At 39.6% G+C, this 107,016-nt stretch overlaps 8 protein-coding genes and 4 non-coding genes across 24 annotated transcripts; 3 read left to right on the top strand and 9 right to left on the bottom strand.

The window, feature by feature from the left end:
• Positions 1 to 8,085: 8,085 nt before the first annotated feature.
• On the bottom strand, positions 8,086 to 27,145 carry LOC132257698 (protein hedgehog). The gene is made up of 3 exons (XM_059754706.1): positions 26,870 to 27,145; positions 15,072 to 15,333; positions 8,086 to 9,261 (listed from the first exon to the last, which is right to left on the bottom strand). The coding sequence occupies exons 1-3, from the start codon at positions 27,143 to 27,145 to the stop codon at positions 8,612 to 8,614; spliced, it is 1,188 nt and encodes a 395-aa protein (XP_059610689.1). The 3' UTR covers positions 8,086 to 8,611.
• An 11,366-nt stretch (positions 27,146 to 38,511) lies between these two features.
• Positions 38,512 to 50,596, bottom strand: LOC132258844 (RING finger protein unkempt). 3 transcript variants are annotated; one of them, XM_059756348.1, is made up of 10 exons: positions 50,503 to 50,596; positions 50,193 to 50,402; positions 45,480 to 46,102; positions 45,262 to 45,386; positions 44,991 to 45,197; positions 44,617 to 44,704; positions 44,400 to 44,567; positions 43,871 to 44,340; positions 43,644 to 43,796; positions 38,512 to 43,585 (listed from the first exon to the last, which is right to left on the bottom strand). In XM_059756348.1, exons 1-10 carry the CDS (start codon positions 50,553 to 50,555, stop codon positions 43,391 to 43,393), a joined length of 2,292 nt encoding a protein of 763 aa, XP_059612331.1. In that variant the 5' UTR covers positions 50,556 to 50,596; the 3' UTR covers positions 38,512 to 43,390. The 3 variants fall into 3 exon arrangements, with proteins under 3 accessions (XP_059612331.1, XP_059612332.1, XP_059612333.1); XM_059756349.1 differs by having other exon boundaries at positions 43,644 to 43,793; XM_059756350.1 differs by having other exon boundaries at positions 44,400 to 44,546.
• A 118-nt stretch (positions 50,597 to 50,714) lies between these two features.
• LOC132257953 (uncharacterized) lies at positions 50,715 to 54,065 on the top strand. The gene is made up of 2 exons (XM_059755028.1): positions 50,715 to 50,867; positions 50,931 to 54,065. Exons 1-2 carry the CDS (start codon positions 50,790 to 50,792, stop codon positions 54,063 to 54,065), a joined length of 3,213 nt encoding a protein of 1,070 aa, XP_059611011.1. The 5' UTR covers positions 50,715 to 50,789.
• LOC132258910 (max-like protein X) lies at positions 54,055 to 56,285 on the bottom strand. Its single transcript, XM_059756459.1, has 3 exons — positions 55,811 to 56,285; positions 55,339 to 55,730; positions 54,055 to 55,280 (listed from the first exon to the last, which is right to left on the bottom strand). Exons 1-3 carry the CDS (start codon positions 55,953 to 55,955, stop codon positions 55,077 to 55,079), a joined length of 741 nt encoding a protein of 246 aa, XP_059612442.1. The 5' UTR covers positions 55,956 to 56,285; the 3' UTR covers positions 54,055 to 55,076.
• Positions 56,286 to 56,373: 88 nt separating this feature from the next.
• Positions 56,374 to 72,624, bottom strand: LOC132258909 (protein unc-80 homolog). 4 transcript variants are annotated; one of them, XM_059756458.1, is made up of 30 exons: positions 72,524 to 72,624; positions 71,663 to 71,819; positions 70,596 to 70,622; positions 70,426 to 70,446; positions 70,187 to 70,332; positions 69,850 to 70,012; positions 69,571 to 69,787; positions 69,283 to 69,506; positions 68,650 to 69,169; positions 68,423 to 68,586; positions 68,250 to 68,362; positions 68,005 to 68,022; positions 67,387 to 67,714; positions 66,936 to 67,323; positions 65,888 to 66,273; positions 65,392 to 65,830; positions 65,141 to 65,331; positions 64,357 to 64,569; positions 63,988 to 64,298; positions 63,578 to 63,921; positions 63,205 to 63,521; positions 62,743 to 62,909; positions 61,770 to 62,682; positions 61,492 to 61,707; positions 61,123 to 61,429; positions 60,756 to 61,060; positions 60,055 to 60,699; positions 59,738 to 59,886; positions 58,198 to 59,675; positions 56,374 to 57,968 (listed from the first exon to the last, which is right to left on the bottom strand). In XM_059756458.1, exons 2-30 carry the CDS (start codon positions 71,801 to 71,803, stop codon positions 57,130 to 57,132), a joined length of 9,690 nt encoding a protein of 3,229 aa, XP_059612441.1. In that variant the 5' UTR covers positions 71,804 to 71,819; positions 72,524 to 72,624; the 3' UTR covers positions 56,374 to 57,129. The 4 variants fall into 4 exon arrangements, with proteins under 4 accessions (XP_059612441.1, XP_059612437.1, XP_059612438.1 ...); XM_059756454.1 differs by lacking the exons at positions 69,850 to 70,012; positions 70,187 to 70,332; positions 70,426 to 70,446; ... (1 more) ...; positions 71,663 to 71,819; positions 72,524 to 72,624 and having other exon boundaries at positions 58,180 to 59,675; positions 63,578 to 63,939; positions 68,423 to 68,589; positions 69,571 to 69,671; XM_059756455.1 differs by lacking the exons at positions 69,850 to 70,012; positions 70,187 to 70,332; positions 70,426 to 70,446; ... (1 more) ...; positions 71,663 to 71,819; positions 72,524 to 72,624 and having other exon boundaries at positions 63,578 to 63,939; positions 68,423 to 68,589; positions 69,571 to 69,671.
• Trnay-gua (transfer RNA tyrosine (anticodon GUA)) lies at positions 59,936 to 60,033 on the bottom strand. Its single transcript has 2 exons — positions 59,997 to 60,033; positions 59,936 to 59,971 (listed from the first exon to the last, which is right to left on the bottom strand). It is a non-coding gene; the product is annotated as a tRNA-Tyr (tRNA).
• Trnat-cgu (transfer RNA threonine (anticodon CGU)) lies at positions 63,029 to 63,100 on the bottom strand. The gene has a single exon. It is a non-coding gene; the product is annotated as a tRNA-Thr (tRNA).
• Positions 64,627 to 64,699, bottom strand: Trnat-ugu (transfer RNA threonine (anticodon UGU)). Its single transcript has one exon. It is a non-coding gene; the product is annotated as a tRNA-Thr (tRNA).
• A 2,818-nt stretch (positions 72,625 to 75,442) lies between the features above and the next one.
• On the top strand, positions 75,443 to 77,827 carry LOC132258630 (myosin light chain alkali). 2 transcript variants are annotated; one of them, XR_009468283.1, is made up of 7 exons: positions 75,443 to 75,547; positions 75,873 to 75,903; positions 76,314 to 76,501; positions 76,569 to 76,689; positions 76,756 to 76,842; positions 77,075 to 77,186; positions 77,523 to 77,827. XR_009468283.1 is itself a non-coding variant. In XM_059756021.1 (6 exons), exons 1-6 carry the CDS (start codon positions 75,545 to 75,547, stop codon positions 77,579 to 77,581), a joined length of 489 nt encoding a protein of 162 aa, XP_059612004.1. In that variant the 5' UTR covers positions 75,458 to 75,544; the 3' UTR covers positions 77,582 to 77,827. The 2 variants fall into 2 exon arrangements, 1 of the variants encoding a protein (XP_059612004.1); XM_059756021.1 differs by lacking the exon at positions 77,075 to 77,186 and having other exon boundaries at positions 75,458 to 75,547.
• A 7,820-nt stretch (positions 77,828 to 85,647) lies between these two features.
• LOC132258627 (microtubule-associated protein tau) lies at positions 85,648 to 100,547 on the top strand. 7 transcript variants are annotated; one of them, XR_009468282.1, is made up of 11 exons: positions 85,648 to 85,686; positions 89,625 to 89,810; positions 91,109 to 92,699; positions 92,837 to 92,880; positions 93,382 to 93,547; positions 93,617 to 93,822; positions 94,533 to 94,712; positions 95,496 to 95,531; positions 96,168 to 96,323; positions 96,811 to 96,939; positions 97,791 to 99,465. XR_009468282.1 is itself a non-coding variant. In XM_059756013.1 (10 exons), exons 2-10 carry the CDS (start codon positions 89,796 to 89,798, stop codon positions 99,642 to 99,644), a joined length of 2,562 nt encoding a protein of 853 aa, XP_059611996.1. In that variant the 5' UTR covers positions 85,648 to 85,686; positions 89,625 to 89,795; the 3' UTR covers positions 99,645 to 100,547. The 7 variants fall into 7 exon arrangements, 6 of the variants coding, with proteins under 6 accessions (XP_059611996.1, XP_059611995.1, XP_059612001.1 ...); XM_059756013.1 differs by lacking the exons at positions 96,811 to 96,939; positions 97,791 to 99,465 and adding an exon at positions 99,474 to 100,547 and having other exon boundaries at positions 93,620 to 93,822; XM_059756012.1 differs by lacking the exons at positions 96,811 to 96,939; positions 97,791 to 99,465 and adding an exon at positions 99,474 to 100,547.
• Positions 94,941 to 95,012, bottom strand: Trnah-gug (transfer RNA histidin (anticodon GUG)). The gene has a single exon. It is a non-coding gene; the product is annotated as a tRNA-His (tRNA).
• On the bottom strand, positions 100,528 to 103,734 carry LOC132258629 (ras-related C3 botulinum toxin substrate 1). Its single transcript, XM_059756019.1, has 4 exons — positions 103,582 to 103,734; positions 103,051 to 103,166; positions 102,137 to 102,530; positions 100,528 to 102,006 (listed from the first exon to the last, which is right to left on the bottom strand). Exons 2-4 carry the CDS (start codon positions 103,164 to 103,166, stop codon positions 101,929 to 101,931), a joined length of 588 nt encoding a protein of 195 aa, XP_059612002.1. The 5' UTR covers positions 103,582 to 103,734; the 3' UTR covers positions 100,528 to 101,928.
• Positions 103,735 to 107,016: the final 3,282 nt, after the last annotated feature.

Below are 107,016 nucleotides of genomic sequence, written 5' to 3'. Positions count from 1 at the left end.
TGACGCTGTCCCGGTGCGGCATGGAGAGGCTCCTCTTGCCGCGATAGCTGGGCGAGGATGTGTCCGGCTCGCAGCAGAGCTGCCTGAAGACGCAAATGTAGCACGCCAGCAGGGACGTCATGAGTATCGTGCCGATGATCACAGTGACCACAAGGAGAACGTTCACTTCTCCCTCACCAGCCATCGACACTCTTCCCGAGGCGCAAGATCAACCACGAGAGATCCTGCAAAGAGAATTTATTGCAAAATCAAGATGATTTATTTGGCATGAAGTGTGGGTGTGTTATTTGGCAAACATGTGTTGAATTTTGGTATAATTGAATTTTTATTTAATCTAGCGTATAATTACTTATCCACCGTAAATATGTAGGTTGAGATTAAATTATGAAAATTGTGCGAACTGAAATTCTCATAAATTTCCTGTAAGATTTATTTGCATAGACGTTTAATTGCTGATATTAAATATTCAATATGTACACATACATAATATACTGAGAAGATGAGGAAAATATGTACATATTTCCACCAAGATTTCCACATGAACTGTTTTGTATATCTGTACTATGTAAATTTTAGTTAGAATAATCCCCAGTGCTTCAGGTGTGTGTATTTTTCCGTTTCCCACTGTAAGAATGTAAATGGTAAATAAATATATTATAATTTTAATTCAATTTTCATATAATTCACATTAGGATTTGTATATCTAGCACAATTATCTGAGATTTCTGAATCTTTTCTTATCATAAATTCAAACATAATGTTTGCTATATGAGGTTTGATTCTTGCCAACTTTTCCACATTTTCTCACATTCAAATCAATCCACCCGGAATTTTACTCACACATACAGATTTTCTCATTGTATTTAACCTATGACAAAGATCGCCAGGATAATCGTTGAAAGTTTTCCACCCGGCTTAGTGCGAGAAAGACAAGAAGAAAAGGGGATTACAAAAAGCCAAGACTAACATGAAAATTCCTCATGAAGCGAAAATCCATTCTTTACCACTTAAATGTGAGTCGTGTGCACTTTTTCACCCCCAGCGCCCGGAGTAAAGAACAATTTATGTATGATTCTATATTGCTCCAATAAAGGAGTGATGGGGAGCACTGAACTGAGCAGGATTAAACTCAAGACGTGATGTCTTTACCTCAAAATTTCCACTCCCCTCTCACTGTTCAGTTGCGACGAAGCACGTACAGAGAAAAGTGATTTTCTTGCGATGAGCAAAAAGAATTGCGCATGAAAGGCCTTAAGTGGGCCAATCTGTACCTCATTATGAGGTCTTTTGGGTGCTGAGCTGTCCTATAAAACTTGGTGTCTAATACTATCAGAGTTAGTAAATTTATAGAGAACATTTTTTTTTATCTCGTCGCCCTCGAGTGAAATTTCTTCTCGGGGAAATAAAGGGTAAAGAAGTATAAAATAAAATACTGCAATTGTAAATCGTTTCGAGGAAAAAAAAAACCCTTGTCAAGTGTCGATGATAACGACAATGATGTACGCAAAAATCAATGGAATGGAACTCGATTGGGTGATGTAGCGTAAAGTTTTAAGTATAATGTTGAAAGCTCTAAAAAAGCTCAAGCTTCACCTCCTTCTCGACACCGATATCAATTGCATTGCTAGTTGTACGATTCTCTTTCATTCACTTTAAAGTTGTTCACTAGATTGCGTGGTTGAGTGGGTGTGTTCATGATGTAAATAAATAATTTCAATTTGTATACACAAAGATGAGATGAATGAAAAATAGACATAATAAAAATGTCTGGGAGGATTCTTCTCTCTAATATCATAGATACACACACTCTTAAGTGGGTCGAAGAGTCCCGATTCGACCTCCTCCTCAACCGAACAGCTTGACTTTTCTCACACTGCAGAAAAGTCTGAATAAGCACCCGCAAAAATGATGAAAGAGCGCTGAGAGATTGCTGTAAAAATAATTTTTTTTTACAGTATTGAAGATTCCGCCTTTGTGAATTCATGTGATTTAATCCTATTGGAGAATTGCATAGAACAGATACACATTCTATATTTAGAGTAGGAAAACTGCTCTGAAAAATCTGCTGTACGAATTTAATTTCAAGGCAATCCACACAATTTTAGGTCTCTTTGAAACACTTGAAGTACGTATAATTTCATTCATGATCCTGTCGCGAGAGTACAAATAGGATTTCCACGTGTTACTAATTGGAGAGCTTCTCGAGATGATTAAGCCAGACTATATCAATTATATTCCACTTTTGCTTCCTATTTAATATAATATTCCCATATGCGCTACATCATTTTTCATTTCATCAAATTGAAAAAGCTTCAGGACCACTCAAAAAATTGAATCAATGTCAAGCTGTCATCTTCCTAACAAAATATTGTCCCACTTTGGGTAAGAATAAGAATAACAAGAATAGCACATCTGAATCCTATTTTATTTATCTTGAGTGTCGTGATTTTGAATTCAATTTCTAGCCTATCAATAAATCTAAAATTAAATTTTTGAATATCCTTCCATCCCTACTTCGTGACTTATGCTTTACTACGTACTATTTTTGCGCTTTTTGTGCTCCTTCTTCTGTTGTCAGACAGCTCCTTGTCAGTGTTTGAAGAGCAATTTTTATGCAAAGTAGATTGTGTCTCTTCTCAGAAGGGTTGCAGTCGTTTGAACTTTTCTTTCTTCTTCTCCTGTCATATTTGCAGAACACACTTCTTGCTGTTAATCAATATAATGGAGAGACGAGTAAATTGAGAGTAAAATATTCCTTGCCGTATAATGAGGTCAGAAAATTATACAATGACTCTTCTTCAATCGCTAATATACCAACTTCCAATTCATGAATTCAAGTGATTTTTTAGCATAATTATTCAGTCCTTTACAATTAACGCAAACACGAAATCACCTTAAAAAAATTACAGCACCTTTAAATACTTAAAGCACCTGTTTTAGCGTATTTCGCGTAAGTCAAGAGTTTTAAAAAACGATAAAGAATAATGTTATGTTTGAAATTACCTAACTTTTCCCGCCTTTGTAATAATGAGAGTGATAAATTCTTCTTTGATTGAAGGAGAAATTGTAAAGTTATCCCTAATAATGTGTAAAAAGTAATAATGTGTTATTTTTGGGAAATGCAAAATTGCTTGAAATGACTCTTTATAAACTTCCACGGGCCTGTGTGATGTGTATATAATATCAGAGGGAATCCCTTTTGAATTGTGCAAATATTTGATGATTGATGATTTCGAGCTGATTCTTTGCTTCCTCTGAATTACTTATTCTTAGACTCTTTGATGTTTCTGAAATTCTATGTAAACATCTAATTTATGTCCTTCATTTGTGATGAAAAGCCATGTTGAACATTTTTATGCACGTTCACTACATTGTAAAAGCAAAAATAATCATCTCGCCGTACATATTCATGTGCTTCGTCAGTATAATTTTTGTGAAGGGTGAAGAAAATGCCGTACAGTGTAGGTAAAATATCACGAGAATACTCATTTTCATCTCTGCTAAACACGGTGACATGGCTGACATTCGGTGAAAATAATTCTCTGTGGCTTTAATGTTTAATTCTGGGCATAAAGATTGTGTGACGGATCACATGTGTTACTTCTGCAAGAGTATTTGGGATCCTGTTGTTTTTCGGAGGGTGTACAGTGTGTCATAAAAGGTCGACAAGAAATGATATTACACTTCATACGTCCAATTACAATTTTCTATCTCCGCCTCCTGATCAACTTTTGAGCTTCCACGCCATCGCGTGCAATGCAGGAGAGGACAAGGATGTGAGTGGTAAAAGTGAGATGATAAAAAAGGGGAGTGCAAAGTGTATAAGAGATTGGGAAGTGGATCATTATGGTTATGGATAAAGCGAGGATAGAGAGTATTTTTCTATCTCCCCAGGGAAGCTGTCCTTTTCACTTTTACGGCTCAAATTGCTCAGAGATGTCCTTTAATTGCTTTTTCACGACAGACATAAAGGATATAAACATTGTCAAGTCGTTCTGTGATAACAAATTATGAGAAGTGACATTTTTGTTCATTACTTGGAAGAGCATTTCAAACAACGACAGACATTCCATGGATAACTTCTGAGAAACCCAGTAAATTCTTTCGACAACCTAACATCTTTGTACTTTAATGTCTCGTGTAATGCGTGACATTAATTTTTTGGTAACTTTTCTCTTCTATCACGCTATTTCCTGCATTGCATCGCACAAAAAGAATTCCCCAAAAAGAGCGAACAATTTTACCTTATGTAAATTGGAGAGACTTTAAAACGAATTCCCCGGAATACTAAATTCCGCGAAATCTTTGATCAATTTCACTGTGAGAAAAGTATTTGTGTAATTTTATTAGCACTTGGAAAAATGAAACCAACCGAAAAATTCCTCAACATTTGAGGAGTCGTAAAAAAACCGAGAGGAATTTAGAACTTGTAAATTTTTCCATGTAGACTCCGTAAAATAATTTAGAGGGGGGAAAAATCCTCTCAAACACTCATCAATGTGGAAAAAAAACAAGAGAGCTTTGCTTTCGGGTGTATAAATATCTCCGAAGAAGAAAAATAAATATTTGGATTGGATAAGCTTTAATGAAAAACCTATTACGAATGGGCAGGAAGAAGGAATGACGCGAAGAGTGGAGTGAAAGAGGTAGATTACTAATTAAATGTATGAATATGTGTATTTTTCAGAACACAACAATGTTAAATATTGGAAGAAAATGGAAGGAGATTCCTTGAAATTGCCACAATGAAGGAAAAATTTATGTTTGTTTTGCAGAAATTCAGACTAGTAAATTATTAACGAAGACATAAATTGCTTTCATTTCTAAAAAGATATCATTGAGAGCCACTGGAAAATTTTAGGAAAATCTCATCAATGAATCTATTTTTAGAGACCTTTTTCCACCCCTCGTAATTCACACAATTCAGCCTTACGGGACATTCTTTGGATCGTCTTTTGCTTGAGCGCCACGCTCAATCGAAGTATATAATTAAGTGTGAATATGCTTTCGAGGGAATTTAAATTATTCACAATCACTCCAGAGAGGAAATTCCTGACCTACAGTTACTTCAGGGCAATTGAGATTCCCCAACAATTTCGCTCTGGCTCTTCCCTGTGGGTTCTCGGGTCGGAAATGAAATTCATTATCAACGCAGGAGTCACGAAAGTCCCTCACTTAATTTGCAACCCCCGCCATTGTGCCAATTAGACGTGGAGTACGTATGTCATTTGAAAGTGAAAAGCAAAGATAGGCCTGGCGTGGCACTCATTTCAAGGGTAAATCGTGGTGAAATTAATGAGATCCCCGCCAATATTATTTCAAGCGTGGCAATAATGGAAAATGTACCAGATGTGAGCTCTTCACGCCCCGCCACAACTTTTTAAGGGTGCTCCGGAGTAGGAAATAGGTAGATTTGCAGGTGTCAGATACAGAGGATTATCATACGCAGAGGAGAGGTCTGTTTGTGGCAACAAGTTATACTCAAGTTCGCCAATTATTCACATAAATTACTCTCGTTTAACCCACTCAAGTGCACCTTTTCACTTCACACAGAGAGGAAGTCATTTCATCTGACCGGGAATCCTCCACTGGTTGCGTTCGCCAGTGAGAAATTCTAAAGAGTACCTCTCAGCATCTCAAAATAAAGCACATTGTGTATACAAAATCACGATTCTCTGCTATTTCCAGCACCAATTAGTGTGTTAATTGGAAAATGAATATCAAACAATATACACGATCAGAATATTGAAAAAGATGATTTTGTTTTCTTCAATGAAATAGATTTAAATATCAGTAAAAATTAATGGAAATGAACCTCATCAAGTCTTTAATATTCTTAGTATTTATCAATTCTTGGTAAATCACGCGATAAATTACGTATAAATATTTGCTTTTGCTCTCAATTTTGTGCATTGTAATTTCACTACTTTAGTGTAATTACAAATTCTGTGTGTGTTTTGGCAGCCACGACATCCTTTGATACGTTAATTTACTCTTATTAGCAAATTGTGCATGTCATCTGGCAGCGATTAAATTGAAAATGTTTCAGAAACTCTCGCCATTACGGGAGCTTTATTAAGAGACTGCGCTCGACAGCACTACAATTTAATTGCCCCTTTGGTGCCCCTTTCCAGTGATGCTCATAGAGATATTCCCTGTGCAAACAACAACCCACTTTAGGTGTCTGTATGTCTTAATTGTTTCAAATGCACGATATGTACTTCTACCTGTGGGAAATGGATTTTAGACGGAACGCAGAACCGTCACATGTGTGTGAGAATTACAAAATTCCTACGTAAGGACGGTGAGGACATAAAATATCAAGCGCGACGAGAGGGTGAAAATACAATAAAATCTGTTATGGATTCATGCTGGGAAATACCATAAAATCCGCTCTCGGGAAATTTTTCACAGCCTCTCTATTGGCTGAAAATACACATTTTTCCTCGTTGCAAAGCTTATTCGCCGCAATTTTGATGGAGCTAAAGGGACTGCTTAAATCGCCGATATTTTCTCCTTTATTATATTCAGGAAAGGAAAATCAGAGCAAAGGAAAGGTAGAGAAGTGAATAAGGCAACAGAACAATGTGGAGAAAGTTTAACAGATTTTTCAAGTCAAGACAACGTGAGAGGAAAATTGAAAAGGAAAATATTTACTTACGGATCTTCTGTTTGCCGATAAAAGTGGAGAGACTCTCCCTTGCAGAATCACTCCATCGAGTCCATCCTTTGAATTTCACTCCTTTGAGATCCTTATGATTGATTTTCGCCACAGAGATTCATCATATTGAATGGTATCTGTCGAGTAAATCAGCCAAAAACACCACAGTATCACTCACACCACACTAAATCCACGAAAACACATTAATGTGGGCGAAAATATGATGATAAGAGATTAGTTGAGAAGGGATACTTTTATGGCTTTCAACTTTGAAAACCTTCCACACGCGCCACCCACAATTTATCATGAAGAGCCTCACAGAAGCGCTCAAGTGATTGTGCCACGAGCTCAGCTCCAAGAGTTGTGATGCGGTTGGAAAATAGAAATTTGAAAGAGAGTGCGGATTTTAGAGAAAATTCACGCATGCGTCGATCACACGCACTTTCGTCATATCGTTGAAAAAACAATTATAAAATTCACCAAATTGGAGAGAATAAGAGATACATTTCGGACAATTTTAGCCTCACTGTTTAGTAGATGAACCACCAAATGTGACTAAAGCACAAATCGTAAACTCTGGTATAAGCCGTCAAATAAATAATTTATCTCTCTGGCGATTGTGAGAGTCGGAATAATTTTGCGCGCGAAAAAATGTATGCGAGAACCATACTGAATCCATAAAGATAATCTGAAGCACGTGCAAATACTTCAAATACTTCTCGCACAGATAGTCGAACGCTGTGATCCACTTTTATAGACGAAAATCAATTAATGTACAGAATATCTTATGCAAATGTTCAGTGCTTCCACGCCAGACAACATTTGAGATTGAGCTATTGTCTCCTCGGTCTCTGCATTCATGCAAACGCGATGTGAAAACGTGTGAAATCCACCCAATTTTCCACAGTTTACAAATGGATTTTCACCCTCGGTACTTACCTACGTGATACATCCATTACTGCAAGTGGATTTGTTGTTATGCGGATTTTAGTATTTGTCTAACACGACATCTCACTCTATATATGCCATGAGCCAATATTTATTTTACGCACTTTGAAAGCTCTGAATCCTTTCGAAATCAATAGTTATTGTTTAAATTGCATTTAAGTGCAACACATGACAATCTCTTAAATAATTTTAATGTGTGAATTAATTCATTTTAAATATATATAGCGAAATTAAAGGGAAATTACAAATTGCATCTGAAAAACTAAATGGGGACGCCTGGTTTTGTGTCTCGGCTAAAATTTGAAGTTGTATAACAGTTGAGTTTCGAGCTTTTCACTGATAAAAATCACAATATCGAGTATAGTATAAACAGTACCTGCTTTCCTCATAAGTTCCTCTGTTCTTTTCTTCACTTCAAAAACAATAATTTTAATTTATTTACAACATTTATTACGCTCTTATATCAATTTTCATCTCTAACATCCCTTTAGTTAGACGAATTTCTATACATTATAAAAGTCACTATAAATATTTAAATATGTCTTCTCATCTCTCTTCTAGCAGTGGTATTAATTTTAAAAAAAAACGACTATTTGCATTTTTCCTCGCCTTTCCAATAAATTTCCTAATCATGTTCCTTTAGTATGACATCGTATTTACATTAATAAACCTATCATGTTTTTTTTTTAAATGAAGAGTTTCGTCTTGTGTATAAAATATATATATATAAAAAGAGTGATAAATTACATAATTTTAATTAATTACACGGGAAAAATCTATATCACCTTTTTCTTATTCGCAATATTTTATTACTTATTGAAATGTCCATCAAACTCGTCACTGGCCAGCGTGAGAATTGCATAAATTATTTAAATTTGTTTAAAAAGAAGAGTTTTGCGCGCTTAAACGTACACTGGATGTGATTTATTGTCTCTCGCCTCCTCAAGCGGCGTCTCTGTGAATGGTTTTTGGGCATTGGCTGTAGAGCTTGGGCGCTCGGTCTCAGTGCTGATGGAGCAGTTTGGCGGGCAGCATATAATCCTTAATGGCGTAGAGAGCCTTCGCGTACCAGTGAATGCCGTTCTGTCGCGAGGCTTCGGGCTCCTGGGCAGGACTGAACCATCGACTGATGGTCTTAGCAGCGCGCACAGGCAGGAAGCTCCAGTGAGCCACCGCTTGACTATCGACTAGAGCGTAGCACGAGGCTGCCACGGAGTCCACAATGATCGTGCCGGCGCGCGTGAGTGGCGCAAACACGCCACGCGACAGCGTGACTGAGACGCGGGTCACGCGACGGGGCACCAGTGTCGTTCCATTTACAGCCACAAGCAGCAGATCGCCCTCCTCCACGCGATCAGCGAATACGAAGCTTCGTCGGCCCACGCTGTTCACACTCATCAGCAAATGACTCGGAGTCACTGTCAGGTGTGTTCCGGCTTCTGCCTCGATTTGCATGAACTGTCGCTCCTCGTCGGCGTTTCGGTCAAGGAAGAGCATGACTTCGCTGAAGACTGGCCGCCCACTCTCGCTGTCAATGCTCAACACTCGCTCGCCTATCCTCAAGTCCGCCAGTCGGCGGCGCTCTCCTGACTGCGTCACCACCGTACTGGACGCCGTAAAGCACCCTGAGGTGTACGAAGCCTGCGATGAGTCTGCAAGCGACAAACAGAACATTTTAGTATTACACTCAATGATCGATAAAAGCCTCTTTCCGGGACTTAAGTGTGCACAATCATCTTAGAAATGGGATAAAGAGACTCATAAGAAATATGTAAATTATTTGTTATTGGATGAAGTAAAGATCATAATTAGTGCAAAGCACACTTTACAAGGCACTTTACGCAACGGAATCGATTAGAAATGTCGTCATGCCGTCGAAAGTGGTGCTTAATTGCAAAATTATATTTTTACAGAGTGATTTAATTATTATTACAGTAATTTACATGCAGTGGTAAATGTTTAAAACGCCCCTCTAAACTAAGAATATATCAAGTAAAATACGATAAAAATTTTATTAGCGCGCATTTTCCGAATAACAGTCATTATATGCAGAAAATCTCGTAATAAAACTGGGTTCATATATTTGCATATTGTATGGAAAATATGACTATTAAGAATACATAGAGAGTTTTTTTTTGTTCTATGATAACTATGATGTTTGAAGGAAAAGTGATCAAAAATTTATTTCATAAAAGCAACAAAGAAAATCTGAATGGCCAATTATGCGAGCTGCCAAGAAGAGATCTAATGCACTCGGAATGAGACTACCAATATTTAGCAAACTCCTCCTGAGCCAGATTTGTGTCTCGCTGTTGAGGTCCAGGAGCAAAAGAGTCCTTTGATAGGCCGCCTCCTTTGCCAAATCTCTGACTCCGGGTGGTTTGCTGACTGAGGCCACACCATTCTCTCGCTCTCCATGTCGCCCTTTTGTGAACAAGGCATGGCGGCACAAGTCAAGAACACAGCATTATCCTTGTACCACATCCAAATGGAATGATAATCAACTTTTGGCTGGGATGAAAAGGATTTTGAGAAGGAAAATTGGTCTCAATTCTGTCTTCCTTCTTTTCTACTTCTTCCCTCGTGAATGTGGGGAAGAAATCTATGCCCTTTCCAGCATTTTTTTTCCGGTGAATTGTGATACCATTCATTGGGCTCTGGCTGCATTATGCCTCGTTGTCTGATTTAGAGATTCCTCCTGATCCGCCATTTCATGCCTCCCGCCCCAGTGAAAGAGAGAGGAATTCGTGTGAGAGAAGAAGGGAATTTCTACCGAATGAATAAAAATGGCCGAGGAAGAAATAAAATTTATAATACCTGTTTAAATTCCACTATACCGTACATCTTTCCAATGTATAGTTCTCCTCGTGTGCCTCTTCTGTCCTTCCTTTGGCCGGGAATTGTTGGCCAAATGAATTCCATTTGTTTAGAGATGATCGCACTTAGAAGATCATCAGCGATCTCTCCTTGTTCGAGTCCTTCTCACACAGTCCACAGATTCTCCAACTTCAACTGCGCGAGAATGCTCGTTTTTTCTCACCCAGCTCACGAGCAAACTAATGGGCCAGAATCTCGAAATGATGGCGGCATCCCAGGCTCGGAGTAACAAAATGAAGAGCAACAGCCGTCCGATGTGCTCATAAAATGTTGAATATTAAATACTCCACCATATGTAATTCATTAACTCAATTGGTTCGGGCTATCTCTCGTGGTGTCTTGTTTTTGTGCCTCCTCGAGGTGTTCTCTCGACCAATTGCCGAAGATCTTCTGTACGCAGTTCACATTGTAGAATACCTATTGAATTTCTCCATTTAATTTCGGCATTCATTTCAATTTATCTGCATTTATTTGTTGACTCTCGTGTGCTGATGGTCTTTTTCGGCAGGAAGATCACGTTGGACGATCACTTCGAAAACATGACACTGGAATTTGGCTTCTTTGTCTGCTTGTGAGCAAATTAATTTGAAGGGAAACCACAAATTGATTTCTCTCCTTCGAAGGCCTCCAAAACATCTCCCGTGTGCACACAAAGTATCCATCAACGAAGGTAATAAAGGAGATTGAAGGAAGGTGGTAAAAAGACTCGAGTTTCTCAATTGAAAATGAGTTGTGATGATGCAAAAAGAAAGGTGGAAAAAAACACGTGTAGACAAAAAGTGCAAAAAAATACTCGAGAAACCTCATTTAATAATATTTCTCATTAGCCACAAACATTGGTTCAGGTGGATATCCAGAAAGTGCTATTCGGAGGTGGAAAGCAAGTTATCCAGCGGCCGAGAGTTATAATTAAATGAGTCAAGTTAACTTTTCAATTTGCCTGGATTTGACTTGGATGGATGAGTGGAAGTTGCGAGACGGAGGATCATCTCACGAGATTACACAAGACACTAAGTGATCTCACACAGCGAAGAAAATTGAGTAGTTTCAGTAGAGAATGTCTTCAAAGGAGAAAATCGTGTTTAAATATCGAGACGAGGGATTTTCCATACAAAACAAGTAATCCGTGCTGAATTTTTATGACTTGATTTCAGACAAAGCGTTAAAGGATATTAAAACATAACGATTCTTCATCGTAAAAGATATTTTGAGTAGATGCTGAAGGCAAAAAGAAAGTGATATAAATTCAATGTTAAATTTTAAGTAAATATCCTGAAATTCGATGTCCGTCCCACTAATTTTTTACAAAATGTGCCCAAAAAACGCTTTGGCCTAGCAAATCGCCCTGATATTGGATAAAAGTAAAAGCTTCTTCACCGCCGCTTCATCTCCATCTTCTTACTGTTATTAATGATGAACTGTTTTCACGGTGAGGAATTTAACGATTTAACAAGACGAAGGCGATTAATATGACATCATTAGTTAAATGGTAAGAAGGCTGCGATTCTCGTTCTGACAGTGTGAGAGCCCCAAATCGGCATATTTCTTCCACATAATCGCGCACGCTACACAACATCCAACGCTCAAATGCAAATTTAACACGTCCAATTTGTCCTCAGTGCGCTTCCCTCCGCGACTGGACCATGCCCATGACTGTTGAACTCCAACACTCACGGCATTGGGCAGCGAGAGAAGTGAAGATGATCGGCCGAGAAGGTGGGAAAGAGCATTTCTTCCTCCATATTTTTTCCCATCATCTTCACCTTGTTCGCCGTCTAAATTTCAAACCACTGGGTGAATTCCCCCCGTTGCGCAGGAGATTCGATACACACGTATCTGAGCTCGTGTTTAATGCAAAAGTGGATAAATAAAAAGGCATAAAAGATTGGTGGAGAGGAAAAAAGTCCATCGTCTGGCAGGGAAACCAGTTTCTTCGTCGAGTAAAGTCTTCTTGTCTCTCTTTGGTCCAATATCCCGAACAATCAATTCAACAGTTCGCCGGTGGACAGTGGGATTCTCCTCTTCACTCACACTCTCCCTCAACACCCATCCCATGGGCATTCCATCGGATTCCTAACATGGGATTTACGTTCGGCCACAGTCGCTTCAGGGCGCTTTTAATGGATGCTATTGTACCTGTTAGAAGACTATTCATATACTTTTCGCTTTCCACCGTCTTGCGGCTTTTCAACTTCCCAAAACCATAACGATCATGGCCACTTCAATCTAAGAAATGCTCTCGAATCAATTGATCGAAAGTTCGAACATTAAAAGTGTTTGTAAAAAGTGTACTTTGCAGGCTTTGATTCTTTGCTATTTAAACGTAAAGTCAGTGCTATTCCAAAAATTACGTCTTGGAAAAATCCCCAAAATTTTTCCCACGATTCTCTGCTTTTTTTGTACCACTAAACATCCTGACATAAGATCACGGAGCAAGCAAGGCTTAGTACTGAGCATGAAATGAACACTCTGCAATTCCTGCTAATCTCATTGGCATTTTGAGAAGGCAAAATACCTTCTAAGGAATTCTCTCTTTACTTTTAGCTAAAGGATAATCCTAATTATATATTCTTAACTCTTCTCAGATGTTCCTTCGTGGAGAATTCATGGCAGAAAATCACCCTGAGAACACAAATCATGGCATCTAAGGATCCTTCCCGCCTTGTGTTTGTGTATTTTAAAAAGTTTTGATAAATTTATGGCGTGAGACATGCATTTGTCTATTTTTTTGCTCCCACCATCACTTTTAACACTCACCAAGAGTCCGGCAAAGAGCGCTAAAGCGCATCCCATGGTGGGATGGCAAAAAGGAGAGAAGATAAATAAAACAGTTTGAGAGGAAATTTCATAGTTCACAATGTATTTATCTTTGACCTCAGTAAGAGATAATAAACAAAGAAGTGGAAGAAAGGTAAGAAAGAATTGCATAAAAAAGGCACTGCGGGAAAAAATAATGGAAACTCTCTTTGGCGCAAAAATGCCGCCTCCTGCCCTAACATTTTCTTGTGGTCAGCACAAATATATGCGAGGGAAAAATAAACATCATAACTTATACTGGTCGAGAATTGGGGGAAGAATGCCGACGCTAGGGAAATTCTAGAGAGGACTTCACAGGAAATTATCCTTGTATTCATATTATATTGATTTTAGGGGCGCTCCCATGAGATAAAAATAAAATCAATCTCATGGGGAAGGAATCAATTTGTGATCACAATTAAATGAATTTGTGATTGATGCATCCATTGTTTTTCCGTCCCTCTTGTCAAAGGAATGCTTTAGGCCTTCGAGAGACCATGTATTTATATTTGGGACTCTCGAGATACTTTTGCCTCGATATGAATCTGAGGAGGCGAAGCCAATGAGAGACTTGAGCTTTTTGGGTGAATTGATGGAGCTGGTGGAAATGCTATTAGCCAGCATGGTGCAAGGAAATAGGATATTTCTCTAATTGATATTGCTCTTCTGGCCATGCCAAATGAAATGAAAAGGTTTATTAGATGAGTCTCCGCTCGCACTGAGCTCAGCGTCTCTCTGGTGTCTCCGGCCGAGTCCGAGAGGTGATTTAATTAAATGATAATTAAATGTGAGCAGAAACGTGAGGAGAGGCAATAATGTTGGCGATGTGAAAAAAAGGAAGGAGAGAGAAGAAAATGATGCCAAAATCTCAGGGTTTTGCACACATGAGATGGAATCGAAGGCACATGAATTGCCAGTGAGACTCTCCATTGATGCTGGGCTCTCTGGAGTGTGCGTGAAAACAGCCAAAATCACTTAGAGATCGCCTCTGGCATTTATAATGATAGGAGGTAACATAATTCTCGTTTGAATTTTCGCACCAAATCAGCGGAGTCTCGCCAGCAATGGACTCCCATCTTCTGAAGAAGAGTGAGAGTGAAAATATTTGGAAATTCGATCACACGAAGGGATGTAATTGTATCACCATGGCAAGAAGATGTGTTTCCCGCTCGGACATTCACACAACTTCCCAGAGGAATTTTGCGGTTTCCTGTCCACTTTTTTGCACGCCCTTCCGTTCAGCCCATGGGAAGAGATCACACAAAGTCCAGCAAAAGCTCGAGGAGTTTAGACACCTTAGACTCGACCCCTTAACACTGAACTCGATGGAATCGTGTTTGGCAAGAGGCGAAAAGACGTGAGGATTCGGCTAGATGCAAAATTAAAGATCACCTTCACGCTTTTGTATGATGATCGAGCAGCACCATATACACGCGATACCGAGATTCAGCGAATTAACAAGCTTCTCGTTAGCATTCTGCTGGGATCGTCCATGTGGGCTTTGAAGGGACGAAGTGCAACGTGGACCTGAGAAGACGAGATCGGGGAAGTATTGCGTATTTTTGTTCACCAAAATGGTGTCTAAATTACATGTTTCAATACAGCGTTATTGCTCTTTAGGTATTGGTGAGGTCGCTTCAGAAGTTTTCGCGCATTTCTTACTCCTGAAAATGTTTCTCATCTAATCTAAGAGACTTTGACGAAGTCTCTGTTGAAAATCTAATCGTCATATGGCTAGAAGATGTGCAACTTATCATCCCATTGGTATTGCTAGATTTAGCAGACTCACCTGACTTTACTGAACAGTGAATGTAGCCTCGACTCTCGTAAAAGACCCAATCGAAACCGGCCTCAACAGCTAACCTGGCCAGCATTCCGTATTTGCTCTTATCCTTGTCGGATGTCGTGATATCCACGGCTCGTCCTTCGTAGTGGAGCGATTCGTGACCGTGCAGTCGCTCCTCAGCCCAAGCCTCAGTCACTCTGAGCCTCACTCCTGGCCACTGATTCATCACAGACCACGCCAAGGTGTTGAGTTTCTCCTTGCAGCGCTGCAATGAGATCGGAGAAAGAGAGACGGTTTTAAATTAATGCCGTGCCGACTTATCAGGGATCACTACAACCACCGCATGGGTGATTGGGTAAATGGCGGTGGTGAAGAATGTGATGTATCACATCATTGAACATTTTCATGTACATCTCGAGGCACTTTTATCACATTGTCACTCCGCACAGCGCTCGGATGACCAATGCGAGGTGAAAAAGAGCTCCTCAATTATGTCTGAATTGAGATGGTAAAGTGGCTCGGTAATTGCATAATTGCACTCCCCGAGTCACATCAATTGAATTGATAGGGAGGCAAAAAAACTGCAGTGCCAGAGAGAAATCCACAGCACGCCACTGGAGAGAAAGAATCGAGAAATCTCATTATGAATAATTTAAAGTGGGTAAGCGATAATTATGATTATTACAATTTTAACACAACATCTTCCTCTTCTATCAATTTGCTGGCGTGCTTAAACACCATTTCATGTTTTTGCCGCCAGTACAACTCTCTCAGCTTGCGATCACGACATGTTATCACCATTGAGGATAATTTACCAGCACTGAGAGATTCCACACAGAGTGAATACTCGCATGGAAAGAGATAGAAAGCTCAATTGATTTACAACACTGCTTCATTGAGGGGTTGAACTGACTAAACCGTTCTGATTTCCAGAGGAAAATAGGCCTCATTTTCGTGATTGTGACTAACTGATCGCATGATTGGTCCAACACGCTTCGCGATGGAACCACGCATTTAAAATCTTCAAACTAAATGAGTAAAGTGAGAAAATTCTCACATTTAATAACAACCATCAGAGACATAATCCAAAGCTCATGAGCCAATGAGGCAGCGAATGCAGCAAAAGAGACCCCGTTGGAGCGTTCCAAAGTGAGAATATGAGAGTGCAAGAACGAAAGATAAGTTCATGATAATAATTAGTGCAAATCATCATTTTTCACTTGTACACCATAAGGTGGGCAATTGAATATTACACTATGCGTGGAAACCATTCCTTACGACTCTATAATCAAGTCACATTAATCCACACAAGATCACACTAATGATGCGTTCTTTGTGGCTATGATTCCACCCTGGTGGAAAATATTGCAGCGAATTTATTTCCCTCAATGGTTTCTTCAACTGCTTCCACTCATCGATGCTGCTCGGCTTTTTTGGTCGCATTTTTTACACGCTCATCTCGAAGAAATTCACCTGCAAATGACCACGCCTTCAGCTAAGGTGGAGTCACATTTGTATCTAATTTTCTATAGATTCACACTCACACACGGAGAGATGATAGTCAAAAAGAGAAACGGAGGGAAAATTAGTCATTCAAGTGTTAAATTACTTCTTGTATGGGCACCCAAGGCCTCGTGATCGTTAGTCCACATGGCGGGCAATTAGATAACGTTATACCTTCACAGGAAATTCACAAGGGATCACCTAATTTAGAAGGTGGAGCTGATATGGCGTTTCTTCACTGGCCGATTCAAAAGGATTGACGAGAATGATGATAGACCATCTCCCATTCCGACGTAGCGCAACAACAAAACCCAAACATCATTGTCCATCAATCATAGTGAAAATTCTTCCAATAGACAAGATCATGATCAATGGAGAAGAATTGTCGACATGTGTCACAACAATGTGGTTTCTTTTATGTGGTTCAACCGACAGAAATACACTTTTCACAGTCCAGAGCAGAATTCTTCCTTGCATTTCCTCTTCTCTCAGGTGAACCAGGTACAAAGGTATGCTTTATGAATTTGCAATAGGATTTTTAATTGCGAAAATATTACACTCACGTCCAGAATGTGACGCGATGAAAAATATTTGACAAATGATAAAATTAGATTCAAACTCAACATGCTTTCAATTCCAACACTATTCTTCACCCCGAAGGAGTCTCAGTGAATGAATTATCTCAAATGTTATATATTTGAGTGATTATTGCCTGCATTGTGACTTGTTAATAAAATTAGCCATTCTCTTTATTGTAATCGCAACATCCTGTTAGAATTTCCTTGAGCCCATAAAATGGTCTCATTCTTCATGTTCAATTCTTTCCTCTGCGTGAATCGTCATGGTTGAATTTGACGAAGAATTAAGGTTGAAGGAATCTCCAGAATGTCCAAGTCTTACCGAGAATTCCTAAAAACCGCCCATTGATTCACTCTCTCGAATAGACCTTTTCTCTCGCCTCTAGCCATGGATGAGTGTTAAAAGTGTCATTTTGGCCAAACACTGAGAACGCCGTGGCGAATCATCGTGTCAATCGATGACACGGTAGCTCGTAAAAACACAAACATTGAGGATAAAAAGGCAAATATCACTGGGTATCGAGACAAAATGCTTGGGAATTGTCTATTTCTAGTTCCGAGAAATTTGCCCAGACAATTTTTCAGTATTTAAAAGGCTAAATTCTGAAGCATTTGTGAATCTATCACAATGAATTCAATAAAATTGGGCTCATTCGCATACGAGTGTCTGAGAGTGCTAGAAATTTGCCAAGTAACATTAACCTTATACATGGGATATTAGCAAAATGAGTTGAGAAGTGATCGATTATAGAGAATTGACAGCTTCTGTATTACATCCCTCTTTGAGGGTCATGCTCTCAAAAGAGTCAAAATATTTTCCCTCTTTCTTTGCAGGTTGCCACAAAGGTTTCATTCAGGTCTCCGAAACCGCAAGCAAACCATCGAGCAAACCTCGGGGCTAGAAAAGGCGCGTCATTTTTCAATTTCTTTCAGGCAAAAGACGGAGAAACTGATCCTTTTTGACCAAGGCAAAGGCATTTAGCATTACCCCCGGAGTGATCTCCTGTGGGGTGAAAGATAACAATATAAATTCACCGAGAGAAAATGCAGGGCAATTTGTTTAATTTTTCACAAAAATTGCGGTAATGATCAAAGATGTTGCTCATATTGTTGAGATACACTTTTTGAGGCATCTTCAAATATACCCCCGAAAAAAAGTCCTGCAAAATCTCTCTTGCCTCCCATTCACGGATTGTGTCTCTCTCTCTTTCTCGCATTGAGCATAGAAAAATCAATTGACAATAACTTGTGTGTATGATTTTTGATATAATGCGCCATGAAGCACTCAAAAGAGCTTTGCAGGAAGGGACATGAATCACCTTTTTGACTTAAACTCTGTCCCTCGCCAGTGTTACTATTCCCATTCACAATCCTCTTGCGAACAATGCTTCAGGGAGATAAAAGTCCCATTGTCATGGGAAGTCAAACAAAGTTGAAAAATGGGTGACTCGCGCTTAATTGAATCCTGTTTGCTCTTCTCATTTTTATCCATTCAACGTGAGCCTGAAAGTCAAAAAGGCAATGCGGCGATAGTATCTCGCTGGTTGTTCTCCACAATGTTGCAGTCTGTAAGAATTGAAGGCAATTAGGCCAACATTACGATCTATATAAAATCATTGAATATAAATTAGTGGTATTGTGACATTTTGAAATGATCCAGTAAACTCATAAATAATGGTGCTATGATAGCCAATGCAGACAGAAGAGCGGGGCTTTTTCGTACAGTATCTGAGTAAGTAAGTATTATTCTTGGTATTATTATTACAATTTTATAAAAAGAAATTTCACAAAGATTGTGAATGAATATTTGGACTAAAATAAATTTGTTCAGTCATGTATAAAATTTGAACGTGAATTCTTGGCAATAAAATTCCATGATTAAATACAATACACTCACTCAAAAAGTCCCATAGGAAATGAAGTCTGTAAAGTTTTATTTTAAAGTTCGGTCTGAAGTTTTTCAACCAAAAAATTATTCTTGCTACACAATGTTTCAAAAAAATGCGTTAAACCAAGAGTGGGAAAATGCTGAAGACATTAATATTTGTAAAAATATTATGTTAAAACAAACACCGAGCATTATGGTAAATTCATGCGACCATAAAGGTGAGTATTTACCTTCCATTTGCCGCCATATAAAATGCATATCTTCGTCTTTTTAGCAAACACTGTTGGTGTACAATGAGTAGAGCAAAGAAGAGCTTCAACAACATATTTTCTGGTCTCATTGCTCACCAACCATTGGACGAATCTATAGGTTTTGTATCTTCACTCAATATTGAGTCTCACACTCGACGATGGAATATGGCTTAGTGCAAAATTGTAGTAAGGATACATTGTCTTCTTAACCCACTTGATGAGCATTAATCTTCATTGAATCGGAAATTCTCGATTTGCGTGCAGAGATTAAATGATTAAAGGCGATCCTCGAGCGGATCACCATTCATTTTTCGCCGAAATCGTGTATCAAATATTGAGATCGTCTCACACTCGCGGGACTCGTGAGGCTCACCTTGGCTTTCATCTTATTCGCGTGGTTCTTAATCCCGTGATCCACATATTGTTGTGACAAGCGAATCAAACACCCAGAAATTCCGACCGCAGCATGACGCTGACGGAGATGCAAGAGAGCCTCTTTTGTCCCTTAATTGACGTGGACCCGTGTGAAACTGTCAGCGATCATCGCGACTAATCAGACAAAATTAATCGCCAAAGTTCGGGTTACAGGACAGAATTTCAGGGCATGTCCACATCGCTTATGCGACTAAGGGGAATTTGAAGTTTCCTAAGGCCACTAGAGTGACACAAAGTTGCGCCAACAAATCTCCCTTAAATGACTTCAACTCACTGAACATCATCACATATGTATCTCAATACGAATCGCGAGGTAACAATTCATCTCTTCCCCACGAGATCCGCCAACGAAGTGTGGGCTTCTTCGCCGTTCTAAAGGCGCCCCAATGTAATATCGTGGCCGTGGTTGTACTAAAATCTCTTTAATTTATTTTCACGACGATACATGAACACAGTGAGATTCGCAAATTGAAGGAAATTAATAACGTCACAATAAGCGAGTTAAAAATGGGATGTTGAAAAAGGCAAGGGACACATCTACTGTTTTTCCCCACTGCAACATTTAATAATATTAATTACATGTGACATGAGCAATAAATAAGTTTACGTGTCGAGAGCTGTCCCAACAAATTGACGTTTAACAATGAGCTCAGAAATACAGAATTATCAAGCTTCTTATATTTATTCAATATAACAACTGCTTCAGTGCATGCATAGAAAGATGTTTTGAGAACAAGAATTTAGAGAAAATTTTTCAAAATATATTTTGTTGTCGATTTTACTTAATTGTAGGCCAAATGTAACAATCCTAAAAGCTTCTCAGTTTCTCACTTGATTAAGAAGTGTTCGTTTGAGAAGCGCTGTCGCCAAGTCAAATCAAATCAAGGAACGAACTGAGATGCATTAATTTGAGGAGTGAGCATTTTGTAAATGTTACTGTTTGATGAAATTTGTATCGATGAGCACAGAAGTTTTTCAGTGAATGGAGGGAATCAATGAGAAGGAGCGGTAAAAAGGAAGACCGCATCTGACAAGTGATCACGTTTCATGTTAGTTTTTGTTACTTCTCTTTGTAATCATTGGAAACATTCTACAATGTTAAGCCAGAGTCAGGTATTTTGCTTGAGCGCCGTCAAATGTCGTCTAGCATTACAAGTGAACCATGAGCTTTAAATGACTTATTTCACTCTCCACCATTCTCGTGGGATTGTGATGATTAATTTAACAGCTTCATAAATCCATTATACTCCTGTCCTTCTCACTCCATTTTAGCGCGCAACTCTCACTCGATCGTGTGTCCGAGGAATATGTGTTTTTACCAAAGTGTTTTACCAAGAAGCAATACTTGGCATTTTCACATTAATTCCCACCGCATGTAATTCATTAAAATTATAAATTGTTTGCCATTTGTTATTAGCAAATTTTTCCCCTCCTCATATCTACTGTAATTCTTCATTGTAGATTTCCACCTTCCATCAACATCCTGACAGAGATAAAATCACTGCAAAATGCACAACACAACACATTGATGGAAATTTGTGTGGGACTGATATAATGGTGTATATTCACCTCACATATGCCGCGCGAATCCCGTGAATTTAATTAATAAATCAAATGTGACATAAAGTGACATGATCGTATAAATTATTATGTAGTTTACAATTAATTTGTGGTAATTTGTACCACTTTTCCTATAATTCATCTCTCACGCCAGACACACCGTTTCAACTTCCTCACGGGATCCAAAGTTGAGAATCTCACGTCAAATTTCACCTCTCGTGTGATGGAAAGAAATTATTTAAATATGATACGATCGTGATCAACTATCGATCATCCCAACAAGACCAAATACCATCCAAATCAACTCAAATTAATTGTAATCTGATATCTCTAACCACATCAATATTATCATAATACACTCGGGAATGCTGCTGTCGTGCTTTGTTCTTGTCTTCGGTCCATTTTTTCTCAATGTCCCTTTTCGTGTTTGGCTATATGACACCTAATCTCGCCATTGCACACGAAATCTCAACTCTGGCTAGACGATGGATTTTTTCCTTGATACACCACCTCTAACACGTATACAATTCATATTGTAAGTCCCCAAAGTGAGTTTCGATCTCTTAATTCAAATAGTAATAATGCTAATACGTATTTCTCAGACTTGACTATACAAAAAAGAAATGCCTGCCCATACGTGACTCTATGTACTTTACTGGAAAATACAATGTGAATCTCCGATGTGAAAATAAAAGAGCTCTTCTACATAAAATCCACCAATAAGTCAAGCAAAGCCAACAAGAAGCATTCCTTAATGGATGCCGTATCTGCCTTCATAGAAACTATCTGTCCGGGAGAGAAGAAGACACCAGCGAGAGTGTGTAAAAGAGTCAGTATGAAATATACACAGAGTACCTCTAAATGTACCATCAACATGAGTTATAACCGATTGTACAAAATATTAGCAACAGCGATCGAAATGGGAAGATGAAAAAGACACGCATTGAATGGCTTGGAAATATCGAATATTTCACTCTACCAGGCACTATCTTGAGTATTTCCTGACTTTTCCACTCTTATATGCAAAAATTCTCGCACGACAAATAAGGCCCGGCATTTCGTGCGAAATGAATGCGAGGAAGTCAGAAAGTTTCAAGAGCTGCAGTTTGATCGAGAGATGATCTTGTGAAAATTTCGCCATATGCGAATTGCAATGCTCGAGAGGGACAAAAGACAACAATACTCCATTATAAATTCATAAAAAGCAATAAATCGTGAATTTGTGCATTTGTCCAATTATCATAAAACAATATTTTCGAAATTGTGGGAAAGAACCGGAGAATTCAGCCGCGGAGCTTAAAAGTAGAAGCATGTCATGGAGGGAAACATCAAACATCATCATTTTATCTTCCACCACCCACGCCAATTTGAGCTGGCGTGGAGACAAAAGGCGATCTCTTCTACGAAAAATAATACATCTTCCGTCATTTTTCAACATGATCACTGCGTGAAATATGACTGTTGATTGTCCACAATGCCTCAAATGTACGCGCGGTATTAGCATTTCAATATAGCACCATAAAGGATGGGTTTAAGTGATTTGCTGGCTACCACACGGAGAATTGCCGAGAAAGCCACACTTCCTACATGAAATCTGTCTCTTCGACAATTAATTTTTGTCAAATTGTTGAACAGAGAATCCCGCTCTATCGCACCATCAGGAAATGTATCGATTTCACTGGGATGGCTGGCAAGTGGCACAATCTCACTTCCCTTTCCCATGAGCACTCCATTGATCATTATCGCGACGTCCTACACACATCATCGTGGCCTAATCCCCTCTGTTAACATGTGAATTCAATTTGAAGAACCCTTCCGGGAGCCACATTGTCACTCTTTTCATCTGCTCGGAGAGGCTTTGGCGGAGAGATTACATTATGCTCTCTTTGTCTAATGTCCATTCATATGATTTTAGCTGCTAGACAAATTGATGGTAATTAGAGGAGAGAGAGAGCGGTTATTTCGGATAGACTTACAAACATTTCATTCTATTTTTTCTCGATTTTCTCAAGAAAGTTGAAGGCTACCGAAAAAATAGACTTGAACTTGGAACATCTTAGACGATTCAAAACGAGTCAACATTTTATATATAAAAAAATATAGTAAAGTTTTGTTGTAAAACTGATTTAATTAAGTTGTTTTTACCATAAGAAAGAATTCTTTTATTATAGTCTCGCGTAAAGTGCATTTTCGAATTAACAAAATCATACATCATAAAGATATTAAGCTTAAATTCCTTAAATATAATTCAGAGATTTATGGCTAAAGTTATTAATGAATAAAAATTTGCATTTTACATTGGAGCACCTTAGACGAGAGCGCTTTTTGCTGGCCACAAATCGCAACATCATCTCTGCAGATTGTCTGTGTCGTCAGTGTCATTTGGCTAAATTTGTGTTTATTGTGGGTATAATTTTATTATGATCATTATAGTCAATATTGTTGTGGAGAAGATCACTTTGCCAGGAATTCTTCAGTGTCTGGGTGCAAAATCACCTGTTAGACCGCTTTGTCATTAATCCCATCACCATGAGACCTTCCATGATAGTAAAATTTCAGAAATACTCATGACGATGTTTAGTGTAAAAATCAGTTTTAATACTCTTACATTGACACTTTGACTTTTGGACATGCGGGTGGATGCAGTGAATATTTTATAGAGTGTTATTTTTTATTTGTTTTAATTGCTGACATTGGATTACAGTTTATTTTATGATGATCTCTCTGAAAGTGGCAAAGGGAAAATATTAATACCAGTGATTTACAGCACATTTGGCTACAAATTCTTATTTTATGTTGAGAAATCAAAGAGTATTCGTTCTTTCCACAAAATAGTGTTTTTTTTTCGTATTGTGTAATTTTCATAGCAACGGCCAGTGCACATGTCGCACTTCCACTATGCAATAGCCACTTCTCAGGTGATGGTATGTAGAGAGTAATTCTTCCTTACACTTGTCTATTTATTTCTCAACCCCTTGTCATACGATTATTCAAATGATTCTCTAACACTTAACGTTGAGATTTAAACCATGGTAAAATGATGGCAAACACTCGGAGAGTGAGTTAAAAATTTATTATTCAATTTCATCCTCTCATCTTCCCAAGTCGAGTCACTTCTCTCTCCCTTTGGAGAATTTATTTACATAATTTGTGGAAGACGAAGAAGTTTCTAAACGATCCTTTTGACCATTTGCCGCGACCACTGAGAAGACAGTACAACAATTTTGATGAGAAGTTGGCATGATTATTTATCTAGTGTGATACTGAAATCAAATTACGACGCACCCAGTTTAATTGCAAAGACAGAAATACAACAATAAATAATTATTGCCATGATTTCTGCGCATTAAAATAAACATGGGATATCGCGATATTTGCGCCACTTGGAATATTATTTTCTGAGTCACTCTCAGGACCGATAAACTGGCATTAATATGTGAAAAAGTTCTCCTTTATTGTCACTGTCGCAGTAGCGATATCGAAAGATTCAATTTGTAAACAATTTGTGTTTCTCCACAGAGTAACAAGACAAAGAGGTTTGCGAGTTTTAGCGATTTATTTGCTAATCAATCTAACTGTGAAATCAATTGTGAGTTCAATGGAACTGAGAAAAATTAAGAAAATTCACACTTGAGCTGATTGAGTGATATTTAATCACGTCCAATGGCAGGAAATCGCAGTGAAATTAGTAAGAAACTCTCGGCTGAATTGCAGAGTGAAGATGGACGCTCGCTGAAGCATCATCAGCTATCATACAAAGTTGATCTATTGTGAGATGGTGGAGGCAGTTTTGATGGGAGAATGGGTGAGGGAATTTTCTTGTTGTAGGCGGAAATTACCGAAGCTATCAATTATTCTCATTTCTCGATGATCATTGCATCGAGAGCCGTTGATCGTAGTGAAGATGATGAGAAATGTGCTGGTGGTGTTTCTCTGGCATTTTTTCTCCTTCTCATCGTGCCCCATCTTATAAAATATTCCCCGATTTCTCCATATAACTTCAGTCAAAGATCAAATATTTCCAACATAATATGATTCTAAAAGAAAAAATTTGTATTTCGCCCCGTTATACATACAAGATCATGCCTCGCCAAAGGTGAGAGATGGTCAAGAATTCCCTCCAGAGACTTCCACAAAAGAAGATTCACAATCACACCACACAAAAGTGGAGGAAGAAACATTTTATAACTTTAAATTAATTTACACTCACGAGACAAATATACACTGACAAGGAGAGATTTTTGGGATCGTGGGTATGATTAATAGGTTTTTCGCTAAATGATCTTTTATCACATGAAATGATCGACAAATTTCAATATATTGTAAATTTATTATTAACAATATGGCAGAGAAGAATCCGAATGATTTATAACTGTGAAGTGTTCATCGTAAAAGTTTACCTTTTAGAGGCCATCGAGTATCATTAAAGAACTAAATGGTGTGCCTCTTTCTTCTTGTCGCTTTATTGAATAATCCGCACTCTATCCATTGTGTCTCTCGATGAATGAATACTTTTTTATCATCTCAACCAACAAGTTGGGAAAGATAACCATTAATCGGAATTGTATAATTAAAGACTGACCTCGAAAATGATCTCATTGGAATTGAATGTGTAGACTTTTGCATGCGGAGATACAAGAAATTATAAAAACAATCATCCACAATGGACTTAAAAGCTGAAGAATCATTGGGAATTTATGCTGTGAAAGCTAACAAAACAGTGAATTATACTTTTGACTAAACTTCAGTTATTAAAGACCGTTAAATATGTAGAACGAAACATTTTTAAGTAGGCTATTTAACGAAACAATAACTCTCAGAGTGCAATTGAATTCTGTGTACATTTTAAGGATAATAAAATTATGAATATATTTGTTTGCATGTAAGGATCTCTGGGAATAACTTCCGTCGGAAATTGATCAGTCACATTGACGAAAATTACATGATTGTGAACTGAAAATCTTGTGAGAAAATTTGTTAAGAAAAACTTTTCAGGTTCGATATAACGATCATAAAATTCACTTGATAGTAACTGCAGAAACCGGCAGTGTGATGCCATAAAACGAGACGACAGACATTGAAGAATAAAGTTTCGTCACTTTCTGCCCATCTTGCCGCGATGACTATCTCGTGGCTGCTTTTTTTCTGGACAAATTTTGCAATAATTTACACCACTATCTCTGCCAACCGCGAATACCCGGGCCAAAAATGTGCGACAATTTGGTAAAAGATAATGTTTTCTGCATTTTTTGCCCACCGAACATCAGCTAACTTGGTATGTTCGGCACGAAGTGCATTTATGATATTTAAAATTTATAGCATTTAATAATTTAAATAAGTGTCACAGCTCCATGAACATTTATGGTGCACTCACACGTTTTATTAATGTATGCGCGAGAGGTGAGAGAGCGTTGACAGAAGAGTTAGCAGGACTGTGTGTTGATGGCATTTAATTAGCAAGAAAATGATGCGAACAATCCGGCCAGACACAAGGAACAATGCGATCATTTGTGTCTTGAGCATGTTTCCACCATGCGCCATGTCAGCGGGCAAAGAGAGGTTAGACAGAGTGAGAGTTGGATGTACCTGGGTCATTAGACGATCAGCTCCTGTTCCCTCGTCGTCCTTAAAGATAATGTCGCGATTGTAATTTGGCACCAAGTCCCGAAAGCGATCGTCGTCGCGCGTGATCGCGCCCTCGGGCAATCCGGAGGCTCCAAGAGTGTTTTCCGACACGTTGGGAACGTGCTCCTTGAACACGAGAGGTGTGAGCTTTCGGCCGCGACGCTGGCCGCCGATCCCTCGGCCCGGGCCACAGGCATCCACCAAGTGGACCACAATCACCAGCACCATGATCCTCATTGTGCAGATCGACACTCTAATCGAAGTCATTGTGAAGCGGATGTGAGCTTTGTTGATCGGTGTAGGAATGTGTGAAAAGGCACGCTAAACGGCGATCAGGGGTAATTCACAGGCACTTATATCCTTCCAATGATCACTAATGATCGCGATCATTTGCATGTCTGCCGTCGGTTGATTGATTCACCGGTTAATCCCGCATGAAACCTAATTGGCCACAAATAAAATATTTTTGCCACTCTCGCAAGGTCTGTCTAAATGCTCACCACAAGATTTTCTCGTCAATTAATCAAATAATTCCACATATGTATGATTTATTGGGTCTCACAATCGTCTTCTTTTTCTGTCTTTGGATTAACTCTCCTGTTCACATGGACAGAGGGATTACACTCTCTCGGAATATTGACTCTTTTTTTGGTTATGGCCTCTGTTGAGCGATAAAAAGCACACCTCACATCATATAACAAATCATAAAACACTTTTTACTATCATCATCTACACCAAAACTGAGATAATTTGTTGTGATTGCTGAGTGAATAATCCAAAAATCCTCGAGGTAATCCATTAAGAGACACAACACTGAAACATTTCTTTTTTGCACCTCAAATTGCTTATGGATCATTAAGATCCTCCGCAGTGATTTTCGTGAACTAATCCATTCGCAGCGACACTCTGATGCACATTTCGTGGGAACTGATCGTGACAAGATCACACCTTCTCCATCAACACTCGCGATCACTGATCCCGTCGTAGATTCTACGTGATTTTTCTTGTCTCCGTGCGACACAAAATACTTCCTAACGCCAAAAAAAAGTCTTGGGAGAAGAAGATCGCAAAATCGACCAACCAAAAAAGCCGATTAAGTAGGACAAGAGAGAGAAATCAATAATATTGAATGGAAGTTTGAAGATATGATTTTGATGCTTGACACCTTTTTAACCCGTCACGTCATGCGCCTAAAACTAAACTAAAGTCCATCCGATGCGTTCATGGTCGTGATGGGAAAAAAGTGAGGTACACACGAGAATCTTTTTTCGTGAATAGGAGAAGGAGGACACACATGCACACCATCTCACTCTATGCTCCTCACAGTGTGCTCACCACCACATCCACGGCCGAGTCTCCCTCTTTTCTCACCACCACTCAATGGCGTATACATTGCGTGAAATTGATTTTATCCACGTCTTTCCGGCTCGATCAGCAGGAAATGCAACGGAAAATTGAAAGGATGGCACTCTTCTGAGAAAATCATACACAATTGTGACACACAGAGAAACATGAGCTGAGAAAATCACCCTCAATGGCCAACATACATAGAAATGCGATTGGGATTGAAAGCTCTGAAAGCTCGCAATGATGGGGAGAGCGTGTATATATGTATTTTCCCCCCAGTGAGGCTCACACACACCACCGCACAGGCGAGAAATTCCCCACTCGGTCAGTCAGAAGACGATCACGACGATTGGACTTGCGGGGCGGAGTTAAAGAGATCTCGGAGCGTGTGTTGAACAAGAAAGGTGAAAAACGACGAAGAATGTTGTACGTGGATGGACAAGCGACGGCAGCAACGGCAGCTCTGTTACAAGACTTCAGCAGAAGCACCAACAAAAGGTGGAGAACGAGAGACGCAAATTAGTTGGCGTTATTTAACATTTTTTTCCCTCTCCATCTCCCTATCCACGATATATTCAATTAATTTGTGACATAGGAAGAAACACTCGAGATGCGTCACTGGTGGGTATTGTTTTGAATTACCACTTTGGCATACTCGGCAATAATAGATCACAGAGGCAGAGTGTTCATGATCTAGCGCGTAATGATCGCGAGGAAATCGAATACTTTGCATACCAGCCAAGGAAATAATGTAAACAATTTTATGAAAGAAAGAAATGTGTTGCAGGGAGAGAGCCACTTCACCCAGCAATCAACGGAAGTTGCACTATTCGAGTCTCTCAATAAATAAATAAAATTTCTTACGATCATCATAATCCATAAATCAAAGATCTTCTCTCTCTCTCCGAGGAGAATTCACAGAGACACAGACAGAAGACCCAGAGTTGAGAGAGAATCTGTGACTCAGTGATAAATAGCGGCCAATAAAATTAATTTCTCCCGATCATTATTTCTCGATAAGTGATAATTTATCAATGAATCACTATATTATGCATTCTGTGTTTGATTTAAAATCGAGAAACGGGTGCGTTGAGAAGAACACTCTTTATCCTTTTCACATTCAATCACGCCTTTTATTTATGCGGGACAGTTATATGTTTTTCTTTCAGTACTTTCGCGAGCTTAAAAAGTGAAAACTTATACTGCATTCTGTTTTTCAGAAGAAATATTGAAATTGGTAAAGTCTTGCCTTCTTAGTATTATTAATAAATTTACTTGACATCCAATTATAAGTAATTATATTATTTCATCTATTTTCCTGTGTTCATTTCAAGAATCTCACATCACAGGAAAAATGTCTTCCTATTTAAGTGTTCTTTGCTGTCATCAATCTTTTATTCAATGAACGAAATCAGCCCTGCTCAGAATCCGCATGAGAAAAGAGCCCAACACGGAAAGCTTACCAAGCGATCGTTGCGATGCTCAAGATTGATATGCAAATGGGGATCAATGGGTGAGGAATGTAAAGAGGTTTTTTGGGGCGATCTCCCCTCATGTGATCCCATTTAAGGTTGGGGTGCAAAAAAGTGAGAAAATCGCCTTGTTTGCAATCACTTGGTGATCGCGAAGGTGATCGTAAGGCACAAACCGGTTGCAAAAGTCACACACCATGAAGGTGCAAGAGGCCATCATCGATTGATCAGTTTTGCGAAATTCCTTCAGGTAGAATTGGCGGAATTTCTGTTGCGGCGTGACATGATAGCCATCATGTCACGATCACGCATGATTAGCATTGGCGACGTTTAGACAAATTCTATGAATCTCTGATGTGATTTTAGGCGAGCTTTCGGGGACTTGAGTATATCTCCTGAGTATAAGAAAAGAGATGAGAGAAAACGGAAGTGAAAGAACATTAGAAGAGATCAGTTTTGTTGATGGTATGGAAAAAGACGAGAAGTGACGCAGCAATAAATCCTTTAACAACATGAAATCTCAAACTTATCAAATAGACATAAAAATTAGTTTTTATCATTTGACGAACATGAACATATTTGTTTCATTGGCCCAACAAATTCCTTCTCTCACCGTTTCCAGTCGTTTTTTGATGGGCACCAGAAGGTAGCGGAAGGGCGAGGGATCGAGTAAATAAACCACAAGCGAGAATGTGTGGAAGGTTGCTTTTTGGGAAAAATGTCTCTGAAAGATGGGCCACGATGGTCGGAGATGCAAGAGAGACGATGAAAAGGCATGGGAAGAGGGCAGGGAGAGATATTCACCAAATAAAAGAGAAAACCAGTCCCCCATCGAGGAATCTTCACCGTTTACACCGTATTTTGTGTGCTGTGTGGATATTTGGAGAGGAGTGAGAGCGAGGCCAGGCGGGTCAGGGAAGGAGTCTCCTGGCTCATCGCCCAACTCCACGGGCATTGGATGTTTTGGGGCGGCAAAGATGAAATGGCACCCAAAATGTTCGAATAGTAGGAAAAAATACATGTATAAATAAATAAATAAAATATGTAAATATATAAAATACTCCGCTTAAATACATAAACAGATAGACACGAAAAATTCAGGTATTTATCTTTTTTATTCTCACTTTATTATGGAAGTTTCGAGTTATTTAAAATCAGTGAAAGATAGCGCCTCTTTATAGGAGCTCTCGCCAGCTCTCTTCTCTCCAATTGATCATTCTCACTCACTCGCCCATCATTGGTCATGATGAGCACTGGGAGAGTATCACAAGAATGCCACCTAATATGGGTGGATTCCCACCTCAGGTGATCATTTGCAAACCGACAAATAGCCCGATAGGAGAAAATGGTTTCTTTTCCATGAACGATTTATAAACAGCGGAGATGGAGTGGCAAAAGTGGGAAAGAATTCGTTCTACATGTTCTTGGAAATCTCATTGAGGAAAATGTAGAGTGAATGACAGGATTTGGATGCTATTAAATCCACTTGGAATTATTTTACATAATTTAAGCGCCACTCAGCCAGAAAAATCTCAACTGAAGAAGTCTCGAGTGTCATTACTCAGAGAATCTTCTTCATTCCTTTGCCACTCGAAATGAGCAAAGGTAATGTTTGATCACAGTGCAGTTAAGCTAAAGATCTTATAATCTCCTACATAACTGCAATGTCTTCAATGTAATGACTGTAATGTACTAGATTTAGGCAACAACTGTGTTCGATGTAGAAATATCAACGCATTTGTACTTGTTTACATGTTCTCTTTTATTGTTCAAGTTACATATTCAATATGTAGTTCAATTACCACAAACTAATGAATATATTGACATTCCTAATTTGTACTCTCTCAATTTTTTCCTTACAGCTGTAACAACAACTACTGAATAAATTGAACTTCTCTGGACCAGAACTATAGAATTTAATTCGTTTGGTAAAGGCTGAGATTAGTCAATCTCAAGGACGTTGTTAGCTAATGCTTACGCTAACATTCTCCGTAATCTGCTTAAAGGCATGAGCACCCATGCCGTGGGAGGAGAAGTTGTATCTACCCAACCACCTTCACCTACCACAGCACAGACCGAAATTTTACATCCTTATCAAGTATGGTTCTATGAAAGTAATAGATTTGCCTTGATTTACCTTGAATTTCAATAAAAAGCAGCGAGAGAAGAACTATTGCTAAACTTCATCTTAAGATCCCAGATCGTTGTTTGGTTATTGTTCACGTGCAACTGTTTATCAAGAGCGAAAAATGTCACTCTTATACTCACAAAGTAATGGAACATAGTAACTTTGACATTTGATAATGCGTATAATTGATGTAATTAATTGAACTTAATTAGATTTTGATTAGCAAATGAAGTTAAGATAATGAAGTTACATGAAGTAAAATCTCCTAAGAAATATGCTAGTTGTGCTACAAGAAATACACACGAGTATTCACTTCATATAATGTAGAGAATAATAAAAGTAAATACATTTGTTGTATCGATTGTACCATGTACCTCTTTTCAATGTAATAAAATTGTCATAAATATATTGGTCGAGATTGCCTATTTAGCAAGTTGTAAAAGTCAACAATATAGATTTTATGGCAACTATCAATAAATTTTCCCAATAGCAGTAAAACGAATGTATTGAATTTGAAGAATTTTGCACTTTCAGTTGAAAATGCCACTTTGATTTACACACGGTTGAAAAGTATCCGAACAAATATTATCTAATAAATATTTTCTCTCTCAAACCAAATGATTTATAGGAATAATCGAGTAGTTATTTATGGAATCATTGTGGAAGTGATTAACACACGGGAAAATGGTTAACACAATTTTTTTTTCTTCGCCCGCCTCGTATCGCACCGTGATTGTTAATAATGTAATTTTCCTTTTAAGTGATGACGATAATTATGGACTCAGTGGTGTGAAGATGGCGTAAACAAAAGCGTGTATTATAGCACCTAGAAAGCGTCGAGAATATGTTTTGATTAACGTGAGAAAGACACACAAGCCTAGCCAACATATCACGAACAGTGAAATTCCTATTTTCGATTTTCGGCAAATCTTCCGAGGCTTTTTCTCAAGGATTTTCTCTACCTCAAATCAGGCGTTTGAAGTTCGCAAATTAGAAAAACAAAAGACACAAATTCCCCATCTTTCTAGATCTTCTTCCACAATTTGATTTCAGTATCTCCAGGACATCAAACACCCACATTAGCTGGAAGCGGCATAATTTACGAAAAGCGTCCGTTGACTGTGAATGAGAAGTGATGTTGTGGTCGCATTTACATGGTATATTTTGTCACTAAGAGCTTCTCGGACGAGGAACTGACGGTGTCACGCTGTGATTCGCCTCTTTGGGAATCACAACAAGTCACATCAATCCCTTCTGCGGCCGGGAGAATCCATAAATTGTGTGGTGTGCCGAGGAGTGGAATTTCCATGTGGTCAAGGCGCTGCAGTTGCCTTCTGTGGCCCCTTTGGCGATGCCGAGGATCACCACAGTGGTGAGTCCTTTAAGGAGATAAACAATCAATTATACCTATCTTCGACATTATCGCTATGTGTGAGGTATGCGCGCGCCTCTCGGAGGATGCTCTCCGCTGGTCGATTACCTGACGAAACTCACAGTTTCTCAGCGATCGGACCAAAACCACTCGATTCCTAACAGATTTTTTCTCCGCCTCCTCTTCACCGAAAAAATTCTCTTCTCATTTAGCCTCTCCTCTATCGGGCCACTTAGTTGGCTCATTCTACTCATTGTCGTCCCTCTCGCACTCTCTTGTCTGTTGGCCTTTTCATTCCATAACAATTTGTTTATACATTCAATATTGTTTAGTGATATTGTTATTTTTTCCCACAAGAAAGCATCACTTTTGTAACAACCGCACGCATCTCCATAAATATTTCTCTCTCTCTCCTCCTTTTCACCCTCAAAAATACATCCTCTCGTCCAGTAGATACAGATTTATGCATTTATTGGACTTTACACATTTTGCCTAGAATTTCCTTTGACGCCGCAGTGAATCATCATTGGTGTGTCTGTGGAAAGGCCGCAAAAAGGATGCTCTTTCTTCTCTGTTGCATAAATTTCCCGAACTCTTTTTGCGCTTCGGACAAGATTTTTATGAATGACTCAAAATTTACACACAGCAATAAAACGAAGGATTCATATGAGCAATCCTGTGCACATGATATGTACTCCTTAGACTTCTTATGTAACCTTTTCTGCAAGGAGAAGGTTCAAGTTTGCACTAAAAACAATCATTTTTCTTACACTTAGTAACCAATAAACCATTGACGAGTATACAGGACTAATTCAGTATTCCGTAAAGCCATCGTTTTGGCCAGGTAACGATCTGAACATTACGAACTACGAACGATATAGCATACATGAACTTGGATACACTGATATAGTGAGTATGGGAGGAAAAGAAGAAAGAGGGCGAGATGATGCGCCGAAGGAGATGAAAAAGAGAGAAGCTACTCATCATTGTGTCTATTTAGTACATAAAAATGCTCCTTGCTCTCCAATATCTTTTGTATAAGAAAAATCTATTTGGTCAGCCGCATTCTCACTTGTGTCTTGTGCTGGAGTCAACCATAATCAATGAGACTAACAGCGAAGAGATTTGTAATTCAGAGTGCTTCTGCGATGTGTCTCTTTTGTCCATCTCTCACGAATTTAAATCTCATCTTTCATGTGGATCTTTTCACCCAGAGCCGGGCACATTTAGAGGGAATAATAAATATTTGAGGGATTCTCCCATCTCTCTTCCTGTTGGTAAAATTCTTACCAATTTCACACTCTTGGACAAGAAGAGGAGGTCAGGAACAGCGTAGAGAGCAAAGGTATTTTTCGGCACACAGAAAACACATAAGAATAAAAGGATGCGGTCAACAAATATCAAACATTGAAGGGAAAAATAAATATCCTGATTCCTTGAGGTGCACTATTTGACTTTTTTATACGTCTCTTCTTTGGCATTATTCTCTGTGGACACCAGAGTGTAAACTTTTCAATTTTCACACAAAACTGATGCTCTCTTTGTCAAGTCAACGACAAAAAAGCACCGACACGGCGTTAGAGGAAATCTTTTCCATATTTGCACAATGTCCTTTGGTTATTTTCCTCAAGTGCCAAAAGAGATGGATAAAAAATCTCTCCATTTCCGACATCGCACTGCTTGAGAGGGAAGGATTTAATAAATCAATGGAATTATCCTTAAAGGTACTCACGCGAGTTTTGTTGGTTTTCTCATTAAAATGTCACAGACAAGTCAAAACTTTTAATCTTCACAGTTTCTCATTTTCCCATCTTCGAGAAAAGAAAGCAAACTCAGAGAGAAACACTCGAAATTCATTGATTTTTCAGTTATTCTTTGTGCCTCTTCTGTTAAGGAGTCTTTCAATGAAATAGAGAAACTCATTATATCTCTAAGTGTCTCATTATAAAGTTTATGAACTCATGAGAAGATGCTTCATTACACGAGAACATATCTTTACACAATCTCAGACAAATAATGTAACAGAATTTGATTTACACCTCTCTAGACCATAAAATTCCCCAGAAGTACCTCAATAGATCTTTAAATTGTGACCATTTCACAAGGAATTCAATTAAAAAGTGCAATAGTTGAAAGCATGCGGCAAAAGTGTTAAGCAAATAAGGTCTTCTTGTCAATACAAAACTCTGCTGTCTTTGTCATTTCCGCCAAAAGGATACATCCTCGACAACATTGGCCACAGAGCCACCCCACTGAGGAGGGAAGTTCTGATTCGGTGTCAACTACTTCAAGTACAAAGCCAAGGTTCTTCCTTTCTTCAGTGCCGAGTCAAATTCAAGGTGGATGCGCAAAAAACTTCCTATTGATTGTGTCAAGATGTTGTGAAACATTTCATTTCTTTGCCCGAAAGAGCAACGAAACAAACGGATTTTTGAGCGTTTAAGTTTTTCAGGAGAATCTATGTGAGATTTTGCATAGAAATGACAGCAGAAAAACGAAAGACTCTAACAGACGACGAACCCGGTCAGCATTCCTTCGAAATGAGATGCCATAAAATTCAATTCACTCTCACGTGTTTATAAATTATCACATATTAGAATCTCAAGAGTTTAATCTCAAATTAGGTGTTTTATATGTAAAATCACCCGGAGTGAGAAACAATTTTAACCATTTCCTAATAAGTTCAACAATCACCTGGAATCCAATTACAGGCCATAGTGAGAACTTTTACACTCAAATTTACTTAATTTTTTTTTCATTCAAAGCACCAGGAGCGAATTCAGGGTGATCAATAGTTTTTCGGCTTTGACACGTAGAAAGCGTAGAAAAAGGAATTATCTTCAATACTTTATACTGGTTCTTCTCTAATTGTACGCCTCGTTCTGTATAATTTTATTTATTGGTCAAAGCCATCTTGTGATTTCTGCATTTGCCATGAGAGCACCCTCCAAAAGCGGGCCCCTTTGGGCAAATCACCTCCCAGAAAGAGTTCCATAAAGTGTAAAAGTCCCCAGAGGCGCTCCTGTTTCTCTGATCTCACTTGCATGTGAATTTCCTTCAATCGAGCAGATGAAAAAAAACAGCTCAGAGATCGAGGCGGTAAGTGGAGATTTTTATCGTGGTGTCATGAATGAGAAAAGAATGAAGAATGAGGAGGAGACATGAAAAAAACTTGTATAAATATGCAGTGAAATTTACATTGAGAGGGTGAGAGAGATAAACACAATTAACTACGCACAATCACCATGTAATTGACAAAACGATCGTGTTGTTGATTTTAATTAATTGAGCGTCGAAAACCAATACGCGTCGTTCAGATTGTTTCGTGGCTGCCCTGTCGAGTGCATTGACAAATATTACAGCCGCGCGCAGCGTGGAATTTCCCAGAAAGAGGAACTCTCCTTTATATTGGAGGAAAAGTATTCGTCAGATCGCCTGTTTGTTCAGCAATTGCAACGTTTCGTTTAGTGCTCAAGTGCATGAAATTCCTCTCGCGCTTCGCCTTTGACACACAAATTCTTCTCCAGTGCGAGGAAGCGAGCAAATTCGGCGGAGAAGACATCTTTTCTGTTGAATGAATTCCCCTTCCTTCGCACGTCCGCCTCTGCTTCTCGCGCGGCCTCTTTAGCGGCTCTCGCCACAAATCTTCCTCTGAAGCGATCCGGGACCACACACGCACAGGCACGCGCGGCGCTGACAGAGTGGTACGAACGAGGAGATTACAAGTGGTGGTTAACCATTCAGGGCTGGCGAGCTTCTGTGCCAGCGACTTCGAATAGACTGAGTGCACTCTGAGGGCTTTTTGTGTGTAAAGGATTCACAGATTTACTGAATGACTTTCTGGGAGAGATTTAAGATCGGAAGTGCTAGAAAATGGGGATCATTTCATGGGTCAAATTCGCCTCACGTTTGGGTTAATGGGTTAATGATCTGCGATTGTGTGCGAGAAGTATGAGGCTAAAAGCGCACTCAGTGTATTTCCAGGACCACACACTAGATGGCACGCGAGGGACCCTCATGAGACCGGCTGATGAAGGGTTCATCATTCACGGAAAACAAATACCATCATTTGCTCAGCCTACTCAGTGCATGTTGGCAATTGCATATTAATTAAACTGAAATATGTGTCTTAAGAATTGTCATATCTCTCAACGCTTTCAATTAATTTATGGCTAATAAATCTAAATAAACATTTAAATAATTTAACTGCATTCGGTGGGAAAGAATGGGAAAAATGTAAGAATCTTGAATGCTTTGCATTTGCAGAATTATAATCTTACTAAACATACCAACTCATAATCATTTTCACATAAACTTACCAAGTTGTTGGATGATCACCTTTTATCACTGAACATCACGTCGTGTTTTGAGATCCACCACTTCATATTTCTTCTATTTCTTCAACTGGGGGTTTGGTGATAAATTTTCTAAAATCCTCCACTATCTCACGAATGCAATTACGAGGATTAGTACAATGTTGAGAGCACAAACGATCAATACTTCACGAGAGACCACACAGTCAGTCGCAGGCACGCGCGGTTCGGATCACAGCTTCTCACTGTTTACTCTTCATCTCCTCTGCTTTCCATAATCTTCACTCGATCGCGATCGCGCGTCCCTCTCGCACTCGCTGCGCGGCACCGTGGGATCTGTGCTGGCCGCGAAGCTGTGCGCGGAGGAGCATCAATTCAATTATTCAGAGATGCTGCGGCAAAAAGGATTGTTGGTGTGCGGGGCCGCCGAGAAATGGGTCTATATGGTGTCGTAGGAGCGATCTTCGGCGCGCTTTTGGCTTCTTGTTTCGCATTAATGCATCTGTGTGCGCCTGCGTGTTTCTCCAGAGCCTCTCGAATCATAGACAAGAATGGGACCACCCGCAAGCCAACAGGAAAAATGCAACAATTTTTCGGTGTTTTGCATTTCTCTTTTTGCCCATTTTTTGCGCACTGCCTCTAAGCTCATTCCCTGTGATCGTTGTTATGATCTCTAATGACATCCACTTTGTATTGTTGTCGTTTTTTTTGCATCTTTTTCTGCCCATCAAGCTTTTTCTCCTCTCTGCTTTCGAGTACATTCCTCAAACGGAAGGTGCCCCTAAACTATCAATTCTCACGTGAGACAACTTGAATGGGAATCAAGAGAGAGAGAAAAAACCGTGCCGAAAGAGGTGGAGTTGATTCTGTGGAGTGAAACCGGCAATTATCCCCCAAAACATCTCCTGAGAATTGATTTTGGGGAACCAAAATTAATTATCTCGCCATTTGGCATCGTGCAAAAAAGTGGCTTCAATTTTATAATTTATTTTTTGTTTCATATTTCTCATCTCTTTAGTATACAATAAATAATTGTAATAAGCAAATTACAGATTATAACTGTTCCATATAAAGCATCTCTCTTTATTTTATCCGTTCCTGCAGTTAATATTCCTTTTTAATTCTTCGTTATTTTCATTGTAATTAACTTCTTTTGCTCTCAAACTTGTTTATCGCGCCCTCGTGAATCTCAATGTGTTATATCAATTAGGAAAATCATGAATCAACTAATACAGTAACAACATTTATTACTTTATATTATTAATGATATTACATGTTTCCATACCCTAGAGATAGCTCTTCTATCACTCCATGCAGCATCATTGTGGAATTTGGGAAAATTTATCACAATTAATCGAATATAATTAGCGTTGACGTTTGTCAATTATGAACAGGGAATTTTTATTATTTCACTTTTTATTGACATATTCTTTTTTTCAATCACATTCAGTTAAAAACAGATTGTATGAATTTTTAGTGACATTTTGATGCTGCATTTCATTATTCTGAGGGTTTCACCTGATTTTCATTTCATTCCTACAAATATTTTGATGAATATTTTCTCATATTTTTTTTAATTTTATGTTATAATTCAGGTTGCCTAATATTTTCATCGTCACTTCTCTTCACCACAGTGCTTTTATCAGGAGGAATTCCATTATATTTTCACAAGTTTCTTTCCCATTATGTGTTACTTAGAAATCCTTAATTTTCCAAAGTAAGATTCAGCCAGACTTTGTACTCGACTTTTTCTCTATATCATGATTCAAAAAATTGTTCACACTGATTTTTTATTTCTTTTTGCAAACCTTCAAATATGTTTCAATTCTTTCTCTTTTTTTTACCATAAAATTATTTTTATAAGATATATTTTGAATAGATTTCAATATATATTTTTTTGGAATTATATGTCTCTCACAATTCGCGCTTTCCCGCGTAATGTTTGCTTTTTCTTTCAAAAGAATTCAAGTACAGGAAAATACAATTTTGGTTCATCGCAGGATTCTATAAAATTATAAATGCAGGTATTTTTTTTCATCTTGTTTACTGAATGATTTTAGAAATTGCTTGTAATATTTCATATATTGTTTTAAATATTAGTTTTGCGTAAATGTTATATCGTTGACTATTTTCATTTTGTATATTTAACCATTTCCATATTTGCAACATTTTTTCTTTATTATTTACTTGTTCTCTTATCTCCATCTATTGTGATTTGTCCTTTCATTGTGTCTTCAATTTATTATTAATTTCTCATATTCGCTTTTTTCAAATTCCAAAATTTCTAGTCAACTCTTTTATTTATTAATTTCTAATCCTACTTCTCGAATTTATCCTTCTCTTCACTCTCTCTATCTCTCTCTTCTTCAGTATATTAAGAATTGTAAATTTGTTAAATACTACCTACTTACACTTTTTTCAATTTTTTTTTAATATCAATAAATGATTTTTCTTTACTCTTTTCAAAAAGGAAATATTCATTTCAATCTTCTTTCGTTCACTTTTCAAATGTAGTCATGAGATATTATGAAAATAGAAAAATTGTAAAATGCGTAGAATAACAAAAAACAAAGATTTTCATTTAATTATACATAATATTAGTTATAAATGATATTTCAGTTGTATTGCATATTTATTTAAGTTTCTTTCGAGACTAAAACTGAATAGTGCAAAATAGGATATTACAAGGGATTTTTCTCGACAAATTGAAGAATTCATATCTAAACTGCAATCTTTTGTTATCATTTATAATTAGCAGGATAAAAACAATGATTATCACTAGTGGTATAGAAACCCAAATATCTTTGTATTAAAATAATTTCAGTTTCATCAGACTTTAGTGGCATTTTTTTTTCATTCCATAAGTGAATTCTCCAATTTGAAAAAAATATTTTTCTATATAATATTTTTCGTTAATTATCCCACTAATTCACTTCGTCACAATCTATTTTTCTTTTAATACACTGAGAATAATAATTAGTATAGAAATTATTCTTACCCTATTTTTTTATGATTTGTGTATATTGTTTTCATTTGTGTATTTGTTAGAGTTTTGATATACATATTATATTAGTAAAATAATAAAAGTAAAACAAAAATTATGCAAAAAGTGCTTGTGATTTATGTATAGGTCAGTTCATAAGGTTTCTTTCATTTTTTTCTTCTCCTTTTATAAAATATCATCACAAAATTTCCTTTCATAAACCTAGTTATCAAAAAAGCTACAATTTCTTTTCTTCTTCATTTTCCTTTAAAGAAAGACTACAAAAAAATAATTTGCTGTAAACTGAATGTTAGTAAACATAATTTTTTTCTCATTTCATTTAATACTGTAGTGACACGAAGAATATCATGTAATAATTTTGAATAAAATTCCTACCAAAGAAATGCTATTAGAGAATTAGTCAGAAATGGATTTTTCGTTTTTGCTGCTCAAGACACTTTTTTGCATAAAAGCTCGTTATAATATAAGATTTTTTTTTCTTTATTCACAAAAACATTTAAGTTTATGTAAATGTTGCAGTGAAAGATCATAGTTTATATGCTGTTAAAATATTTTTTTTTTAAAGAACTAAAGATTAAACATGAATGTAGATGTTTTTTTAAGTGATAAAAAATAAAATTCAATTAAAATATAATTTGTTATCCTACCTATTCTACTTCATTTTTTTTCTTCTTTTTGTCTGTGTTTTCTTTTATATTTCAATACATATCAAGAATATAATATTTTTAATGTATTTCTTGTAATAGAGAAAATTACACTCGTATTTTTCTTATTCCTTCCTTCACACCCCCTACTCTGTCTCTGTGTTTCTCTCTCATCAAAATACAATATGTAAATATTCTCCTCTCTAAATAATTTTTTTTTATTCATCCAAGTTTATGATTCCTTATCAACTTTGTCATAATGCTTTTGCATTATTTTTCCACATTTCAATGATCTTATCAATTTTCTTCAATGACATAAAATCATAATTTTAAGTATGTCGCACAAATATCCTCTACTCTTTCTGTTCAATTGCGAGGATCCATGACAAACTAAATTCTTCTCTATTATCAAAATTGTTTTCTGTATTAATCTTTATATGTAGAGTGTAAGTGTTTAATAAGAAAGTTTCTTTGCTCTTCAAGAGGGAAAAATACATGTAAATTTGTTTTGGGTTTTATTTCAAATTCGGTTTCTCATGTTATTACTTATTATTTTTGTATCTTGTGTATTGGTTTATTTTCTTTTTTCGTCATTATTTGAGCATAGTTTCTACATAGAAAAATGTAGTTCAAAAATTAGAAGAAAATCTAGTACGTATAAAAGGACCATTTAATTGTAGATTTGTGGGTGTTTTCTTAACTTTTTCAAAACTTTCACTCTGTCTCTCTCTTTCTCTCTCTATCAATTCGTTATTCTCTTATACAAATACTTTCATCCATTTTTATGCTCATATAAAAATCAGTCATTTTGATATTTTCCTTTTAAATAATATAACTTGTTTTCTTGTATCTTTTATTTGGGAGTTGAGTTTTTAGCATTTGGAAAAAGTTTAGAGAAGTTTGTAAATTATTAAAGTGATTATAGATATCTATTCAGGGATAAAAAGTTCAAATAAACTGTACAAGAGAGTTAATGTCACACAATGCCATTCCCAACGCCCTGATTCACACAATTTAGAAACACTTTTTTCATGTGTGGATCTGTCATAATTCAGTAGATTTAATACCAAATGTCCCAATAGATCTTACCCAATTTACTCGACATATTTACACCTACTGAATAGGGAATAATAATTAAATATTAAAGTGCTTTTCCTTCTCTTTAAATCGCCTACTTTACAACTCCGTTCACACATCATCTTCATCTTCAAAATTCTAATTACTATCCATTCTTAAATGTTGTATATAATTTTTTATTAATGTATTACTCCTCTAATCTTAATTTTCTCCTCTTCTAAACTCAATATTCTGAGAAAAAATATAATTATTCAACATCTTTTCATCTTCTCTGCAGAAACGTAAAAAAATAAATATTTTGGAAAAAGAATTTTGAGTGAAAACTATGATGAAAAACTCAAATATAAATTCTAATACAAGAAAAAGTTTTATATAAATTCATAATTATTCGTCATTAAATCACAAAATGGAATTTAGGCCAAGAAAAGTACCTTTTTACGTCAATTCAATTTCTTTCCTTTTTAAAATTTTGAGAAACATAGAAACTCTAAATGTTTTATTCCTTTTTTTCTAACCTATTCTTTCTCTCTCTCTCACACACATTTTTTTCACTCGCATTTCTACGAACATCTAGGAAATTATTGCAATTAAAGAGCTTTCTCAAGTAGACTCTTAAAAAAATATTTTCTCTTCTCTTATCTCTCAAATTTAATTCACTCTCAATCTTACTATTAATTTTTTTTTGTTGCATTGTATTCTTCAAAAATTTTCTTGTTCCTATACCAAATTCATGTCAATTTCTTAGTATATTTTCTTATTCATTATTATATATTGTATTTCCACTCTTCTAGTAAATCCTATACACTCGCTCAATAGATTCATTGTTTTTTTTTTATTACTGTGGAAATATGTGTGGTTTAAATTTTGTAAAAGTTTCCTTCATCTTTTTCTTCATATTGTAGGTAAATTTGTTATTCTACTATTTCAATCTTGCATGGAAATTTATGTTTCTCTCTTTTAGAATTTCGCTATTAGGTTTCAAGTGTGGATATCTTTTGCTTTCTCGCATATATAGTTCATTATGTACACATATATTTTCATATTTTTTCTTCCTATCTGCATATTTCATATTATTTTCACGTACAACCTAATTTCCATATTGATTTACCTCCTTTCCCTGCCAGCTTACGTCTGAGACTGAACAGGTGTTTGGCAATACGGACACTCCCTCACGGTAGTCGCACAAGAGTCACACAGAACATAATGATTGCATGGTGCCAAAGTCACGGTACGATTGTTCTCTTCGCATTTCATACACTTTGTCGCTGTCTCCAAATACAGCACTTTCTCAACCTCCTCCAACTCATTCTTAAGTTTCGTCTGCAAAGAAGGCCAAATATAGGATTTATCCGATCATGATAGAAGCAGTGAAACTCACCTGAAGTGTCTTCAATTTCTGCAAGGACATTCCTCTCAAGGAGCTATTTGTGATCGTCGAACCATTTTGCGCGCTTAGTATATCCAATTTGTCTTTGAGTGCCTTCGCGTGACTCAAAGCCTCATCCCGCTGTTGTTCAGCTATTGCAGTCTGCTTAAAGGTCAGTGTCATAGAAAATTGATTTAATACAGTTTGTCTGTAACATAATCTTCACACAATTCACTCACCTTTCTATTGCTTTCATCAATCTCCATCTTCCACGCTTCATACGCCTTATTACTCTGCATCATCTGCTCCTCGTAGTTCATCAATTGGGCATTCTTGTTGGCCAATTCATCCTTCAAGCGCGATATTTCAGTCAGACCGGCCGCATTGAGGCACGGTGACATGGAGAACGCCTTATTGCTGTGCGACAGACCATTGTCGAATAGTGATCCATTATTGGTTAAATCCTCCCTCAGCTTCACTTCTGGACTAATGGATAGCGGATCGCCAAGACCCGGCGATATTAGGTGCGACTGGAAGAAGATTCCGTCGCCTGGACCGAAGGAATTGTTGATTTTCGGCGCTGAACCGCTGCCAATGTGACTGAATGGATCGCCAACGGAGAACAAATTAGAACGATTGGACGATGGACTGAAGTTACCCAGTGAACTTCCAGGAATGTTAACAGGCGCCGAAGCTCCTTGAAAAAGTCCTGCAAGACATCAATCAATCAATTGCTATTCACAAAAACAATTAAATTTATCAAATTACCAGAAATTGAATTCCCTATCGGCGAATTTGGAATATTAACAGGTGCTGATGAATTTTGTAAAAGTCCTACTGAAGCGATGCCAGCCGACAACGAGTTCTCAACAATATGACTGGACAGCAAATCGCGCTCCAGTGAATTACTGGGAGCTGGAAACATATTTATTGATTCTTTATCAATATTTTATTCGTTGTTCTTTCTAATCGAACATCCACTCACGCATTGATCCTAAGAATGTCAGACACATTCGCTTCCTCTGCTCCTTCTCCATTGGGCTCAAAGTCGGGTCATTCTCTATCGCTAATAACTGCAAATGAGACAAATAGGTAAGAAATGCATTATAAATTGCTTTATAACACAACAAATTGAATCAAATGAAGACAAGTTACGGAAAATTCCATTAAAATTTAATCGTGTAAATAAAGTCATGCCCTCACATGTGTTTTATAGCCTGAAGACCAACTTTTCTCCCCCCTCAAACACCCATCTCTCAATATCCTTAATTATTAAATTCTCGAGTGCAATACAACTTTATCATTTGAGTAAAATGGGAACACGCGGTAAAAGGTCGAGAAACTTCATTTTGTACTCACTTGCTTATTGATTTCTGGCGCCAAGTCAGAGAATGGAGTCATACTCGAATTGGTATTAGCAGAGTTGTTGTTTAAGTTGCTATTAAATGCATTCATCTTCTGATGCAATTGCGATCCCGGTGCCTTGTTGTGAGAACTATTTGATCCCAGGCTCGATGTGCTGGCAGACTCACTGCTCTCGCCACTGCCATTGTGCAGTGATGATATCTGTTATGAGATAGTCAAAGTTGTTAATTAAAAGTTTACCACGAGACAACTCTCACAGTCATACATTCATATCATTCTTGTCCTTTTTGCACTCTTGCGGCAGAGCACTGGAAATGATGTCGGCCAGCGCCAAATTGGACGTGGGACCATCCAAGTCCCTATTCTGCATGTCCTCAGTGAGGATGTACGCTGCAAAGACGTGGCAAAAGTGTGAGAGTCAAAAATCGATTTTTTACTCCTTTCACGGCAAAACACAATGAACTTCTAAAGGTCAACACTCACGTTCAACATGAGCGAATGCACAGAACACGCTCCTGGGACAATAGCCCGCCTGTTGGACATCATTGCATTTCGTGGACTTGTAGATCTCGGGATGGAATTGCTGCTCTGTGCGTGTATGACAGTACTGACAGTTATCGCTCGCCTCGCAATTGGCTGGCTCGCCCCACTCTTCACCGTGCTTCACATTGGGGCACGGCGTGGACCTGTACTTGTACTTCCTAGGGCTGCGCCTCTTGTCTTTGCTATTGTGATACTGCGGGCACGCGTAGCCCTGGCGGCAGAGACGCGGCGGTCTCTTGCACGGCTCTGTCTTATAGTTGGCCAGCACATAGTTTGTGTCTTGCCACTTGGGGTCCTCATTCATTAAATTCCTTTCCTTATCTAGTGCGTTTGGCCCATTGAGCCCATCGCCATTATTTTCGGCCGCCTGTAGGCTCTCCAGCTCCTTGATATCGTACACAGGAGGTCTCTGGTCGTGCACCCCATGCGCGAAGGCACAATGATGACCATTCTTTACACAATATCCCCTAGCATCTGTGTCGTGAACGCACATGCATGTCTTGTAATACCTAAGATGATATCTACGTTCTGTGTCACCGGCGGTTCTGTGTAGATACGGACAACTGCAGGAGGAAAAACAGCGAGAGAGCAAGAATGAGATTGCGTAAGTAATTGCAAAGCTAGCAAAAGCACAATTGAAGTTTATTCATCTCTCTCTCTCTCTCTCCCTCTCGATTGCTCAACATAATAAAGCGTGAATGGGAAGGACCGCAAAGTTAGCAGCTATAAAACATTCATGTCTTTAATCTCACTTACAATGATTCTAACCATAAAGAGATGTACACCAACCAAGAGCCATTATAATGAAAATATCTTGTTCTCTCTATATTCTTTCCTCTCCTGTTTAACCAACAACAAGAGAGAGAAACCCACCATTTACATACATTAGTACACAAGGAAGATTGCAAATTCAGCTATTAACATTTATGAGAAAATGCAGAGCCTAGAGAAAATTAATATTCTTCCTACTGTGAATTGCCTAAAATTCCTTTATCACGTAATTTTTGCGAAATTAATGAAAATATTTAATTATTTGGCCATTCTTCAATTTAAATATGAGTGTTTTATCGGCGTTTAGATCTGCACAGTTTAGTAAACAACTCATTATCGATATGCTATAAGAATCAGCTCCGATAATGAATGAACCAGTCAAAAATAAATTGTTTATAAATTCTCATTCACTGATAAACAGTCTAGATTTAACCAATAAGTCAATGTCAAATTTTTGAATTTTGATAAAACAGAACAGAAAAATTGTGAACGATTGTTCAAAATGCTCGCAACTCTTGAGAACATGATTTCTTATAAATTACACGTTAATATCCACTTCGAGTAGCATATTTACGAGCGTTTTTACCCACATGCAGACTTTTTTCCACATATCAATCACATCTTATCTTCCTATCCAATGACTAACTCGTGGAGTAGTCATACATTAAAGGCGATGTTTGTAACAAGACGTTAATGAACATACGACGGCTTTAAAGGAAGAAACTTATTGTGATTTTCCTCCCCTTCTCTCTTCACGCATACAATTTCCCGAACAGCCATTCGCGCTATTCAGCCAGGCAATCAATAAATATGTCACAATGTGGGTGAAGTTTTGGAGGAGTTTGGCGGAAATTCGTTCAGTGCCACACTTTGCCATTATACATTGTACGAATTTAGCGTGAGCAATTGAAAAATAAATATTATCGCCAACGTGTGGGGAAAAAAATTTCACAAAACTCATCGTTTATTGACTGTAATCAACAACACGCTTATCAACAGAATGTGTGTTATCTAAGAGTGCGAGCGTGAGGGAAAATTTTGCTCATTTTGGCGGAAAGAGAGATATTATGCACTTCCAAGAAAAGAATATATCGCAATATTGTGAAATTTCTCCCCATTAACAATAAGAAACTGTTATTGGAAAATCTTTTGCAAACATATTTTTTCCTTCTTCTCTTTGCTATTTTTAGAAATACAAAAGATGATATCAAAAGAGAAACTATCATTCCCACACTATTTTTTCTCTTCTCGCTTCTCTCTCTTTTATATTGTCTCTGCACACCATCTAAAATGTATTTGCCGCCATACTGCAAAATGAATAATGGAATAGACACAAAAATAAAGACTTCATTTAAATATGAATCATTAATTAATTCCAACACACAGGCGTATGTGTTGTACCTCAATAAATTGAACGGGCAATTTCTATTTTGTGATAATGTTCACTAGCAACAACAACAACAACATGTACAGAGAAGAATTTCATAACAAGCGCGATATTTTACAAATTCCATTTATATTCCTCCACAGAACATTTATTCATCAAATTTCTCCCCTATCTTTCGCTCTCTCTCTCTCTCTCTCTTTGCTCAAAATTGTTTATCTTCCATTACTTGCACTCACACTTTGGCAAGTTGAGAGTGAAAAGGCTTCGCGATCGCCAGTATAATCACTTTTCCGCAGAAATTAACATCACATATTTACTCTTTTTTTTCTCCCTGTTTAACTCACACTCTGTGCAAGAATTCTCATTACAATCCGCACCCAAAAAAACCCCCCCGAAAATATGCCAGCTTGTGTGCAAACACTCTGCAAAGCTCTGCACTGTGTCATAACATCCTTTTCACTTTCACTTTCGCCGCCCGAGATCACTGATCTCTCTCGCCAGTGGCTTTTAAAATCTCTGTGACCATGAACTACTCTTTCACAACGGAGCGCCTATTAAAGCGTATTATTGGTTAATCCCATTATTGAGCGCGCCTTTCGGAACTAATCTGCAAATGCTATTCGCTTCAGCTTTTTGCTCACTCTCTTCCAAAGAGCCTTCAAAGAATTTACACATTCAAATCGAAAGAAGAAAATAGAGTAAATTCGATTCTCCAAATTCACTGCGAAGGTGAATTAAATAGACTTATTTTGTCATACTGTGACACATTCTCAAATACATTTTCGGTCACATTGCGATGTAAGACTTTAAAATTCATAATAAATGTATTCATAGAATTACTTTAAACATGTTTTGAGTCGTTCCAAAAATAAAACAACATTCTTCTCATCGCACGCCTTTGGTCCACTTCCTCTTTCTCTCTTGGCTATTTATTACCTTATTTTTCTTTAAAGAAAAAAAAGGCACGTGCATGACTTTTTACACGATATCAAATTGTCTTATTACTTGGGAACAATACATTTTTGCTTCTTCATACGTAGATAAAACGAACACAACGACTCTGACCGAAGAATCTGGGTAGGATTGTGAGACATGGCAAAGACCAGATAAAAGTCAATTACATATTGTATACTCGTATTACTGTATGGAAATTTCAGTCATTAAACTGCCCAGCAAAAGTTTCGGAACTGATAAGCTGGCATTATATTTTTCCATATGTTTTGGCGTTTTTGCTCACATAATTAATTAAGACATTAATTCTAGTTGGACAATGCTTGGCAAATAAAGCAAAAACACATGATTACGTGATTAAAGACAACATGTCAACAAAATTCAGCGCAATTTTTATTCTTTTACTATCTTGTTGGACGCTCAGTGTTTAAACTTTTGCAAAAACCCAGTCAAACAATAACAATTGAACGGAAAATCAATTAAGAAACAAAGATCAAGATCAAAACTCTTGCAAAATGTCGTCAGTATGAAACTGTATATCTTGGAATGTCAAGATTTCGGATTGCAACTTAATCCTTGTTTACAATACAGTCATTCTAAAGCTATTTCAAGTGTTTGTTCATATTATTTTACAACTATTTGCTTTATAAGACAGAAAAAGTCATTTCTTCCGGACCTGTCGAGAATACCGCTAAATCTCTAATAACTGAATTACTTTTACTATTTCCACCAATCAACTTCAATTCAATTGGTCTCAATTGTGAAATGCTTCATGATTTTTCAAATAAAAATCCAACATGATGACTTTCTGGAATGTGATAAACACAACAAGGCATGTGGCATTCCTATAAGAGCGCCAACGCACCCAATTTGATTCCCTGTGGAAATTCCCATGCGTCCTCCCCTCAATTATTCTACATGCAGCGCATTGCAGCGAAAATAGAACATGTTTGTCTACCGCTGTCACCATATTTTAGGGGCTGCTTTGAGGGTAAACAAACACGTGCTGACTCTGTGCTGTGGGAATGCTGGCGGGTGCATAATTCTTCGGGGGAGTGTAGTAATGTGGCCCTTTGTCTCTCCACTCCGTTCGCTGGCGAGAGCGTGTGAGTGCGCGCCTTTCTCAACATCGCGCCCTCCCGTTCGCACGCGCGGCAGGTGAAGCCGAGGGCGTCCCTCTCTCGCAACAGGGCCCCGCTATGAGTCCCATTCCAGCTACTTTCACACAATTTATTATGTTGAAGTGGAAATGTTATGCTCGAGACGGTGTCTCTTTCTGGCGCCGCTCTCGCTCGCACTCCTTTGTGTTTGTGTTTTGGCTAAAGACGTCATAGCGTCGACGTCGCTACGCACTACTACGCAATAAACCCAATACTCCGATATGCTCTCCGGACGGGGCTCTGGCGGCCCAACGCGGGGCGCCCGGGAGTCAGGCAGGGGGGCGAGTGAATGGCAAGATTCTCGGGCAGGCAGGGGGCGCCAGCGACCGAGCCACAGTGCCAGCGAATGAGCAGGGGATTGAATTTTGGAAAAGATGTACTCACTCGTCACCATCTGGACAGATGCCCGTCGTCTCGTCATATTTTGTACAATAATTATCGGCGCTGTAATTGAATGTGCCGTCGCGCTTTCGTATAGGTCGGCGTCGACGCTGGTTCATGAAGTGCCAATTGAAGCATATGAATGGTCTGTGTTGATTGCATTTGTGTTGCAAGAAAGACTGACACTGCTCCACACGGAATTCCTTCAAGTAACTGCAAAGAGACACACGAAATTAACCACCAAACTCTCCACAGTCACTTGCACTCCACTTCCAACATCATTTCAATGCATGCAAGACACTTTTTTACTCACTTATAGTGATTTGGTTTTTCGGGCTGTGTTGTTGCCATTATTTTTTCAGCCATTTTTGTATTTGGTGTCTTTTGCGTCGTGGGACATCGCTCTGACTGCCGTGGGACACCCGTGCGGTTGGCGGCAATGCCCCGTGGGACATCGCATCGAAGCAACTTTCAACGTGCGTTCGCCTGATCGATTTCTCATCGATTTCCCACTGTTTTGCATCCGCGTGCAGAGAAAATCCTCAATATTTCCCAGAATTCATACTTTTTCTTTCATTTCTACACTTGATTGAGTTTAACATGAGTGCCGATGAAAAATCTACTCAATGGATTAGTGATTTGAACGGTGACAGCGCAGTTTCGGTCAAAACTGTTCAAGTGAGGTTATGTGGTTTGTTTATCGAGGGCTGTTTTTTAATGCCGCCTTTTATTTCCAACCAGGAAATCTACTGTGAGGCTCGCAAGAAGAAGTCAGATATCTACAGCGACTCTCTGAGAGATGCCCTTGTTTCTGTGATAAAAAATCATGCAATACTTCCTAAATTTACTCTACAAATTACTTGTAGCGCCTTCTTTCAACTCCTGACCACTTCCGGAAAGGATGACTTCTCTCTGGATGGATTCAATTTTCAAGATACCCGCTTAGCAGTCAATCTTATAGACGGAATGCTGTCTACGGACTACAGGAAGGCCGTAGATACGGAGAAAATAGCGAAGAAAGTACTTGAGGTTGTGAATATTTGTTCTAAGGATCAATCAATCTTCATTCTCTGGGCCCTGAAAAACTTGCTGAACTTCTGCAAGTACTTTCCAGACTTTAAGTATGACTTTGATGTACTCTTGATGACAGTCTGGATGAACTTGACATCAAATATTGCTGGAGTGAGAGAACAAACATTATCTTTGATGGAATTCATCACCAAGAAATGTCCGGAACGGAGTAAATACATCTTTCAGGAGATTCTAAATCGATGGTCCTGGACAAATCCTCACAAGTATTACCTGTTGGGCGTGATAGCAGCCAATGTGAACACTATATTTCATGACTTTGAGGAAAAAGAGAAACATTTGTTCTTGGAAGGACTCTCAAGTTCACTGAGACATCGCAATCTTCTCTCTCCTGGACAGTATCTCTTCAAAAGTCTGGTGAAACACAAACAAGTGAATATCTCTGAGATGATGAGGAATATTCTTCTCGAAAGATCTCCTTTGGAAGCGGATAATTTCATTAATCAGTGGCTGAGTTCATACAAAGATTTAGACTGTCTCTTGGACGATCTGAGTTTGGAGTATGAAGAGATGGACACTTGCCGATACATCCTCGTTCGAAGAGCATTCAATGAACAGCTGGCATCTCAAAATATCCAACTAGATCAGGATCTCATGGAAAAAGTAGACTTGAGTAGTCTGGAATCGATTCTGCGACAGCATTTGTACGAAATTCTCATCCATCGTCTCACGAAAGGCATCGACATGACGGTGAATCTGCAATTCTTGGAGCGCTTTCTCACTTTTCACATCGCTGACAACAATACTGGACTCAGGAACTATATCTTTAAGAGACTGTCAGGCATTCTGGTGCAGTTGGCGAGGAAGGAACGCAGAGAATCTCCGGAGACAATCAAATTTTTCATCTTTCTGAAGCGAGAAGTCGTAGATTGTGGATTAAAGAGTGATCCAGAGGAATATCAGCCAATCATTTTTGCCCTAAGAATGATGGATTTGCTGATGAGATTCCTGTCCGGAAGATATAGCTTGACAAAGAATCACAGCGGCGAGGGAAATGAGCGAATCAGAGAAACTCTGGAGAGAAGCAATGTTTTCAAGTTCTCATCTGATGAGGATTTCAAGAGAATTCTTCCTCAGCTGAGGAGCAATTTTGATGATGTCCAGGAACTGACTTGTCAGATAATCTGTGAGTTTTTCCAAGGAGAAGAAGTGAAAGTCGACGTCCAGAGACTCTTCAGAGAGGCTCTTTTGTCTGAAAACAGCATAGAATCTGCGAGTTCTTGTCATTTGTATGCGAGAATTCTTTCAGAAACTAGCGAAGAGGTCCTGACTGATCATGTAGATTCTCTGAAAGAGAGTTTTAAGGTCTTCCAGGAAGATCCCTTTGCGTCAGTGCAATCTGGTCAACATATTTTCCACAAAATTGCTTCTTTGGTGGAAATTGTGAAGTGTTCGCGGTCAACGAAAGATCATCCAATGCAGATTCTGATGAATCTCACTTTGGAAATCACAGAGAAAATTCTAAACTTCCTGAATCACACTGGAGAGTTCGAGGAAGCGCCGAGCTTTGAAGTGATGGAGGAAAGTCTGCAAGTTCTCATTGACAGATCTCGCTTGGAAGCCACTCAACCTCATGCAGAGGCCAGGAAACTTCTGCTCCTCTCTCTCTGGATGACTCTCAAGGCCTGTGGAGAGCTGGCAACAGCTTCTGCCCAGAATCAGCAGGAACTCGCGATTGCTATGAAAGTCAACACCAGCATTCTGCAACGGTGTCGCCACAAAGGCGCCATTGAGGCGGCGGGATTGTCTTTGGGCAGCCTTGTTCGCAGAATTGATCCAGAGAATCCCATCTTAACCGCCTCACTTGAGAGTCTCTTCGAAGAGAGAAAGAAACTCAGCACAACTCGTCGTGCAGCCGGATACTCAATCATGTTTCTCAATCTTCTCCGGAATGATCGTTCTGAGGACAAGAAGCTTCTTCAGCGCTCAATGAAGATCATTTTTGCCAGTCTGCAGAGGAAGAATTCGATGATCGCGGAGAATTGCGACAACATGGAGGCTGTGATGCTGCACTATCTCTGTATTCTGGTCAAAGACAGCTCCTTGTTTGAGAGTATGATTCCATTCATACCGCGGATCCTCTCGATAGCCTTCCAGAAGATCGACAGTGACGAGTGGACGGTAAGAAATGGCGCTCTGCAGCTCTGCGGTGCTCTCATTCCCAAGATTGTGGGCCAGAAGACGCACTTCCAGGAAGAGGAAGAGTGGCAACCGGTGAAACTGTCTCTGGACGATCTCAGGACTCGCTTCTCAGACATCAGCGACTTCCTTCTGGCTACTTTGATTGACTTCAATCGTCACTCAACGACGAAACTCATCACAATTCTTGAACTCCTCTCTCGAATTGAGTTCTGGTGGACAGAAATTCAGTCTGAAGACAATGTGACAGCATTCAGGAAAACGCTGTGGACTCTTCTGAGCCATCCGTGCCATAAGATTCGCCTTCTCGCTGCGAAGTGCTTCTCTGGCTGTCATGAATTCCATCAAATCCCAAGAATTGTGCTCGGAATAGTTGAAATTCTGCCTGAAATCTGCGATTTGAATGCTTTCCATGGGCTCATCCTGGCTTGTGACGCCCTCACGAGGAAGTACAAAGCCGATAGCTTTGCCATGCCCAGGCACAAACCTCAAGACTTCCTTCTCAATCTCCATGAAGCAATCGACAGGCGATGGATTGATTTTCCGGACAGGAAAATCTCCTCTTTCACCAGAATATACTTGAAAAAATACTTAATTTATGTTGAAAATGATTTGGCAATTAAAATACAAGCTGATCTTGGATCTTAAACACGTGTATTTTACAAAATCTACCCCCAAATCCATTCTTAAATAAAATATAAAAAAATTATAACAATTAACAAAGAATTTGTGAGCGCACCAGTCGCCGAAAGGTCTAAATCTAAATAAACATGTTTCATAATTATGCATACATTGAATACAGGTTTTTTGGAATCTCTTATAAGGGAGAGCGGAGCAGTTTGGACATCAAACCTGTGAAACTACTTTCTGTTATGCTAATTTATTTTATTCACTGCAGACTAATAAAAATGTCTAAAATATTTTCCAACACTTTTATACAAAAAAATTACTTTATTTCTTTAAGTTTCGACAATGCGACTAAAAATATAGTTTTTATCAATTGATGTCGCAATAAAAGAAATATGTAATGACATAAAACAGATCTAGAAAACATAGTTTAAAGCTCACATATTTACATTGTGCTAAAGCTAAGATTTCGTCCGTGATGTCTTTAATATTGCAATTGCCCATTTAGAGCCTAACTTTCATACAGATTAGTTTTGTTACTTGAAACTACTTAAAATGATTTGCAATTACAAACAAAATCATCTAGACAAAATGTTTACCTAAACAAGTTATTTAATCATACAGCTTAGTTCAAATACGAAAAATATACAATCGAATTCTCGAAGTTTTTAGGGTAATTTTATCGAATTTGCTCCGCAATAAGTCTGTGTGAATCGTGTAATATTCACAAGAAGCGCAAGAACCAAATGAAATTCTCAAAATTACATCGTAAATTGCCCACTTTTCCCCTATATTTGGTTTCCATCTCAAAATCACAAGTGAGATTCTGAGATAAGAATTTCGCAAAACTGCTGAGAAATGTAATCGCACTTTAGTTTTTCAAGTGATAAGCTTACATAACTGAACAACTCTTGAAAAATCACAAGGCAACCTCGCAATGAATTGAATGTGATAAACAACTCAATTGGCATTCAATTTCCCTCAATATTTCACCCTTCCGACCAGTGCTCACTCACCCGACGCTGCCCAAGATTACATTTCCATGGAAGAATTCTGTGTGCTGCCCGGCGCCACGTTGGGGATGATGTTCCGCAGCGTCCTGGACACAACGTCGCGCAGGAGATGCGGTTTGCAGTGCTCCTCGAGCCACGGAATCACGCCCGTCGTCAGCTCTGTGAAGTCATTCATGGAGATTGTGTCGAAGGTCTGGAACATCTCGTCCATGATGGCCTGGAACTGCAAGTGAAGCGAACTGTTAGTGTCCGGAAGGGCCAGGAAAGCAAGAGATTCTCACCACTTGGAATTTGATCTCGTCACTGAGGCGCGCTTCTGTGCGTCCTGGCGAAGCTTGCTGATTCTGCAGCATCTGCTCGTATCCACTCTGAATGATGCGCAGCCCAATGACGTCCTTCTGCAGCGCCACGCGCTCCTCCTCCTGCTTCTTCTTCTTCTGGTGCAGGTAACTAATGTAGTCGATGGACTTCTGCAGCACAGCCGCCTTGCTCAGCTTGTAACCAGACGCATCGTTCTGCTGCTGGCACGTGGGCACGAGCTCCTGCAGTGTGTCGTAGCCCTTCTTAATGGCATCCCGGCGCTTCTGCTCCGCCTGCGTGTGCGCCTCCCGGCGCCTCTCCTTGTAGCTCAGTGAGCTGTTGCTCCTGTTTGTATCACTGTCATCATCGTCATCTTCAATGAGAAGGATTTGCCCTCTAAATGTTATGCCCAATCCCACGATCGCCCTCCCGGACCCACTCCCGGACACTTGCCAGTGTTGTGAGCCGATGAGTTTGGCGTGTGGATACTCCCGGAACTGCTGCACCGCGAGTGATGTTGCAGTTGGAAGTGCTTCTCGCTGGGACTTGAGGGCTCCGCCTTCATGTCCACGAGGTCACTCTTGCTCCCCTCGGCCATTGTGCGCGATTCTCACTTACGAAACGGCTTCAGTTGTGATTTTCCACGCGGAAAACCAATCTTTTCTTGTGCAGAAAAATCCCAAAAATCCAATGGCGTTCCACGAAACTGACATCAATCGAGGGTTGCCAGATGTGACGATGTTTCATATTGTGTCCACGTGATGTTTCACAATAAATCACTGGCGAGGATGAGAAACATTCGATCAAAATCCACTGAAAGATAAATTCAATTCAATTAATACACCGAAGAATGCTACATCAAGAGCTCCCCTTCTATAAAAATACCCTGATTAATGTTGTCATTTAGGAAAAAGCGGAAAAATGCTGTAAAGCAATTTTGGGACAAACCAGATTCAAATTTTCTAACCGATTTTAGATAAACAATCATGGATTTCTCAATTTCATATCTTTATTGAGAAATAAGCTAACAACAAACTATCACATATGGATCAGACTATTATATCGTGTACAACATTGATAACATTTACTAATTAGTTCGTCAACAATTATGGTGAGTTTCCTTATTTTCTGACCTTCCTGCAATTCTTGAATTGGCAACAACAACATCCATGGATTCGTGTATTTTCTCAAAAGAATCCTTCCAAAAATACCTCAATGTTCTATTCTACCTAATCGGAAGGAAGTAACTTGGCAAAGTGCCTTGAATATTCTGTGGGTCGGATTAAAATGGAACTTTGGCAACAATATATATTAAGTGTGTCTTAATGGTGTGAGAACAGGTTTGATTCTGAACAATCTGTAAATTACTAGAAAACTTAAAACACTTTTATAAAACTGTAACACTTACTATTCCCTACACAATTAACAATAACAAGTTGTATTATGGTTATAAATTTGGCCACGTATTAATTAACATTGATAAATTCTTACGATTAACATCAAACAGTGTTCTACCTTCTCGAAAAATTCCTTTCATTTTCAGATTAGTTGGGATTTGAGATGTTTAGGCGGAAGTTTAACAATTGATGTTAGACCGTGAATAATCTAGACTGATTTTCAATTCCATGATGGTCTCGTGAAGCATTTCTTAGTGGGTTTCTCCATGTTTTCGTCACCTAACATCCTCAAATCCCAGATTTTCTGGCTCCATTCTTTCTACAAATTTATCTATATTCCTAAATCTAAATCTCAAATGTTAACATATCTTCCCTTTAAATCAGTGTGTCCTCATCCTGAGCCTCAAAGAGCATCAACAGCGAGTGCTGAGACGACGACCTTCCGATGGGCGGCGCGCTGGCCAGAGAACCGTCCGGCGACAGGAATCCCGTCTGCAGGCTGCAATTGTCCCTGTAGCCGGAAGTGGACGAGGTCTGAGACACGGAATCCCAGGACAAATCTGCCACTGGCTTCGGTGGCGGCAACTCAACGGGCTCCGGAGCAAGGCTAACCGTGTCTCCAGCCTGATTCTGACGACCTCGCTTGATCCTGAAAGTCTTGCGGCTCTGGGCCTTCGATCGCTGCAGGCGGTGACGCTGAATTTCGCCAGAGCTATCCTCAGCTGGACTGCCAGGCGACAGAGGGGTTGTTGAGGTCTCTCCTGAGGAGTGTCTGAACTCCACGGAGGACACAAAGCGCAACCGCGGCACTTGCTGTGCCTTCATGGATTGCTGCAGCGACATGGAGTGCGTCAAGTGCGGAACGGAGCTCGTGGAGCCGGCGATCACCGTCGAAGATCCTCCGGCTGTGGCCGCCAGACTGGGAGTCGGAGTGGTGCCCTCGCCACTGTGACTGTCGCTGACGCCGGGCTCGCGATTTGTAGTGGAGCTGCTCGAGAGGGACTCCCTGGGCGGATGAAGGGTGTGCTGCGACAGGGAGTCACTGGGAGTGATTACTCTCTCGTGGTGAGTGGCCATCTGAGAGGCGATGTGCGGTCCAGCGCCAGTGAGAAGTGAGATCAAGGATGGACGTTGTGCGTGTTTGGGAACCTCAGCCACAGGCGGAAGAGTTGAGGGCACCACATCTCGACGACTGGGTTCCGGAATGTCCCGATCTGAAAGAAATACCAACATTAAAGATCCGGCGAAATCAAATGCATGGAATGCCAATTGTGACCAGACATGCAAGTAAATTTAATCACACTGGAATTCTTGCGTTCGAAGAACTCCAGCTAAACTAGCATAAAAAAAATCATCTTGAAGCTCTTGAAGCGAAAGTCTGTCCACTTCTACTGAAAGCTTAAAGACATTAAAATTGATTCCAACCCTGTGCGGTTTTCTCACCACTTCCGTAGCGGCGCTCCTCCAGTTCTTCCCTCAGATCTTTCAACTCCCTCGCCAGTTCCAGCAGCACAGCTCCACGAGACTTTATGCCGCCTGGCGGAAGCATTCCTCGCATCCTCTCTCGAATGAGGAACTGCATGTGGCGCTCGTGATCACCGATCGGCGGTTGGGAGATTTTGTGGAGTATGAAGGGCATCAAGACGATGTACAGCGGAGTGCGGTGGTTAACGACGAACTCCAGGAAACTCCAGAGTTCCGGGGCAGCCTCGTTTCGCCTGCCCAGATCTCTCATCACGCGTACAATGCGAGGCCATTCGTTGGCGAGGCGTTGCTCGAAGCAAATGCAGAGGATGCGAAGTGCCAGGAAGGCGGCTTGATACAGAGATCCTGAGATCCTGGCGGGCCGTTTGGCTTCGCGACTTCCAGTGAAAGTGAGAGATCCAGCTCTGAGGTCTCCAACAACTCTGTTGCCCTGAGTAGTGGCCTGAGCAGTTCTTCCAGCTGGTGGACTCATTGCGTTAAGGATGGCCGTGACCAGGAAAGAGATATCGTGCTGTTTCAACTCCCCGAGATCTCTGCCGCTGCAAGCCTTCAGACACAGCGGCATTATCAGATGGATGAGATGTCCTTCAGCCTTCTCCTGCGTCGGAAACTCTGCCGATCCGCCACAGATGTGCTCCAGCGTGAAACAGTCAACTGGACTCACGACTTGCAGCGTGATGAGACGCACGGCGGTGGAGCTGAAGAATGGTGGTGGGTTCTGAGACATTACAGCTGCTCCTGCACTTGAGACTCCCTCGGGAGACTGACCGGGCTCATGGACAATGAGATTCTGAATGGTATTCAAGAGAACCTTCACGTGCTGCCAGTGAAGGACATAAGGATATCGTTGGACTGTTTCGTGGATTCCCTTTAGCAGTCCCGATGCAGCTTCCCAGTCGGTATTGCGACGAATTGATGGCTTCTTCGAGATCTTCATGAACACCTTATCAAGACGCCGCAGAATCGTCACCAGAGCTGGACGCATGGCATCGTCTGCCCATTCGGCTCTGGGCAGAACGCACTGCATGTACCTTTGCAGACCTCGGCAGGCCATGGATTCTGGGTCGTAAGGCGACACTTTGAGTAAAGAGTGCGCAATATCCGCCAATCGAACGTGACACTTCACATCCAACAACTCCACTGGTTTAGAGTCTCCGCCCTGCTTCTTCGAGAGCTCCTGCAGACGAGTCGTGGCTCGGCTGATGAACTCCCCAACAACTGACAGAAGAACATCTCTCGGCCGGCGATATTCAGCCCGAACGAGCTCAGAGTCCTCCGCAGTGTCCATAATCTTCATCCTGCCCACATCACTGACGTACTTGGAGTGCGACTCATCTTCAAAGTCCAGACCAGGAGAGCACGGAGGTCCGCGACTGCAGTTCCTCTGGCTGGAGCCCTTATGCTCAGGACTGTTGCGAAAAGGACCGTTGTAACTCCTGCAAAGAGAGACAATTTAATATGGAAATATACCTCAAAATATGATTTACACTTGTCGTACTTGGACAATCCCTCGCAATTGTGCACCATGGTTCGAATGGCAATGGCTAATTGTAGAATGATATCTCTCTCGGACTTTCCCTCAAGGGGAACATAGCTGGGTGATTGAATTTGTTGCATGTAGCACGGCAGAATGGCCTCCAGGATGATCTGCGAAAAAATAAATAAATTTACACTTGAAAAAAAATGCAAAAAAGGTTCCTTCGAGCCGGATTTGAACCAGCGACCTATGGATTTCCATATATGCTTTTTTAGCCATTCTACAGTCCACCGCTCTGCCAACTGAGCTATCGAAGGCACACTCCCCATGGTACTCACTAGCATCTGATAACCTCGAGTGCTCTCGGCTGAGTAAGACACCACCATTACGCACAAAGTTATGCAATCCAGCACCGTCACCATTTCATCCTCGTCGTGATAGCAGAAATCAATCGCCTTCAGTGGCTTCGGCTCCTTCACCAGCTCAGCGATGTTCAGCGGATCTGGCGAGGGAGTCTCCAGACTCAGCAGCAAATTGAAAAGACAACTCGACTGCACTTTGTGCGCCTCTCCATACATTCCGTCCTCATCCGTATCCAGAATCGCCGAAACCGATCCAAACATCTGCAGGATGAAAGGCTTCCGATTGAGGAGGTAAAACTGCTTCACGGCATACTCAATGGTCGTGGTGACCAGCTTGTTTGTCTGGTGCAGTGAATAGACTTGCAGAAGGGTGGGCATGATCATAAAATACCCATTTGTGGAGAAGATGTTCTTGAAATTGAAGGCTGCATTGATGAATGTGGCTGTGACATAGCGCATGATGCATGAATCCTCAGAGTGGAGAATTGCCGCTCCAGATAAAACGTTGAGGAAGAGCTGAATGTCGGCTGAGTAGGCAAAATTCCCTGCCATAGCCTCGAACATCCGTGCAATTAGACGAACCCACATAAATTTGTGCAACACATCCAGACCAAGAAGCTCCTGAAAGGAACACATTTGGGTTATATTGTGTTACTATGCTTTTTTCTTTCACTTACTTTCCCCAGTTCTCCGCCTTGGTGCAAATCCAGATCAACCTCCAGAGCCTTTCGAGGGAAGGAGGGCAGTTTCATGAGCTCCTCGTGCAGGAAAACAACTCGCTGCACAACCATATCCACATTTTTAAGAATCGCCCAAGTTAAGTGAACTTTTCCAATCTCCACAAATTTCCTCATAAGTTCCTGCTTCTGTAGAGCATAAAATGCCTCTTCGGGCTTCATTTCAACAAGCCTCAGTTGTGGATATTGAGATCTCTTGAAGAAATACAAATCGCGAACATACCAATTTGGATTAAGTATTTGATCTGAAAGTAAAATTAAATTAAATTTAATGCATTTCACACGTTAAAACAAAGTATAAACTCACGTGATCTGTAATCAATTAGGAAATGGTAAGAATGATTTTTCTCCTCGATGCCAAAGAAGTCCAAAGATTCGCGAAGAAGTTGACAAAATTGTGTATCTTCCTGAACGGGAAACTGTGAGGGAATTCCTCCTTCATCCCTGTCTTCAGGTCCGTGGACGACAATCTTCTTGGCTGATGGAACATTGGCCGTGAGTAAAATTGATGCATCGCACTGTTCCTTTCTCAGAATTTGCTTCAAATCCTTAAACATAATCCCATGAACGCTGTGAACGACCATCCAGAGAATGGAGAGCGCAGAGCCGACCAGCTGTAAATCAAATTGGGGTGGCATTAGTATTGACTCGCGAGACGGAAGCAGTGTCCACCCACCTGTTGACTGTACTCGTGGGACGAGCGCACGTAGAACATGACATAGCCGATGATGTAGTTATAGAGCGCAAAGGCCGCTTGTTGGGGAAGTCGCGGAACAAATCGAATCAGATGCCGTAGAAGTTTGAACATCTGATCCTGGCGGTCACGAGTGAGTCTCTCAAGGACGTAGCGAAGAAAGAGAGCGGAATCTTCCACCAAACAAACCCAAATCACCTGTTGAATGAACACACATATAAATTGCAACTTATTCACTTGTTGCTCAATCAATCTCTTACTTGATAGGCAATTTCGTACACGGCACATCCATCAGAGCTCACGGCTGCATCATCGAGACAGTCCACAATTTGCATAACGGACGAGCAAAGGACTGAGGGAAAGAGCGAATGAGCTGCATGAAGATGAGGAGCTGCTCGACCCACATCGCCTTCCTCCTCTTCCATGTGATCCTCTCCTGGTCCATGATCCAATCCCGGCTCATGGGCGGCTTGCTGAGTGATGGGAATTGTGGTCATCATGAAGCTTTGCCTCTCTGCCCTCTGCTTATCCTCCTGCTGTTGCAGAGCATATCTAATTGCCTCCGTTTGCTGCTTCTTACGAGTCTTTGTGGCTGTGACAAGAGACCTGTGACGCTCCTGATTGAGAGTCACTTCCATGTCCTTGGTTTGCTGTCGAGGACTCCACGGAGGATCCACGACAGGCAGACTCTCAATCCCTATCTTGGGCGATGGCAGAGTGAATTCTATTCCTGGCGGAGGAACTTTGAAGGACATATGAGCGCCCTCCTCCATTCTGGGCCACACTTGGAAGCGGCATTTCCACAACACCTGATATCGCAGGATAGCCCCAATTCTGATGTCAGGATCTTTGTTCTTCAGTGCCTTTTGCATGATGTCCGAGACAAAGTTTGGCGCCTTCACGGCTCCCAGAATGAAGAAAGCCGCAGAAGTAGCTGCAGTCTCTTGGTTGGGCTCCAGCAGAAGCTCCCAAGCTGCCGGAATGGCCTCGATGAATTGCTCCTCAGTCAGGATGGCGGCGCCTTTGATAAGAGTAGCGATTGGAATGTGGAACATCTCGCGAATGTGGTTCTTCAGATACTTCAGCATCAGTGAAGTCTCTCGACGCTTAGCTGTCTCTTCGGGCTTTGGAGTGGCTTGAGCAGCGGCTGCTTCAATGTCTTCATGGAGAATTCTGCAAGTAACATTCAAATGCGAACAAGAAAAAAAGGATTAAATAAATTATTATCCCTACTTGTCCTTCCTGGGAATGCTGTCTTTGCGTCGCGATGGTGAAGTTTGGGAAGAGCTCAAGTCTGAAACCTTTCTGCCATGGCGACGCTCTCTGCGGCCACCCAAACGCCCACCATCAGACAATCCGCCCTCCATTCCGAGCACCAGACCAAATTCCTCGCCATAGATCTGCAAGAGATTAAAAAAAATTACTATGCAACAGTTAAACAATGAGTAAAAAAAAGGCAAAAATCATGCCTCCTCGTCGCATCCACATATTCTGCGAAGTTGACCAGGCGCACCTCTGTTGCCTCCTGTGAGGATTGAACTCACGACCCCTGGTTTACGAGACCAGTGCTCTCCCACTGAGCTAAAGAGGCGATGGTGTCGGGGAAGACCGAACCGCTTCTCCGGATTTCCCCTCCAGGCCTCATACGCCTCACACTCTCTCACCACGCACACACACACACACACACACACTCACCTTCCGCACGGCCTTCACGAGCCGCGATGCCGCTCGCATGTGGCGACGATAACAGAATGGGTGGCAGAAACTCTGGTGCGAGCAATAAAAGTTGAATGAGTTCACCAATTCCAGGGCTCCCTTCATCCAGGGCATCGTTTTGCCGGTCTCGTCAGTGTCATTTGAGTCACTGGGCGATTCTGGAGGCTGATCATCGCTCAGAATGCCCGGAGACTCCTCTCCGCCGCTCGCAACTCCCTGCTCGGAAGTGTCACTCCGATCGGAGAGGGAAGACACCTTCCGTCGGGACTGAATAGAGTCGGTTCTCTTGACTGGATCTGCAAAAAACTCACATTTTGAGTCTATTCATGAGATTCAGCAAAGATTTACTCACAATCAGATTCAATATCTTTGCCATCTTTCGTGCCGCGCCTCAATTTGAGGGAGCGTCTCTTGAATGATCCTCCAGTCGGCGCTCCGGCGGTTCCGCGGCGCAAGAGGAAGGGCCTGACAGCAGCCACTGGTCTTCGCTGGGGTTGAATGGTGGTCTCCTCACCCTGAAGAGTCACTGTTGTATTGCTGCTGCCCTCGGACTCATTGTCTGGCTCGTGGAGTACAAATGAGATCTTCCTCTCAGTCTGTCCACCATCGCCACCCGCAATTGACTGGAGACTCTGGGCAGAGGTTTGGCTGTGACCCATGGAGCTGAGCGCCATGGACCAGCGCCGATTGGCCTCTCTGGGAAGAACAGATTGACTTCACATCAACGGATAGCACACAGTTGTTATAGAAATATTCGATTACCTGTAAACTTTCTCCCACGGAGCGGGCTTTTCCTTTGTGGACAGCTTCGAGGTCTTCGGCAGTGTTTGATAAGTCTCCCGCAGGAAGGCCGTGATTTCATTCAGCAACACGCAAGCGACCAACTTTAGAGCCGGAGGACAATCGTTGCCATGAGGATTGACGCATGCTTCATCCAGGAAGTCCTCTTCCTCATCCTGCAACAGAAGCTGACGTTGTTTCTCCGAGTCGCACATGGACGTCGTCACTTGATCGAAGGTCAGCTTCTCGGTCTTCAGCATCTCTTCAAGACGGGCGCCCAAGACTTCTGCCCACTGGAAAATGCAAAAGAGTCGTGAAAAAACAGACGGAAATCCTCATAATCTGTCTCACCTGGTAGAACATCTTCCCAGCTGCCCGCTGAAGCACATGAATCCTCCTCGTGCTGGACGCCAGGGCAGTTCGACTGCCAAGCGCCGGCCCTGAAGGTCGAAATGGCGTGACATTCTGTTTCATCCAGCTCGGCCACTGTCCGCGGTTGCACAGGTGGACGAAGTGGGCGCATTCCAGCAGGAAGGCAGCCCGAGTGACCAGCGGAGCTTGAGGCTGCAAAAAAAAGCGCGGGAAAAAAAATTTCGCGTAAGAAAAAAGCGCCCTAAACGCTGCCTCCTGTGAGGATCGAACTCACGACCCCTGGTTTACAAGACCAGTGCTCTGGCCACTGAGCTAAAGAGGCATGCAATGCTTTTCGTCGTGCTTCATGAAGAGGCACAGTTCTTCCAAACTCATTTCAACTCTTATTATTAAGACTTTCTCTATGTAACTGATAAAATTATATGGGAAAAATGTGTAGAAGATTGTTATTACACATAATCACGTCATTATCAGTGATTTATGTGAAAATGAGGGGAAATATTTTACACTTCATTCAAATTCCATACATTCAGGCGAATTTTGGGCTGAATATAACAGTGGAAATTATGGGTGTTATTCTTATTACCAGATATGTGTGTAAAATAAAACACACACAACACTTCCATATGTCTTATAGAACATTAATAATTTTTTTTTATGTGAAGAATGTGATTTTACATGGTGTATGCTTATGTAAATTAATTACTTTTATGATAAATATGGCCAAAGTCAGTGAAACATGACAATTTTGGGAATATCTTACCAAATCAAGAACAGCGGCCACAAGCTGTGCATCTGGGACGGATCCTGGTGCGCACGTTTCCAGAAGGAATGAGAACCTGCACATCCCTTCTCGCACGGGAAAGATTGGCACAAGTCGTCTCTCCTTCAAAACCACAACTTCGGACTCTCGCGGACCCTCTCCAAACTCATAAGAGCTGCGTCGGCTCAGATCTGAAAAGAGTATGAAGTTTTCAAATATCGTCACACAAGTTAATAGTATAGAAAACTCACAACTTCCTGTTACTTCCTCAGTTCCTCCAATCTTCTTCTTGCCCTTCCCAATGCCGAAGCGGCCAAGGCGTCTCTCCACCCTTCGTCTGGCTCGCTGCAGAGATCTTCCCAGCCCATCACCAGATCTCCTCGATTTGAGATTAAAAGAGCCCTGGCGAGCAAAAGAGGCTGCCAAATCTGGGGCAATAGCTCCAGTTTCCAGATCAATCGAGCAACGATCTTTGGAGCCTCGGAACCATCTCACAATTCCACCAAGTTTCCCCCCGGAATTCCGCTCGGAGCTCGAAGTGGAATCAGAGAGAAGGGCTCTTTCGCTATGGCGTGGCGTCAGCGTGGGTCGAACACTTGCAGTTTTCCGTCGCAGATTACTCAGTGGGCTTTGGCTGTGCCGGAAGGGTTCCTCGAAAGTTTCTGATGTTTCCAAGAGGCTCTGAAAATTCTGCAAGGGAAGCAAATATTGAAGAACTGCTTGTGTTCTATGCCATGTTGAACGTACCGCGCAAGTTGAGGAGGTGCTGCGTTTCTTGAAAAGAAGCTTCCTCTGAGCCCGTTCGTCCTGCTGGAAGGATGAGGTGTCTGTGTAGGGAATGTGGCGAATGACGCGAGTTGTTTGGTAGATTGGTCCTTTCTTGTGCGGTCGCGGTGTGACAGCCATGATTCCGCTGAGAGCCACACGACGAAAGGGCCCTCCGTGGGCGCCCTTGACATACGTGACGAGTTGTCTGACATCACAGTAGAGAGCCATGTTCTCTTGGCTCTTCAGCTCCTTGAAGGACTCCACGAAGCGCGTGACGAGGGCTTTGAAGACGGCCGCGATGACCTGACTCTCGGCTCCGCCACTCAATCCACCCCCGAAATTGGTAGCGTAGCCCCCCTGACCGCCTGATAGACCGCCAATGTCAGGAGTCATTGTTTTAAATGCAGGTGTTCTTTTATGGTCTGAATATGATAGATGAGAAACATCAACGCGCATGCAACTACTCACAAGCTGGATGCTTAAGTAATTCAAATTATTGCTTAATCTCAATTCATGTCTCTCAGTCTTTTGATTATCATCAATTGGAACATGACTGAAAATGCATAAACATTATTTGTATGAAAGAAATTTTGAATATGCCGATTATAATTGTAAATCAATAATTTGTATTCTTCACGTTCGTACATCATATATCACGTTCAAAAAATTTTACTTTTACAACTTCTCTGGGATAGGAGTGTTCTTACAAGATGTTTGAAGCGAAATTCAAAATGAAATCTACACGAGGATGCCTATGAAGCACAAGGACGATGCACAATTTGGTTCATTTCGTATGTCATATGATTTAGCTTTCTGCGGAGCAAGAAGCGCATTGAAAAAGGTCAATAGAGGTATAAGATAAAATTAATAATATAAAAGAATTACAATATACTGGTCCATGTAAGAATTACAGAATAACCACAAATTTCAAGATTTGCCATGAGTTGAAATGGAGGAAGTTCTTTGCACAAGAGTGAGATTAGTCGATTCATGGGACACAAGAGCGAGATAGAGAAGATGAACTTACTCAGTGGCGACAGGAGGGAACTGGGATCAACACAGAATCCCACGAAGGCGTGGAAGAACTCAATGAGTTCGTGCAATTTTGTTGTCCTAACCATGTTCCGAAGGTAATTCCGCGACTGAGCCGGAACTTGTCGCAACATTCGGGACAAAATGGTGTGACACTGCGTGCGAAGGAATTCCGCTGGTGGTCCTCGGATTCCTTCATTGCAGCCATGAGGACAGCCCAGATGGAGAAGAGCTCTTTTCAGGATCCCCATTGAGAGCTTGTGAGCATGCTGACCCATCTTCATGATGCCCAAATCCAGGAGGAGTTCACATATATTGAGTCCTGCCTCTAAGACTCGCAAGGAGCAGATGTTGGAATCCTTCTTGAAAATTGTATAGACAGCCTGGAATGTAAAAAACAATAATTGTTGTCATGTTTTCTGAATTTAATCATTGCTACAACTTACCAGCAGCAGAATTTCATAGTCTATCCCTCCTTCAGGTGTGATATAGAAGGACGAACCTGGCGCCTCAGATTCATCTGGACCTGCATAGGCGATGTGGGAGTCTGTATGCGAGCGAAGCATTTGATTTCTAAACCCAAAAGCGCTTCCAGTGCTGCTCAGTGCATCCAATTGAGAGTCTATGGATCCTTGGCGACGAAGATAGTCCGGACTTGGAGTTGGCGTGTGTTCAGTGACTGTGATTATGGGATTTCTGGCGAACACTGCGGCTTTCGGTCCGGCCTGAGGAACGGGCTTCGCAACCTTTTGTGGCTCCACATACCTGTAAAATCTTAATCATTTTCACTGTATTTGCAATGCACAACAATGCTGAATTTGCGAAAGTACTCAGTGTGAAAATTATAATATGCATAAGCATTATAGGCTTGATTGATTCAATATCGCACAGATTAATATATATAAATCAATAGTAATTTGGCTTCTATTGCTGCTAATGATTGTTGAATTGATTCGAATGTGCAAAAAGCAATTGAGAAGAGATGAGAGGAGAAATCAGAATGTAAAGCTCAGTGAGTGGGCAACTGCAAAATTAGCAGTGAGATAGACAAGAGTGGCACTTACCCGCTATCAAGAAGACAGCTGGTAAATTGACAATAAAGTTCTATTAGAGTGAAACTAGGTTTGGAGCCTAATGTAGGAGAATTAGAAATAGGGAAATAACGTATTTTGTTAAAGTGTGCGTGTGTTTCGGATTTAGTTTCTTTAACTCCTAAAAATGAAATTCACACAAACTCTTGGTTACATTCGTATTTGGACAACTTTAAGGATTTTATGCATTGCATGATTTAATCAAACTCAATATTTACCTCAAACTCGGCATACTCTTCCCCTTGACCAAGTTTGTTGACGGAGTACGAGCAATCATGGAAACCGATCTGGATAGGTGAGATTCACCAGTATCTAAGCTGCGATGTAATTCCTAAACAAAGAATAACACAAGATTAGAATCACACGAGAGTCTTAATAAAAAGTTTCTTACAGATTGCTCAAGATTTTTCCCGTTCGTGCCAAAGTCAAGACCAACTTTTTCAAGAGCTCGATCTGATTTTGAAAACATTCTAGTTTCTACGAAAGCCCTAGCAATGTCAGCCATCTTCACTCGGCGCTTTTTCTCACTTCCTCGTCGTCCACTTGAAGAATCATCTGCTAAGGTAATGTAAAATAAATCAGTATCTCATTACATTTATATGAAATAATTACTACTACCTGTAACATGCGCCGAGACTGAAACATCAGGCACCTCAATGTAGTCTTTACCCGCGGAACTTCCGCTAGGGCTGTCGCGACTATTCGGACCCTGATAGACCGAGATTTCAATTTGTGGAATAGGCAAGGAGTTTGAGCGCTTCCTTGGCTGGGGAGCCGGAATTGCAGCTTCCTCGCTAATGTCCCGAAGTCGATTATTGAAGTAATGTAGACTCCAGTAGACTCCTTCCTCTTGCCAATGAGAGATGAAGAGGCATCTAATGACAGCCACATCTAGGAATGTGGCCGCAGTTATGTCGTATTTAATCAATTGAGGAGATCTCGAGCCATCGTCGATAGAGTCCTTCTCGGCTGGAGAATAAATCTTGCTGCCGCCTGGGAAGTCCCTTTTATCATGACCTCTGTCATAAACCTCAATCTTATCAAAGTCAAAGCGGTTTGGAAAGCGTTCATGCTTGTCTTGCGAGAGTAAGGATTGTTTGCTCCCTCTGTGACTCTGCTGAAGAAGACTGGCGTCAGCCTAAAGGGGAAAATATTACTTATTCAAAGTTCTCATCACAAAGTGTTTTCTCTGAGTTTATGTTTTAGTTAGGATTGGATAAATAAATGAATGTTTTTTCAGGCATCACTCACAGTGTAGAATGAGTCCAATAAATTCTGCCCCGATGATGGAAGCCTGAAAATAACCACACGCTCCTCTTCGACACTGGATGCTTCTTCGGGGATGGTCTCTGGGAAGACACAATCTTTCGGCGAGGAGATCCAATCATCATCATGCTTGGGTGTTTCCGTCGAGTATGAGAGACTCTGTGGCGAATCGAGACTTTGGGGAGTCATTTCGGCACCAGACTGTTTTCCTGCGTAAGAAGGGTCTCATGTGGGAATTAATATTTCATCCAAATATGAATGCGTTATACTCACTGATGGGAAATTCATCGGGCGACATTGTTGACTTGGGACTCGTCGGCGAGAGTAGTTGCCTCGCTCGGGGCTTCACAGGGGCGATGAAGCAGGGCGCACACGGGGCTCGATACTCCCACATTCCCTGCCACAGTCGAATGCCATTCTCGAGGCGGAAATTCTGGAAGTCCGACTCCTTTAGGTGATGAGCAATTGGCGCGAAGAGGTAGACAAAGAGCTGCAAATAAAATATTAATGGCGATATTCAGGGTGAAACCAGAGCGTTAGGCCAACACTCACCGTAATGGTGGGAACGGAAAATAAATACTGATGACTCTTCTGGGATTGTCTCTCCTGCTCCGTCTCGGAATCCGCACACTCCTCGCCGGCAAAGAGAAGTATCCAATGGAGGGTGTAGAGCAATTTCGTTTCAGGCGTTCCAATGCTCTGCAAGTCTTTCACCCTTGGGAATATTTTTGTAAAGAACAGTGAATTGAAAGGAAACTTGTCCAAAATTCAAACAAAATGAGCATAAAAATATTCCTATTCAAGACTTTAAGTGTGCAACAAATAACTAAAACGATTAAATATAATTTCTATTGAATAATTATAGATATTGGTTCACCACAATTCTTACCTATTGTGCAGAAGCGCGGCTGCACAGTGCATTACATGGGGCAGGGCAGCCTGAACGAGTCTCCATCTGGGGATTGCATGCAGGGCAGAAGTTAGTGATGGTGACAGCCCGAACTGAATGTTCTGCACGAGTACTTTTTCGAAGGACTGCAAAACAAATGAATATCATGAATTAATTGAATGGAATAATTGCAATTTATCAAGATGAAGAAGATAAACTCCAAGAAAACTTTTCCGTACCTTGCACGCTTCTTTCAACTCCTAAAGACCGTGATCGAAGATGAATGACAAAAGAAAAGTTTAATGTTAGCATCGTGGAAAACATACACGATATACAAAGTAGGGAGTTTGTGATCTTTACAAAGGGACTCTTGCTAAATTGGTATCTTCTTTAGCATTGAATCACTTACATGATGTCCGGGTGCATGTTGGCAAAACTACACCGCATTTTTTGTGTGCATGATGCGAGCAGAAAGCAAGACAAATACAAACATACATATTTACACAGAAATATATACACTCATTAGACATTATTAAAGACATATTATTAAATTTTTGCTTTATCCAATTCAGGAATTTACATATTCAGTCGTTCTGTTCTAGCAAATAGTTCAGTTTTTGAGTGATATGCCGATTATAATTTAATTTAATACAACCGCCTCTATGTGCAGGTATGCCCGAGAGAGATGTTCCGTTTGATATGCAACAATCAATAATGCATATAGGCTGACATACAGAGTGATGATATATTTCCCAAACGGAAAAACCACTGATGACAAAGCCATGTCTCATCAAACAGATAAAGTATCATAGTTTATATAGCAACATTTAAATGCATAAGAGTATACCCTCTGGGGTGTTTAACTCCGTGTTTAATTTAATTTATTGAACATTTATGTTTTTCTATGATGTTTAATTTTTCCATAAGATAAGTTTAATTGTATTGCTTTTACGCTATTTACAACACAATAGCAGAATGAATTAAATTCCCAATTAAAGCAGAATCCAAAAATTGTGTTATTATAAAAAAAGAAATGCTTTAATATTTTGGTAAATATCTATTCCTTGTTGTTGAAATAAAAAGTGAGTATCAAACAGCATTTGCTTTTGTATTTTTCTGTCTCTTTTTCAGGTTAAATGTCTGCCTCTCTGCAATGCTCATATTCAATTGTGGAATTTTGCAGTGAATAGATTTCCTCGTGTTTTGTCTGAGAGTTACATGTACTCCATCGTGTGAATACTTGGCTCATAATGATTTTGTACAAATTTGATTAGTGATAGCAACACATTAACACTGAGGCGCTTTATGTACAGCAATTATTTTCCCGTGAATGATTTGATGTAATTGTTGCAATTGAACACCGAATGTATTTTCCCATTCGCCATTTACTTTGAATATCCTTTTGCATAATTTCAAATAATTTGTACATCTCTTCTGCTTATGGAACAGTGTGCATGTTATTTAATAAAATCATACCATACAACTGGCTTCGTGGAGCTTGCCAAGTTTCGGCCGAATAAATGGTGCAATTTGTCGCCAGAGGAATGTTTGCACCGGAACAGGAACACCCAAATCTTGTAATCCATCGTCCATGGCGTCCGGACTGAGGGCCTCCATTGCGACTCTTATCGGGCTGTCAGATTAAAATTGCAACTCAATTAGCGGACGAGGTGAGTGATGAATTCCACAACAGCGCATTGACACACATTCCGATAAGCTCAAATAATAACGCGGAATGACAATCAATTAGATTGGCCGGGAGTGGTATGAGATGCCATTCTAATCAATAATTCCTCATGATTCCGTCCCGGGAGAAAATTGAGACGCATAATGTTGAAAAAGCTCAGCGCGGCGCTTTTCTCACACATTCAGCATTTGTTGTGCACTTTTCAGCTCTGGGGAAGAGCGAAAAGATGTGTTATGGGTGAAATTTTCCAGCGAGAGAAAAATTCTCAAGTGGAAATCCAATATGTCGTCGGTGCAGATGTGGGAGGACGAGAAAAATGGGCCCAGCAAATCCACTACAATTCAGGCGCTTTTCCGTCACTTTCCAACACGCAATATCTGGCAAAGCAACTCATTCGCTGTAATCAGCCAAACAATTCACCTTTATTGGTCATTTGGGGCAATTTTCACGCAATAATTCGCATTGGAAATTGGCCGAGACCCACCCACTCGCCACAGCTTGGCAATTTTCTCACAAGGGAAAATTATTTTTCACACTATCACTGTTCGCAGAAGCGACTATTGCGAGCTGCGAATGCCTTCACTCACCCTTGGCGGTGGGGAAAAGCGATGGAAAATGTGGAAATTCAGTGTGAATTGGCAGTATTTTACCTGAACGATTGGGTGGGGTGCAGAAGGAAAAGTGAGAAGAAGGTGTTTGTTCAGTAATTTTGTCGCGCGAGTGATACGGACACGCGAAGGGCTATGTCATGACACTCGGAGCCCCGTGATGGCGACTGATTCAGCCAGCGAGAGCTCAGCGAAATCGGACTGTTCTGGAGAAATTATCGATCGGACGGAAGATGAAATCGTGTCAGGAGCGGTGACTGCGGATTCTGCGCCCTTCTGGAGCCGGTCAATGTTTACAAACAACTCCCCATGTGGCGTTCCATATGATTTCATTGATACCGTGCCACTCGTGCCTGTCGCCACGTGCCTCTTCATTCATCGGCCACCCTTCATGCCACGGCGCTCGCGTAATGTTGCCCCCACGGAATACATTATGTACTGTAAAACCCCCTCCGAAGCGCCACGGAGAATTCTCGCGAGAGACTCAAATTTCAAGGGATTTCCTGTTGCACTCCACTTTGAAGAGAATCAAACCACCGGAAGGATATGCATAATGGATCACTGAGGTTCTCAAGTAATTATAAATAAGCTTTTCGAATAATAAATAACGGAAGGTTCGTGAATTTCATCATCTCTTTTAGTTATTTATGAGACATTAGTTAACCTCTCTTATGGTTTGCTAGAAAATAGTAATACTTAATGTCTTATTAAACAAAAGGGAATATTACTCCCTGTCTCTCGACGCTTCAAGAATGCTTTAGATTTATTACAATCCCCAAAGAACATGCAGCTTTAGCCGTTATACGGACTAACTATTAATTTCCGTGATAAGGTTATCTTGATTTTTGAACATATACTAATTATATTTTTACTTTATATATACATAAATTGCTTTTCAGCCAGAAACTATATGACAGAACTTAATAAAAGTCTGATTTTTCTGATTAACACGCTTCATTTACATACAAGAATGTTTCTTTTGACTCGGAACTTTATAGTTTTGTGGTCATTAAAGGGCAAAGCATCGTCAAAGAAAGGGCCAAAATATCCATTACAATTCCGTACTCTCGTGTACACCTCGCTTTAGCATTTCAAAAGGTGTTTGTGACACATTATGCGACTAATACGACCTCACTAGGAAAGGCATTAGCTTTCTCATTGCGATCGTGCCAAGAAATTCAAGTAATGGTATCCTATCGTTTGTCTCAACTATTTTTACACTCATAACGCTACTAATACACAAATCCGCACAATTTCCCTGGCACTCAGCCTGTGATAGTGCGTGCGAATAATCTGGCTGACAATTTTTCATGCATTGCTCTTACATCCCTTCTGCTCGAACTTTAATATTTCATTGTAGCTACACAAGTGCAATAGTCCATAAGGAAGTTCAGAAATTGACATTTTGACGTATATTGCAACATTAGATCTAGCAAATCTTATTTTGTTTACCCTAGAGTTCGTCTCTATTTCTGTAAATTGCCTAGAATTCCATTGTGTGTGAAAACAATTAAACCAAGCGACAACATTGTATAATCTGATGGCCATAAATATGGAGACGCCTGGCTGAAATGACTTTGTGACGAATGTCGGAAGGCTCCTGCTCCTTTAACGTTACCTCATAGAGCCCGACAAATATGAGTGCCAAGTCCATCAGCACTAATTTCGATGTCGCCACTCCATTGAATTTTACGAGAGTGGATTTAGCCTATTTTTGGACGCAATGTTTCGTGACTTCTATCGCATTCCTCGGAAATGAAAGTGCCGGACGATCGATTAATTTAGGCGATAGGACTTCATTTGAAGCTCTTTCATCTGCATGTTATTTTGCAGAAAGTGTCAAAAAGAAATCTCAGCGCATAAATCTAAAGTGTTTGATTTACAGCAATAGACAGCAATTTCAGCAGAAGAGCCACTTGTTCTGCATAGACTTAAATATCACATTTTTGGCAATTCACCAACCATCAAAACTCCAGGCCATTGATGTTCCAATTGCGATTTCATATGAGTCATTTAGTCTGATGCTCGAAAGGCTACAAACTAGTCATGTTTTGGAATACAATAATTGAAAATAAAGTAAAAAGTTTTCATTGAAAAAATCTGTATAATTTTTAAATTGAAATTCAAATTGAGCATCTTCTTTATCTAAATTTCTACATTGAATCCAGACTTGCCTATAAAGCCTCTTTTGTCACGCCCACTCAAATGCCCCGCCCCGCTTAGCTGAATTGTTTTTTTTTTTCTTAATAGAACAGTTATTAAAATGCATATCTTTGATTTGAGAATCTATTTGCCCTATCAGGCTCTGAAGTCTTAATTGCTGATCACGGTAGACGGAGATGGATTTTAATATGATGCGTGAGTAGTGATTTTTGCCCCGTGATGAAAATATTTCGTTACGGTAAATTGATAAAGGCCTCGCGAAATGACGAAGCCAAACGCCGTACGGCGTCGACCTCAGGCGTCGTGAATGGGTGTTTGTTTCCTCTGCAAGCAAAATCCACTCACACCACCGCAAGCATAATCGGGCATTTTTCTGTGAGTTAATTTTTGTAGAAGGAATTTGGATCTGTGTCACGCACAGAAATAGACACAAGCTTTTGTTAGAAAGCAACCCATTGAATCACTCCAGAGTTAGTCAAAATCCGTGTTGACTTCGACTCTGGCGCACGATGGGTGGGAGAGTGAATTCTCACGACCAGGGTGGAATTGGGGCGGCGAATGGTGATCTCGGATTCTCCCAATGGACATGGGAAGTTATCCCGGCAATTTCACACGCTAGGTGACTTCTTTCCGTTGTGATAGAACAAAAAATTATTATAAGAGAAGGAATTCCTTGCGAGCATTTTAATATGCTTCTCTTAATATCTGGCAGACAAAAATAAACCTCCTAAACATGTAAATTTTCGCCAATGATCCAAGGTTTGATGGTGTTTCACGAGTTTGATTCTGTACGCGACGCTCTGATCGGCTTCTCAGTTTGCGTTCCGACGTCCCAGCACCAACTTGATCTTCAGTTGAGTCCGCAGTTGTCCGCGAGAATCATCACACACATTTTCAGCCATGGTGAGTCTCAAGCCAGGGCACTTGAGTGAACCCTTCAGGGTCCTTTAGCCAATATTAATTGATTATTCAGAAAAAGTGTACAATGAAAATCATGGATTATTGTGGAGATCTAGTGTTTATATTACGCACTTGGACTCCTTTCCTCTTGCGATGTGACTTTGAAACCTTAAGTACCTGACCTAACGTTGCGTAAGAGTTCAAAACGAAAGTGATGTGTCAATTAAATTCTTTTCTGGCGAATCATAAGTCTTCGTGATACCATATCAATATCCAGGATGATATGCTTAACTATATTCTTAAATATTTTTTTCGTCTCTAATTTCAGGCCGGAGATCTTAGTGCACGAGACATTGAACGTAAGTCCATTTCACATTGAAGCCTTAGAGACGGGGACCCGAACGGATAAAGTGATAAAAAAAATCAGTGAAATTTGATCCTGTGTAAAAATATGTTTGTGATTTTTAATTCGTCCGTGAGATTTGTACACGTAACATTCTATGTGGTTCTCTCGCGGCGTTTGATTCTATAATTAGACCCAGTTCATATAAGGAGCGCCAAGCCAGTCATCTAAATAAAGACTCATGCTCGAGTAGTGCTTTCACTCTCATGAGCCTTTTCGTGGATATTCTCTGATTATTTCTTTGAAATTCACTAAAAATTATATTTTCAAATCGGAAGAAAACCAAATAATGGAACCTTTTCCATACGAGATGACCGTGACAATAAATCGGAATAATGAGAATGCTTCCTTTCGGTTGAATTTTAGGGGCGGAATTCGCCTTCTCAATTTTCGATATGGATGGTGAGGACTCCATTGATGCCAACTCTATTGGTGATGTCTTGCGCGCCCTGAACCTCAACCCAACCCTGGCCACCATCGAGAAGATGGGCGGCACGAAGAAGAGGGGCGAGAAGAAACTCAAAATTGAAGAATTCCTCCCAATCTACGCACAGGTTAGTTACCATCATGAAGCGTCTTCTGGGAATTATGCAGAAACTGACTGGTGATTCTAAATTGCAGGTCAAGAAAGAAAAAGACCAGGGATGCTATGAAGATTTCCTCGAGTGTCTGAAACTGTACGACAAAAATGAGAACGGTCTTATGCTCCTAGCTGAATTGAACCACAATCTTTTGGCCCTGGGTAGGTTCTGACCTTCCTCGAAAATACACAAAACGTTCTAAACTTTGACTTTATTCCCGTCTTCAGGTGAGAAACTCAATGATGATGAAGTCGCGGAAGTATTCAAGGACTGCTTGGACCCTGAGGACGATGAAGGCCAAATCCCCTATGCCCGTGAGTATCAAAATAGCTCCACAACCCAGATTCCCAAAAACCTCCTGGCACCGATGTTTATTTCAGCTGGTTTACCTCAATTTACTAAGCACTTTTTCTTGTTTTCTCCCCCATCACGTTTTTGTGCACCTGTCCATGATGATCACAAAAAAAACCCTTCCCTTCTACGAATGATTGGATTCACCCTGTTGAAATTGTCCTGCACACCTTGGATAAAAATTCACCCGAGTAGCATTCCTTAAGAAACTGATGGCTTAAGAAATGGGTGTCCCACCAGAAGATACAACAAAGTCAAAACACATTTTTACAAATTTCATCTGCAGGAACCTTTCTCAATAGAATTCGTAAGTATGTTCGCTGATAACAGCGTCAGTGTTGTGGCTATTCAGATGCTTCTCTTCAGGCGATCTCTCTCCTGACGATGCTGAGAATCTACATACATTTCTCGCTTTAAACAAAAACAATAACTCACCACTTGACATCATCAAGCTCTTTTCAGCAAAATCCTAATCCTTCTAAGCACTCGTAATCCTACTGTTTTCTGTGTTGTGTTCTCTTCTTACCAACGGCAGGGCAAACTATTGAAGTAGAGAAAAAAAACAGCTGATTTTGCTTCCTCTGACACTCTTTCAACACTTCATTAACCATGTCTAATGGCAAATTTCTCATCATTCTTTCAGCATTCCTCCGAAAAATGTGCGATGGTTGGGGAGCGAAAAAGGAAGAGGGTGGAGAATAAAAAGTGCCTATCAGGAGAATGACATGAAATCAAATCAATTTGTAAAGATATGAAAAGAGAAAAAAAAGAAAAAAATAAATTTCAAAATCGTGACGCAGACCATCATCAATTCAGCAATAAATCAATTCTTTTGAAAAAGTACATCTAAAAGATCAATTTTATAACATCAAAAATGACATCAAATGTTATGTGTAACATCGGAGCATAATTAATTTAAATAAAATATTTTATTATACAAAAAATCCATATCGCGGAAATTTTTGTTGTTAATAAAATCAATAGATGATTTTACGTTATTAGAGTTTTGTATTGGGGACAACTTCTATTTTCTTACTTGCTCGCTTTAACATTGCTCAAAGAAAGTGATGAAATTCTCTTTTGTATGTCGTCAAGCTAAGATTTATTTTTGAAGTTGTTTTATTTATATATCGTTTAGATCTTTGATTTTTTTTTAGAATTGACACTCCATTCCAAAAACATTAGAAACGTATGAAAAATCTAAACATATACATATGTTTACGTATTGATTTTGGAGTTGAACCCTGAGAATCGATATTCAAGCTGAAACCTGTGAGAGATTTTCGGAGGTTGGTATTCAAAAAATTAGAAATTTTAGAGATTTTCAAAAAAGAAAAAAAATTCTAAATTAAATTTCGAGTTGTTATATTAATGTCTATATAAAATATCACAACGTCAATTTATTTACAAACGTTCTTAAGCTAAATGTCGATTCTTCAAAGCTTCTTCACGAGCTTTCCCGCTTTTCCGCCGCCCTTTTCAACAATTCTGCTAGATGTCAGTGTACAAATGAGAGGCGTCGCCCATATCTCAGGTCTAAACCTTTATCACCACTACACATCAATATTGGCCGTTTGAATTCTGCGCGATAATTCAAATTGAGAAAATCACACTCTTCACTGGTGTGTGTGCGGTCGGCGAGGAGGTGGACATTTGTGTGAGTGACTTGGCTGGGAAACAATTTTCTCTCGTGGAGCTGCACATCAGTTTCATATCTCTGGCGGCTGAAAGCGTTTAAGAAGTGTGAAACTTCATCGGATTTTCAGTCACACTCTTTTTGGGGGAGATTTTCACTCAATTGCCACCGTCTCGATTGTTTTGCGTCTTTTCGTGAGAAAAGGGAGTCTCGGAAACAATAGTGGTGCAAATAACAGTGATAAGGGTGCGATAAATAAAAAAAAAGCTCTCTGTGTGCAGTGAAAGTTCTTTCTTCTCACTCAGCTTCTGTGGTGAACGAGGGATAAAGGAAAAAAAGGATTGCTCGAGAAGACGTCTTGTGAACAGGGATACAGAAATGGCGGATGTTCGAAGCAACTCCGGAGCAGAAAAGCTCAACAATTCTACACCCCATCAGCACAATACAGGTTCGACCACACCTGCACAGCTTTTTCCTGCACTTTTTATCATAGCTTTTGTGATTTCGCCTTATCACGCGAGACATTTCCACTGTCTCCTTATCAGCCACCAGTGCGTTTTTTCCGCTCACCTCCGTGACCATTAGTGAAAATGTAATTTAGATTTTTGCTCGGCGATGTGCAAGACAAATTAGAGGCTTTCCTTATCACAAATTCTTTCCACTTTGTCTATTTTTCAATAAGATAGCGGGGTAATTATGAGTTATAAAAAGAAAATATGAGTGGCATATGAGCAAATACTTCTGCTGATAAAAAATCACACAGATCAATGTTTTGGGTGCGCACATAATTCACCGAGTGTGACATCATTTTATAAATAAACAACAATGTCTTCGGGGCTCCACTGAATGTGTTAAGTAATCGCATTGACGAACCAAAGGTGAATTAATTAGCATAAATTTAGATGGACAGTGTTAAAAATTTTCCTCAACCAAAATACCACGGAAATAAAACTGGTGCTGGAAAAACCTGCAGAAGCTCCAAACACAGATTCGCCACTCAGAATCTCATCAAGTCATAGTAAAAGTTCAAGTCCGGTGATGTCACTTTCTTGGAGTACAGCTTTAGTTCTGTGCCGCGCGATAAGTGTTGCAATTTGAGCGCTTTGCATTGAAACAGTTCGTTCAACTTGTGACATTTCTGATATTTTTCACCTAAATCTTTCATGCGAGAGACATATTTTATTGAGGGTAATATTCAGGGGTGAATTCTCATATACTAAAGTTTATGGTTATGTGTTTACTGTAAATCAATTCCGTGAATTCAAAGCTGAGAAAAACATGAAAATTTATTTTAGCTCTATTTAAATTGAGTCTCTTCTCGTCCTGATTTGTGAAAATAGATTATTTTCTTTCTCTATATTTTTTTTTGTTGTAGCGATATAATGTATACAATTGATTATATCGATTAAATTTTTTCAGTAGGATATTTCTATAAAAAAAATATAATTTTTGAGCAAATTACCTTAGCTTTTGAAGATACACTTTAAAGTCTCTCAAGGATTTGGGGATGAAAAAATCGATTCACAACAGCTGAGTTTCTCAAATTAATGTTTGTCAATGTCGAAACTTTAAACACTCAGGCAATACTGTTCACAAGTCTATTCACAACTTTTAAATACAATTAAAAGTCATTTCTCTTGTCAACAAACTTCTCTTCTAGTTTTGTTTTGACCCTATTTAATTTACCACTTTGGTAAAAAAATTTCCGTGCAGAAAATGCATGTAATTGTACTTGTTCATAAAAGCATACAAATTTTTTTCATAAAATTATGCAATATTTTAAGTGCCGCCACACTATTAAACATATAGCGTCAAATAGTGTAGTGGAATATCAGAAAATGTCAAATGGAATTGATAGTGAAGTGTTAGAGTTGTCTTGCATGATGTCTACATGAAAATCAGGACAATGCACTTTTCTGCTTCTTTTTCACAATAAACGAAAGGACTTTGTAGTCGAGGTGTTGGTCTTCGGGTGTTATAGGGGTTAATAACAACTAAATGGGTCGTGTACGTCATGTACTGTACATGTATGTAAATGAGGATAATTTTCGTGACAAACAAATGAGTCCATTTTTCGCTCATTATATGGATCAATCACGCGGTGGAGTTGATAAAAAGGAAAAGTTTCTTCACGAAAGCTCAGAGAAGCTTCCTCAGTGTCGCACTAATAGATGAATCTATTTAGACACGTGACACTGATGGATGTTTTCATGATTTCTTTAACAGTAAACACATGCATTAGTTCACAAGAGAGATGTAACAGAAATATGTGAAATCATTCCGTACATGGGGAGACTGCCTTTTTTGGCGTCAACGTATTTCAGTTGCATTTACAGAAAAGTAAATATACAATGTGGGGCAAATATGAGTTATTGTTGGGAGATAAGTAAACCAGAAATGGAATACGATATTTCAAATTTTAACTATAGCACTTGTTAGAAGAAATTCGTGCTCGAAATACAGTGTATTAAAAAAATGTCTCGGTCAATAAACGGACACAAAGGATTTACTTCAATATGACAGAGAAAACATCTTCAGTTTTATCTCGTCAATTGTGTTTAAAATGTTTTCTTCTGATTGAGAACACGTCTCTTCACTCCTCGCTTATGTGCACGGGTTTTCAGAGAGTATTTTCCCATGGCAAAAAGATATTAACAGTATTTTTAGAGACGAAGAAATCTCATGTGAAGAATTGGCAGGGTATCAAATACTGAGCCTCCTTCGTGAAATTGTGTGACTAATATTTTTGTGTTTATCCCACCTGCTATAGAATGAACACAATCGCTGCGAGACTCTAATGTGGGACTTTCACGAAACTATCAGCTGATTTTCAGTGCGAGGAGTTGGGGAAATTCTACGGCATTTCTTCTATTTGAGAAGTTCATTTTGAAACTTTAAAGGACTTTTTGGGGAAAATACCTTAGTAATTAAACAAATTAAATGCGCATTTGACTGTAAAATGTGGAATGCAGTTCTCACAGTAAAAATTATAAAAGCATCGATCAAACTCCATATCCTCGAAGGATATCATGCTATGTATACCAGCAGACTACTGTTTGCACTCTCTCCACTTTGAGGTAGGTTGGCTATGTGCCTTTCTCTTGGGCTATAGAGACAAGGTGGAAAAAAGTTTCAGATGTGACGGAACTGCATGACCAAATCGCTATAGAAACATTTCATGGCGGTATGTTTGAGACCATGAAATGCAAGATATGGGATATTGATTAGATGTAGATTAACTCGCCATTTTACTTCCATATATCTCCTAAATCACTTTTCGATGATGAGTATATAAAACTTATTTTTATCAGTAAACGTGCCTTTGTGTGCTTTTCATGGTTCCGCCATCTAATAAAGAAAGTTCATAAAGCAAAGATATTTGCGTGTGGAAATCACCTTTTTTTGCTCTCATGCCCAATAAATACCCTTTGAAGTTAATTTTGGGAAAATACAAACATTCTCACAATATGTGTATACAAAAAGTACATGCAATTAAATTGAATTGTTGCCATGTGCAAGTATTTCAGGTCTTTTGCGTGAAAAAAGGGCAAAAGGTGTCTTATTGTGTCTTTTGAATGAAGAATGACAAAGAATGAGAACTACAGAAATTCCTGACATTCTTTTATAACACTAACACAATATTTACCATCCACTCAAAACAATTATGAGAAGTCTATTAAGGTGATAAATTCATTTATTGATTTTTAGAATAGTGTAATGAAAAAGAGCGACAAAACCTCAAAGAATTACTAAAAAATTCTAACTACATTATCATTGGCATTTGTCCTGTTTGCCAGAAAGCAACATGAAAATGAAAACAGAGAAGTTTCATGCAAGTGTAATTGAACTGTTTTTCGAAAAAAGAATGATTCAAGTAGAGATAGAGTGCGTTAAAGACCTCATTGTTGTTAATTAACAGCATGCGTTAACATTTTCAATGCATCTTCTGAAGTCACAAGATTGATGGGAACTGAACAAAAGTGTGTCTGTGAACATATTCTGGAATTATTACAATTAAAGTGACTCAGGCGGAGAAAGTAATGATTCATTTGCATAATGAAAGATAAAAATCGGAAAATCGACAGATTTCATCTCAGGGAAAAGACATTGAATATTTATGTTCCACTGAACAAGTGTAAAGCGATTTTAATTTGACGCAAAAATGAATTTAATTTATAGAAAACACGCAATTTTTCTGGTTTTATTTGCAATGTAGACACCAACTTGCCTATATCGGATGTCATTAAAAGTGAAGAGCGGAGCAAGCTTACCTCATGAATCAATCCAAATGCGTGTGAGGTTCATTGAGAGTGTAGCAAGAAAAACGAGACAAGAGCAAGAAAATCAATAGGAATTTTTCTTCTCTCGAGACATTTTTAGATCACCGTCAGTTGCCATTTATGCTAAGAAATTCCAGTATATCGTAAGCTTTGCATAAAAATACCATCACGAAATCGCAGTCCTCAGAATAGTAATTTAATGAGGCAGAATCTGCAAATGAGAATTTTATGAATACACATTTGACAAAATACCACTGACAATACAGAACATTTTTATCCCTTGTGACATGACAAGGGAAGTGCAATCAATTGCGGTTTCGCATATTTGGCAGATTATTCATATTCATGCCTTTCTGGGGGTGATTTTAATACACTTTCTGCGGGGAAGTGTTGAACGCCCGCCAGTTTCTCCCCTCGATTTTAATCACATTTGTTTGGATATGGTGGATGCGTTTTAAGCAACGCCACACAAAGTGCTGAGATATGTTTCACTGGGGTGTGTCCTAATAACTCTTGTTCACTTTAATAGAGGGTGGATGTGAGAACAGTGGATGATCAGTGGTCTTTTGTGAGAGCGGCTGAGAGGGAAATTATGCTGTGTGGTCTTATGACAGGTAGACACGAAGTTTCTCTTGAATCCCTTGAGCCTCGTAGACACGTGCCAATGAACTTTTCGCCATTTTTTTAGCTTTTATAAATATCTGAGTGATGAATAGGCACAAAAGTAACAGACATTTCCAATTATTCCTTTGATAAATTGCCTTTTGCAAGCAAGTGGTGCAGAAGAAATAAATTGTTAATTGATTTCCCTCAATGATTTGCACACCTGGGCTTAATCTACTCCACTTCCCTATGATTTCCTACAGATTTGTTATCCTTTTGGGATGATTGAACTTTTACTGAATGTTCTTCATTTTCATTCGAGTCAATCGAATACTGTTTAATCGATTGGTGGGCAATATATTTTAGCATAGTTTACAAACTTACTGAATTGATGATATTTCGAGACAGCAATATTTTTGACATTATATTGCCTTTATTGTAAATTAAAACAAAAGAAGCGATTCATGTTGTTTTTCAATTAAAAATTCTCCAACCACCAATATTGGAATAGAAAGAAATTTATAGATTCCTCCAAATTGTGCAGCCTTGCGTATAATCCGAAGATACACTGCCATTCGTCAATTACATTTAGAGTCAATTTGTTGACTTTTTTACCCACATTGTGTGTGGCAATAAAACGTGATAAAAAAGCAATAAATTCTTCTACTAATTGAACCGAAAAAATTGTAAACTTCCAAAAAGACAAACAATAACCAGAACTCCATCATAGCGTGAGCCGCAAACCTCATAATAAATCGGGGGACAACGCATGGCGAATTCGTCAATTGCGCACGGAAACAATAGATTTGACCTTTTACGACTGATTTATTTTTATGCAATGGACCCACTAATAAGCATCTGTCCCCAATGAGATGAGTGAGTTGGGAGAGAACGCTTAAAATTAGTCTCTTTCACCGGGACGCCGCGATGATGTGACCATCACTGCACAGACTCACGCCAGTGGGTGACATGAAATCTGTGAGTGGCAAGTTTTTGAGTATTTGCATAATTGCGAAGATGATTTAATAGTGAAATTTTTGGGAATCTTCGTGGGTGTTGAAAAAAAACTCTAGAGGCAGTTCCAAGTGAGACTCAGGCGAAGCGCGAGATGAGTCCGAATGTGTGTTTAGCAATATCATCTGCTGCGTGAGCAAGTGGTTGAAGAAATCAATAATGCCTTACGCAGTTTCCCTTATTCCCGCATATCGTGAAAGAACTTTTAAAAATTCTACCCAGTTGCGTTCGTACTTAGGCCAACGTCAAGGAAAATTAATGACAGTTTATGCAAAATTCCATAATTACTTGTTTCAATGGAAATGCGTTCCAACGCGAGTCGGTGTTTGTTGGCGGTCTCTGTATTTGTTCTTTGTTATTGTTTTTCATGCTGGGTGGGTGAGGAGGCACCAATGTAGGGGAAATTGGCGCAGTCTCGATTTCAACGACAATTCCCTTTAAATGCCTCCACGCGCCATCTATTGCAATCACTAGCTTTTACAACGGACAAATTCATGTGAAATGTAAACTTTATACAGTTTGATAATACTTCTTTCCTCTATTTCAGGTAAATTAAATGTGTACCTTGACCACAAATTGGGTGAGTGAACGACACTTGATTGATTTCATTTGTGTCACCCGAATTTCTACTCAATTGACACTTTCCAGCTCTGCATATTTAATATGGTATAGACATTTTATTATTCAATTGTACAGAGTGTGAGAAAACATATGTTATTTGTATATATGTAATTATATATATCTACTTACAAAGTACTAAATAAATTAAATATGTATTTTATCATTTTATTGTGATTTGTTTGCGTCTCGCAAAAGTAAAAAAAAAACTATCGGTCATGATATTCCGTCAGAGAGGCTAATCAATACATTAAATTAACAAAATTTTTGGGAGATAAACAATAGAATTTCTGTTTGTTTGATTAGACATATTAAATAATTCGATAAATCCAATCAAACACCTCTTAATAATTATTTGAAGAATTTTTCCCTTTACAGGACTTACAGATTACTATGTGTTTATCAATATATGGTGTAAAATTAATACAAATGTTAATAAGTTACAAAACTGTAGGAAATTAGAGATGTTTTGACAATTTATTCGCCCCATGTCTTTGGTGTTTGATGCTTTCAGGACGCAAGCTCAAAGCATGCGCCCAAAGGCAGGACTCGAAGCGACATCAACCATTGCAATACACCGCTGTGCTTTTCCGATTTCAGTCTCTCAGATTCATTGAAGGACTTAACTAGTGCTTGTGCTTTGCTTAAGACAACAGGTAAATTTTTCCACTCTCTGCCCTTATCACGCTTCCACATAAACACTCCACCACCTCTGAATTCATCTCTCTGCCCTTATCGTGAATACCGCTGTATCATGCCTCAGATTGGCTGCTGAGTGTGCAACACAGAGCATTAGGGATTAAAGTGGTTATCCAACTTCTTGATTCTCTGTGACAACAAAATCGATTGGAGCTTTGTAGTTTTTGGGGATTGGCCTGTGTGGCAATTTGAGCTTTTCCTTGTTTACTCACTGAGCAGAGGGCTTCTTAAAGGAGTTTTGCACTCTCATTCGCTGCGGATTCTTTCCACCATAAAAGTTTAGCGAAGAGACTTTCTTTGTTGAGTACTTTGAGTTCATCTAAACTTGACTGTGACAATGACGTCAATGAACTTTTAGTGACACACAATTGTTCCACATATTGTCGATTATTTATAACCGGAATAATAGACAACACTTGTAGTCATGTCCTTTTTCACTGGCAATGCGCTAGACCACACATTAACCAGTAATTATAGGTCTAGCTATTTAGAATTCACGTAGAAATCACACGAATTGATCAGTATTGACTGCTCAGTGGAATGATAAATGGATGCAATTGAGGTCGTATAGAAGTCATTTGGCTTTTCCGCTCAGCATTTCCTCGAGAATCCTTAAATCACCACTAATACCGTGGAAATTCTGCAAATATGTTCAAGTGTGGGTGAAATCGACGTGAAAAATTGGCATAAATTTGTTTACAATTGTCAAATAAAATTTAGGTCAAATCCCATGTGTAGCGGTTATATTTTATATTAAATTCCACTGGCAAATACTTCATGGAAAATATTTCCACTGACAGAAGAATTGCTTTCGGTTTCCGTGGCATTCTTTCGAGAGATCTTGTAGAAATTTATGCAAATTGATGAGTCGTCGATTTCATCATCCACACCGATTTGGGCATCAAAACTCTGCGTCTAATCGCTGTGAAAGTTAACTCCAGCTTCAAGTGGTATCTCAAAACTCAGCTCTGTGCTCTACATAAAAATAACCACTAATGAACCCTCGAAAAATGCTTCTAAAACTTCCCCCAGCCAAATTGCTCCAAATAAGTTGGGGCGCGTTCTCGCGTCTGATTTATTATTCAGAAGAAATTATAAGAAAACAGGAATGGGAGGGTATATAATATTTCACTATAGTGATTCCCACTATTTTCCGAGGGGTCTCCTTCGACAAAAAGACCGTCTCAACTGCTATCTTTCCCCCAGGAGGAATGGGTCGCGAATTTTTCTGGGGCTACAGGTGAAAAGAAAGCAAAAAGGCGGAAAAACAAAGGTTTTATACCCCCTATAAGTGGCTTATCTCTTCCATTCATCAAGCTTTTAGGGCAAGTTTAGGGTGAACTCTGCTTATGAAGCTTAGTAATTATTATTTAGTTGTGTTTGCGCATATGAAAGTACAACATGAAAACTGAAATTTTATGCCAAAGTGCTCAGCAATTTGCTCCCATGATTTTATGGTGCAAAATAATTTTATTGCGTAATACAATTTGTCAAAACTGCTTCTATCTCTTGTGATAATAAGGACAAAGAGAGTTTAGACTGGATTTGCGCGGAATCATGATCCAATCGAGTAAGAAAAGAGTATTTCTATCTACCTCAGTCGGCGATTTTTTAATGTTCCCGAAAACGTTCCTGGCGATCCTTTGGCAAATCTTGATGCGGCAGGAATTGAATATTAAGTCGTACTGCATATTTTCATTATTCACTACTATATTGGCACGCAATTCATCAAATTATCACAGGATGAAAATTCCTGCTTGGTGTCTTCCGAATTGACATGAGAAATTGCAGTGGTGAATATGTAAAGTGGTGAAAATAAACGATCTGCGACCAACTTCAGACGGTGCAGAATTTGAATGTTCTCTATTTCCACATACAATGAGAAATTGATGTTATCACTGAAAATATTGGGAAAACAAGTCTTATTTGATACACACTTTGCCCATGTAAGAACAACACAGCAACGCCGCCCGCCGCTTGATGTTGCATCGACTCAGTAATCGCTTTTTGCGTGGAGACAACATTGAGATGGAGACGCCTGGTGGCTCGTGGGTATTTTGCGTTTCAATTGTAGAAAATTTCATTGCTCGATTCGATGCTATTTACCCACGTAAATACATGATATAGCGAGGGTGAAAGTAACTATTTCCGTCTGAATCACACTAAAAATCAATAATATAATTCCTCAGCTTTCATTCAATGTCTCTCCCTTCACGAAAAAAAAGCGCCAAAGAGGCCCGCAAGCACTTGCCGTAACCTTTGCAGAAATTCAAGTGGGATTTTCACCCATTTACGAGTGCCACGAGGATGAATATTACAATAACAGTGCAATATTCACTGTACATTATATCATAGCAATGGGGTGAAGTAGAGAAAAATATCGGCGAATGAGTATAAAATATAGATGAGTGTGAGAGAGGATTGATTATTGAGGTAATGGCCTATTTTTAGCGGATGTATTGCATGTCACCGTGTTATGTTTTGTCTGATACGACATTGCGTTTGTATTCCGCCGAAGTGCCTCATTGCTGTTTGCCAATATTCTGCAGAAAGGCCAGAAGAGACAACCAATGATAACTTTTACTCTCTTCATTTCGTGTGTCCCTTCTCACCCCAATTCTTTCTTTGGTATTTTTATATCCGCAAAATGGAAAAGAAAAATTGTGCTGCAATAAAATATGTAATAGTTGGATGGCCCTTGAGCTTATTTTTCCAACTCTTCGTCGCCTCGGTCCTGCAAAAATTTCATTACGACACTAAAATGTGCAAAATTGCGCTGTTCCAACCGAGAATGGATATTATTTGTGACTTTTACACGATAATAAACACGATAGCAATCTAACTGAAAAGTTTTCAAGAAATTTCAAGAATGCACTTTGTAGTATTTTACACATTAGCAGGGTTATAATTTTTTTATGTTCAACTCTTGCTTGGATTAAATCTTCAAGAAATCAACTGTATTTGATAATCAATTAAACACGGATCATGACTGTTCATTTTATTATAGTTTCCCTAAAAATATTAAATTCAGGCATTAATGAAAACTCTAGCGAATACTTCGTTCACTCTAATCGCATTAATGTTCTTGCTCTAATTTAACCCAGTCCTCACGTTAACGGTTTTGTCGAAAACTAATTTCACTAATAGTTTTTAAACAATTTGCATTTCCCCACACACTCAGCATATTTAATGAAGATCCTCGTGGTATGCGACGCAAAAGGAACAATAATAAACAGAGCTGCAAGAATTCTGTCGTCTCTAATAAATATTTTGTGCTCTGTATTTCATATTGCAACGAATCATGCAATTATTTCCAAGTTTCTAAGTACGTGTGTGGGAAATCACGCGTTACTTTAAACTTTCAATTGGCGATGTGGAGGATTGTTAAGGAGTGTGGCCACGCGCGTGCAATGGAGTGTTTTCTAAGGAAAACTTTTTCCCCACACATCGGAAATGTGTGATTGAATTTGACAGGAATTTTCACAGCTTTTAGCATAATAATTCACAGTATATGCGCCCAAATGAACGGTGGCGCAGGATATGTTGGAAATTTGTTCGCCTCTCTTTTACGAGCATTTTCATTAGGTAGAGTAGCTCTTGCCACAGGCTTGGATACTTGTTGAATAGACTGTGTGTAGATTATACAGCCAGACACTATATTAATATTTCGCATAAGATATCACGAGACTTTAATTTAATTAAGTAAACTTCATGTATTAAATTGAATCACGAGTTGGTCATTTACAACATGTTATCTGCCATGTTTTATTTTTATGTTTCTTCAGGTGAAATAGGTCACGAAAATTCTTTTGCGCCACTGGCTTTCACTCCACGAATTACCCCAGAAAGCCTTTTGGTCACTTTCAGTAATTGTGTCTCTTTCATTTTGCTGTAGACGAGAGAAGAAGAAGGACCTCAAGTGCGAGGAGGAATATTTCAGTGAACAAGTTCAAGCTATCAAGAATCAAGAAATTATACCCTGAGATGATCAAGAAAATCCGTGGGAGTAGCTCATAAAGTGAATTGATTCGAGAATTTGGTAATATTTCGTGAAGAAGTAAAAGTGATGGATGGAGAAATGGTAAGACACATCGCCGATCACTTTCATTCTCGATAGTGTGCTGAATCGCTCTCTGATTAGAAAATAGCCTGACCCAAAAAAGGGAATATTTGACACATGGAAAATTCACGGTCATTACTCGTCTATATTATAAGTGGGGTGTTGTTGCTAGGAAATTTATTTATTTGTTTATTCATATCCCATTTATTTTCGAAACATGAAATAAATCTTGGCGCGAGGGACGAGGACGATATGATAGGATTCACCCCTAAATTCGTTGGGAAAACCTCGAGTAGACAAATTCTTCCAGTGCCCTTTCCTTTCGTGCCAATCATTCCTACATTATTTATCCTAAAAGAAGAAAGGTTGACTCTATCCTTCTTTCCATATTTGGCATTGTCATTGGAATTTCGTCGGATCAATTATCACGCACCCTGTCTTCTTGGCTGAATTCCTTGAAAGATAATCTAACGCGACATGTTATGTTCCGAGTTTTCCGGGAAATTCATCGCCGTCAAGGTTACTTTTACTCATTAATTTGGCAAATTTTTAACTCAAAGGGAAACCCAATGAGAAACCTTGAATATAATACAGAAAAGAAAATTTTTATCCCACGCTTTCAATTCTTCAGGTTACATGAAATTTTCCTAGCGGGTTAATCAAATAATTGTTAGGGTTTACCGTGTTGGTTACAATCTGAATGTTACGCTTTACGGTAAAAGCTTTGTCTATGCGGTGACTTTGCGGGGCAAATAAATAAAGCTCAAGGGATATTCCATTTTGCTACGGAGCATAAAATAAATCTTCAAGTACTATTTGCATGCTTTTGGCTCATATCTTCTTGAAAATAGTTGAGAGTTGTCATAAAATTGGATGAACACCCTTGTGAAGTGGATGGACGACTTTTCAATGGGTTCACCTGGTATTGTGTACAGTTGTGTGATGGAAAATTGGCATTTGGCAGTAGAAAACAACAATATAATCGCGCAGACAAGAAGTGAAATTTATGGCCAAGTATATAGCCCAGAGACCTTGTCTCGCTCAATCATGCCAATATCTCATGTGATTTGAGGGGTAGTGGTTGTGCTCCGGCGCGGTTTCATTTAGCCAGTCTAATAATGCATTGATGAGTGACATTCTATATGACAGGATACATAGTCTCTGAGAAACGTGAAATTGGAATACCGCGTGTTGGTAGAAAAAAGTTTATTAGCTTCACCCTGACAGGAATCGGCAGCTTTCGTGATAGTTCTTTTGGGGCTATTATTAGAGATGAGCATATGCATTAAGTATTACTTGTGTTTTGTATCCATGGTAAGATTCAACGGGCACCTGCGCCAAGGGCACAGTTCCAACCTGCGCAACCGCCGCAGCTTCAGCAACAACCACCCGTTGCTCAGGCACCGCAGCAGCAGCAGCAGTTCCAGCAATCTCCCGCCGCTAACTCGGCTCCACTGCAGCAGCACCAGTATCAGCAGCCTCTTCGCCAGGCAGTGCCATTGCCAGTGAGCTCTGTGCCGACTGGAGCAGGGGCAGGTCAGGGAGCGATTACTAGTTTCGCGGGAATTCGCCAGAATATCCCTCCGCAGGGATCACAACCCATCAATTCCCAACCGATTCGTGCGCAACCATTGCAGGCACAAGCGCAACCTCCATCGCAATTGCGACGACTCGACAGCCACGGTTCGCTGGTGGTCAATCCAGCAGCACCAGTTGTTCAAAGCCAAGGCCCACCTCAACAACAACCAGGCCTCACGGGTCCGTACCCAAGGCCCATCAATCCCCAGGCGCCTGTTCAGATTGTGAGACCACCACCTCAGCCGGGTTTGGTGCAGAGACCACCAAACTATCCGCCCAACACCGTTCCAGGCCAAGTGCCTCAAGTGCCTAGGCCTCAGCCACCGATTCAGGCGCCCTTGAACAGGGCTCAATTTCCTCAGCAACCAAGACCTCAGTTTATTCGTCAGCCCGGAGTTCAAGCACCTGTTCCAATCCCACGTCCGGGTTTCGTAGGCCAACCGCCGCGCCCAGTTCAGCCTCCGCTGAGACAACCTGCTCTTTATCCTCAGAATCCAGTGCCGTCGACAATGGCCTCTGAAGTTGTGGCCCCACCGAAGGTGCCGGAAAATTCAGCTTCTCACTTCCAGGCAAGTCACAATGACGACGATGACGTGGTGATGGGTCGCATGCAAACGCCCTCCTATTCGCCAGTCCCTCCGGTACAATCACGTCCACCCACAAGCAACATCGTCACAGGCATACAAAACAACAATCCTGCAGTTGCTCCCGTTACGACAACCTTTGGCAAACTCTCTGATAATATGTCTAAGTCACCATCACCTCAGCCTACGCAGATGACATTCCAGCAAATGCCAGTGCAGAAGAGCGACAGTCAGCGCTCAATTCCGTCCCGGCCACCTTCAGTGATTGAGAATGTAAAGCCATCCCTTCCGGAAGCTAATGGAATGCCACCTAAGCCTACAGTCCCGTACACAAACTCAGCTGCACCCATTCGATCAATGAATCCAGAGGTTCAGGCCAGGCCGAAGCCTCAAGATGCTGTTCCAACTCCTGCCGCACGACCGAATCCTCCTGTACCTAATGCCAGACCTCCGTTTGAGCCCACAATGCAGAAACCACTTCACACTCCTCAGTCTTCAGTGGAAGATACCACCGAATACGCTTCGGGACCAATGTACAAGACAGCACCTCAAGTGCCCTACAAGGAGAGTCCTCGTCCGCCAGCGACTCAACCAATTGCTACTGCGAAACCCGAACCAGTGAGACAACCACCACCACCAGCGCAGCGGTCCGAAAGAGAGAGCATCTCGACGCGAGGAAGACCTTCGATCCCGGACAGTCAGTCTGTTGCTAGGAAGCCTCCTAGTTCTCTGGGTCGAATGCCGTCCAGTAAGATAGCACATTGTTTCATAGATAGCGTGAAAGTGAAAATTGAGTAGAAATTCCTAAATATTCATCTGTGATTATATAAAATTTATGCAATGCTTTTCGTAGTTCTAAAATGATCATTTTAATGATTTTTCCAGAGGGAGACAACGACAGTGGCGTGGATGAGTCGACACAAGGCAATGTAAGTTCAAAATCAGTATTTTATTCATATATTTTTAAATAAAATCTAAACTCATTTAGACAATAAAAATTTAAAGTTGCATCAAGCTTAAAATATGTGATTTAAAGTGATTTTTTTTATCAAAAAATTTCCATTGGAAAACACGATGTGTATACTCTTCTTCAGAAGTTGAGTAATAATTTTGCGAGAGCTCTTAATCGTCTCTCAATACATAATAATTTTATGATAGTCAATTCAATTGTCATACTATTTGAATTATTTTCCGCTCGACAGATTTTTTGCCATATGAATAGTTGAGAGTGAATATTTGCAAATCAGTTGCAGTCGCGATTCGGTGCTCTCAAGATCCCGATCCAAATTAAATGTATAAGAGGAAGAGACCCAAGATAATCAAGCATAGAGTTAAATTTAATCTGCGGAAGGTTACTGGTTATGCTGAAAGTGAAACAGTTCAAATTGTGATATTAGTGAACTGACATTCTCTGTATGTTTTGGATTTAGGAACGCAACGGACCCGGATCTCCTGGCTCACCAGTAAAGTCCTCAAGTAAGATTCCCGGACTCTCCCGTCCTGCCAGCACTACGCCCTCCATTAAGTCGCGCAGCACTTCGAAATCTCGCTTGACCGACAAGACACCGGAAACCGCGGATCCACCCGTGAAAAAAGGTATTGATCTGTAATTTATGCAATCTCTTGTTAGTTGTTACCGTGTTTGTCTTGTCTCGCGTCTTGGAGCAGTTCCAATGAATAAGGTCCAAGTCGGAGGGGCGCCTTCACCAAACCTCAAAGCTGTCAAGTCAAAGATCGGCTCCTTGGAGAATGCGACTCACAAGCCGGGCGGCGGCAGGGTGAAGATCGAGTCCAAGAAGATTGAGATCAAGGCTGGGCCACGGATTGCCGCGAAGAACGACGCATACGTGCCCGGCGGAGGAGACAAGAAGGTAAAGAAACAAAAAAAAACTGATCATGACCTCAAAACGTGTGCTGCCAATAAGCTGGAAGAATGTCAATTTCCTCCAAGCCCCCAAAATCGAATAAACTCATTACTAGATGATCACAATACTCTTCGTCAGGGGCATCGAACTATGAAATTGAGCATTATTTATTCCCCATCTAGTCATTACCAATGCTCCCCGTGAATTAAAGTGACGCACAATCAGCGGTTTCTTCCTGTTCTGTCGTGTTGTGAAGGCATTCCTTTTCAATTCAGTTGGAGCAATTTATCGATTTTGTGCTCATTGAATGTGGCTGAAAATCATAATTCATATTTTTGTCATTTCAAGAGATTCATCGATTGTATAGTGTGAGAAGCAATAAATTGACGTGGAATTGTAAATCAAACAGAAAATTAAATGCTAATAATAGTCAAACATTTAAAATATATTGCTCAGCGAGATATTTCACTGCATTCTGTGATTTATTATATAAATCATTCAAAACTATTTTAGGGTGTTGATTACATTTGAAATCGTATGAGAAAAATTTAATAATATTGCAGCACCTGCATCACTATTTCTTGAACGTATCTGTCTTTCCTTATTGATTCTCATTTATAGTGAAGCGGATTGAAATAACGACACCAGCTGATAACGATTCGGAGTTATCAGCTGCAGATAGAGACGTCACTGATCGATGCTTTCTCGAGTTACAGATTGTCCAGAATAAATTGCAGTGGCAGGCAAAGTCCAAGATTGGATCGCTGGACAACGCTCACCACAAGCCTGGCGGTGGCGACAAGAAGATTGAGTCCCAGAAGGTGGACTTCAAGGGCAAGGCCAAGGTGGGCTCCAAGGACTACATCAAGCACGTTCCTGGCGGCGGAGACGTGAAGGTAAGCTGGTCCCGAAATCCCCGTCCTGGATGCCCGCATGCAAATTCCAGAAATGAGAACGGAATGGAGCATGCTGAGTATTTCTTTGGTCTGCCGTAAAAAAAGTCGTGCGTAGATTATCGTGAGATGATGACTGTGGGACTTTGAAGATGCGCGGCGGGAGCAAAAAGGAGCCGTGGCGGGACAGATCCTCGTGCTAGAGGAGACCATCCACATGGAATCACTTTATGCCGTGACCAGGAATCGAACCTGGGCTTTCTCGGCCACAACGAGATGTCATGACCACTAGACGATCACGGCCAGCTGAGCTCCACACGAGTCAGTGTCCGGCAACAGTGGTCGAGTTAATTGACCATCGACCGGCGGCGAGTCGTGAGAGAGAAAGAAAAAGAAAGAAAGAAAGGCGAAAAAGCTGGAGTAAGCGATTATTGGGGCTCAGCCAAAGTCTCCACAGTCATCGCATCGTATTTAGTCTGTTATTACCTCTTCTGCCCTGCCGCCAAGCCCGACTTTTGGGTGATATTTGATGCGCTGGAAACAGTGAACGGAATGTGCATGATCGTGGCTGAAGACAGTGAGATGGCAGTTATTCAGATCAATTGTGCTCGCATTGTGATCGTGTTTTATCTCGCTGACAAATATTTTATTCTCTCCAAATGATACTACATAGAGATGATAATATTTTTTGCTATCTTTATATTAGTTCGTCCCTCCTTCGTTCACTTTCCTTTCCAATGGTTGATGCTAATTTATTTCTTATATATCCCAATAATTGATGTGCAGATTGCTAATGAAGAATATGATGATGAAGATGAAAGTGTAAGTATTTTTGTAGAGGTTTTTTGCGTGACAATGGTGATATTTTTTGAGAGAGAAAGAACGAGAGAAAGCTTGTGATCTTGCTAGGATGCGAGGACTTTTGCACAAAATGTCTTTCGATGGCAGCTTCTGTAGTATTCCATGGCTAAAACTTTCTACAAATTTTTCACCTTTTGTAGTATATTTTATCTGAAAATTATATGTATATCTTCTTTCGTATCTATCGGAATGCTTTCCTCCATTTACATATATCTAAATTGATAATTTTAGGTAGTGTTAAGTATTTAATTCATCATAATACAAAAGGAAATATGTTTTGAAATAATGTACACCGATTTCTGACAACAAGGGGTATTTGTCTTACAACTGTTTTCAAAGTAATCTGCAATTATCAGTCACAATTACATACTTCTGAACGAATGGCTCTAATAAATTGAGAGAATTTATCAAAATATGCAAGATTTTCAGTCTGTTTGGAATATTGTGTGAAGTAGAGTAAATTTTCGGCAAGAAATGTATGTAATTGTGACTTTACATAAGTGAATTTTGGCACATATTTTCATTCTAGATAAATGCCCCTTGAATTTTGATCAATTTTCAAATGCTTCCCTCCTAACATTTCCATTCGCTTTTCAGATCCAAACTCACAAGGTGGAAGTGAAGGCTCAGAGCAAGATAGGATCGCTGGACAACATGAAGCACAAGCCAGGCGGTGGTGATAAGAAAATCTTCGACGACAAGGATTACTTGAGGAGCATTGAACATCCCATCACTCCAGCTTCACCGACTCAGGTAAAAGACGAATGTGACCAATAAATTGTCGCATTTCCTTCTTTCTATTACCACAAATTGTCCTCAAGTCTTTCCCCAACACGGAGAAAAGATTGACATTTTTTTCTGAGTGAACACCAAACACACGAAATTAATGCCTCCCAAATCCAAAGTAATAATCTTTTTTGGGACAGTTCGAGATTGTAGTTAGAATGTAAAAGAACGTATAATTAACGATGGACGAGCGCAATTGTGACTTTTTGTATTTGGAATGGCTGTTTTGGCTGAGAAAACACATACACTTTTTTCTGAGAACTACAAAGTAATATATTCTAATAATTGTAATACTGTAAGATCTGTAAGCATAAATTGACATTCATATTTGTAATATTTAGTGTACTACACCATTAACTTTTCTTTCTTCTTTTTATCCCTTTTATTGAGTATATTGTGAGAAGAAGCCACCACTTTTTGCCTCTATGTTAACGTTGAATTGTATTGGTTTTAGGACTATGTGTACACTTTTTACTAAATTTGGTAAAAGACTAAAAACAAGCGCAAAATGTTGATTAGTTAAAACTCTATTGAATTCCACACGCTGTAATGAATAGTACATGAAATAATTATTGGGAATTAGGTGAGAAATTCGTTGGTTTTTCACGTTTTTTGGTTTGTGATTTGATTCAAGACTATTTTTTTTTGCTAATCAATTAATTTTCTGTGTTGGACAATTTTGATCTTTCTCTGCTTTATTGAATATTTTGTACAATATTATATGTTTGAACATTTTTATTAATTATTCACACTTGCACGATATTCACAGAGTCCAGAACCCAATGATGCGTCCCCTTTTGCAGATGATATTTTGAGCAATCAGGAGTGAATTTTTTTTTTAATTAACATCCCAATAGAAATTTCTACAATTTTTACTCTTTCCCATAATAAATATATATATTTTGTTTTATGCTTTAATTTGATTGCATTTTGATTTGGATCCCCATGTGTTAATTTAATGGCAAGCGTTAACCAAAAGAAGTACGAGATATGGAGGAGGAGATGATAATATAATTTGTAATAATCATATAGTGTTAGTTCTATTTAATTGAAAATTAGGGTAATGGATGGCGTAAAAAAAAGAGCAGAGAAAAATGAAGAGGGAAAATGAGCGTTTCATGTATGGAGGGTAATTTAAGACATGATAGCAATTAATTGCTTCGTTTTCTATTAGAATTAATCAATTAACCCGTAATTGAATTAACAGCAAAGAATACCGCCTTTAGTATGGAAGAAATTTTGTGGACACGGTTTTTGGACAAAATATCTTTGAGAGCTGATACTGCTAGTCACTTTTATTGCATGAAGTTTGTACTTTATATTATTATTTATCATTTAAATTATAGCATATAATTTCATATTATACTTCTCCTTTATATTGCATTTCTGTTTATTTAGAAATTCATATTCTTTTTCCTTCATTCATCTTTGTAGAGCACTGTACGGGTTCGTTAAAGCAAAACTTGTAGAGACGAAATAAAAGATAAAAGGCACAATTTTCTTTCCTTCTCAAATTGTTGCTTTACATGTCACAATGCGTATATTTTCCTGCTTTTGCTGGAGATCATACTTATGAAAAGGAATTTCTGCAAAACAAAACATCAATGAATTGGTTATAAATGAATCAATATAACATTGTACACCATTTTGAAGTAGTTGAAAAGAGAGAAAAAAAATATTTAGCATTAATTGAAAGTGTATTTTATAAAATGACCATTGTAAGAGTATAATTAAACGTTATTTTCACACTTTGATTCAACCATAGGTTACACTTATATATTAGACATCATTCAGCAGTTATTATAAACATGAAATCTTTAATACTGTAGCAGCATGTTATCAAAAAAAAGAAGTAATACAACTAAGTAACACAAATTGCAGAAAATAAATCACGTAATAAAGTTTTTTCTTAGAATTAATCTGTGAAAATATTGCTATACTATTTACCACTCAAAGAAAGAATATAATAAAGATGAAATTGTTTTTAAATGTAGCAATTGGATATTTTCTCCTTATTTTTTCGCCTCTGGGGCTTTTTTTCTGTTGAACTTTTGCAGCAGAGCTTCGCCACTTTCTCTCAGCTTTTAATACATTACCCATCCTCACTCTCTAGGAAGCCAAATTGGACATTTCCCACACGCATCGCTTTCCCGTGCAAAATTGGATTAGGCCGTGAGGCAAAGTACCCACGAAAAATGGTTTGTAGTGGTATTTCTTCCATATCCCGGCATTTCTTCGCATTCCGAATCCCTCAAAAGTCTCCCTGCACGTCGGATTCTATTGATTTTTGACGGTTGTTTGTATATATGTTCGTCTTTCGGAAGTGGCGTGACTTGGTGAATATTTCTTTTGTATTCCCGTGAAGAAGTCAAATGGAAAAGGGGAGACTTTTCCACTCAAATATTTTCCTTCCCAAAACATTCTCTTTGCATTGATTTCTTTTCTGCCTTCTCATTTGTCACACTTGTCGTCAAATTGATGGCTCAATCAATTCATTTTGCCGACAAACAGTTCGAAGACCATTCACGAAATGATAGTAAATTAAGTTGCAAAGTGAAGAAATGCACAAATGGGGAATTTTCAGCACACCTTCCGGAATTTTATTTTGACTCCTCGACTGATGGGATAATATTTTGATTTCTTAGATTAAATCATAAGCAAAATTCGCATTAAGTTTTAACCAGCCTCCTTATGAAGGTATAGAAGCATAAGTTATTGTTGAAAGACATCATTAAAATCTCTTCAGAACTACAACTGTGATAAAAGTAGTCTAAAACTGAAAGATCTTTTCATTTCAAACATTCAAAATTTTTTATTTTCACTCTCCTCACCATTTCTTTAATTTTGTAGTTCAAATTTTTCAATGTATCAAAGTAGCAATTTTGCAAAAATCTTCTCTGAAGCACTGAATTTTGCTTAGTCGCTGAAATCGCTTCCTTGTCAATTGGGCCAGGTTTTCACTCTTGAGACTCGTATTTCTTAGCGCCTAGCCCGAGTGTTTGCGCCATTTGTCACGTAAATCTGCAGACGTTGGAGCACGCTGAGTCGCGCAAGTCCATTTCAGACGCTCAGCTCTTCGACTCAATTGCACTAATTCGATGAGATCTTGTGTTGCAGCCCTGGCGCTCCACCAGCTTGTCCGCCTCGATGTCCCTGCCGGCCGAGTGCCTGGTGCTGTCCGTCACGGCCGGCTCATCCTATCCACCCGATGGGTCCTTGCCGCAGCGGCGCCAACGCTCCGCCAAGTCCGGGCGCGCCGTGCATCCGCGGCCGTTCCGAGCTTTCTGAGCAACTCAACTTTTCCACACAGTCAAGATAACGATTTAAAGCGCACGATTTCGGCACCAACGAGGGGTGTTATCAGTATTCAATTGGAGGAGTAGAACCCCTCGGGCACGAGAGAACTCTATTTTCGGTAGACGCACCTGAAGGATCAAAAACGTAACGAGAGGATTGAACGACTTTTGCCGTGTGAAAAAGTCGGAATCAATATTTTCTTGGATCAAGAGGCGATCACAAATGCTTAAAATCTCATCGAGAAAATTCCTCTTTCGCCCACTTTACTGTGAAGTGACACGAAAAAGGTAAACAATCACTTTTACTTTCAGTTTGACTTTTCAGAACCACCTTTTTGAAGGACTCTGGGTGGAAAATGTGATAAATCTTCAACACATTCCGTCCAGCAACAGTATCATTCCGGAGCAACTTTTCAAAGAATTATCTTGATTTTGTTATTAATATTTTTCTTTTATTTATTATATTGTTTCACCTTTAAATAATAATTTAAAATCTAAATTCAATAAATGACACAGAGAATTATTTTATCCAAAAATTCAGAAAATAGTTATATGGCTTGTCACTGAGAAACAAATATTCATTTTTAAAAAGAAAACTATTATGATGTGTAATTAAGAGATAAACTTACAAATGACATAATTTCTTGTGTGTGATTACAATTGTTATAGTTTGTTGATTAATAAAATTAATATCACCGGATTAACTATATTCTTTTCTGTCGGTTCTCTCTCTCTCTCTCTCTCCCACTTCTATTTTGCTCTTTCGCCTCCCGTCCTCACAAAAAATGCTCGCTGTAATCATATAAATTGACATTATTTGTTCTTTGATGATTTCATCAGTTTTTTGCTTCATTTGGGATATTTTTGTTCTCTCACTCTCTCTCTCTCTCTCTCTCTCTCTGTTTCTAAAATATTTCCGTAAAGATGCTTCTCTTGCAAGAAAAATAATCTATATGTTTACTCTTTTAGACTTTATACTGTGACTAGACTATTGGGGGGAGGGGAAGGAGTAAGAAATGTTACATTCAATAAAAATACATGGCATCAAAAAAGTGTCCGTATAAAGAGATTCATTTGATTATTTCTGTGCTTCTTTTGTTCTTCACTAAAAATATAGGTGCTTTGGTAGTTTTTCGTCATTTTTTTCATCCTCTTATCGCGAGTAAGAAAAGAAACCAAGAGAGACAATAATAATTGTATACAGTTTTTTTTCAGTTACTTTTGCATGTCGATTTTTTTCCCACCAAATATTCTCTCCAATATAGTTTGCTTTACAGTAAAATCTTTCAGATAAAATTTTGGTTATTTCTCAAATTATCTTCCATACATTTTCTACGTCTATATTATTTTTCTTCATTTATAAAGTTTTTTTTGTCAATTTCTTTTACATGTTAGAAGTTATTATGGCTGCTCAACTCAGTCTTCGCACCAAGGAAATCTTAACGATATTCACTGTTATGCTCTACAGTTTCAGCTCATAATCCTGAGCAATAGAGATCAAATAAGATATTTCACAATTTCCTTTGTCCTTTCAATTAAAATTTTACTGGCCTTTATTTTATTTTACTTTATTATACAATTCTACTTCGAATAAGCTCTTGATCGTATTCAAAATTGCTTCAACTGCATAGAACACAGTGAATATCGTTTGAGCTAAAAATACCTCAATAAAAAATGGTTAGTCTTCATAAATGCAAAACGTATTAGAGTTTTCCTATCCATTAGAAAAGGGTAATCTCAACTACAGTTGCCATAGGAAAAAAGCTGCAAAGAGGGATTATGCATTTTCATTTTTTTTTTAATAATTGATATAAAATGTTTGGATATCCTACAGTAAGAGTATTAATAAATTAGTCACGAAGAAAACAGTATTTTTTTTCCTTAACATCTTTGTTAAATTGTCAATCAGTTCTTTTTCTTCACTAAGATTTAAAAAAAAAATGATTATGAGATTCAAATTACTTTGAAAAAAGTTTCAGAATCAATCTAAAAATAACTCTCCCTTAATTGTCATGCCTAAAATACATCCTTCAAAATTTTATGGCACTCTTTCACTGCTTCAGAAGGTGGAAAAAGTTATAGGTCGTACAATAAAACTGTTGATATCGTTGCTATAGTCTAGAGATGCCCAAGATGGAACTAAAATTGACACAGTGACGGTCGCAATTCAATTGTAAAATGCGCTTCTTGGGGAGCTCTGGCGAAGTTGAGTTGCTTCTCATGTAAATTTGGATTAAATTTCATCTTAATGTTCCTCTCTCTCTTACTCTGGCTTTTTACATAACAACACATTTTCGTTGGCGTCGCTTCAGTGGCTCCGGCCTTAGAACAGCTCGAACCGCCTCATCGAATACCTAAAATGACGATACATCGTCATGACGAGAGAAGGAAATTAATATTGCCCCGAATGCTGACGACATGTGATATTTAAGGGGGACAATTTTGGGTGAAATGTGTCCCGATTTTTATAGAGATTCATATCACCTGTTTGAGGCCTCGCTGAGTGAGTGCAGAGCACTCCATGTACTTGACGGCCCTCACTTTGTTGGCCAGCTTCTGGCCCTGTTCCCGCTTCAGCGGCGACAATCCCTGCTCAGCCAGGCACGTGAGCGTCTCCCGGTCGTCCCGCAGGTCGATTTTGGTCCCCACGAGGATCATGGGCGCATCTGGGCAGTGATGCTTGATTTCCGGATACCACTTGGACGTGACGTTCTCGAAGGAGGAGGGACTGGCAACGCTGAAGCATATCAGAAACACGTCGGTCTGCGGGTAGGACAGCGGCCGCAGCCGGTCGTAGTCCTCCTGGCCCGCCGTGTCCCACAGGCCCAGTGACACCTGAATCCCGTCCACCACCATTGGCGCTGAGTAGTTGTCGAAGCTGCAAGACAGAGCGAAGAGAGGCGTAAGAATCGATTGCTACCCAAGTAACATAATACGACTGATCAATTAGTATCACACGCAGTGAATTATGTTACTGACAAACTTCCAGTCTCTGCAGCCATAATAAAAACATCTTATTATGCCTCTTGATTGAAATTACAGAGAAAGCAAGGTTTTTATGAAGTGATTTCGATTAATTCACCCAGATAGTCGAACTTCAATTAATACTTTTCTTTCCCTTTCTGGAAATTATTAATTTCTCACGTCGCTTGTGTATCGAAAAACCATCGCGTCAGCGTGTGATTTTTGCCTTCATTTGGTATTCTCACGGAGTCTTGTGAGGTTGTCTTTAAGGTGGGGCCTCACAGCGGAGGAAATCGCGCTATTAGCGCTTACAAATCTCTATCTTCATCACGTTGTGTCTCTCATTCTGCAACAGATTGCTCACTTCGTCACTCGGGCAGAAGCCATGGGTTTGTCATGATCTGTCCGTGATTTTGGGGTGGTTCAATACTCACACGGTGGGAACATATTCGCCCGGAAAGCTGTCCGTGGTGTATGAGATGAGCATGCAGGTCTTCCCAACGGTTCCATCGCCGACAACAACACACTTGATCGGTCGTCCGGATGACATCTGCGGAGACAAAGAGAGACACCCGTGAGAACTCTGGGCTTGTCCCATTAGTCACTCCATCGGGCAGCGCCGCGACGCTCTCACTCGCGTCGTGAGTGCCACAAATAGCCCAGGCGGCCCATCGAGAGTGCACTTTCCGCTGGAAAGCGCCCACCGCGGAGCCGCAAGTCTTCCGGCCTGCGAGGTGTGACACGATAACAGTTGTGGCCTCAGCAGACAGCCTTCGGTCGCTTTCTCGTGCACACCACAATCGGCAGAGGAGACACTCGAGGCAATTAAGAGCAATTAATTGTGAAATGGTGGAAAATGAGAAGGGTTCAGCCGAGAGTTGGTCGCCCCATTCCCGAGGCGCTCCTCCTTCGCACTCCATCACACCAAATGCCGCAGACATTAACATTCCATCCCGATCACTTACGCTTTTCACGAATATGCCACTCGATGAACACACAGTGAGGTATTGCCGTGAGAAAGGTGAGGTGAAAAACAGTGAAATATCTTGCTCAGTATAAAAGAAATAAAAACCGCTTCACTCCACAAATAAAATCTCACTGACACAACACCCCGAACGTCACAGAGTGTTATACAGTGTGAAGTGAGTTGCATATGGCAATATACAGTAGCACAGTCGCGATATATCGGTGTTTTGAATTGTAACGACTCGCTTAACATTTTTCTCGCTTCTCTGAGAAATCGTTATTACCACTGCGATAAGTCGTAATTGCAGGAACGAATGACTGCGTAGACTTTTATTGATACACAGTGCAATTAACTCTGATTATTTAAAAATCAGAATGCAGATTTTAACATTTTTGGTACATTTCATTTGACATATTTTTGAATGAGTTCGTTAAAAATCTTATCAGTTCTGTGCTTTGGAAAATTCTTGTTTTTTTTGTGAACACAGTTTCTGTGGCAAGAAATGTATGAACGAAAAGGGAAAGCAGCTCTTTAATGTTATTGTTAAATTTGTGTTATCAACGTCTATAAACATTCTCTGTATGTCTAATTTTTCACTAACGCTTTATCGCTTTCTCAGGACTTATCAGAGAGCTCTGCAGATAAGGAAACTCCAAGTCTTTTATCAGGGAATTAAGTCTCCGAAAAGCCTCCACGTGATACCCCACGCAGAAATGCTCTGCGGACCTGCGAGATTCAGTCTTCCCGTGCTGCAATCATCTGTTTCTGGCTCGCGATGGCGATAAAAGTGGGAGTTCGATATGAAATTTGACACGGCCCAGTGCACAAATCCAGACAATTGTGCAATGATAACGTATCAGTGTGACAGCATTTTCCATTGCGTCGAAAAATCAAGCGAGAGAGTTCAATCCACCCAGAGAGAAGGCTTTTTTTTATTGTGTAAATTTAGCTTCGCGCGCGACTTTCGGAGGCGCTGAAAACAGCTCAGAATATTTGATGTCTTGAGAAAGTTGATCGTGAGAATTTCAGTCGCAGATCAAAATACAATTTCACACACTTTAAACATATCCATACGAGATTAACCTCCCATTTCGCGTTGATACACACTGTGCGAAATTCGAAACTGACAACAAAGAGGATCGGAGCATTTCTCACAATGACATCTCTTTTCGCCTTGATGGATTTTTATCAGTGGCTGGAAAATTTTATACTCTATATGAGCTCATAAAGGAAGATTTTTGGCACTGTTTTCAATGCTGTCGACTTTGATCAAGAGTTCCACTTCTGCAATTTAGTCTTAGCAATTATCAGTTACTATAAAATTGCCAAAGCTCTTGAAAATCTGCATGATGGCGTGAATATGCTGATGGAAATGCTATTTTGGCATTTTTCCTGGGTTATTTTAAGATTCACTGAATTATCGTGAATAATAAAAGAGCTAAGATAATTTCTTTTACCCTTTAACTCTGTAATTTTACTCTAAAACTTTATACAAAACGAACATGGAGAGACAGCATTTCAGTCCTTGCGGAGGACTACACAAGCTCCAAAGTTGAGGACGAATAAATTTGGTCCATCTTGAGAATAAATCCGGAAAGGAGTGGGTGGGGCGCTGGACCAAGTGAAAAATGCGAAGGGAAATTAGTTGAAAGTGGAGGATAAATGCGCAGCTTTGGGGTGCGCTTCGGCGGAAAGCTCTCGCCTCGGGTGGGGGCCGCAAGGCATTATTTAGGTGGGACCACGAGCACGTGTTGGAGAGAAAAGGGGAGTCCAGGCGTCGCCGAGAAGGTGAGTTGCTCAGGGTGGGAAAGAGACCGAAGCTCTGACGGCTCAAAAGGCCGCGCCGCCAATAAAACAAAGCGGGAGCTTTTTGCCAGTCCAATTTTGGAGTGGGTGGCTGGGAGGTTTTCCAGGGCTGCTCCTCTTGCGCCGCAAAGGGGGATGATGATGGCCCCCCGACCACGTCGATTCCTGCGCGCTGCGAGAGGTTTCCCGGAAAAAGTGAAGGAAATTTATCGTTTGGACATATTTCTAATTGATTTAAGATTTTTGTTGCGAAATTTATCTCTTCTCCCCTCGGTACTCATCGCTAAATGGCACAGGATGAGTGATTTGTAGCCCTCCAGTGGCCGTTAGACCAATTTTCCCGATGGCTGAATTTTCACCACAATAAATTCTCCATGGCTATTTGCTAATGGAGGAAAAAAATCCACACATTCAAAAGAACTCATTAAGTGATATTGAAGAGAATCCTCATAACATTCTATGGATGAATCATTAGGCCAATTTCGGACATAATGGCTAGGAGTTAGTGGGAAAGGAATTGCACAATTTAATAAAGTAACACACCGGAAAACTTTCTGTCATTAGACAATCTCTTACAAATTCCTGCTGATGATGACGCTTTTATGCACACAGAGTGCAAACACAATTTCTCACCATCCCAGAAGAAGACATTCTGCAATCGACCGTCTTCACGGCGAGTGCCGAGAAACTTTATCGAAACGAGGAAAATTTATTACAGGAGAAAACTTTATGAAAAGAATGGTGAGATATTTAGAAACAAATTACACACTCTTTCGACTTGTGTCTGCGCAATAAATTTCCCAATCTCACCCCCGCGCGGTCAAAGTGTCGAGGAGAAAAGGTGATTTGGCCACATAGAGAAGAACATTCGAGGAGCAACTTTCGTCCAAGCGGTGCGGGAGAAAATACTCGAAATTACCATCTGATTGATTGATTGACTGCTATTCATACTCAGCTTCTTACTTCGCCACTCTGCGAAAAGTCCCCACAATAAGCGGGGCATCTTATCGAACTTGAGCATATTGCTGAGAAATTTTTGGGCAAATAATCTCGAGACTGTATGGTAATTGACACAGAAAATATTTGACTTTTTGTCCAAAGAGACAAGTGGAAGACTAATTTGACTGATAGTGAGTGAGCTTCTTGACTCCAGGAAAAATTTCGGTGTGTGCACTTGAAAGACGTCAGATTCGCAATAAAAATATTTATTGCGCTAAGGAAAAGTCTTGTTCTCCACCCAATTCAATTAAATCATGCCTAAATTATTAATTCACTCTAGTTTCTTATGCATAATATTTGTATTTCATGAGTTATGTAAAAACAATTGTATTTTGTTTATTGTATTTTTGTTATTTTGTATTTGTATCTTTTTCCACTCGTAATATGTTTATTGGGATCACATTGTAGAGGACTTTTCAATAAATTCGCGAGAAAAAAACCCATTAAAAGATAATTATACTGCGCCAAAATCTTTATGAAGTGTAATTTAAGCTTTTCTTAAAGCCGAATATAAAACGTTTTACGTGTAAACTGGTTTGATCTGACTCTCACTTTTATCAGGTGATTTTTGTTATTTTTTGCATTCCCTTAATTATATTTTTTCAAGTATTCTTTAGACACTCATGTA

Source organism: Phlebotomus argentipes, unplaced genomic scaffold, assembly GCF_947086385.1.
Source record: "Phlebotomus argentipes unplaced genomic scaffold, Phlebotomus argentipes genome assembly scaffold_4, whole genome shotgun sequence".
Classification (NCBI taxonomy): Eukaryota; Metazoa; Arthropoda; class Insecta; order Diptera; family Psychodidae; genus Phlebotomus; species Phlebotomus argentipes.
Note: the sequence above shows the minus strand (reverse complement) of the source record. Positions and strands in the feature narration are given on the sequence as shown.

What these genes read in the sequence shown, in the direction of transcription:
- LOC132258910 (XM_059756459.1), bottom strand. Translation starts at nt 55,955, where the DNA reads ATGGCCGAGGGGAGCAAGAGTGACCTCGTGGACATGAAGGCGGAGCCC. An exon ending in CTCATCGGCTCACAACACTG is followed by an intron (nt 55,731 to 55,810) that starts GCAAGTGTCCGG and finishes TTCTCATTGAAG; the next exon opens with ATGACGATGATGACAGTGAT. An exon ending in ACGAGATCAAATTCCAAGTG is followed by an intron (nt 55,281 to 55,338) that starts GTGAGAATCTCT and finishes CTTCACTTGCAG; the next exon opens with TTCCAGGCCATCATGGACGA.
- LOC132257953 (XM_059755028.1), top strand. Translation starts at nt 50,790, where the DNA reads ATGAGTGCCGATGAAAAATCTACTCAATGGATTAGTGATTTGAACGGT. An exon ending in TTTCGGTCAAAACTGTTCAA is followed by an intron (nt 50,868 to 50,930) that starts GTGAGGTTATGT and finishes ATTTCCAACCAG; the next exon opens with GAAATCTACTGTGAGGCTCG.
- LOC132257698 (XM_059754706.1), bottom strand. Translation starts at nt 27,145, where the DNA reads ATGAGGATCATGGTGCTGGTGATTGTGGTCCACTTGGTGGATGCCTGT. An exon ending in CTGATCGTCTAATGACCCAG is followed by an intron (nt 15,334 to 26,869) that starts GTACATCCAACT and finishes ATCTCATTGCAG; the next exon opens with CGCTGCAAGGAGAAACTCAA. An exon ending in TCACTGTTCAGTAAAGTCAG is followed by an intron (nt 9,262 to 15,071) that starts GTGAGTCTGCTA and finishes TGTCGCTTGCAG; the next exon opens with ACTCATCGCAGGCTTCGTAC.
- LOC132258909 (XM_059756458.1), bottom strand. Translation starts at nt 71,803, where the DNA reads ATGGAGGCCCTCAGTCCGGACGCCATGGACGATGGATTACAAGATTTG. An exon ending in TCCACGAAGCCAGTTGTATG is followed by an intron (nt 70,623 to 71,662) that starts GTATGATTTTAT and finishes AATGCGGTGTAG; the next exon opens with TTTTGCCAACATGCACCCGG. An exon ending in CTGGGAAGATGTTCTACCAG is followed by an intron (nt 64,299 to 64,356) that starts GTGAGACAGATT and finishes TGCATTTTCCAG; the next exon opens with TGGGCAGAAGTCTTGGGCGC.
- LOC132258844 (XM_059756348.1), bottom strand. Translation starts at nt 50,555, where the DNA reads ATGGCTGAAAAAATAATGGCAACAACACAGCCCGAAAAACCAAATCAC. An exon ending in ATCTGTCCAGATGGTGACGA is followed by an intron (nt 46,103 to 50,192) that starts GTGAGTACATCT and finishes TTCCTCCTGCAG; the next exon opens with TTGTCCGTATCTACACAGAA. An exon ending in TTGATGAAAGCAATAGAAAG is followed by an intron (nt 43,797 to 43,870) that starts GTGAGTGAATTG and finishes CTGACCTTTAAG; the next exon opens with CAGACTGCAATAGCTGAACA.
- LOC132258627 (XM_059756012.1), top strand. An exon ending in ATGAGTCGACACAAGGCAAT is followed by an intron (nt 92,881 to 93,381) that starts GTAAGTTCAAAA and finishes TTTTGGATTTAG; the next exon opens with GAACGCAACGGACCCGGATC. An exon ending in CTCCAGCTTCACCGACTCAG is followed by an intron (nt 96,324 to 99,473) that starts GTAAAAGACGAA and finishes CTTGTGTTGCAG; the next exon opens with CCCTGGCGCTCCACCAGCTT.
- LOC132258630 (XM_059756021.1), top strand. An exon ending in TCCTCCCAATCTACGCACAG is followed by an intron (nt 76,502 to 76,568) that starts GTTAGTTACCAT and finishes TCTAAATTGCAG; the next exon opens with GTCAAGAAAGAAAAAGACCA. An exon ending in AGGCCAAATCCCCTATGCCC is followed by an intron (nt 76,843 to 77,522) that starts GTGAGTATCAAA and finishes TCATTCTTTCAG; the next exon opens with CATTCCTCCGAAAAATGTGC.
- LOC132258629 (XM_059756019.1), bottom strand. Translation starts at nt 103,166, where the DNA reads ATGTCATCCGGACGACCGATCAAGTGTGTTGTTGTCGGCGATGGAACC. An exon ending in GGCGAATATGTTCCCACCGT is followed by an intron (nt 102,531 to 103,050) that starts GTGAGTATTGAA and finishes TCTGTCTTGCAG; the next exon opens with CTTCGACAACTACTCAGCGC. An exon ending in CTCAGCGAGGCCTCAAACAG is followed by an intron (nt 102,007 to 102,136) that starts GTGATATGAATC and finishes TCGTCATTTTAG; the next exon opens with GTATTCGATGAGGCGGTTCG.